Genomic DNA, 123,063 nt, shown 5'->3' with positions numbered 1-123,063 from the left:
TATAGCAATCGATGCTTTGAGACCAGCTTTCCGGTCCCACAAGCTGCTTGGCTGACGTCAGTTTGGGTTAGAGAGCAACGCTTTATCCTTTAAACATATTTCTCTCTCTGCTAAAAAGCGAGGGATGCAAATAAATCTCACTGAGTCTTAATCCACCCAGATTGACAGCATTTTTATTTTCTTTGGATTGGAGGTCCTAAAACCATCTGCTCTTTGGATCACTATGGGCATCTTTTACCATGTGCAGAGACTTGCAGGCAGAATCATGCATAACTCTACAGGCAAACAACTATCTTACCTACCGGCGAGCACATGTAACAAATAGATGGGGCTAGCGTGCTGTTAGGTTAAGCACGAATATGCTCACCACACCCGATGCAGGCACTGATGAGTGGCTCTGCTGGCTGGGCAATTATCAGTGAGGTGGGGAGATGCTGGTGTCTGTTCCCTGAAGACCTTTGATGTCCCTGAGTTGCTGTTTTGGATTGTCCACCTCTTTAGTCAGGTTTTCACGCTGAGGTTTTTCTCCCGAGTCCTGGAGGTGCTGACAAGATAGAAATAGCTTGGTTCTGGTCGGTGGACGACACCAAGAGGGACTCCCTGTTGACTCAGGCCATCCTCTTCTTGGTGTCAGCTTCATCTATTCAAATTGCAATACTCTGCCATTCTCATCCCTGGCATAAAAGGTGGAGCTCTCAAACCTTTGCTTGCACCACTCAGCAAGGTGAAAGGCATATACAGAGGACGCATCCATACCTGGTGCTGGGCTACTCTGCTGCTACAAGCTGACAGATTAATGGCTTTGGCAATTGCAGGATTTATCTCTGAATAGTCCCGTTGGTAAGGTAGAATCAAGAAAACAAGACAATCTTCTACCATTTTTGGTGGGCGCTGGGAAAATGTCTCATCACTGCTTCTGGCTAGTGACATTGTTCAAGGTCCCTTGTTTTCACCTAATTATTAAACATCATTTACCTGGTTTTTCTGTTCCTGAAGCTTCTTTCTCCATTTTTTGTTACTGAATTTGTGGCAAATTTGCACATCCTCTTGGATCTATATGTGTGCAAGTGCCCACAGGCATACTCAAAGGAGGGGAAACGCCTTCTGCAGGTACTCCTCTGCAGATGCTGTGAGACTCAGCAGCCAGGTAGCTCTGGTCCATGGTAGCCACACTGGATGTGTACAGGCTGCTTTCAGGCAACCAGCCTTGTCAGCTGTCCCCAGATTCTGAAACTAAGTCGTGACGCTACGAATTCCTGCCCTACTTAATGCTGCACAAATATAGGCAAGAAAAAGATTATATTGTTGGTTCAAAGAGCCATTAAGGAGTTAACCCCTCCAGGGTAAACAGAGTTGCTGGAATTTACTCTTCTTGTCTTGATGTTTTTTTTTTTTCATTTAAATACTAAGAAGCTAAACGGGATGAGCAAGAAAAGCTTGGCAAGAAACGATGTGGTTGGAGAGGGATAGCTAGGTGGATTTATGAGGCGAGGAAGGGCTCAACCCCTCCAAGCTCCTCTTGCACATTTTATCAGCAGAAAATCACCAGGTTTTTAACTTCACTCGGTGCAGTGAGGAGGCTCTGGTGAGTACCATCTCCTACTACTTTGACCTTTGCCAGCTGTGCCCAGCTCAGAGCCCCCTTTCTATTTCACTGCCTGCCTCCTGCCCTTGCTCATCCGCTGCATACCCTGGGGACGCCCCGCACTCACCACTCACATGCCGCTGGGTGCTCCTGCTCAGCTGGCTTCAGACGGAGCTGCAGGATGCCGTGGAGCACCCAGTGCCTGGTAGAGATTCCCATACGGGGCCGCAGCTGGCACGGTTTGGGATGGAAATGCCCATGCCACATTGCAGCATCAGGCATTGGCGGTGCTGCCAACAATGCCAGAGCTACACGGTATTTGCTTGTGCCTCCGGCACACCCACCATCCTGCTCATGCCAACCCCATTATCCCCCAGGCGTTGCAGAGAAGTGAGATGTGGCTGTTGCTGGTGGGCCTCTGCCTGGCCCAGGGGCATGGCGACGCTGTCCCATGCACAGGAGCCAGCCACGACAACCCGGAGCAGTTCATGAACATCGTAAGTGCCATGGGGTCAAACCCACCTGCCGAGGGACCCGGGCTTCCCCAGGTGGTGTGTCCCAAGTCCTCCCCGAGGGACTAGCTGGGCTCTCCCCATCCCTTATCCTGGCATCTGCATGAGGGGGGTTCAGGGCATGGACCCCAGGCTGCGCTGGACTGTTGGCCGGCTGATCACTACATTGCTCCTTTGTCACTTCTGTCACCCACTTGCTCCCACCTGCAAGGGGGACAGTTTGTCCTCTGGGGTGTCCCCGGGGCTCCAGGCACCCTCTGTGCCCTTCAGAGTGGCTCTTCCACAATGAGAACCTCTTCAGTTCTCCTGGAGATGGTCAGATGGCACGACCCACATCTTACCACCCCAGAGGTGGAAGGCATTTTGAGGGGGCAGGGAAAGCGTCTGAGCATCTTCCTTGCATGCAGCATCTCCGCTCATTGCTTGTTCCTCACTTTCCCTCCAGACCCCGGCAGCACCTTCCCCAGGAGGCTGTGTCTTTCACTATGGCTTTCCCTCACTGTGTCAAGCAAAGGGGCAGTACCCCACATCGGGGAGCTTCCTACCTAGCTGAGCTCTATTAATATAATGAATTTTTGAGCATTACCTCATTCGGCACAGCCAAGAAACACAACAGTGCCTGTTGAGCTCTGCCATCTCCAGGGCCAACTTGCCGTCTGATGTATGTCATGCTTGGGACAAGGTCTGTCACTAGTCAAGTTAAACCCACCCACTTTTTTCCCCACAGAAAAAGCTGAGACCACTGCTGCAGGACCACGAGAAAGTCATTGCCAATCACAAAGTGAACCAAGAGCGATGGAAAAAGACAATATTTTCAATCGAATTTGTCCAACATCCATATGCTTCTTCCTCCAAGATGAAGATATTTCACTATAAATGGTTGTGGAAAGAGCAAGCTGGTAAGACTCTAATTTGGAAGTACAGGTGGCTAAAAAGGGGGGAACCAGGAGGACGGTCTAGACTGACAGAAGTTACACCAGGTCCACAAGGATAAATCCTCATTGGACTGTCCCTTCCTTCAGAGAGTAAGATCATTAATTTAATTGTAATTCAAGCATAGTCTGAATGGTCATGATGGGTGTCTTGAGACTAGGAGAGTGTATGTACCCTGCATTTCTTGCTGGTTATGAAAAGTTCAACCATGGTTCATCACCTTCACGGCTGGCAGACATGGTCACGCTACCCCAGGGATGACCAGTGAGCTGCACAGTCCCGACAGCTCTCAGAAGACCTAACGGGCTAATTTTCCAAGCAGTGCCCAAGAGAAACTCCCAACCCAACCAGGTGACTTCACTCTGTCAGTCCATTGTAAGCGGTTGAGGTTGTCCACAAAGTACTGCAGGTCAGTGGAGGAGTCCTCCCTTCAGCTGTCGTAGAAACAAGATATGCTCAAAGACAGCCCAAGTGACCACACCCTGAGCACCCTCCATCTGCTTTGCCTGAAACCCCAACTGGGCCAGCTGCCCCACTGCTTTGCTGCCCCACTGTGTGTCCCGACAGAGGGGGAGCTGCAAACCCCAGCCCAGACATCAGGGTTGTGCTAGGCCAGAGAGCCTGTGGCTGCCCTTTCGCCATGGTGGGGCTGATGTAAGGGATTTCCCATACAGGGTTAACCCTTTGCCTCTGCCTTTCAGGCTGCCAAAACTGGGGACTTCAGGCAGTTTGATTATGGGGAGAAGGACCAGAAGTACCAGGTAGGCAGGGGGTGCCTCTTGCTTGCAAGGATGAAGGGATGACTTGGTTGTGCTAAGAGGAGAAGACGATGAAGTTGGCTGAGACCGGAACAAAGGCACCCTGTGCATCATGCACCCATGTGTCTTGCAATTCCCTCGGTGACTCAGGCCTCCATGAAGACGCAAACATTCAGTCCCATTTTGGCCAGATGGTGCCGACCCAACCTTTTGGGTTTGTCCACTCCTGGTAGGACAAATCCAATGGGGATCTTGCAGGACACATTTGCCCCACATCACATCTGTTCATGTCTCCTAAACGTATGTCCCAGGAGGTGAATACCAGGGCCTCTCAGCAGGTCTGATGGTTAAAATCCACTGATAGCTTTCTATTTCACCTTCCTTTGAATAACCTGATAATTCTTCTCCCCAGACTTCACCACCCTTTTACAGGATAGAAGACATGATGGTGCCAACTGCCCTGTGGAGTGGCAGGGAGGACTGGGTTACCTCTACTTCGGGGACCCAGCGCTTGCTCCCCCGCATCACCAACCTCGTTCGTCACGAGCACTTCCCCAACTGGAACCACTTCGACCACCACTGGGGTCAGGATGCCCCTCAGCGCATGTACAGGCAGATGGTCACTCTGATGGAGAAAAATCCGTGAACGATCCACATGGTGCACTGGGATGGAGAAGCCATACATTCCCACATCCTGGGGATGACTGGCTTTTGTACTAGGACTGTCACCCTGCTCTATCCTCCCTAGAAACATCTCCCGTCACCCTATTTCACACTGATTTAGTGAGCTAACCCAGTCTTGTGATTTCTCTCTGCCTTCTACAGAGTGCCCTGGTGTTTTGGCTTCCCTGTGTCTTCCGGTGCACAGTGGTATTTCTTTCCCTTGTTTTTCAGAACTATTTGAGTAATAAAAGTCCATGCTGAAGCCCAGTCTGACTCTTCCCTTGGTGGGCATCACGGAGGTTGTGCCGCAGGGCAGCAGTGTAGGACCTAGGAGGTCTCAGCTCTGGGTACTAGGAGCCCCAGCCTTCCCATGCACCCATCTCACATCCAGCTCTCCGGAACATTGCAAGGGGCAGACAGGGCTTTTCCAGCCTGCGTCGTGCCAGCATATGCTGCTTTGCTCTTCCTTCCCTGGTGACAATGCCATCCTTGTAGGTCATGGTCATGCATGATGATGCTCTGCAGAGCACCCTGGCTATGGCCAATGACTTCTTGACTGATTGTGGCCAGGTGCAATTTGGTTTCCCTCCCAGTGAATCCATCCACCACCGTTGGCAGGGAAGGAAGGAGGGAGAAAAGGGAGGGCAGAGTATGGTGCTCATAAAATGAACCTTTACTTTCACAGGAGCGGCTCATGAAAGCAGCATCCCGTAAGACATGTGGGCAGCTCAGCTCACAGATCCTGCAAGCTTGAAGTTTCATCCTGTACCTTTGCTCTTCAGCCTGGTTAATCAGATGGAGACCAGTCAGACCACATGGGAACGTACTTGGGGCACACACTTCTTCCCTGGGAAATACCTTGAATTGGGAGGATACCTCCATCTTTTCACCACCACCACCAGCTTGGGTCCTGTGGCCTTAAAGCAGGAGGCTCAAGCAGAAGCTCCGAACTGATGGACCCTTGCTCTGACCCAACAGCTGTCCCTCCCACAGCGCACCCCGCTCCTAGGGCTGAAGGGTCCCAAGGAGTTGGCACAGCAGAGCAAGAGGGCAGGGAGAGGCTGGCAATACCCCTCCCATCCATCCCCCACGAAAGCCAGTGCCCCCATGCTGCTTGCTACGTCAGCAAAGCCACTTTGTCCCCATGTGTACCTGGGACAGGGGTCACACAGGACTTTTCTGGGCTATTTACTTACAGCATGAACTCAGACAATGTCTTCACACCTCTTGTCCCATCTCTGCGTGGGCACCCGGTGCGCAGTGTTGGGGAGATGGGCAGGTTGTTCAGGAATGTCTCACCAAAGCCATCAGTGCTTTGGGGGGGGTGTCCCTTGCCCCGAGCCCCTTGAAATTCTGTTTTCAACCCCTGTCTTTTGTTCACAGTGCTCTTTCCATGCATCTTAAACTTAGTTAGACTTCAGAGGTGAGCATCACACATCTCTTGGAGGTATGGACGGATGGGTGAATGGATGTATAGATAGATCACAGAATCACAGAATCACTATGGTTGGAAAAGACCTGTAAGATCATCAAGTCCAACCATCAACCAACCCCACCATGCCCACTAAACCATGTCCCACAATGCCTCGTCCACATGTTCCTTGAACACCTCCAGGGATGGTGACTGCACCACCTCCCTGGGCAGCCTCTTCCAGTGTCTCACCACTCTCTCAGGAAAGAAATTTTTCCTAATATCCAGCCTGAACCTCCCCTGGTGCAACTTGAGGCCATTTCCTCTTCTCCTGTCACTAGTCACTTGGGAGAAGAGACCAACACCCACCTCTCTGCAACCCCCTTTCAGGTAGCTGTAGAGAACAATAAGGTCTCCCCTCAGCCTCCTCTTCTCCAGACTGAGCAACTCCATCTCCTTCAGCTGCTCCTCACCCCTCACCAGCTTTGTCACCCTTCTCCGGACACGCTCCAGCACCTCAATGTCCTTCTTGGAGTGAGGGGCCCAAAACTGAACACAGGATTCGAGGTGCGGCCTCACCAGATAGATAGACAGATAGACAGACAAATAGATGGATAGATAGAATAGATAAGTAGGTAAACAGATGGATGGATGGATGAATGGGTGGGTGGATGGATAGATGAATGGGTGGGTGGATGGATGGATAGATAGACAGACAGACAGAATAAATAGGTAGGTAGAGGGGTAGATAGATGGATAGAAAGAGTAGGTAGGTAGGTAGATAAATATTTTTCAAATATACATTTGCCAAGAACAGAGCGTTATTCTTAGGTAACACTATGGGCCATGTTAAATTCCACTTCCTAGAAAACACAGCTGGGTTTTCACCGTAAGGCGTACCGCAGGAGGTGACGTGGGACACTGTTCTGGATGGGTTATCCCCCAGGAAAGACGTAGCCTAACACCAAGGCCCAGATGTTTCCCTTTCACCACCTTTCAGGCATGTGGTGTGCATTGACGTCTCTGGTTTCATTCTACAGGGAGGAATGTTTCTCTCCTGTAGCCAGTACCCACCCCCTCGAGCCTTTCCAGGGCCACTGACAAGGTCACTTTCCACCCCTCCTTCACCTAAACCCACAACCCAAAGCACACGCTCAATTTCTGCAGTAAAATTTTGCACTTGCAATGCCCCGATCCAGCAAAAGCTAAAAAAACCACCAAAACCAGTGTCTCCTGTGCACCTCGCCCCGGCAATGGGCCGCAAACACAACCCCGGTGAGGTGCACCAAGCAAAGAGTTGGAGTTCGGCTGTGATGCAAGAGTTTATTGCAATCGCTAGTCACAGAGGGCAGGCAGAAATTACACCGTTACATTTAAGACATTAAATCAGTGTGGAATAGGGTGATAGGAGACATTTTTAAGAAGGGAAGAGCAGAGCGGCAGCCCTCATACAAAACCCGTGCCCTCCGGCACATGGGAACCGGTGGCTCCTCCATCCCAGGGCAGCATGTGGACCGTTCATGGATTTTGCTCCATCAGAGCGACGATCTGCCTGTACATGCGCTGAGGGGCGTCCCGACCCCAGTGGTGGTCAAAGTGGTTCCAGTCGGGGAAGTGCTCGTGACGAACGAGGTTGGTGATGCGGGGGAGCAAGCGCCGGGTCTCCAGAGGCGGATTCACCCAGTCCTCCCCGCCGCTCCACAGGGCGGTCGGCACCATCATGTCTTCTATCCTGTACAAGGGGGGCGTAGCCTGGCAGGGGGGAAATGCTCTGGTTATTCGCAGGCTCTGACACTAAAAACACTAATGGATGGGATGTGCTGCCCCTGGCATCCCAGAGGACTCGGGCCACGCTGGCCACTGGAGGAGGCTACCCCCATCCTGGTCCCAGCCAGCCTCATCCTCTGCTCCTCCTTCCACAAGCCCTTTTTCTACCAAAGAAGGCAACAAAAGGTTAGCATATAAAAACTGCAAACATAATACCCTATCAGGTAGCATCTCAGGTCTTGAATATTTCTCATTAATCTAAACTTTGCAGATCACTGTTGCAAAAAGTCACCAAGAATATTTTTATGCCTTCGCACACAACCTAGTGAATTGTTCCTTTATTTAGTCTTCTACTAGTACCATTTTATGAAATTGAACTGAATGTGAGATGTGAAACTAAATTAGGCAACACATTGCAATCACTAGTTGCTATCAAATGGTCACTGCCCTGAGTAGGCATTGGAGCCATAAAAGATTTGCAGCTGCTTGGCACTTTTGAAAAATCCAATTTAAAAATGTAAACGTGAATTTGAGTAAGTATCACTTAGAAACAGTTCAGAAGAGTACTGCTACCAAGTAATTCTGTAACACTCTAGTCTATAGAGAGCACAACACCTTTACAGAAAGTTTCTCAAGATCACCATATAAAAGTTCACCTTGTAAGGACATTCCTAAATAGCCTCTAATTGCAGATCAAAACTAGCCTATACGGAGCAGCAGCTGTTCTAAAACATGGGCTGTGAAGTCCTGCACATATTCCAACCTGACGTCAGTTTGAAAGGACATTCCTGCTTAGATAAGAAACACAGAAGTAGGGCAAAAGCAACAGTTGTGAATGACTATGAAACCGCATCAGGGGAAGTTCAGGTTGGACATTAGGAAAGGGTTCTTCACTAAGAGGGTGGTCAGTCACTGGAACAGGGTCCCCAGGGAAGTGGGCATAGCACCAAGCCTGTCAGAGTTCAAGGAGCGTCTGGACAACGCTCTTAGTCACATGCTTTAGTTTTAGGTAGTCCTGCGTGGAGCAGGGAGTTGGACTTGATGATCCTTATAGGTCCCTTTCAACTTGAGATATTCTATGATTCTAAGTGCCCATTTACCTGGTTGTACTTCTCCTGGTTCTTCTCCCCATAGTCAAACTGCTTGAACTCCCCGGTTTTGGCAGTCTGGAAGGCAGAGGCAAAGGGTTAACCCCGTGCACAAGCAAAGGGCAGCAGTAGGGTCCAGGTGAGTGCTCTCTGCCCAGCACAGCCCTGCTGTCGGGGCTGGTGCCCGTCCCGTGGGCCAGAGCAAAGAGGGAGTCCCAAAAACACCTACATGGGGTCCTTACGCGGGACAGAGGCTGGCGTCTGGGTGGCTCTGCCTTGGCCAGCCAGAAGCAGTAGCTAACAGCTGTGGCTTTTGCGTCACCTTGGTGCAGCAACTTAAAAATCACTTTTATTGGCTTTGTCTGATTCTACCTCCTTAGCTGTCTCCAGGGCGAATGAAGCAGCATCGTAAAATACCGTATTCACAGATTAAAAGAAAAAGCATCGGTTACAGTTGTTATAAAATCAGAGTCTCTACCTGTCCCCAGTGGAGAAGAGTTTTTACTGATGTGTAGTCTGGAAAATGAGCTAGGTATACATCCAGTCGGCTCTGCAGGAAAAAGAAAGTATTTTCTAAGTGAGTTGTGAATGATGAAAATCCATCTAGTCAAAAAAAATCATTCTGTCTTATAGCTGCAATATAAACGTTATATGCTCCAGCAGCTTTATTCTGTTCAGAGCTAGGAGTAGCTTTTAAAGGTAAACCAGTTAACCACCGCTTTAAAATGGAAATAAACTGGTCCAGTCAATTTTTTGTAATTTTTTTCTGCAAAGTTGTTGCAGGTCATCAGAAAATGAGGCAGGAGTTACCTTTCTTGTGCAGACAAGATCACAAGCGATTCTTTCCTACCGAAGCCTCTGTTAGGTTTAACACCCCCACACCACTGAAAGAAATCTCCAAATAACTGCTGCCTTGAACAGTGCTTTTCATACCTTATTTTGGGTTTTTATACTCATTTTTCTGTCTCATTAGCTATCTCCAGGTGTCTAGGAAAACTGGAGGTGGCTGTGACCTAGAGAGCCTGATGCACCCACCACGTTCAAGTTCTTCCTGTTGTACCCGCCAATAAGGAAGATCTCATTTTCACAGACTTCAGCTGTTAGCAGGTTGCTGCACGTCTTGGCAAGGGTGGCTCTCTCCTTCCTCCCCACCAGAGTCAGCTGTTTTGTTCCAAATATTGCCTGCAAGAGAGCAAGGGAACAGGTCACAGCAGGTCCTGCAACACACAACCCCTCCCCATGGGAACCGCTTGTTCCCAGCTAGCGCTGATAGGCAATGCCTCAATATCGTTGTTGACACATTTGGGCTAGCCAGGCTCTCAAGGAGGTTGACCCATGGTTGCACCCGACTCTCAGAGCAGCATGAAAACATCACTGTCCTTTCCAAGCCAATGTCATCATCCCCATCGTCCTGGTGCATCATCTCTAAGGTACCGGCTTCCAAAGCTCAGCCCAGGATGGTCAGACTCATACCATTCATCTGCCATCTCCATTGACACATGCTCCTCAGGTGGAGCACGTCCAAGGAGAGTGCCACCTCCCCTTCCAGCCCTTCTCCAGCCACTGGAGCAGAGGGTGGAAGGGAGGTGCTGTGGGGATGCCTCTGAGCAGCTCCTTGGCTATGGGACTGGGGCGTGGTGAGGTCAATAAGCAGAAACATAAGCAGCAATGATAGAGAGGTACGGATATTTTAAAGAGTGAAAACTGGTTGTGCTCAACTGGGTCGAGAGGGACATCCCTGCTCTTTGGGATCTTGGGATCGCTCGTCTCCCCACACGCGTCCCCAGTGCCTGCCGCAAGCATGAGCTCAGTGCACAGCGGTAACGCGGGGGACGTGAGCTGCCAAAAGCTCCTGAGTTTCAGTAGTGATAACACACAAACACCTCACATACCTTCAGCACTGCGTCTGGTAAAAAAGCTATCTTTAAAATGGGGCCTTTGACATGATGAAAGGTGTAGAGAGGAGCCAGCGCAAAGAAGAGTTTGATTTTCTCAGCCAGGTGCGGCATGCTTGAAAATGCTATGAAACCTGAAAAGCAGTAAGAGATCACGACGATAACCCCAACAGCGACAGCACTCATCCCAGACCTCCTGTTTGAGACACAGGGTCTGAACAAAACGAAGCTGCAGCACTCCTGGATGTGAGCACAGCCCAGGACGGCTGGGCAAGACACAGCGATCCTCTCCCATGCAGAAGGACCAAGGAGTCAGGTGGGGAAAGTGGCCAACACACACGGGCCAACGCAGCCCTGTCCCCAGCAGTCTCCAGTTTGGAACAGACATCGATGCCCCTCACCTGTGGCATCCCGGCATCCCGCTCCCGCCCACCGCCTGCTCCTCCTCCTCACTCACCCAGAGAGTTGCCCTGAGCGTGGCCAACGTAGAACAGTTTCTCCTGGCCGGTTTGCCTTAGGATGAAGCCCACCATGGTGGGGAGGTCGTACATGGCCATCTCGTGGAAGCTGGGGAGCAAGGGGAGAACCTGGAGGAGATGCTCATCTCCCAGCCTCCCACGGACATCAGGTGGTTGGCGATGGCAGCCCAGCATCCCCGCCCCATCCTTCCTTTTTTGTAATGGGCACAACAGGCCTACCCAGCCTTCTCACCTGAAATCCCAAAACTCCTCTTGGTCGACAGAAAGGTTCAGGTGCCGGCGGGACCAGCTGTTGCCCCGGCTGTTTCCGATCCAGACGTCGTACCCTGCGTCTGCGAGGATGAAGCCCAGGCTGCTGTTGGGAAGGTTGTCCACCCAGTCACCACCATCTAAGCTGAACCCATGGACTATCAACACGGGTGACTTGGATCCTGAAAGAGGAGAAATCGGATACTTCACACAACACAACCCCTTCCCATATGGAAATAAAATGGCCCTATGCCTCTCAGTATTATTTTCTGCAGGCTCTACCTTAAATATTCCCTTCTCCCATGATTTCCCTGTCTCTGCTGGTGTTGTTTTTGTTTGAAGGACTTTTGCCACCCCTGGCTCTGAGCTATCAGGAAACCTTGGACCAGGGCAAGGGGTTTGCTCCAGGGAAGGAGCCCCTGGGGCTCACTGGGTCGCGCTGCCCCATCCCGGATGCAGTGAAACACAATGCTGAGCTCCTGCATCCCCAGGGACAGCTCAAGGCAGCTGGGCAAAAGCTTCGCATCACCCTTCCAGCTGCCGAAACGGTGTCTGAAGGCACGGGCATTCACACGGGCTTCCCCTTGCACGCTGCCTCATCTCTGAGCAGGGCCATGGCTGCTTCACCCTCGGTGAAACCGAGCCCACCTGAGTGCCCAGCATCCCCCTTGCCGTGGGGAATCCGGTTGAGGCTGAGGAAGTAGCCATCCTCTGTCTGCACGTCGTACTCCTCGCTGGGATACCCGTGGAAACGGATCTTCTGGCTCTGCAGGGACAACAGTCCAAAGGGAGAGAGTGACCCACCGGTGTCCATCATCCCACACCTGACCCAATGACACCGACTCCCACCACCTGCCCTCTCCAGTGCCACCTCTGCCTGCACATACGAGACCTGAAGGTCCATCTACCTTAGAGGAAGACCAGGGAGAGGCCAACCTTAAGCTGAGGGCATGACGTGAGTGACACACATACAAATATAGGAAACTCTTGATGCCCCAAGCCCCAGGTGTAGATGCCAGAGTAAGGGATGGGGACAATATGGCAAGTCCCTCGGGGAGGACTTGAGACACACCACCTGGGGAAGCCCGGGTCCCGCGGGGGGTGAGTTTGACCCCATGGCACTTACGATGTTCATGAACTGCTCCGGGTTGTCGTGGCTCACTCTGGCATGTGGGATGGCGTCGCCCAACCCCGGGGCCAGGCACAGGCCCACCAGCAACAACCACATCTCACTTCTCCGCAGCGCCTGGGGGATAACGGGTTTGGTGTGAGCAGGATGGTGGATGCGCCGGAGGCACAAGCAAATGCTGTGAAGTTCCGGCATCGCTGGCAGTGCTGCCAATGCCTGATGCTGCAACGTGCTTTGAGTGTTTCGAGCCCAAACCATGCCAGCTGTGGCACCATACAGGACCCTCTGCCTGGCACTGGGCACTCAGCAGCATCCTGCAGCTCTGCTGAAGCCAGCTGAGCAAGAGCACCCAGTGGCACACGGGTGGTGAGGGCCGGGGGTCCCCAGGGGATGCAGGGGATGAAATGGAAAGAGGCCACATCTGGCCAGGGGCGGGGGCGGGGTCTGAGCCAGGCACAGCTGGGGCTGGCAGGGGCTCAGGGAAAGCCACGTCTGCGGCTGCTGTCCTGCCCTTTTGCCCTTCCCCAGGCCTCCTCCTCCAGACACTAGCGGAGGCTACCCAGATCTCTGGTTTGACCCCACAGAGCTGCTTTTATGGTTACCACCTTGAGTGTTGAAGCCCGCTGGTGTCGCCGCTCATCACCTGGCACAAGCGAGCCCCCTCTCCAGGTGGGGGTGGCTGATCTGCGGGGATGTGACCGGCCTTGGAGAGCCCATTGTCCACCTGAGAGCCACAACCACATTGTGCGGGTGGAGGGCCACCGGCTTAAGTCTTGTATTTGTAGAGGTGTCTTAATATGTCAGTACTACCTCCCACCAAAATCCACCTCCTAAAACTTCCCAATCCCCTGTGCAGTTAGGAACCCACCCCAAGCATGTCTTGCTGACCCTTCCCACCGGATCCTGGTCCAGTTGCAACTGCAGTGTGGGACAAGCAGCCTCCAGCCACCCCCTCTCTGGGACAAGCATCAGGATGCTTTCCCTGAGAGCAGGAGGGGTCATGTCGGAGCTCCATTCTGCAGGAGCCCCCCTGCTCCATCCCATCCTTAGATGGTTTATAGCTCGTCGTCATGTGCTCCTGGTGTGCCCTGCCATCCCCAGCACCCCAGCCCAAGGGGATCCAGACTTCAGGACAGGTCCAGCGAAGTCCATTTCCCTGGTGACCCTGTTGCAGGAGCTAGAAAAGACTCCCTGCCTCCCAGAGGAGGTGTCTGGGTGCATTTTCCCAGCATCCTTCCAGCATGGAAAGGATTTCCTGGGCTGCTCAGGAAAACAGGAACACCTACCCACTGCACAGCACCATGTGGGCAACAGAAAAAACTCACTATCACCCATTAAAATAAAGTTTCAACTTGAGTCTTGCTCTGCCTTCAAGTCCACCACCAACATCTCGGTGCCTGTGTCTCCCCATGAGGGTGAGAACGTCCTGGGTTTAAACTGCTGTGATGGTCGAAGGAAGGAGAGATCAGATTGCCCGTGATGCTGTAGGCAAACAGCATTGCTAAACCTCATCTCTCCTGCTGGCACTTGTCCTGCCCAGCTGCCGAACAGCAGTGGCCACAACTGCAGGCTGGATCCATTGGTGCAAATCACCATTTTAAGGTGCTTTTAGTCTGTAGCCCTTCAAACTGCGTGTGGAAGGAAGGCGGGAAGGACAGCAAGAAGGAAGGAATTACAGCCTGCTCACCAGCCTCAACTGCACACAGACACAGGCAAGACGTTGCGGGCCATGCCTGGGGACATCAGAGACAGACCAAATTACTGAAATAGCCACTTCAGCAAGCAGTGTGGATTACAAGGGACCAAGAAGCCAAGCCTGCACAGGAATTAGGAGATGCCAGAGGGGCCCTCCCCACGCCAGATATAACAATATGCTTCCCAGCGTTGTTTTCCTGTTGCAAAACCCACCCTGAGTTTTCATACCAATTGCATTTTCTTGATAGGCGTGTCACTTCGGAAGCAGCTTCTTTCCCTTGGGTCTACACCTTGGCTTTCAAGGCTTGGTTGGAGAAAACCAGGGCTGGCCTGAGCTAGCACTGGGGATGGTCCTGCTTTGCGTAGGAAGTTGGACCAGAGGTCTGCAGAAGTCCCCTTCAAAAAGCCGTGGCTGGGCTGGACCCAGCCAGAGCGACCTTTCCCCGTCCCCTGGGTGTCTTGGAGGTCACCTCCACAGCTGAAGGCTCTCCTGCCCGCGCCAGTGTCATCCAGATATTATGGTGGCCCACCACGGTAGCCATGACCTGTGACAAGCTGTGCCACAAAACCCACAGAAGTCAGTGAGAGCACTGACAAGCATTCAGCCACTTACAGAAGCAACTCCTTCTGGCATCCCAAGAGATTAAAGCCTTTGTGGCAAAGGAGGAAGGATTAGTCACTGCACATACCTGTGGCATTCAGCAAGCACTCATAGACTCCTGGGTTTTGATGTAAAAACACGGTAGGGACACATAAAGACCAGCCAAAATGACAGTCCCTACCTCCTACACCCAAGCCTTGGGGTCACACAAGTCACCAGAGTTGTGTCCATCCCCAGGTACCCAGCGTGCTCCAGAGCCAGCCTACGGTGGAGCATTCCCTGCTCCTGCCCCAGCAGGGGAGGACTCGGAAGAGATGTCAGCTCACGGCCTCGCAGGGGACCTGCCCGCACTGCCCGGCAAACCTTACCTCCACAGGGCTCGGCCACAGCAGGGCCATCTCCTCCAGCCCCCGAACGCCCATCTCCAGCCGGAGCAGCCGCATGCTGCCGTGCTTCAGAGCTCCAGCACCGCCTGATGGCACCCCTGGGCTCAGACCCTGGGTGTTTTGGACCGCTCAACTCAGCTGTGGGTCCTTCCACCACTTGCCTCCGGCACCCAGCCAAAATATATACCAGAGCACATCAACAAACTTGAGAAGAGCCCAACAGTGCCTTCCTCAGAAGAGAGGCTGCAATGCATCCCACCACCCAAACCCAGAACCGCTATCTCTAGAGGCAAACTGCTGCTCAGCTGTGAGTCCCTGGGCACAGGCAAGCAGGACGGAGGAGACCAGAGGTGGTCTCTGCTCCTTCTCAGAGGTGCCATTTCCCACGCATCAGCCCTGGGTAATCCAACCAAGCCGAAGCTAGGGGTCCAGGGACACCCCATCCCCTCCACACAGCCAAAATGGATGGAGACCCAGGAAAATGTCTAACCACAGCCAGGAGGATTCACAGTGCTCCCTCAGCTCACTGGGAAGCACCAGAGCTCACGCTTGCAAAAAACGAGGGGCTCAGATGCAGAACTGCAAAGCAGACCCTTCAGAGGACACTTTAACTGCGATGGTGACCCACGTTCTCCATGCATAAAATGAACAACTGGAAGGATAATAAAGCCTCTTGACTCGGTTGGGATCCTTTCTTGCAGCAACAGCCTGGGCTAGAAGGAGGGCACGCATTGCACATCAACCTGACCTGCTGCTCCAGGCCTGTCCGTGCAGTCGGGAGGTCAGCGGCACTGGGCGAACCCATCCTCTTGGCTTATAAAGACACACGGAGAGGTTGGGACTTGTCCGTCAACATCTGAAAGCCCAGTCCCTCGCCAATCACACCGCCCGCTCTTCCTCTCCAGCCCGATGATTCAGACACGGCATCCCGAACCCCAGGGAGCTCAGCAGCGAAGCGACACATCTTGAAGGTAGATAACGAGCTGTTGGGCAACGTCCCCATCACGGGGAACACCCAGGCCTTGTGGCATCCTGCAATTGGGAGTTGCATTTTTGGCATACCTCTGCAGAGGGATTCCAGCTGCCTAGTCTGTAATACGAAGGGCAACGTGCTCTGGGGTTGCCAGACAGGTCACCGGCAGCTCACGCTTGGCTTTCCTGGTGCAGGTACCCGTTGGCAACGCGTGTCAGCTCTGCATGTCAGCAGCAGGCACAGGTACGACCATGCTGCCTAGAGGAGGTGGCGCAACCATGCCTGGGTTGAAAGGGAAGAGGCAGAGCTCACCCAGGAAAAGAGGAAGAAATGCCAGGTTCACAAGACACTGACGGTCTGACTTTTGTCAGTGTGGAGATCCCAAGAGTGGAAATCCAAAGGGTGCAAAGGGTACAAAGCAAATCTCATGAAGGCAGGTTTGACAATCAGCCCTCCTCGATGGCTCTGCATCCACAGGCCCCTTCAACCACATGTCCTCCAGCCCCATCACCTCTCCCCCTGCCAGGAGAGCAATGGTGGTGGGAAGGGACCTCTGGGGTCTGCATCCCAGCCTCCCTCTCACAGTGGGACTGTCGCCAGCAGCCGTGGCTCTGTCTAGCTGAGGTGGACCTATGTGACTGCAGAGCAGCATCCAGGAAAAAGCCAGGTGGAGGAAAACAAGCATAACCAGCCTGGCATATGGGACAATCATCCCTGAGACAGTAATTAATGCATTAACGGTTTCTGGTTTACGCTGTGTTTCCCACCTCCTGGGCAGTGCTCACTGAGAACGAGAGACTGGGGTCCCACCTGAGTGTACTTCTCCGTATCTCTCGTGGTTGAGATATTGGACCTCTCTACTTTCTGCCAGCTGGGGAAAACAGGACAGTCAGCATGGGAGCTGCGCAAGGTCACAGCCCAGATCCTCCCTTCCTTGCACCATCCCATGGGCCCTCAAGAGCTTGGGAGAACCTGGGACCCCCTCTTCTCCTGGTGGGACATGGGTATTGATGCACAGACCAAAGCACAGTAGCACTTGCTGCCAAGCCAGGACCAGTGAAGCCCTGCTACAGCAGGTTCACAGTTCACATGCCCCAGTGTATTGCCTTTGACTGTGGTCCCTGCATGTAAGATAAATGGTAAGATCTGAATTTTTGGCCATAAACGTTGTTTTGAAAGTCCTCTCCCCATGCCACAGCCCTGCTCATACCCTCCCTGGGCATTTACTGCCAACCACCTCTGGAGATGTGTCTGCCCTGGCCATGCTGATGTGCCCTTGGTTTGGAACTGCTTTTGGATGTGACTTTCATGGCAGCAAAGACGTTAAGTAAGAAGGGTTCCTCCTGCCTGTGGGTTATGCAAGTCCCAGGAACCACAAGTCTGACTGGGGACTCCCAGTCCGTGCCTTGATCTGAACAAGCAACAAACGTGTTTCGCCAGCATCAGGTCTCCGCAGGACAACCAGTAAGTCAGGCTCTTTGCAGGCAACTTCAAGCCCAAAATCTGTGATGTAACCGGTCATCTGAGTTAGAAGAAAGTACAGACCAGGACCGAGTTGGAACCCGCTCATTTCACAGCACAACCATTCAATATCAAGTCAGGCTGCATCATTTCCAGGGTCAAACCAGCCTGACTGTAGAAGGCCACTTTCGCGCCAGCTCCAGCTCTCTTTCTTGGGTCCTGACTCATGAGCCTTAATGGCAGAGTTTGTATCAGGAGGTTATTCAAGAACATCACTTTGGAAAGCAAATTGGACTCATGCGGCAAGACACGAGGTCATAGGTCTATTGCCAATGGCTGCCTATACGTTGGTCTAAGGCATGTTTGCCTGAGCATCTTGCTCTTCCTGCAGCCAGCTGCATGAGAGACGAGGAGCTGCCCCGGCTGAAGAGGATGTAGGTGTCTCATGCACACAGCGGCAGCATCGACTCCATGGATGCTTACTTCTTCTTGAGTTAGGGTGCCAGCACAAATGCCACCATCCTCCCTGAGAAACAGAGCAGCCCGTTCCCATGCACTGGGAGGATCTCCATCTTACTGACATGTTTGTTCAGTGTTACCAAAACAAGTAGGTTTGGCTCGTGCACCAGATTGCTCTGAGGTGGTGACGGCAGGCCATAGAGATGTCCTGCCCTGTCTTCCATGGACCAAGCTTATCCACAGCCCTGGAAGGACACTGTCACCTCGGTTGAAGGAGCTCAAGAAATGAGTGTCCAGGTGGGGATTCAGCCCAGCAGAAGACAGAATGGGTCACAAAGCGCTCGTGACTTTTCTGGGGTGGTATCATTGGTGAGCAGAGTATTTCCTCCGTCAGCACAAAATACCTCTGGCTTGGATGGACCCACGCTTATTGCGGTTTTCACCAACAGAATTATTGTTTGTTTGTTTTCCTAAATTTAAATGTTCACATGAAAGAGCAGGATGTGGCACTTTGCAGGAGCTTCATTTAATTACAGCGTCCTTGGGTGCCGTTCCCCACACCCAGCCAAGGTCCTGGAGGAAGCGGGTTGGTTCGGTAACTCAGTGCAAGGCTGTAACTGCTCACACAGCGTTTTTCTGAGCACAAATATCGGGACCGAAATTCCAGGCTCACAGGGCTCATAGCACAGTCCAAGCAATCCAAAAGGCAGCACTTACTTACCTGCAAACTTGTCCTATAGCCTTTTTTCCAAACTCTTTTACAGTGGCTTGTGCAAACCAGAGCATGTATCTCTAGTGCTTCTGGTGGATATAGCATGTTCAGCAGAGGAGGTTTAGTGTTTTGAAAAATGCAGAGAGGGCACAGTGCAAAACTAGTTTGGGGTTTTTTTGAGTCACCTGGGGTACTGAAGAAAAAGCAATGAAACCCAAAGGAAGCGTAAGTATAGAAAACTTGCAGGAACACTTCCACTGACTCAAGCATCGACAAACATCTCTGCCAATGACCTTGCTGCTCGCTGCACTCCTACTTGGTCTGGATGGCCATGTTTGCAGCCTCTCCTGCCTTGAAAAGAGCTACATGGAGATGGCAAAATACGGAGCTAGGAGTGCTCTGCCCTAAAGTGACCTTTCAGGCAGCGTCAGGCATGGGCCTGACAAGGCAAAGGTGAGCACTCCTACAAGAAAAGAGAATGAAAACCATGCTGAGAAAAGCCATAGAACAAAGTAAGCATTTAATCATCAACTTGACCAAGAAAAAGATCCAAGGCTCCTTTTACGCAAGATGTTGTACCTTGCACTGAAAGCCTCAACCACAGGTATCCGTGAAGAATGTAAACACAAGTAAAAGGTTAAGAAGTGGCAGGGAAAGCCACCAGCATGCTATTGCTAGAGCAGAAAACATGCAAGATATTACTGGATGCCAAGAAGGGGAAGATTTTGCAACAGCTTCCCATTTGGGGCAAGATGCTTTTGTAGTCTAATGACTTCTACCCGGCCCTACAGCGTTGCAGGAATGGTATTTCCTGTATCAACACTCCTGAAGTGTTGTCCCAGGAAAGGCCAACATAATAAATTATCTCTTGTGCAGTGCCCTGCAGAACAAGATGAACAGTTGGTGAAAGGTCCAACAATACAACCAGATCTTAGGGGGGGTAGGAATTCTCAGCAGATGTAATTAAACACTGGAACAGGTGCCCAGAGTGTTGGTGAGATGTCCAACTCTGGAGATGCTCAAAACTGAACAGGACAAAGCCTTAAGCAGCCTGATCTAGTTGCAAAATCACCCTGCTTTGAGACTTGCTAGAGACTAGAGACCTCCAAGGGTCTGTCCAACCTAAACTATGTGCCTGTCTGAGGAAGACTAAAGAGCAGAAGCACAGGAAGAGAGATGCTCCAACTGTTGATTGACACATACACACACAGTTGGACCAGAGGACTGCTAGACAGATGAGGAAGTCTCCTGAGCAGACATTTCGGTGGGACTAACACCCGCAGAGGAGTCGATCAGGAGCTTTGCAAGGTGGGTACAGCCAGGACTGCTCTGCTGAGCCACCCAGCTCCACAAAGCAGGGTCCTGTGACAGCTCAAGTGCAACAGAGGCTTCTAAAACTACAAAGGAGGGCACATGGGTGTGTATGTCTGAAGACACCCATCGCAGGAGTTAAGCAAGCATCCGTGTGCCTGAGCTCCCCAAGCTCCTCCTGCTCAGCAGAAATGTCCAGCTGTCCTCTAGACCAGCCGTTCCCTATCCAGACATCATCCTCACATGTGGCAGCCTCTTCCCCAGAGACTTTCTGAGGTTACAAGGTCTCCTGTAAGGCCCTAATGTGCTTCTCTTAATGTTTTCTCTGCACCAAAAGAATTGTGCACTACAAAAGCTTTGTAAGAGCTCGTCTCAGCACAGAGTCCCAGCAGCAATTCTGAGACATCTGGGACATGCTCCCGCCCAACACATCACCCATACCACAGCCTTCCTACAGCTAGAGCCAGTGATGCTGGCCATGCTTCGGTCCGAAACTCAACCTTCAGGTAACTCCAGGAGCCTGTGCAGGGCAGAGACGCCATTAACAGTAACCCACTGGTCCAGCGAGGGACCATTGCAAGCCATCTGTCCCAGTAAGACGCTGACCACCAGGTCTAAAGGCTGCTTCTTCTTTTGTTCCAGGAACAAAAAGTGGCATGCAAGAAAGAGCAAATCATGTTGGCTTGACATCCTCAACAGACCAACAGTTAAGTCTTTGGGTGAGATGTTGGTAAGGCATAACTGGTAACTCCCACCTGCAGGGACCAGGTGCCCCTTGGCAGCTTGGCCATCAGGAAAAGCCTTGGGGAACCCTGGAGCTCTTTCCCGTAGAGCAGAAGTTGTTATCAAATAACAGGTGATGCGACTGTCCTTCCTGAAGGAGCCATTTCTTCCACTGCCCCGGTCCCTGTGTGCAGACACGGTGGAGAGCCCCTGCTTTTCTGGCAGGCAGAGCAGAAGTGAGAAAATTCACCTTGGACGGAAGAGGGCAAGGGGAAGACAGACTCCAGGAACCACAGTGGGGCCACCTTGGTCTGGGGTGGCAGTGCCAGCTTCCCCAGCACCCCAAATCCTGGGGTACCCGAGCTCACCGGGCACATCCAGGCACTGGAAAGCTGTCCCCAGGTCCTGGACAGATCCAGGCAGCTCAGCCCATGGTCATGGCACAGCTGAGAATGTGCTGAGACCAGACCTCTCGTGACACCTGTGGCTCTCCCCCCTGCCCCTAGAGTCCTTCACAGCCCTCCGCTGCTTCCCTGGGGACCTCAAGCTTCCAGCACATGACCACAGCAGCTTGGCTCCTGTCGAGCCAGCACACGATGGCTTGCTCTTCCAGGACCCCCCGAGCCCCGAAGCAAACGCTCATTCGGTGTCATTTTATTCAGTGACACTTTCGTTGACACTGGCGGCCACCTGCGTACCACCCAACAGGTTGTGAGAAGGCGGCTGCGGATGGCACCCCACGCTGTTTTCAGCTGAAAAAGGAGGAAAGATGTCACAAAGTAGGCAAGACGCAGAGCTGGGCTGACACCAGCTCGTCCCCAGTGCACACGGGCTGGACTCAGACCCCCATGCATCGCTCAGAGACGTGGGGATACGGCCGGGGTATGAGGGAAGACTGCATGTGAGGACCATCAGCAGGAGCCAACAGTTGCATGGCTCCCTCCAAGGCAGACGGCAGAAGCAACGAGAGGAGAAGAGACCAGGCTTGGGAATTACCTTGCCCGCTGCATAAAGATGGGCTGGAAAGAGCTCTCGTACCTGGTCGTTGTTCAAAGACCAAGGCACCACGTAAAACCTGGATCCCAGCCTTGTCCCAAGCCAAAGCTGCCTTTCCCCCACCACTTCCAGCATCAGGGACAGCCTCCACCAGCAGATATGACATGAGAGCCTTCTCCCTCGGCTTCCCCCCCACCACAGCTTGGTCATCCGATACTAATCCAGCGACACGTCAAAGCTTTACCCCCTCCTTCCCACCACCTCGGAGCCTGCAATGCTTGCAGGGATGCTCCCCAAAGCCTGCTCCTCCCTAGCCAAGCTCACGACCTTCAAGATGTGGTTCTCTGCGGTGCTCACATACCATCCCCAGCGCGATCTGCTGTCGCCAGAGCAGGCAGCGGAGACTCCTGAGATGTGCAGAGCTCTGCAGAGACCTGCACAGACTTTCTGCTTGCAGGAGCTCCCCAGAAAGCCCCCAGGTGCAGCAAAGCCATCTCCCACCAGGGTGCCGGCAGGGACACTCGCCACCAAGGGTAGCAAGCAGAAAGGAGGTTAAAGCCAGCTCTGCCCGTGCTCCCTGTGTCCTCACAGGCAGCTTCTGGCCTCCAGGCTCACCTTCATCTACCTCAGCGTCTTGCCACAAAGCCTGACGGCTCTTCCTCGGTCTGTCAGAGGTCCTTCCTTTCACACCCTCTCCAGAAATGCCTGCTCTCCCCTGTGCCTCTCTGCACACGCTGTGAGCCTACGGCTCTCCCTATGCCTACCCCCCTGATTTCTCCAGCCCTTGCCCCACCTCCTTAACCTCTCCTCCCGGACAGGCTCGGCTGCTCTGCAGGAAGGATGACTCCTCGCCTGGCCCTCCCGCTCCCTTCAAGCCAGAGGAGATGTGTGCACACGGATGCAAGCCCTGGGAGGGCGTTATTCCCTCTGCTTGGCACTGGGAAGGCCAAATCACGATGCTGCATCCAGTTTTGGGTTCCCAGGGACTAGTGAGACACCCTCAAATCAGAGCGAGCCCCGGGACACCCTGGCGATGACGGGTGGAAGTCAGGGCGTGCGAGGAGGGCCTGGAGGATCTGGGCTTACTCAGCTGGAGACGAGGAGGCAAAGGGGGATCCAACAGCATCTCCCCCTGCCCAAAGGGGTCCCGGAGGCACCGGGGCCGGACTCTGCTCAGAGGGGCACAGCGAGAGCCCCAGAGGCACCGGCAGAAGCTGCGGCATGGGAAACCCTGAGCAGCCCCAAAGAAACAGCCCGTCCCCATGCAAGCGGGGCGTCCCTGGGACGGGGCCCCAAGCAGTGGGGGATCCCCCAGCTCAAAGGCAGGTATCCACCAGCTGAAGAGGCTCAGATGCATTCCAGCAGGTTGCCTGGCAGATCCAGAAGACTGCTCACTGAATCAAGCTCTTGGCTTTTCCTCTCGGCCAGGGCAGCCACGTGTCAGCAGAAGTCCCTCTTGGCACGTCCTTCTACTTGTGAGCACCTCGTGACTTTTGCTTTGCTATTCAGGGGTGAAAACCTATTATATATTCCCTGAGAGCACTCAGCACACGTGTGATGGGTGATACCTCCCTGTGGCTTTGTCTGTCGCTGTAAGGGTGGGCTCCCAAACATGCGCACCTCACCAAGAGGCTTGCAGAGCATCTGAGGAGGTTGCTTTGGCACCATCTGCTCAGCCACCACCGTGTCTCTGTTGGCACAATTCAAGTGGTGCCCAGCGTCTTCAGCACAACTGGCACGTGCGTGACCAACAATCAGCAAAATCATAGCTGGAATCAGGACGTGCTTTCCCCCACCAAGCAAGAGCTGAGAGAGACTGAGGGGCCTGGGGACACTCAGGTGGGAAGGGATGGAGCCTGGGAAGATGCACCTCCAGGGCTGGACCTGCCCCTTGGCCAACACAGCACACTGCGGCCACACACCCCACTGCCCAGGCAGGAGCCTGAGAGGGGGCTGCTCTACCACTCACAGCCCAGCGACTGGGGGACAACTGCCTCTCCTTGAAGTCAACGCCGTCTTTCCACCCTGCTGCCGACCTGCGGTTGTTTGCCAAATAGCTTCAGAGGGAGGGGAGGGAGGGGGTTAGTTATGCAAGCAGTAAAATGATACGGTAGCAATGGAGCTCAGCGCAGATTGCATGAAACCTTGCTTCTCCCCCTGGTGACAAAGGGGGAAAGCAAACCGGAGACAGAGGTGCCCTGGGATTTTTGGGTTGGGTTTTTTTTAACACTCTGCTACTGACAAACCAGGAAAAACTTGGGCTCAAGTTTTTTGCTAAATTAAACTCAACAGCACAGATGCACACACAAGAAGAAACATCCCACCTGCTCTGCGTCAGAAGGAACACCAATAAGGTTTATAACCAGCTGAAAAACACGGAGGACTTACAGAGGGGCTTATTTGTCCCCCTCCTGTTCCTCCACAACTGCAGAGCAAAGAAATGTAGAGTCAACGAGGGCATCGTGGTGTTGCTGGCTGGCAGCAGCCTCTGGGGGTCTGTGGTCCAACCTCAGCACCCATCAGGGCCAGCTTCACAGCTGCAGCAGGTTGTTGAGGACCTGAAATAACAGCGTGACTTATCAATGCATTACAACAAATGCAACGAAACCACTCATCTAACCCAGCCAGCACAGCACAAATGTGGCCAGTGGCATTACAGTTCATAACACGGAGGGTGAGAGGGCTGGCCAGACTGCCCTTTCCCATCCTTCCAGCAGACAGGGCTCCATCCCCGCAGAGCTCCTACCCTGGGTGGCTGTGGCCAGGCTGTAGAACCACCTCATGAGGTGGCACCTCATGCTCAAGGAGAGGTGGATGACCATTTTGGGGTTTTTTTTTAAATATACCAAAATGCTACACTTTCCGTAAGGGTTTGGGCAAGGGATCATTCTGCCTCACCAGGGCTTTCACAGCACCCTCTGCTGCCCAGGCTTTCCCTTTTCCTTCAGAGAGCACCATCCCATGGACAACCATCAGTCCAAGACATCAGTGCTTACATGACCAGACAGCAGCTAGCTGAAGGACAGGTAGCATGGAGAAATTTAGGAAAGAGTACCCAAGATCAGAGCGGATTCGGGCAGGCGGTCTCCTCAGAGGCAGAGTCATGGCACCAAGGGGATGGGGGACTGCAGAGAGGGGAGGACAGAGACAGGGGGATGCAATGACCATGGCCCCCTGAGGCTGTGCACCCACCCCAGGGTTTTCCCAGAAGTGCTGATATCGCCACAGGAAGCCCCTCCAGGATCAGGAAGCTTTGTAAACGTTGTTGTCAGATTACTGTAAACAGAATAGGATATTTCAGTCGGAACGGACCTACAATGATCATCTAGTCCAACTGCCTGACCACTTCAGGGCTGACCAAAGGTTAAAGCATGTTGTTAAGGGCATTGTCCAAATCCCTCTCAAACTCTGCCAGGCATGGGACATCAACCACCTCCCCAGGAAGCCTGTTCCAGTGTTTGACCACCCTCTCGGTAAAGAAATACTTCCTAATGCCAAGTCTGAACCTCCCCTGATGCAGCTTTGAACAATTCCCACATGTCCTGTTCCTGGATCCCAGGGAAAAGAGCTCAGCACCTCCCTCTCCACATCCCCTCCTCAAGAAGCTGCAGAGAGCAATGCGGTCGTCCCTCAGCCTCCTTTTCTCCAAACTAGACAAACCCAGAGTGCTCAGCTGCTCCTCAGAGGCCATGCTTCCAGCCCTGCCATCAGCTTGGTTGCTTTCATCTGGACGCATTCGAGGACCTTCACATCCTTCTTAAATTGTGGGGCCCAGAACCGCACACAGCACTCCAGGTGAGGCCGCACCAACGCTGAACACAGCGGGACAATCCCCTCTCTTGACCGGCTGGCCATGCTGTGTTTGACGCACCCCAGGATGTGGTTTGCCCTCTCGGCTGCCAGGGCACGCTGCTGGCTCCTGTTGAGCCTTCGGCTGGCCAGCACCCCCAGATCCCTTTCTGCAGGGCTGATCTCCAGCCACTCCTCTCCAATTTATACTTGGGCCTGGCGTTACTCCGTCCCATGTGCAAAATCTGGCATTTCGACTTGTTAAATTTCATCCCATTACTCATTGCCCAATGCTCCGATCTCTCTAGATCCCTCTGCAAGGCCTCCTGTCCCTCAAGAGAGTAAACAGCACCTCCCAGTTTGGTATCATCAGCAAACTCGCTAATGGTGCATTCAACCCCTGCATCCAGATCATTGATAAATATATTGAACAGCGCTGGCCCTAGGATTGAACCCTGAGGAACACCACTGGTGACCGGTCGCCAGCCAGATGTAGCCCCATTCACTACAACCCTTTGAGCTCTGCCCTTCAGCCGGTTCTTCACCCAGTACACTGTGAACCTGCTCATCTCACAGTTGGACTACTTGTCCAGAAGGATGCTGTGAGGGACAGTATCAAAAGTCTTACTAAAATCCAGAAAAATTCATCCACTGCCTTCCCTTCATCTGCGAGGCGGGTGACCTTATCATAGAACAATATCAAATCAGTTAAACAGGACTTTGCCTTTGTGAACCCATGTTGACTGTGCCTGATGATTGCATTATTCTTTACATGCCTTTCAATAGCACCCAGTATAATTTTCTCCATAATTTTTCCAGGAACTGAGGTTAGACTCACGGGTCTGTGGTTCCCTGGGTCTTCCCTCATGCCCTTCTTGTAGGTTGGAATAACATCGGCTAACCTCCAGTCAGCAGGGACCTCCCCAGACTCCCAAGACCTTTGGTAGATGATCGAGAGGGGTCCTGCCATAACATCCGCTAGCTCCTTCAGTACTCTGGGGTGAATCCCATCAGGCCCCATGGACTTGTGAATGTTCAGGTGATGCAGCTGGTCCCTTACAATTTCAGTATTCACAAATGGAAAATCACTCTTCCCACACTTGTGGTCCTCCAACTCAGGGGACCAGGCAGCCCAAGGACTATCAGTATTATTAAAACTGAGGCATAAAAAGCATTAAGCACTTTTTCTTCATCCCTGTTAGTCAGGTGACCATCTTCAACAGGTATCAGTCCAATGTTTTCTTTAGAACTCCTCTTGCTATTAATGTACTTTAAAAAGCCCTTCCTGTTGTCTGACGCAGCACTGGCCAGTTTCAACTCTAATTGGGCTTGTCCTTTCATGTCTTCTCCCTGCATACATGAGCCACGGCTCTGTAAACTTCCTGTGAAGCCTGACCTCGCATCTAGAGATCGTACAATTCCTTTTTCCTCTGGAGCTCCGTGAGGAGTTCTCCGTTCAGCCAAGCTGGTCTTCTGCCCCTCTTGCTTGATTTAAGACACAGTGGAATTGCCTGCTCCTGTGCTTCTAAAAGGTGGTTCTTAAAAACTGACCAGTACTGATGGATTCCTAAGCCCTCAACAGCAGATTCCCAGGGGACTCTGCTAAGTACCTCTCTGGATAGCATAATGTTTGCTCTCTCAAAATCCAGGGTAGCAACTCTGCCATCCTTTTTTCTCATTGCACTGACAATTTTAAACTCAACCATCTCATGATCACTGTGGCCAAGGCAGCCACCTACCATCACATCCCCCATGAGTCCCTCTCCATTCACAAATAGCAAGTCTAGGAGGGCATCTTTCCTAGTTGGCTCCCTGAATACTTGTAACAAGAAGTTATCTCCTACAAACTTCAAGAATTTCCTAGACCTGCTCATCACAGCAGTATGATGTTCCCAGCTGATGACTGGAAGTTGAAATCTCCCATAAGGACAAGGGCTACCGATCCAGAAATTTCTCCTCATTGCCTATAGAATAACTCATCAGTGCTGGCATCCCAGCTGGGCGATCAGTAGTAGACCCCCACTACAACATCTGCTTTGTTTTCCATCCCCCTAATCCTCACCCAAAGGCTCTCAGCCACATCATCGCTAACTGTAAGGGCTGTACCATCAAACCTCTCCCTTACATATAGTGCGACACCTCCACCCCACCTGCCCTGCCTACCCCTCCATCCCAGCACTCCAAGGCTCATTCCACCAAGTCTCACTAATACCAATGATACTGTAGCTCTGGGAATGTACCAAGGCTTCCAGTTCCTCCTGTTTCTTTCTCATACTGTGAGCGTTGGTGTACAAGCATTTCAGATACGCTCCTGAGCCTTCCATGCTCCCAGGAGCACTGTAAATGTTCCCACTAGCATTGAATGAAGAGCAGGAATGGATAGTAGTCTGAAGGTTGTACTAGGCTCTTCAGTCTTATGGTGATGTCCCTAATTCAGGCCTCAGGGAGACAGCAAAAAAAAGAGCGTCCAGTCTACAAACTGGTGTTTCCGTTCCACACAGGAGGGAATCGCCAATGACCATAACTCGCCGTTGTTTCTTCTTGGCACTGGTCTTAATGCAGGTTTTGTTATGAGGGGTTGCTCTCTCTGACCTTGGCAAGAGTGCTTGCGCAGGTTCCTCCTCTGCCTCATTATGCACTTCATCTACCATACCCAGGGCCTCATATCTGTTCTGTAAGGGTATAGAATCACAGAATGGTTTAGGTTGGAAGGAATCTTAAAGATCATCTAGTTCCAATGACCCTGCCACGAGCAGGGACACCTTCCACTAGACCAGGTTGCTCAAAGGCCCCTCCAACCTGGCTCTGAACATTTCCAGGGTTGGGGCATCCACAACTTCTCTGGGCAACCTGATCCAGTGCCTCACCACCCTCACAGTGAAGAGTTTCTTCCTTATATCTAATCTAAATCTCCTCTCTTTCAGCTTAAAGCCATTACCCCTTGTTCTGTCACTACATGCCCTTGTAAAAAGTCCCTCTCCAGCTTTCTTGTAGGTCCCTTCAGGTACTGGAAAGCTGCTATAAGCTCTCCCCAGAGCCTTCTCTTCTCCAGGCTGAACAACCCCAACTCTCTCAGCCTGTCTTCATAGGAGAGGTGCTCCAGCCCTCTGATCATCTTCGTGTCCCTCTTCTGGACTCGTTTCAACAGGTCCATGTCCTTCTTATGTTGGGGGCCCCAGATCTGGATGGAGTACTCCAGGTGGGGTCTCACAAGAGTGGAGTAGAGGGGGGGAATCACCTCCCTCGACCTGCTTGTCACACTTCTTTTGATGCAGCCCAGGATATGGTTGGCTCTCTGGGCTGCAAGCGCACGCTGCTGGCTCATGTTGAGATTCTAATCAACCAACACCCCCAAGTCCTTCTCCACAGGGCTGCTTTCAATCCATTCTCTGCCCAGCCTGTATTTGTGCTTGGCATTGCCCCGACCCACGTGCAGGACCTTGCACTTGGCCTTGTTGAACTTCATGAGGTTTGCATGGGCATGGTCTCAAGCCTGTTAAGGTCCCTTTGGATGGCATCCCTTCCCTCCAGCGTGTCGACTTACCACACAGCTTGGTGTCATCGGCAAACTTGCTGAGGGCGCACTCAATCCCACTGTACATGTCGCCGACAAAGATGTTAGACAGCACTGGTCCCAAAACCGACCCCTGAGGAGCGCCACTCATCGCTGGTCTCTGCTTGGACATCGAGCCGTTGACCACAACTCTTTGAGTGAAACCATCCAGCGAATTCCTTATCCATCAAGCGGTCCATCCGCCAAATTCATGTCTCTTCAATTTAGAGACAAGGATGTTGTGTGGGACAGTGTCAAATGCTTTGTACAAGTCCAGGTAGATGACATCAGTTGCTCTTCCCTTACCCACCAATGCTGTAACCCCGTCGCAGAAGGGCACCAAGTTTGTCAGGCACAATTTGCCCTTAGTGAAGCCATGTTGGCTGTCACCAATCCCCTCCTTATTTTCCATGTGCCTTACCATAGTTTCCAGGCGGATCTGCTCCATGATCTTGCCAGGCACAGAGGTGAGACTGACTGGCCTGTAGTTCCCCGGGTCTTCCTTATTTCCCTTTTTAAAAATGGGGGTTATGTTTCCCCTTTTCCAGTCAATGAGAACTTCACCGGACTGCCACAACTTCTCAAATAGGACGGTTAGTGGCTTAGCAACTTCATGTGCCACTTCCCTCAGAACCTGCGGATGCATCTCATCAGGTCCGTGTGGCTGCGTTGGTTCTACCAGGTGTTAGAAGCTCAGGAGAAGCAGAGGACACTGCTTTTTGCCAGGTGGTCACCATGCTGCCATCACAGCTGGTGCTCCTCGCACTGCTTCAGCATCCTTTGCAATCGCACCTCTCTGGTGTCTGATGTGACCCAGCTTTTACCAAAACAAATTGAATCTGGCTATAGGTATGTCCCCGAAGGTCCTGTTTCTTTCAAAAAATTGCATTCCAAACCCAGTTTCAAAGGGCAAGAAAAACTTTCAAAAATTTGAAAAAATCTAAGAAAATTTAAAATGTACAAATGTTAAAATCTCTGAAAAATCCATTTCAAAACTCAAGCAAGTCCAAAGCTCCCTCATTCTCCTGCGCTGTCATGCAGGCTGGTAGTCAGCAACACCTTCAGGTGTTTCCTTGAATGCCAAGTGCTCTGGTTCACTGGTTCACAACTGGACGGAAACTGCTTCCCTCGGCACTACGGCAAATAAAACCCATACGTGGTGGACGTTGGCTCCTGTGACTCACGCCGTGTTCACACCAGTCCTGTTGGGATCCGGTACTAACAGCAGCACTCATGAGAAAGCAGTCCAATGGTTCATCTTGTGGTTGCTTTCGTATAATCCCCTCCTCTCTCTCTCCCTTTCATTGTGTGCGTGTTGTTACAAGAGAAAAATAAAAATAACTTTTAAAACCTATGGAATAAGCTTGGCTTTTAAGCTTAGAATTCTTTATTTTAATCCCCATTTTGTAGATGGATTTTTTTAATTGCTTTTAGACAGATAAGAGAAATACATTGTTTCTGCAGTAATGACCTTCACTTTCAAGCCTGGAAGCCTGGATTGTGCTGCGGTGCTGAGCCTAACAAGCCCCCTACACCATCTCCCTCGTTAGCTGACACTTGGTACGCGCTGCACGCTGCAGCCCTTCCCCTGTTCAGGGCCAGATGCTGGGCTGAGCGTGCAGCTGCCCGACATAAACCCCTTTCCGCAACCCTCCGCCTGGCCGGGGCTGCCGACGCAGTCCCCATGTCCCATCAGCTGCAGGCTGCAGCATGCGCAGGTCTCCTTTCGGCAAGCGGCAGAGAAGCCTGCCAGCAAGAAAATGCTGATGCTTCGAGAGCTGATTGTGGCTGTTTTTCCTGGCTCGCTCATGCCTTGATAGTCCGGGTAGCAATTCACCCTGAATCAAGGTGACCAGGCTTGACACAAGGACCAGGAGTGGCCGTAGCTCCACCAGGAGCCTCTCTGATGCCCTATCCCCAAGAGGAAGGCAGATTATGTTGGCATTAATATATGCTGGGAAGGAAGGGGGAGTGATTTCTTGTCTCAGCATATCTGATCCTGTTTTTCTACCTTTCCTCCTCTCCCTGCAGGGAAAAAATCAGACTCTGGTCTGAGTCACTGCTCACGCGAGGGTGAGCCGGGCTGGGAGGGCTTCTAGCACTGCCTCCAGCTAGTGTTTAGTAAAGACCAGTCATTACAGCTTCAAATCAAGGTGAAATTACTTAGGCTTTCCAAAGAATGCATGTTTGCATTTCAGCAAGTGTGGTTTGGCAGGACCTGGCAGGCATCGACACCAGGAAAGGTGACAGGAGCCCGCAGCGTGCAAAGCCAGCACTGGGTTGTTGCAGCGTGACAGTGCGTAGGCACATGAGCAAGGAGCGGAGAGGCGGCCTCGAAGGCAGCGCTGCCAAAAATGACACCCACAGCCCGTGCCACCCCTCGCCATCCCTGCAGGGAGCTCCTCAGCCACCGGGCAGCGGCTGGCCAAAGGCATTGCCGGCTGGGAAAAGGTGAAGTCTGTGGGAGAAGTGCAGGAGGGGCAAGAAAAGCCTAACGAGGGCTGTGATATGGGCACACAGAGATAATTGACTGGAAGGAGGTAACTGAAAATTGGGTGGGCACAGACACCCAGCGGAGAAAGTGTCCTCTCGCTGCGGTCCAGATAGGCATCCTTTGTGCTCAGTAAGAAAAGACACATTCTCCCACCAAAACTGCACCCCATGGCCAATGAAAGTGAAAGGTAGCTTCATCCCCTGCTTCTTCCCTCCCCGGGGTTGGATTTCTTTTTCATTTTTTAAAGAGCACCCCCAGCAGTCATTATGAGGACTGGAAGGTTTTGCATTTCCAAGCAGTGGCTCATTACACACCGGGAGGCAGCAAGAAGAGCCAACAAGAGCCGGACGGGTTTCCCACAGCAGCTTGCTGGGATGAGCTAGACTGGCCCCCATGCACCCCACTGTGCCTCGTGCACCCTGCAGCACCCTGAGCATCAACACCAGCGCCATGCACCACTGCCAGCCCCACGCACCCTGCTGCACCCCATGCACCAATGCCAGCCCCATGCACCAACACCAGCCCCAGTGCAGGTGGAGAATGGTCCAGAGGCTGCACATCCTCCAGTCCACATAGGTCACGTGCGACATCAGATGACGCTGTGCCACATCAAGTGGAAATAACCAATTTGTTGCAGCTCTCAACTCTTCTATAGTGCCACAAAAATATTCCCAAGTGAGCCCGGCTAGGAAGGGTGTCTCCTTTCAGAGCAGACTCCAGCCCTCAGGTAAATTACATGTTCGCAGGAGGAACTATTAGAGGGAGTGGCGACCTGTGACGTTCCCGAATGCGCGGAGCAGAGGGAATAATAACCCGATGCATGGTGGGCGAGAGCGGCGTGCTCGGGCAGCAGGGACCTCTTGCTTGGCGGACATCAGGAGGAAAGGCACCCACGCCTCTTCTGCTGCAGCCCCTGGACCGCAACGGGTAATTCTTCCTCCTCGGGTGCCTCTGCCTTTGCACAGGCTGCCAGCGAGGGGCCATCCCTGGGGACAGCAGGAGAGAGCTGTAGGTACTTGAAGAGCCCCCGAGAAGGGACGGCGGGGCTTCCCCGGGAGTCCTGGGTCCAAAGGAAAGTCGTTCTTCTTGCGGGAGGGGTGGTGGGAGCATTCGGGGGTCAGGACTGCGCTGCTGGTGGAAGGGGTTTCACCCTGCTGCACCTCCGGAGGTCAGCGGGAGCTCTCACGGTCTGCTGAGCTGAGGGACCCTTCACAAAGGGAATATGCTTGCAGGTTGGCTGTTGGGAGGAAAGGGCCATCCCGGGCAAGGCTCTTCCCTTGAATTTGCATGCTACTCTCCTGACGTTACACCACAAAAATGCTTTCTGCCTCTCCTTGCTTTTCTGAAAGGCTCCGTCTTAAAAGTAACGCCTCCAGAGACTCCTGGGCAGCTGCGGAAGGGCTGTGCTGAGTCAGCGTGGCTGCCGTCCTCGCTGCACCTCCCACCTCGGCCCCTGTGTCCCAGAGACCCGCGTGCTCCTCAGGAGCATCCCGGGAACAACCCCTCAACCGCCTTCCCCTGGGGAAGGAGAGACCCGCTGCACAGCGGGCATGTTGGCAGCAATCAGTTTAACCAAATAATCTGTTCTTCCAATTATCCGAGCCATCATTTTAAAAGAATAGTCTATAATCACCCCCTCGAAAACCAGATTTGCCTAGGTGCGTATAGCTGTGTATATCACATGTATATACTGCATGCATATCACAGGCATTTTTCTGAATACAAGGATCTGTTGGAGAATGTGTGATTAAAAGGTGATGGAGTTTGGACTCTGGCATTTTTCAAGATAAGCAAAATGAGCCATTTTTAGAACCAACTGGAGGATTTCAAATTTAAAATCATCTCACCTGTTGAGTGGTCAGGTTGATATACTAACAGAAGAGTAGTGCATGCCAAGGGAAGTGCGTGCAATCCCTGGCTTCTCTGTCAGTACCGGCAATGTCTCTCATGTTGACAATGTTTTGCAGAGCACCATGATGTGGCTGTTCCTAACCATCGCTTATTTAATGTGCATCAGTGAAAAGTCAGATGCGAGCCCCGAGGTGTCCATGGATGTTGTAAGTCCTGACTTATCTCCCTTCTTTTCCTGCTTGGGCATGCAATCTACCCGTGCTGCCATAGTCTGGGCAGGACCCATGGTCTCTGCATGTGTATCTTCACCAGGGTTTTGTACCAGGGGTTTGTTAGATCTTTTGTCTCCCTGTGTTTACATACACAGAGATTTATGGCAGACGTTTATGGGGGAGTTCGGTCCAAGTCAACAGGTTTGGTCAAAGCAGCTGTCTCAGGCTTGGAGCTTCACTCTCATTGCTGCCCCGCTCTTCACAAACGTTGATTGCAACACAAAAAGCAGCAACGGGTCTTTCTTTACCAGACCTGCTCGGGGAGTGAGGGAAACTCACACCTGCCAAAAATTTTAGCTGAAGTCATGACATCACCACAGTGTTGATGGAAGAGACATTGGGAACTCCTGCTCAAGGTGGCCACTGTTGGCTTCACCCAGCCAAGCCGTGACACCCTCTGGGGCGGAGACCCCCACCTCTCCGAGGACCCGTCCCACGCTGTCCTTCCCTTCCCACAGGGTGAAATTATCCGCTACCATGGGTACCCCTATGAGGAACATGAAGTGGTGACAGACGATGGCTATTACCTCACCGTGCAGAGGATTCCTCACGGCAGAGACAACCCGGGAAGCATGAGCACCTCCCATGAAGCAGAGACGCAGCGTTCCAGCATGTTCTGTCCCCGTAAGTGCCACAAGAAGGTCTGCCTGGTCCAGAGCCCTGAGAGCTTTGCTGGGCTGGAGTAGGCCATGGTTAGGGCTGCCTCGTCATGGGCTGGGTCCTCAAGGAGACTACTTTCCCAGTAGGATTAGCCTTGGGAGCAGAAGAAATGCAGGTGCCCACCACGCCGACCTTCTTGTTCTGAGAGGATCTGCTCCAAAGAGGAAGGAAAAGATAAGGAGAATGAATGGGACAGAGAAATCTTGCCCCAGGTTTTACCCCAGCTCAAAGCCAGCTAGTGCGGCCGCAAAAAGCCATTTGTCAGCAAAAAAACTCCACATGTCCAATCCAATGCCATCTCACCATTTCAGCTCCTTTCTGTTCTTCACTTGAACTGTTGTTTCAAAGTGGAGGGGGTGATGCCCCATTCTTGGCAGGGTGTCCCTCTCCTCGGTAGCAGGAGAACTGGTGCATGAACATGGCAAATAAGTGTAAAAAGCCAGATTTCCATTCAGGACACATTGTCCTCAGCTGTCCAGGGTGAAAATGTGAGTCTTATATTGAGGGTCTAAAAACCAACAGAAAAAAGAGGAAACAAAGAAAAAAAAAGAAAGAAAGGAAAGTCACTTTTATTTCAACTTTTTCATGCTACAACCTATGGTCGCCCTACCGTATGAATTCAGATATCTTTGTGATGACCCTGTTGTGGCTGTGAAGTTGGACCTGCTTTAAGCAGGGGATTGGAGACGAGACCTCCAGAGGTCCTTTCCAAACTAGACCTTGCCATACTCTCTCTTCCTACAGCACTTCAGGCTTCCTGGTCCTTTGTTAAAAAGATCTTAAGTTTATTCTGGAGAGCTGAGACTTGCCCATATGGCTTAAAGTGGGCAGAAGTGGGTGGAGGAGATGCTCTTAACCCCTCCCATAGCCGTGTCTCTTGCAATAGGGCATCATGGTGTCTTCATGCCATGGAAGGTACTTAGACCCTGCTGAGTTTTCAGTGTCTGCTGGTCAGACCCAGAGTACCTGAGCCAAACAAAAGGCACCATGAGGAGGGTGGTCTCCATGCAAAGAGCACAGTCAGTGTCCAGACAGACATAGGGCTTGGTTTCTTTCTTCCTGGGAGCGTGATTTACCAATCTTCATTCAGCGTGGAGTCCAAACTTATTTTTCAGTTTCGCTACATCAATTTTCTCTGCCCTGGGATATCAAAGAGCCTACTTCAAAAACACCTCTCCAAAGAGGCTCCCTGCACTGGAGTCAATTCCCCGGAGGGTTGTTGCCAAAGCAATACCTGGATGTGAATGGTCAATTTTGCTAGTGGTCAGAGAAAATGATCCTCCCCTTCTTTCTTCAGCCCCAAAGCCTGCGGTCCTCCTGCAGCATGGCCTGGTGTTGGAGGGAAGCAACTGGGTTACGAACTTGCCCAACAGCAGCCTGGGCTTCATCCTCGCTGACGCCGGCTACGATGTCTGGATTGGAAACAGCCGGGGGAACAGCTGGTCACGAAAGCACAAGGAGTTTGAGTTTCACCACCAGGAATACTCAGCTTACAGGTATTTTCTATGAAACTGAAGGGTGGGCAGGTACCTGGTACCCTCAGCAGTGTCCGTAAGCTGAAGGAGCAACGGCACTGACAGTCGCACCATCTGTCAGTGGGCATAAACTGACACCAAGATGCCATGGGGTGCCCATACCCGCCAGAGCCCTCACCCGCTCCCCAAATACTCGTGGCACTACTTGCCATGTCCTGCCCGTCACTCTCAAGGTCAGCAACAGCAATTTTGTCATGTGCCCATCTCCATTGCAGCTTTCATGAGATGGCCATGTATGACCTTCCAGCGACGATCAACTATATTCTGCAGAAAACTGGACAGGAGCAGTTATACTACGTGGCTTACTCTCAAGGCACCACCACAGGTACTTAGGAGGAGATCAGACCACTGTCAGAGTTATGTTAGCTGTGCATCCCCGATTTGGGAGTGTTGTCCTGAGAGCCTGGACAGGGAGGTTAACGTCCGGGCACGTCCCAGTGACGAAAGGAAAAGAGCAGGTAAAAATCCCTGTTTGCTTTAACAGAACAGTTTTGGGCAGTGACAGCTGAAAAAGGTTGCATCGATGGCTTTTGGCGCATCCCACTGCTGCCTGAGCCCCAAGAAGGGCTTGCGGGTGCTGCAGCTGGGCTGAGCAGTCAAGCTGGGAGCTGAAATGCATCAGCAGCAAAGGTTTCATGTCAAGTCACCAGCCTGCTACAGCCACCTCCGAGGGTCCTTCCGATGGGCACACATGCTTGGGAGTCAACAACCCCTTCAGAAATAACAGGGCAGGGTCTGCTTTCTTCTCCCTCCTACAGGTTTCATTGCGTTTTCTTCCATTCCCGAGCTGGATCGCAAAATCAAGATGTTTTTTGCCTTGGCTCCTATCACCACAAACTCAAATATGAAGTCACCCTTGATAAAGGTGTTTGACCTTCCCGAGGCGCTGATTAAGGTACGTCCTCACCACACGCTCATCTGGTGTGAAGGGGAAGGAGGGAATGGGAAGGTCTCATCACCTGAGACATGCAGTGCTTGTACGTCACTTCCATTTCCCTGCCCTCTGCGTGCCCTTTGCATTGAGCGGGTATGTTTGTGCCTACACTCTTGAGCCTGTGAGGGATTAAACAATGTAAAGCCTCCTCCTGTCCAGCACTAATCAGAGAAGAGCTATTTCTAGATATTGATTTTGGGTCCATCCCCCTAGGAGAAACCTCTTCTAGGAAGGTCAGGGCTCTTCCAGGGCCATGGCCATTTCTGAAAAGCCAGAATTATGAAGCACAGCAAAGCTGTGGCAAGGAAGACAGCAGCTTTCAGGGCTGAGCAGAGAGGTGGGGAGCATCTGGAGGCAAAAGAGGAACATGAGCGACACTGATCAACGCCTTTGACTTTCACAGCTCATTTTAGGACGCACGGTGGTCTTTGATAAGGGCGAGATCTTGCAGCAAGTGATTTCCAGTCTGTGCAGCTACTCCATCTTCAAAAGCTTTTGCTCCTTGGTCCTTTACTTGCCTGGTGGGTTTACGAACAGCTTAAATGTGGTATGTACTCTCCAGTTTACCTTTTAAGTGATCCAGTTTCTCATTGTTTGAGCCCGAGTTGTCAACTAGTTGCCTTCACTTGGCCTTTCGCATCTTCAATTTGTCGAAAAATCTGACCATTGCGTCGGCATTTTGCAACCTGGCTGTTGCGTTGACCACTGTGATGCTCTTGTATTGGCACCAGAGGGAAGCCCAGAGTGCGCACAAGGTCACGCGTCCACCAGGCACGTTGTCTCCCCAGTGGGGATGATACTGAAGGGGAGAGCACAGAAATTCATTCGGTGCTCCAGGGACTCCCAGGGTTTCTCTTTCACTAAGTGATTCGCAATTTCACATGTGTTTTAATAACAAAACGGGCTCTTACAGAATGAACTCCCCTTCAACCCACTGCTAGGGGAGGTGGGCCCTTAGACTCTTCAGTCTACCATCCCTTGGAACATATTTATCCCCAAATCAGAGCCTTTCCCTGTGCTCCACTGCACTGAACACAGAGTCATAGAAAAATTCAGGCGGGAGGCACCAGGGTGGGGGTCTCCAGCCCAACCTCACTCCCACCAGGGCTAACACTAGAGCTACAGCAGGTTGTTTGGGGACATGTTCAAGCAAGCTGGGTGGTCCCAGGCATGCCCTGCTCAGATGGGGAAGGGCTGTTTCCTTGGGACCAGCCAAGATTTCAAGGTCGAGATCCTGCCACAAACCGCTCATGTGAGTAAAATTGGAGACAGGTCCATGTTGATGACAGATGGAGCCAGAGCTGGGCCACTGTTTCTCAAGGAAAGTGTTGGTGTGATTTCTTAATATTCCCAGGAGGAAACACATTAGAAGCAACATGTAGAGCTACTGTGATGAGTTGCACATTGTCTTTGCAAAGAGATTCTGAGTGCAAGAGACGGAGTTTTACTTTGGTTTGAAAGCCATATAGACTCATAACATGACCCAGCATCCCATGGAATTGCTCAGCTTACTGAAGGGAGCTCTACAGCACCCTTCATGCTGCTGTCTGTGGTGTGAGTTCGCACGGCATGTGGCTGAGCTGTGCCTTCACAGAGCTAAGACGAAGCGTTTTATGCAAATGCAAACTCCAGCTAGCCTGTGTGAGTGAAAGACTTGTTGTGTGGTTGCTGAACAGGATCAGTTCGATTTCTAATGGGATTTCCCTCCATGCAGAGAATAAATGTCTCCAATGGTTTCTTGCAGAGCCGCATAGATGTCTACCTGTCCCGCTACCCTGATTCAACATCCCTAAAGAACATGTTACATTGGCGTCAGGTAATATTTCCTGCTGCAGAATAACATCACATGCAACCAGGGCCCATGTTCTCTTCTCTCAGCTGCCGAGAACCTCTTCTCAGTGCTTGGGTATAATCCTCCATTGCTCTCCCTGCAGAGCTATTTTAGAGGGAAAGGGGAAAATTCACATGAAACACTGGTGCAGAGGAAGTTCTTTTGGCCATGACTTTCAACAAAAGATGACCAAGAGTTTTTGGAGCTGGTAGGAGATGGAGATGGAAGGAAAAACTGGTAATAAACCAGCACAGAAGATGCTAGAGTAAAGGCTAAGAGCTGGGGGTCAGTAGAGACAACTAATCATACAACAACTAATTATTCAAAGGAGGCACAGACTCATATCCTTCTGTTGTAGACATTGACCATGACAGACAAAGGAAACGTGCCCAAAGGCAAGTCTTCTTCGAGGCTAGCTCTTGGTTGTACGCTAAGTGCACCGTGGGGTTCTGGGGCTTCAGCCTGCAGACATCTACAGTCTGCAGCTTGTCAGCCACCCGAGAGAGGAGGGATGAAAGACGTGAGCAATGCCAGGCGATCTTGCAGGCCGTGCTGAGATCTTCCTGGGAGTTGAGCTCTCCTCCCAAAAGATAATATCACAGGTAACAAATAGCATCTTCGAGTCTTGGTGGCAGGAAGGAGCAGTGTGGCTCCCCAGTTACCTCTTTTATCTTTCTTACGGTCCTCTGCAATGCATGGATAATAAACACAGCTCTCTCCTTTTTCAGGTCTATCTAACAGGGGAATTCAAACATTACGATTACGGCAGTGACAACATGCTTCATTACAACCAGGTAAGAGAAATCCATTCTCACTTGTCAGTTTTAAAAGAGAAAAAAATAAAGAAAAAAAAAAAAAAGACAATGAAAATTAAAATACTGCAGTGGCTGAGACTGAATTTCATGGGATTTATGCAATTTGCCTCATATGATCAAACAGGTTTGTAACCTTTCTTACAAAGAAGAGGTCTGTGATGTCATTCAGTGATAACTTTTTGATCCTCTGGTGAAAAGTATAGGAGCCCAAGGCATAGTCAGGATTTCTGGTGATAGTTTCTATACCATTTCTTGAGATAGGGGAGAAATTCCAAGCAGCAATCAGGAATACTTTGAATTTTTGACTTTCTCGTGACCTCCCAGGCTTTCCTTCCTCAAGCCACACTATTTGTCTTCCAGACCATACCTCCCTTCTATGAGCTGGAAAATATGAAAGCACCACTTGCTGCATGGTATGGTGGCAGGGACTGGATTTCAGCCCCCGAAGACGTAAGCATCACACTGCCTCGTATAACCAACGTGGCATACAAAAAGTACATTCCCGAATTCGTCCACTTTGATTTCCTCTGGGGTATGCAAGTGTATGAACAAGTGTACAAAGAAATTCTTGAACTGATGGAGAAAAGCGCCTAGAGTCGGACCAGTGGCAGTAATTGTTGGATTCTCGTTTGTCTTCTGGGGCTTCTTTTATTTAAAAACCAAAAAAAAGTGAAGAAAAAAAGAGGGGGGAAAGACATTAAATTATTATGCTTGGTTTGGATTGATATTACTCTGGCAAGTGAGGAAAACAGGCCAATCCAATGACCGTGGAAGCACACAGAGTTTAGGTTAAATAGGTTGAGGTCCTTGCAGAAGTTGGGCATGGCCTTGGACCCTGAGTCTCCCAGGTGCCTCACTCATGTGGGTTTCCAGCAACAAGCAATTTCAGTGGAGTTTGGCTCCTGGCCACCGTTGTGGGCCCTGGCCTCCCTACGCTTGGGTTCCCAGGTGCAAATACCTGGACAGCAGCTCAGGTCCCACCTGGACACTGGTGTTTCATGAGAGTAGGTGTGCTCGCATGGGTCCATGTGGTAGGTCGAGCAATGAATCCTGTCGGGGTAGCTTTATCCACCTTCTGGTCACTCTTCCATGCCAAGAATCCCAACATCCTGACATTCATTACTTTACCTTACAATCGGAAGGAGCTAGAAACTTTCTGCCTGGTGACAAGGAAAAGAGCTCATGGGGTTTTTTTCCCACGCAAACTGTCCATTTTGCTAACATAGGGAATATCTTTCTCAAATTCATGCTGGTTCAGACAACACCAGCCATTCTCATACACAAAAGGGTTTTCAATAAGTTCTACCAGGAAACACCATTTTGTCCCATTTTAAGCAATATTCCCAAGGCACAAACCCAGCTGGAAAGGTCACCTTTTGCCGACTCTCAGGAAATGCTTTTGTTTTCCTTATGTGGAAGAGAGAAGACGAGTCTGGTGTAAGACCAGTAATGAGTCTAACTCTGTTTTCTGCTTCTGGATTACGCTTCTTAATAATATCTTGCTTAGGGGAGGAATTGTGAATTTGCCTGTTCGTGTAACTATACTCTTAAAATATGCGTGGGAGCAAGCAGGGCAAAGGATGAGGCTCTCGTTCCATAAAGATGTAATAATAATAACAACCACAACAACAACGACAATGACAACGACAACAACAGCAACAACAACAACGACAACAACAGCAACAACAACAACAATAAAGTAAAATAGGGTCCACTGGGCTCTGTGTGGTTGTACTGCCTTAAACCTCCAGGGGAGTATGGGGGTTTTCAGAACAGACGTCTTGCCATGTGCAGGCAAGGGAGAGCTGCTTGTCCAACACTCCTCCTGCTCAGGGACAACTTTCAGTCGTTTGTAAGTCTGGCAGATGCCCACGATGCAACTAGAGTCCCCCACCCTGTGCCTTGCAGGGAAGGGGTGGGTCGCGGAGGGCAGGTTGGAGGGTGAGGACGGGTGTTGAGCCCAGCACGGCTGCTCTCCAGAGGCAAACTGTGGCTCTTAGCAGCACGCTTTCATCCAAGTGTCTGGAGATGGTGGGACAGGGCTGTTGGCTCACATCCTTGTAGGAGAACAGCAGTGGGGTCTGAGTTATCAAAGGGGAGCGGCTGTAAAGGTGTTTCTCCTTCCATCCTTACAGCTAGAATTGACCACAGAAGAAAACACAACAGGGTGAGGTAATCTCAGGGTGTAAGAATGAGGCTATAGGTTAGATATGATCTATCTGGAGCGACAGTGATTAGCTACCTCACTTAGTATATGTGTAACGACATCCTTTTCTGTGTGATTAGTTATTTACTCCAGGGCTCTGCCCTGGAGCAGCATTCTTACAGGACGGCACTGTGTTCATGCCATGGATATCAATGCCAATGCAAGGAGACTTTTCTGTCTTTGCAAATAAACACCCAAAGCTTGGCAAGACATTTCCCCAACAGACTTCTGAAAAGCTTTCAAGAACTTATTTATGTTTCGTTAAAAAGTACTAACTTTTTACTTCCCAGAATTTATAAGGATTGCAGGGTTTAGTCTCTTCTCTTTCTGTTCAGGTTATAATGTGTCTGCCACTTCTGTAATTATCTGATGCAATGTTCATATTCCATTATCTTCATTCATCGGCAGTCTTCCATGACGGAGCATTTTGGTGAAGTTCTCTCTAAATCAGGTTCTGGAAGCGCTCTGCTCCCTACGGCACTGGTACTTGTTTCCCATCTCCTGTTAAAGGATCAACAACGGTTGAAGCGGTGCATTTTGGAAGCAAACAGTGCGCTAAATAATCGAGGTGCTTGTAGCTTAAATATTGTAATGTTCTGCCATCTGGGATTGCCTTGATCAATAAACGGATTGAGTTACACGGAGAGCTCTGTTGATCTTGCCGGAACTGGAGTCCTTGTGTGTCTCAAGTCTGTCAGGCAAGTCAAAAGCCATCAGGTGGGTCCATGGTGATGGCACAGGTCCAAGGCCAGGCTGGGACATCAACCCATGATGTTGGGCTCCAGACCAACTCAATCTCTCACCCTCAGACTTCACAACGCAACACGAGGCCTTCACCACCCCTGTGTATGCATTCATGGCACAGCAGTGCTCCCTTTTTATTCTCCGTGTGTGAGCAAAGCAACCTCAGTCATACTTGCTTAAAGCAGACACCAAAGCAATCCTGGGGTTACTTATAAAAGCGCAACTTCACTTTAAGCATGTGCCTGTGCATAATCCTCAAGCGGGAAGGACGCTGTAGTAGACGTGTGGAGGATGTCGGTCATTCAGCCACTTAATTTTCTTCCAGATGTGCTCACGCAAAACCATTCTTTATCTGCTTGCGTATGGCACACAAGGCTGGAAGGGCTTAAAACTGTGTCACATCCCGTTCTAAATACAATAGTTGCACCATGTTTACTGACCTATAATTTTCTACCATCATCACGGTCAATGCAAAAAAGGCAGCACACGCATGAACTGTGGAGTACATGATCAGCTCCACGAATTGTGGAGCATATGGTCAGCTTCAGGCTGTGTCCACACTGGAGAGACAATGAGCACACCTACTACAGCATCCTTCCTGCTTGAGGATTATGCACAGGTACATGCTTAAAGTGAAGTTGCGCTTTTGTAAGTAACCCTAGGATTGCTTTGGTGTCTGCTTTAAGCAACATACTGGCCTATGCTGTTATTTAGAAACTGATTTGTACCGGGGTTAATCGAGGATAAGGCTTCGTCAAGTTATGTCAGATGGTGTACAGCATTTTAATGTTTTTTTGATCCTTAACAGCAAGCCTGACAACAGTTTCCAGCAGTCACCAGCATTGCTGAGTAGATTCAGTTTCATTCAGTTGAGGACGTGTCGCTTTCTCATTTCAGGCACAATGAGCAATTTTTGTGTTATTTCCTATGTTATTTCCACATATTCTTTTGAGATTGCTAGATGAATGCTTGGAAGCGAGACCTGGTAACTGGTCTTTGAGACTTGTTTTTTCATATATTGGTACTTTAGGCAGATGGGAGTGATATAAAGCCGTGGAAAGTTACGGTTAGCCAAAATCATGATCAGATATAACTACCTCCAGCACTCTTCGCAAGCCTGTGTTGGTCTCCATTCCTGACCCTGGACTATGTCATGTGGGACATGCTACTGCTCCCTGACGGTCTCTGATAGCCCTGACCAGGGCATTGGCTAAGCTGAGCCCAATCAGCTTTTCTCCAATACATTGGAAAAAAGCCCAAGAGCACCATTATACCAAATTTGAAAAATGTTAGTATTTATTTATTGAGAAAGTTTGCTGAAGTTGGCCTAGGTCTGTTCATGAACGGACGAAACTCTTATAGCTTTAAAATACTCTTTAAAGCCAATTGTACAATGAAGAGAGATCAGAGAAGAAGTACAAGAACTTCAGGGTTGTTCTGGGGTCTTCTGAACAAAGAAATGGGGGAAGAGGGAAGAGTTAGCTGAGACAAACCACTGGTGACCACATCTCAGTTATTTCACAATCAACATTTAGGAACATTTATCGTTTTGTTGATCCAGTTTCACTACTGTGAATAAAACGATTGCATGAACAATTCTAGCAAGGTGTTGTAAAAAGAATTTGTTGTTTCATCAAGCTTCACTACGCAACTCTAGCATGAGTAAAACCCCTACTAAATGTGTTATCAGAGATGCTGGAGATATCCTAGCCTAGCTGAGGGGCTTTAAAATAGGAGAGGTAGAACGAGATAAGCACTGCTTTCCTTATCAGGGTCTTTACTTGAGCAAGGTTCTCCAAGGTTACTACAAGGGAATCATGCTTATCTGGCAGGGATTACACAAGAGTTGATGTTCTCTTATTGCTAAAATCAGAATGATACTCTCTTTCCCAGTTCAGGATGACAAGACCAGATGACAGCTAGTTAAGCATCTCCCTGCTTGTGACTGGCTTACCCTTGTGCTTGGCAGGAGGCAACAGATAGAAGGTAACCACCAGCATACAAGTCTGGCGGCTTGTACATGCCTGAAAGCACCAGGAGAAACACCAGACCAGGATTTAAAGGAACGGTATGCATTGATAGTCAAGGATGGGATTAACACCAATCAAACTGGTAAGCGCTGAGGAATGTGTTGCTTGCACCGTGATGCGCCACAGAGACAGTGACTCATCAGCAGAAGACCTGCACCTGCTAACAGAAGGACTGCAGTGGGGATACAGCACTTTTCTTGGGTTGTTTCTCTTCCTGTTATCCCAACAGGAGGGTGGGTTACAGTCCTATGATTCCTCAAATGAGAAAATGAAAGACACCCAGCAGCAACGTTGCCTGATATTTATGAAACATGAAGTTAACAAGATGCAGAAGCAAAACATTGCTCCATAGTAAACTTTGACTCTTAAGGGACCTTAGAGGCCACGAAAGAGTTGGTCTTTGGGCCTCAAGCAGAACCCAGAAGGCATATGGAGGACTCAATAGCTGGCAACCCTTGCCTTCCGTGTCACACTCGGTGACCTTGGCCAGACCACTTGGATAGACATATTTTGGCCCCTCTGAGAATGTGTGTATGAGAGTGTTGATCGGTACAGTCTACTTGGTGAGAAACTTAAATAAAATACCTTTCTGTTTCTAAAGTCTTGAATTTTCTTACATTAGTTCCCACAACAATGGGGAAAAACACCCCATGAGTGTGGTTACACAGTTTCGTTTTAAGATGCCCGTGATAGTCTATCTAACATTTGGTTGTGCACCCTACCATGTGTTATGGGGTCCTGACACCATAGGTTAATACGGCTGTTTACAATTCTGTTAAGTGTACAATCACAGTGGTATCGCGACGGTATTGCTCTTTCCACCTAAACTTGCACTTATGTGCCAAAACGCCCAACTCTGGTCTCCTAACTTCATATAACTCCAAGGTCCTCATTTCTTCCTTTGACTAAGCTACGCGAGAGTTTCTTGGTAAAAAGCTAGCTGCTCTTTGTCGGCAACTTCTCTTCTTCCTACCACAGTTATGACAGGAACTGGTGCTAAATTGCATGCTAGCCTCAGCACTGATACGCTGCTCCGATAGCCTCATCCCATGGCCTGAGGGTGCTGGAGAAGTCTCTACTGCCTTTCCAACCTCTATTAGTACCTAGTACTGGTACTTAGTACCTCCGCTAGATAAATAGTACTTAGTGGAGGTAGAAGGCAGCAGATTTGACAGTGGATGAAGTAGTCGACCATACAAATATAAGGTGAGGTCTGTCTTGATGCTGTTGAAGAAAACCTGGTGGTAGAGTAGAAAAACACAAGCTGGGTAGGGGTTTCTCCATCCACAGGGTGTTTTTAAACTCCTCTTGGGACGCACACTGGAATTGCCCTCTACACAATCTGTAAAGTCCATCTTATCTAGTGGGATTTTTGTGCTCACAGGAGTGGGAAGACATTTTCAAAAGCCCAAAGTAGACACAGGGACAGAAGTAAGGTAATGAAACAGTGAAGGCTTGGCCACACCTGCTCTCAGGAGAATAGCGCCCACACACACAGTCCCTTTGTGTCAGCGGTTGCAGCACTGATAGAGAATTACAGTCTGGTGGATGAAGTAACACATGCGTGTTTTGGGCTGTGTTTCACAACTTGCATACCGCTCATAAACTGTGGCTGGTATGAATATTAGAAGTCAACCTAATCCATGACCAGGAAACGTATACTCAAGCTGAGCACCTGGTAGCCAACCGAAAGCTCGGGCTTTTAGGTGGCTACCAAGCAGCTACAGAAAGGCATAGGTTGTAAAGTCACGCACGGGCTGGAGGCGGAGAACGAACACCCTTACTCTGTGCAATACCTGTCGCTTTAGCCAAACAGAGGCGTTGCACAAGCTCTCCTCCGCTCTGCCGTCCATCGGCAAGACGCTAAGCTTGGTGCTTTTCCAGAAAGCGTTGCAGAGGTTTTGCAAGTTGCCAGTTGCAAATACAATACCGCTCGGGTGTAAGGGCTATGTGGAGGTTGCCGGGGCCAACGTCACTTTTGAAGAGTGGTGTAATCACCCACTGCCTCCCACCCAGGCAGCTGGTGAAGCCTGACCTCTCCTTGGTGCATCTATAGAGAGGTCCTGAGGCCTTGTGAAGCTGGGGAGCCCAAGTCCTTTCATTGGCCCTGGAGCTCTTCTAAGATGCATTCCCAAGGGACCCTGGGAGTTAGGAAAAAGAAAACCTTTCGACATTTTTTTACTGCGGCTATCATGAGCTTAAGGTGCAACTCCATAGCTAAAATTCCTCACCGCACCACTCCGGCTGCTTTTGGAAACGTAATCCTTCACAAGCACGAAAGCCATGACCACATGGCCAAGCAGAGGAAGTTATCAAAGATATGAGCAGCACGCACATCGTTTAATTGGAGGACACGTGATGTGGTCCACCACAGTGCCAACGTAGCAGGGCTCTGACACAACGTGCTCTTTTTAACACTGGTGACGATAGAGCCACCACCATTCACACCACCAGCCTGATCAGATACGACAGTGGGCTCTGCCTGGTAATGTATTTTTCCTCCACATAATTCAGATTTGCATTGGAGCTATCCTGAGGGTGAAAAAGCATCGATTGCTTTTTTCCTCAGCAACTTGCCTCTTGGTAATACCATAGAGAGGATTACTGGGAATATTTCAGAAGGCAGATATGTCTCACGGCGTGGGAGACCTATTGGGGGGAGGAAGAAGGGAGGTAGAGAGTAACCAGATGGCTGGCGAGAAGATTTGCAACTCCTGCTACTGGGTTGAAGTTAAGCTCTAACTTTTAAGAGCCTGGAAAAGCATTAGAAATCATATATAATATTAACTGTGTATATGAAGCTTAGATCTCTGCTCGGGACAGGAGTCTCTAAGGTGATCAGAAAGGTTTCTGTTTTTTTCAGGCTACACTTATTTAATAAATAGTCTTCCTACGAGGCTCTACCAGTCTCAGTTCATAGGATTCTTGTGTTAATAGTGGCTTCTGGGTGCAAAAGCTAAGCAACAGAGAAACAGCAAAAGTAGAGACATAGTCACAGCCCAGTCAACCTAAATGTGTTCCTTACATAGTGTAAATTCTTACTTCGGATTAATTCCCCCTGTGTGACAATTGGCCCGACGGCATTTTCTGTCGCTTTAGTTCTTGAATTATAAAGTTGTTTCTCTTCTTTTTACCATTAAAAATACAAAAATGGGTCTTGGCTAGTACCAGATCCAGTCTGTATGTAGGAGTATGAAAAGTCTTGCGTGGACTCTAATGGAAGCTGGAACTGGGAATCCCCTCCGTTTCACCGGGCCAGACTGTGATATATGGTCTTCAGATACATAAGGAACTTAACCCATTGTAACCAAGTAGAAACAGACATTCATAACAAAATTATTTAATAATAGCAATAGCAACAGCAATAGCAATAGTAATAATAATATTTTATGCAGACACAAGATGTGGCTGTTTTTTGCAATCCTGGTTTTGATACAAGCACCCACGAACTCAGCAGATGCCATCGACCAGGAAAAGGCTATAAATCCTGAGACTTTCATGAATGTTGTAAGTCAGAAGTTTGAATTTCCACTCTGTCTGAAAGTTTGTGGACATTTAGCTGGGGGAGGGAGGGATGGAGGGTATGTATGTGGAGAGGGCTCAGGTCACCACGTGTGCTGGTTTTGTTGAGAGGTGTGGTATGACGTTGCCTCCATACCATCATTAACAAGCACTGCTTCCTGAAGGAGTCCTCTTCTTCCCAGCCCTATTAAGTGCAATTATCAGCAGGTCAGTTAGAGAAGGGAGTAATCCCAGCCTGGATGTGATCAGATATCTTCCTGGAGGGTAGAAAGTTGTGCGTGGTTCCTCTCCTTCAGCTGCAGCAGGTTGCTTGGGGCCATGTCCAGGCGAGTCCTGGAAGTCTCTGAAGGTGTGTTTAGATGGACCCAAGACATGGGCAATAAAATTGCTGAAATTAATCTCGTCCGTCAAATGTGTGACAAAGTGAGCATACAGCAATGTGTAGGCAGCATCACAGCTGGATTTCCCCAGACTGAAGCTTCCCAGTCTGTGGAGTTTTCGGCATAAATAAAGCTCAGGCAGAGCCTCAGGAGCCCTGCAACAAATCCTTCAGGGCTTGTCCTATTGCCCTTCCAGTCAGCCCAGCTCGGCAGGTTCGATATGCCGCACCGTCTTATCTGCCCCGTGCATCGGCTCAGAGCATGACGTGACGTGTCCTGCCGCCGGTGTCAGCTGTCAGTAAATCCTTTTGGTTTCAATCTTCATTTTTGGAAGCATTTCAAACACATGTGCTGCTGCATGCTGCAGGGGAGCCCTGCCACCGGCTGCCCTCCTGCTCGCAGGCGCGAGCCGACGGCTGAGCGTCTCCTCTTCCCTTGGGCATCTCACTGGGGCGGGCACGGGATTCGGGCAGAGCATCCTCTCTCAAAAAAGTCCTCAGCTGATCCAGAGACACCCTGGGCAAAGCAATGTCCCAGCTGCTGCAGTGTTTCGTTTTGCAAAGGCGTCCCAGCAGATGAGGGGATGCTCAAGTCAAATGAGCACCTCAGCTACGGAAAGCTTTCCACCTGGGTTTTTCTTTCCCCAGAGCCAAATAATCTGCCACAGAGGGTACCCCAGTGAGGAGTATGAAGTCCTGACTCATGACGGCTACTACGTCAGGCTGAACAGAATTCCTCACGGGAGAGAAAATCCTAGGAACAGAGGTACGGCTCTATTTCAAAATGAAGGCAGCAAAAAAAAAAAAAAAACTTAAAGTAACAAGCAGGCAAAGGGATGAACCAGGCTGGGGGAGTATTCATTGTTAAAGCAAAAATTCTAAATCCACTGTACCACTCCAATTTACAGCCAAGGCTTTGGCAGCCAGCATAGGAAAGCATGCGTACAGCAGAGCAACCGCGTTTCACATCAAGCAGAGACTTGGTTTTGAGGCTCAGAGGGTGCAGGCATATCTTAAGAGAGCTCGTAGTTTAATTTTTTTCCCCATAAATTTGGGACTTTGGCATTTAAACTATCTCAGGGACAAGCCTGTACCTCTGAGCTTTCACATGGTTGTTGTCAGTGGAGACGGTACCGAGTTCGTGGGGATGAGCGCTTGGGGTCTGAAAGGCTTACGAGGGACGTCCACAGCTCTCCAGCCTGAGACAACAAGGGCAACCACCACAAGACCGCTACGGCAAGGATTTCTTCACCAGGAGATGTCACTAAAATGCACATTGTATGAACTCTGGCAGTGCCAGAAAGAGGCTTTATTGGCCTGAATTTGGGGTGAGTAAGTAGAGAGATTCTGGTTCAATGAAATGCGCTCTTTCTTTCACATCCAGGGGCCAAGCCAGTTGTGTTTCTCCAGCATGGGTTACTCGGAGAAGGCAGCCACTGGGTGGAAAATCAGGCTAACAACAGCCTTGGCTTCATACTAGCAGACTCCGGCTATGACGTCTGGCTGGGAAACAGCCGGGGGACAAGCTGGTCCCGGAGACACCAGTACCTTTCAGCTGACCAGGTTGAATTCTGGGATTTCAGGTGGGCTGGAGCGGATTACAAAAGCACGGCAAACTTCGCTGCCTGTCACTAACCTCTAGGCAGAGGTGGGTGCCTCCAAGCAGGCAAGTCAGAGCACCTAATCCCCGGGTATGGCCTCCCCCAGACCTCCCGGTGATGTGCCCGGGGAGGACGGAGGTACCTGTGCAGACCTGCCCGCTGACGTGGTGCCAACACCTCCCTGCAGCTGCCCGGCCCTGCCGAGAGCGCAGGGCACTGCCGCCTGCCTGGGGACACCCATCCTGCGGAGACATCAGCCCCATCTTGGGGACCTCTGCGGGGACCTCCCCGGCCAACCCCCCCCAGCAAGGTGTCCACAAGCGTCATTGCCACCTCCCCTTCTCCTAGATGTTGTCCTCAGAAACCTTGTCCCCCAAGAACAGCTTTTTAAGCTGCTACTGCCTCTCCAGAGCTGATCTTCAGAGCAGTCCTGAATTTCCCAAGCTCATAAACATGCTTCCAGTAAGAAAAACCTAATAAAGTAGGTCTGCGTCTCACCATATCGCACTAAAAGGTACACGGGCAGGAACTGGTCCTCCATTCCCTTCCGGGAAAAAGCATCTCTAGGAGCAGAGCTGGTGCTGTAATCCTGGTGAGAGCCAGCTCCGGGTCTGCAGAGCTGCTGGGTATTGCACCTGAATGTGCAGCTGGCCAGGCTCTGCACGGTTCCGATACCGCTAACCGTGGTTATGGGAGGACTAAGCCCTTTCAGGGAAGGATGAGGGAGACCATGGCAGGAGGGTTGCCTTCAGACCCTGTGCAGTTTCACCCAGCGCTCCTAGCTCATAGGAATTTTCTCCTGGAAAATCAGCTACAGATGCTAAGCCCTTCAGTATACAAGCAATGCAAGGCAGCCAAAATTCCCAGGTAAGTTTGCTCTCCTGGTGTTACCTTATAACCAACGCACTCCTCCTGTGTTGCAGCTTTCATGAAATGGCAATGTACGACCTGCCAGCCATGATCGACTTTGTTCTGCAGAAGACTGGGCAGAACCAGATCTATTACGTTGGCCACTCCCAGGGCTGCTCGATCGGTGCGTTAGAAGGGGTTGCACATCACATTGCCTGGACCACCTTGAAAATGTTCATTTTGGTGTTTGTAAGCAGAAAGTGGAGAGGTCCCACCTTTGTGGGCTGCCAAGCAGGCAGGCTGGGTAGAGGGTCTCTTGCAGTGAGAAGTCCCACAGCAGCCGTGCTTTTCATAGAAGTCATCTGGGAGGACCAGCATGCTCCTCGGGTAGTAAGAAAGCTCCTGGTGACCTCACTAAGCTCCTTGCTGCAACTATAATTCAACCTAGAAAACCGAATTGCAGCGTTCCACATCAAAACCAAAGGCATTTTGCATGGAGGTCAGAGCTTCTGCTTTCCGATGAAACACACGGTGCTTCTTTTCACCAGCTGGGCCATCAGGGGTGTGAGATATCTGTGCCAATGATACCCTTTAGCAGTGGTCGATGGAAGATGACGGTTCTGTTCCCTTCACCTGGTGAATGGGGCAGGACTTCCCATCAGTGGTAGTCATTGAAATGCCTCATCAGCCACTTCTAACCCGAGGAATAAAGGCGTTGTCTCCTTTTGGACATCTCTAGCACTAACATTAAGCGGAAAGGTGGCAAGAAATCCCAGGTTTCTAATTGGAGCTAATGCCAGCTAAACAGATCTGGGCAGCGGGTCCAAGCAAACCCTCAGATTAAGCACCTGAAGAAAGATCGACCAAGTCTCAAGTTGTTTTTCTGTTTTCTCAGCGTTCATCGCGTTTTCATCCATGCCAGAACTGGCTCAGAAAATCAAAATGTTTTTTGCCCTGGCTCCAGCAGTGACAGTCACGCACGCCAAAAGTCCCGTCCTGAAAATGTCCTTCCTTCTGGACAGGCAATTCAAGACAGCTCAGGTAGGCGATTACTCCACGCTCTCCTCCCCTGAACACGCCTGGGCTAGAAAAGGCATCGTGCCCAGACGCAGTCCCCGGGGCTATCCGATGCAGCAGAAAACAGTTAATTCCCGCTGATTTATAAGCACAGACACAGTTCAGGTGCAGGTGCACTCCTGCACGGTCACTTTCTTGAGCACCCGCCTTCCTTCCATCTGTAGAGTCTTCAGGTGTTGAAACTGGTCTTTCTATGGGGGGACTTGTTGAATTCCTGGACAGACCACCTGGAAAAGAGCAGCTCTACTGCGTTGATTTTAATGACAGTGAAAAACGAACCCAGTGCTTGGGGGAGGTGGAGGAAAAGAGGAGAGTCCCGAATATTGATTTCCCTGGTGTGCATTCAATCAGCATCGCCTCCTGCCATGAGCTGTACACACCTCAGCGAGGCAGGAGGGCAGAGGAGAAGGGGGTTTGACTCCTTTGGGGACCCTGTGCCGCACATCCCCTCACCGCCCAGCTGGTGGGACAGCTCGGGGGGGACACCGGCCGGCAGCGGGTCGGGGTGGCAGTCCGAGGGCTAGGCTGCAGGAAGGGAAATGCAAGAAATCAACCTTGCCCTTTGCTTCTGCAGCTTCTGTTCGGCAGAACGGACGCCTCGCTGCGGATGAGGAAGCTGTGGAGGTTTCTCCCCCAGCTATGCAGGCACCCGCTGCTGCACAAGCCCTGTGCCAACGTCTTCTTTCTGCTGGGCGGCTACAACGAGAAGAACCTCAATATGGTGGGTGCGCTGCCCTGTGTGGGGGCGAGGGAGCCGAAGCCTTGGGGTGCACCTCTTGGGAGCACCCAGCAGCGCCCACCAGCTCTGCCTGCCCCCTCCCTGCCAAACACCCTGCCCAGACAGCTCACGGGCGAGCAGATGCTGTGAGGGCAACGCGTGTCCCTCTGCCAGATCCCTCTCTGGTTCCTTCTCCTCCCCGGATAGGAAAAGTCCCCAGGCTCTGCTGGGGGAATGTCAGTGGCCAGGTGGCACTTGATAGCGTCTCTGAGTTAGGGCTGCCTGTCACCGAGCCCAGCTGCACCTCCCACCAGCACCCCTGGGGTGCAGCCCCTGCTCCCACCCACCCAACATCAAGTCTGCTGAAGCAGCATCTGGGTGACCACGGGTAGTCACTAAGGTCTTGAGCACAGTCCCTGAGCCCAGATGAGGTATCTCCAGGAGCTAGGGGTACTGCATCCTTCATCACCATTCTCCTCCTGGAGCTGTCTCAGAGCAATTGATTTTTAAGGAAAATTATACTCCTGAACCTGCCCCAACTCTCCAGGCAGCATGACTCAGTGCTGGCTGTTTTGGGAACGGCATCGTCTGGCAACTGCCATCCTCACTCCTATCTGTTGGAAAGCAATGATAGCTTGAATATGTTTCCTTGCAGACGCGGCTGGATGTGTACACATCCCACTATCCGGATGGGACGTCTGTCAAAAACGTGATACACTGGGCTCAGGTAGGTTCCCTGAAACACAGATGCTTCACCCCTGCGATGGTGCCTTTACTCAGAGTCTGGTGTGTCCAGAGCAGATGTGAGAGATCGGGGAGCTTGGACATTAGCAGCTCATGAGAAAGTAAAGGCAAGAAAATAGGTGTACAGAAGAAGCGCTGGATGGGGGATGAGCTGCCCGGATCCCTCTGAGGACCAGGAGACACTGGGCTGTGCACCGTGGGCTGTGCCAGGCAGGACAAGGGAAGGGATGGGGAGGTCACAGCTGGATGCTGGGACCACTTTGGGGCCCCCAGTGATCCCCAAAGCAGAGCGAGCCCGGGGACGTCATGGTGACGGTGGGTGGAAGCCAGGGCGTACAAAAAGGGACTGGGGGATCTCAGCTGGCGATGAGGAGGCGAAGGGGGACCCAACGGCATCTCCTTCTGCCCGAAGGGGTCCCAGAGACACCAGGGCCAGATTCTGCCAGTCTGAGCAATCTGCTGCAGCTGCCGCACTGGCCCTGCTGGAAATGGGGTCAGGCTGGAGACCCCCACCCTGGTGCCTCCTTGCAGAGCCAAATTATAGGTAAGGGGGAAGGCAAAAAAGGTCTTTTTAATCAATGCAACTATTGTGCAGGTATCTGAGCTTTCACCCCTAGCATAGAAGCAACTCTTACAATAACTGGTCTCAGTGATGTCTCTGTACTCTGAGCCTGAAGTGTCATGAGAAGGTAAGGATGATCAGGTTGTTGAAGGAAAACTTAGCAACGTGAAGTCCTCCAGCAGTATCCTGCACACACAGCTGGTGATGAACAGGTTTTCAGAGGCACAAGCGTTGCACCAGGGCAGCCAAGAAGTCGCACGCAACACCTTGGTTTGTCAACCCATAGCTAGGGACAGGCGTGGAGCTGGAGGTCAAAGCATCGCCCTATTAAAAAAGGTGGAAAGTCTGGCTTTGCAGGGATGTCAGCTCCTCCTCCAACGTCCCATGCAAGCACCCTCTCATGATGGCCAAGTGCCAAGTCCTACACTTGGCTCACAACAGCCCCACGCAACGCTCCAGGCTTGGGGACGAGTGGCTGGAAAGCTGCCCCGCAGAAAAGGACCTGGGGGTGTTGGTCGACAGCCGACTGAAGATGAGCCAGCAGTGTGCCCAGGTGGCCAAGAAGGCCAACGCCATCCTGGCCTGTATCAGAAATAGTGTGGCCAGCAGGAGTAGGGAGGTGATTGTGCCCCTGTACTCAGCGCTGGTGAGGCCGCACCTCGAATGCTGTGTTCAGTTTTGGGCCCCTCACTACAAGAAGGACATTGAGGTGCTGGAGCGTGTCCAGAGAAGGGTGACGAAGCTGGTGAGGGGTCTGGAGCACAAGTCTTGTGAGGAGCGGCTGAGGGAGCTGGGGTTGTTCAGCCTGGAGAAGAGGAGGCTGAGGGGAGACCTCATGGCTCTCTACAACTACCTGAAAGGGGGTTGTGGGGAGGTGGGTGCCGGTCTCTTCTCCCATGTAACTAGCAATAGAACGAGAGGAAATGGCCTCAAGTTGCGCCATGGGAGGTTCAGGCTGGATATTAGGAAAAATGTCTTCACCAAAAGGGTTGTCAGACACTGGAAGAGGCTGCCCAGGGAAGTGGTGGAGTCCCCATCCCTGGAGGTGTTCAAAAGACGTGTGGATGAGGCGCTTAGGGACATGGTTTAGTGGTGGGCTTGGCAGGGTTAGGTTTACGGTTGGCCTTGATCTTAAACGTCTTTTCCAACCTAAATGATTCTATGATTCTATGTGCTGCCTCGAGGAGGCTGGGAGATGCAGGACCTACACAGCAGTGCTCGCTGGCCTCCGACCGCATATCTATCCTCTCCTCCCAGGTGATGAAATCGGGAGAATTCAAAGCCTTCGACTACGGCAGCAAAAACCCAGCCGTGTACCACCAGGTAGGAGGCTGCAGCGGCAGTGCTGGTGGCTGGAGATGCCAGGGGACTGTCCTGGGTGGTGCGGGGATGGGCTGGCTCGCAGGGGTTGACCACAACGGCGGTTCCTCAGAGCCCTCTGTGTCCCTCCAGGAGACACCTCCCTCCTACCGGGTGGAGGAGATGCCCGTGCCCACCGCGGTGTGGTCGGGGGGGCAGGACTGGGTGGCTGACTGGAGGGATGTCCAACTGCTGCTGCCCCGCATCGCCCATCTCGTCACCTACGGCCACATCCCTGACTGGAACCACTGGGACTTCATCTGGGGCTTGGATGCCCCCGGGCGCCTCTACAGCAGCATCCTCAAGTTGATGGAGGGATCCCGGTAGAGCGGCGGCTCTCCAGGGAGATGTCGGTGGCCTGGCCCCTCTCCCTCGGCTGGGACAGCCCGAGGAGGTGGTGGGACATCCCCTGCTGTCCCTTCCTTCCTGACACGCTTGTGGTGACGGTGCTTCCCGCGCATCCCTTAGTCATCGGGGTTTGTTCTCCTCCTTGCCTGAGAGCTCCTGAAGGACCGGTGGCACTGTGCAGGCAGGGCAGCGCCGGGGTCAGCCGAGGCCCCGGGGCAGGCAGGAGCCACCGGCCGGGCAGCCCTGCCGGAGGGGCCCCGGGATGATGGTGGAGCCACGTCCTGGGCTGCGCGAGGGGGACCCTGCCATGACCCCACGGTGGCTGCCCCGTGGGTCGGGGATTAGAGCACCCAACTCACGAGGAGATGGGAGGGAGCTGGGCTTGTTGGGTCTGCCCGTGGGGAGGTGGGGGTGTCTGAGAACAGCCCCCGATTGCCACACAGGCAGGGATGGAGGGGATGGACGAGGCCAAACCCTTCTCAGCAGCGACAGGCGACGCAACGAGGGGCCCCGGCCGCGGATCGCAGCCCAGGGAGGTTCAGGTTGAACATGAGGAACCCTTCTTCGCCCAGAAAGTTCCCCAGGGAGGTGGAGGACCTCCATCTGGGGGGGGTTCAGGGCTCAGCTGGGCCAAGCCAGGCGTTTGCCTGCATCGCTCGGTCCTGGGGCTGGGTGGCCGGAGGTCCCCAGGGACGGCTGCGTGGCTCAGCGTCGATACAGCGGGCACTCCCGTCCTCCATCCCTGGGAGCCGGTGACCCCAAATGCCCTGGGGCCGGGTCACGGGGCCGCCGTCCCCCCACGAAGCTGCTGCTAGGCTGGTGTCCTGAGGCGGTGCGCAGCCCCTGCCGTGCGATCCCACCCTGCTGCTTGCTGGAAAACTGGAGGCAGGGAAAATCCCTCCGAAATAAACGCTCAAAGGGGATTTCAGGAGCCTGCGCCGCAGCTCTGACACCCCAGGCTCTTTCCCACATGTCAATATTTTCCGGGGGGCCACCCGACGGCCGGAGAAGAACCACCAGGCAGCCTCGGGGACAGGGAGCTTTATTTTTGCCCACGACGGCCGCTGCCACCACCGGCACCTCTCCCCGGGGCCGCCGGGACACGTGCGGCCAGGCAGGCGGGGGCGGGGCCTGCGGAGATGGGGCGTGGCCAGAGCGGAGGGGCGGGGCCTGGCGAGGCAGGGGCTGGCGAGGCGGTGACTGGCGGGGGCGTGGCCGGAGCGGAGGGGCGGGGGCTTATGAGGCGTGGTTTGATGGGGGCGTGGTCGGAGCGGAAGGGCGGGGCCTGGCGGGGCAGGGGCTGGCGAGGCGGTGACTGGCGGGGGCGTGGCCGGAGCGGAGGGGCGGGGGCTTATGAGGCGTGGTTTGATGGGGGCGTGGTCGGAGCGGAAGGGCGGGGCCTGGCGGGGCAGGAGCTGGCGAGGTGGTGACTGGCGGGGGCGTGGCCGGAGCGGAGGGGCGGGGGCTTATGAGGCGTGGTTTGATGGGGGCGTGGTCGGAGCGGAAGGGCGGGGCCTGGCAGGGCAGGGGCTGGCGAGGCGGTGACTGGCGGGGGCGTGGCCGGAGCGGAGGGGCGGGGCGGGGCTTGGAGAGGGCGGGGCCGGGGCGGGCCGCGACGGGCGCCATGGAGGGCGGCGGCGGGCGGCGGGTGGTGGCGGTGGGCGCGGGGCTGGCGGGGCTGGGGGCGGCGCAGCGGCTCCGCGGCTGCGGCTCCCTCCGCCTGCTGGAGGCGGGGGCCCGCGTCGGGGGCCGCGTCTGCACCCGCCCCTTCGGTACGGGGGAGGCCCCGGGGTGGGGGGGGGGTGGCACCGGGGTGGCGGGGCTGGTTGGGGCGCGGGGTGGGGGGGCTGCACCGGGGAACGGGTCCGGTCGTGGCGGGGGGGGGGGGCTGTACCGGAGCAGGGATGGGGGAGCTGCCCCTGACACCGCCGCCCCCGCCGTGGGGCCAGTCCTGAGTGGGATGGACACGGGGCTGGGGGTGTCCGGTCCCGTGGGTGCAGTGGGACCAAACCGGAGCCGGTGACGGGTGGCAGTGGGGCAGGGGAGGGCCCGCTGGCTCCAGCTGTTTCGGGGGGGCACATGGGGATGGGGGTCCTGCTGCTCCCCGTGGCACTCCTGCCACACGTGTGCCTTGGGGTGACACCCCCCCACCCTCCCTCCCCACAGCGGCGGGGCTAGCAGAGATGGGGGCGCACTGGATCCATGGCCCCTCACCGGGGAACCCCGTCTTCCGCCTGGCCACCCGCTACGGCCTGCTGGGCCCGGAGGCTGCCCGGGAGGAGAACCAGCGGGCAGAGGCGGGGGGCCACCCTCCGCTGCCCTCCGTCACCTACGGCAGCTCAGGGAGGACGCTGAGCCCCGAGGCGGTGAGCGAAGCCCGTGACCTCTTCGACACCCTCCTGGCCTCCACCCGCGCTTTTCGGGGGGCCGAGGAGCTGCCGGCACCCAGCGTGGGACAGTACCTGCGGGCGGAGATTGCCCGGAGGGTCCCCGCTTTGCGGGGGGGTGAGGAGGATGCCCGGCGGCTCCAGCTGGCCGTCCTCGCCGCCTGCCTCAAGCTGGAGTGTTGCATCAGTGGGACCCACAGCATGGACCTGGTGGCCCTGGAGCCCTTCGGGGAGTACGTCTCCCTGCCCGGCCTGGATTGCACCTTCCCAGGGTAAGCGTGGGACTCTGGAGGGGGACACGGAAGAGCGTTTCGGGGGGGCAGCCCGTCCCCAGCGGCACCTCCTCCCGCAGCGGCTACAGCAGCTTGCCCGATCGCATGGTCTCTGCTCTGCCGGAGGGCACCGTCCTGCTCAACAAGGCGGTGAGGACCATCCGGTGGCGAGGGTCCTTCCGCGAGGAAAGGGACGAGGCAAGGGATTTCCCCGTCCGGGTGGAGTGCGAGGACGGAGACACCTTCCTTGCCGACCACGTCATCGTCACCGTCCCGCTGGGTGAGGACACCAACATTTTTCCTTGCCCTGCCTGTCCCCTCCAACCAGTTGACGTGGTTGGAGATGGGCAGATGGAGGGCAGGGACTTGCCCAAACCCCTTCCCAGCCTCCCCTCTCCCACCTCGGTGGGAGAGGGGAGGCTGGGAAGGGGTTTGGGGAGGGAGGAGTATCTCAGACCCCGTTTAGGAGCCCGGCAAACAGAGCTGCCCGATCTTCTGCCCAATTTTCCACCTGCAGGTTTCCTCAAGGAATGCCACCAGGACTTCTTCCAGCCTCCCCTGCCCGAGCGGAAAGCAGAGGCCATTCGCCGCCTGGGTTTTGGCACCAACAACAAGATCTTCCTGGAGTTCGAGCGGCCTTTCTGGGAACCCCAGCAGCAGCTCCTCGAAGCGGTGTGGGAGGACGAGTCGCCCCTTGAGGAGCCCAGCGCCGACCTGGAGGCCAACTGGTTCAAGAAGCTCATTGGATTCGTGGTCCTCCAACCGCCGGAGCAGTACGTGGCCGGGAACGTCAGCAAAGGGGCATCGTGGCCTGGGGGGTTTGGGCATCTTCTGGGCAACTTGGAGTATCCTGGTCCTGTCTGGAGCTTCAAGACGTTCTCTGGGTCGCTGGTGGCCCGTGACACAGTGGCGCTCCCAGGGCAGGGAGGGCACGGTGCCCGGTGAGCAGCAGGAGGGCGGCAGGCGGCTCTCGGCCCCGTCTTTCCTCCCCAGGCACGGGCACGTCCTCTGCGGCTTCATCGCGGGGAAGGAGTCAGAATACATGGAGACACTGAGCGACGGAGAGATTCTCAGCACCATGACGCGTGTCCTCCGCACCCTGACAGGTACCGCCGCCTCCTCCGCCCTTGTCACCCCAAACCCCCGGGGAAACGCGCACCCGGATTTCTGGATCCCACCCAAAATCCACGCCCGCAGGGAACCCACACCTGCCCGCTCCCAGGAGTGTGCTCAGGTCCCGGTGGCACAGCGCTCCCTACACCCGGGGCTCCTACAGCTACGTGGCGGTTGGCAGCTCGGGGGACGACATCGATGTGCTGGCTCAGCCCCTGCCCGAGGACCCCGAGGACCCCAGGGTAATTGCTTTAGGCCCGGGGGGATGCAGCGGCTGTGAGGGAAGCGGGAAAGACAGGCAGGGATGGGAACAGGGCGCCTCAGGCCTTGAGGAGCACAGGAGGTGGCATTCCTCACTCCTGCTCCGTTCAGGGGTCACCGATGCTCAGGTCACCAACCAGCCCCCCTTGGCTCTTCCTGCCCCTCCACGGGGTGGGGGGGGAACCCCATTTCCTTAAAATCTGGGGACACGTAGGTCTTTCCAACCACCTTCTGGCATCCTCACGGCATGGGGTGGGTCTCTAAGGAAGGGAAGGGGCCCGCTCCTCGCTCTCTACGGGGCTGCAGAGTGGGTCATGCATCCGCGGGGTGCCAAAGCGCAGGGAGATGAGGCTGGTTTAGTACAACCCGGTGTCCCCGCTGGGCTGGGGACGGCGCCAGGCCCCCGGCGCTCACCTCCCGCCTCGCCGCAGCCTCTGCAGCTCCTCTTCGCCGGCGAGGCCACCCACCGCACCTTCTACTCCACCACCCACGGGGCCCTGCTGTCGGGCTGGCGAGAGGCCGAGCGGCTCAACCAGCTCTTCGAGGCACCCAGCCCCGCTCCTCGGCTCTGAGGCAGGAAAATAAAACCCGTGCTTCGTGAGTGACTGCCGGTCAGCCTCCTTTATTGAGAAACCTCCCTGGCAGAGGGATGCGGAGGCTTCTCTCTCGCCGGGGGGATGGATGCGGCTCCTCGGCTTGGGTCCGGTGGGAAAAAAGGGCTGCAGCGTTAGTACCAGTTGGTGCTGGCGATCAGGAAACGGGTGTCGTCCAGCGGGGCCTGCGCCGGGCCTGGCTCCGGGGTGGGCTGAGGGGCAGGGGGCGGCTGGGGGGCGGGTTGGGGAGCAGGCCCCGCGGCCCGGGGGGTGCCGGGCCCCGCGGGGGGCACGGAGTGCCCCCCGCGGGGCCCGGCACCCCCCGGGCCGCCAGGACCCACCGTCGAGCCTCCCGTAGGCCCCACAGGCCCCACAGGCCCCGTAGGCCGCGGCTCCGCCATTACGCTGAGGAGGAGACGGGAGTGACGCCCGCTGAGGGGGACGCCCCGCCCACTCGACGTCGCTCCGCCCACTCGACGTGGCCACACCCACGGCCACCACCTCTCACGCTCTCGAAAGCTGCGTCGCGCCGGATGTGACGTAGAAAAAGAGGCGCCGCCGCCATGAGAGGGTGGGTGGGAGCGCTGCGGGCGGCCGTGGCCGGGCCCGGGCCGGTGCCTCGGGGCTTCCGGGAGCGCTTCGATTTCGGTGGCCGCGATGTGGCTTCCTGGTTCCCGGGGCACATGGTGAAAGGTGAGGGGTGGGAGTGGGGCGGACTGACCTTCCCTCAGCCACCCCTCCGCTGCCGCCGCCGCCACCGCTAACTCGGCGCTGTGTTGCAGGCCTGCGGCAGATGCGGGCCTCCCTGCGGCGCGCCGACTGCCTCATCGAGGTGCACGACGCTCGCATATCCTCCGGCACGGCTCGTCATTCCCCCCCCCGCGTGTCCCCCGGGGCAACAGGAGCCGGGACCCCACCCCCTGCACCGGTTCCCGGCCGCCCCTTCTCCTTCCCGGCCGCCCCTTCTCCCTCCAGGCCGCCCCTTCTCCCTCCAGGCCGCCCCTTCTCCCTCCAGGCCGCCCCTTCTCCCAGTCCCATACCCTTCTCCACCTCCACACCAGCCCCATCAACTCCCCGTGCTCCTCCTTCCCCCAAACTGGTCCCCCCAGTACCTGCTCCCACCCCAGCGCACAGTCACTCTCCTTAGCAGCGCTCACATCCCGCTGTCGGGCCGTAACCCCATGCTGCAGGAGGCCCTGGGCATCCGCCCGCACATCCTGGTGCTGAACAAGATGGACCTGGCTGATCCCCGCCGGCAGCCGGTGAGCGCCGGGGGCAAAGCCGGCTGGAGGCCCCACAGATTGCCGCAGGCAGGTGCCAGCAATGCCTCTGCCCTGTCGCCTTCAGGCAGTCTTGGAGCACCTGAAGCAGCAAGGATGCTCGCACGTTGTCTTCGCTGACTGCCAGCACGACGGCAACGTCAAGAAGGTAACGGGCCGGCAGCCCCGTGCCCAGCCCTGCTCCGTACTGCTGGCAGCTGAGAGCCCTGTGCCGATCTCCCAGCCTTGCGGAGAGGCCTCGGTGCCCCACTGTGAGGAGGTGACGCTGGCTGGTCCAGAGCAATCTTCACTTCCAGCTTACCCAAGGCGCCCCGTCCTCCGCTCGGCCCCCGTTTTGCGCACCCTCCATGGCACAGCGTTCTCCGAGCGAGTGGCTGCTGCCAGCCCGGGCGCAGAGCGGCGGTTACAGCCCTGCTCCGCGTTTCTCTGCAGATCGTTCCCCTGGTTGCCAAGCTGGTGGACGAAAACCCACGCTACCACAGGGCCGAGGTGAGACGCGGCCGCGAGACTGCCAGCGCACGCGCAAGGAGTCAGGGTGGCCGTCTGCAGGTCACCTCCCTTTCCAGGGAGGGATGAGGCTGCTCGCGCCTGTGCCAGAAGCGCCGGCAAAGGCCGGGTTGTTTCGCTGGTGCGGCTGCCCGTCGCTGCTGGGGTGGGTGGCTGATAACCGGCCGCTCCCTGCCCGCCGCCTCCTCGCTTCCAGAGCACCGAGTACAGCATCCTGGTGATCGGCGTGCCCAACGTGGGCAAGTCGTCGCTCATCAACTCCCTGCGGAGGCTGCACCTCAAGAAGGGTATTTCTCTGTGGTGCCGGGGCTCGGGGAGGAGCCGCTGGCACAGCCGTGGAGCGGGCGGCGGGGCAGAGCGACGCTTGCTTTTCTGACTGTCTCTCTCCTTCCCCCGAAGGGAAAGCCACCACGGTCGGCGGCGAGCCAGGCATCACCAAGGCGGTCTTGACCAGAATCCAGGTACCGTCCTCCCGGCGCAGCCGGCTGGGTGGGCGCTGGCCTCTGCCTCCCCGCGTCCTCTCGCAGGAGCTCTGGAAAAACCTCAGGGCGTGTGGAGCTGATCTCAGAGGGCTGCTCGGGTCCCCTTTCCGTTGAGCCCTTAACGAAAGAGCTCAACGCCTCGCTCGTTAGCTGTGTCGGAGTCCGTGGTGCTAATTACCCAGCCGGGCATCCTAACTGCCCTGTCTCCCCCCATCCCAGGTCTGCGAGAAGCCCCTGATGTACCTGGTGGACACGCCCGGGGTGCTGCCGCCGAAGCTGGGGGACGTGGAGACGGGCATGAAGCTGGCGCTGTGCGGTGAGGTGGAGGCTGTGGCCGGGGGGGGGGCTCCCCAAACGTGGCTTTGAGCCCCAGCTGGGGCTGGTACCCGAGGCTGGGGCGGCAGTTTGCTGTTCACGGCCCCCCCCCCAGGCTGGCGCGCCCTGTCTGGGTGCCCACGGGTGGCCCGTGGATGGCGGGAGGGGTAGCCGGGGCTCGGAGCAGGGCCGGGGGGAGCTGGGGCTTGACCCCCTTTTCCAGGAGCCATCCGTGACCACCTGGTGGGGGAGGACATCATGGCCGACTACCTCCTGTACACCCTCAACAAGCAGCAGCAGTTCAGGTGAGCCGGCGGGGGAACCGGAGAGGGCCCCGGGCTGCGTCCGCTGCCTCTGGTCCCGAGTGGGTGACGGAGAAGCCGTCCCCGGGGAATTGGCGGGGTGGGGAGAGGCGATGCCGGCAGGGTGCGAGCCGTCTCCTTCGGCAGGTACGTGCAGCGCTACGGGCTGGCCGAGGCCTGCGACGACATCGAGCCCGTGCTGAGGCGCGTGGCCCTCGCCCAGGGCAGGACGCAGAAGGTGAAGGTGCTGACGGGCACGGGTGAGTGCTCGGGGAGGGGGATCTCCGCCACCTCGGGCGCAGGGGATGGGCTTTTGGGGATCCTGGGGTAGCTCCAGGCTCCACCGACGCCTCCTTCCATGCCCACCGTCCCCGTCTCCAGGGAATGTCAACCTGACGATGCTCAACTACCCGGCCGCTGCCTACGAGTTCCTGCGGGATTTCCGGGCCGGACGCCTGGGCAGGGTGACGCTGGACTGAGACCTGTCCCGTGGGGGAGAGGCACCGCCTGCAGCCGAGCGGGCGGGGGACAAAGGCCTGGCTGCTCCCCGCGGACACCCCGGTGCCCCGTGGGGCTGGGGCCACCTCGGCGTGGAGCTCTAGGGTGCAATTAAAGCAGCTTTGCTGGGTCAGCCCCCCGTTTCGGACCCTGGGGGGGTGACGCTGCGCCGCGGTGGGTCACCGTGCGGGGCGACGCTCTCCGAAGGGAGCGCGGTGCCCACCCGGGAAGGCCTGGGGCACGGCTGCTGCCTCCGGCCGGGACAAAACCTTTGTGGGAGCCGTTTCCTCGCTGTGGTCTGGGACGTCCATCCCGAAATAAAACCTCTGTGGGCAGGGTGCCGGGGCGGTGGCCGTGCCAGGGTCCCCGTCCCCAGCCCCTGTCCCCGCATCCAGCCAGACCTGTTTTCCGCCTGGCTTTATTGCCGCCTCCTCGTCCTCGGAAGGCTGCGAGAGCCCCGTACAGAGGAGGGGTGCGAAGAGGGGGTTCGTGCCGGCGGCGTGCGGGACGGGGAGGCGGTGGAGGGGCTTCCCGCGGGGTCCTGCCCCGGTGGCGGCGGGTTAACCGGGTGAGGCTGGGGGGGGCTCAGCCCCGGGGTGGGGGGCACGGCTCCCGGCGGCAGCACCGGGCACGGTCAGGTTCCCGTGAAACAGTCAGCGGCGGAGGATGGCGGCCAGCGGGCAGAGCCAGGGCACTGCCCAGCCCGGTGGCTCCCGGGCCGGTGCGGCGGAGGTCCAGGCACCGGCGGCTGCCGCCGTCCGGTTGCCATCGAGGTACTGGCCACCGTCCCCCGCCTCCAGCTCACCGGCCAACCGGGCCCGGCGCAAGCCGGCCCCCGCCGCCACGCCAGCCGCCGCTCCCGCCGCCGCTGCCCCCGCCACGCGTAGGGCGGCCCCGGCCGAGCCGTAACGCGGAGCCGCCGCTTTCACCCGCCCACGGGCGGTCCCCCGGGCCCCACCGCGGGCCGCCCCCCGGGCCCCACCTCGCCCGCCTTTACCGGCCACCGTCTCGCAGAGGGCGGCGGCCAGCAGCAGCAGGGCCCAGCAGACCGCCGCGCTCCGCCGCATCCCACCGCACCCGCGCAGGCGGAGAGCTCAGCCGCCGCCCTGCCACGCGTGTCCGCGGACACGCCCCCCCCCACGCGCGCACGGGCGCCCCCAGGCGGTTGGCCCACGCGGGCGTGGCGCTCAGGCAACAGCCCACGGGCCGCGTAAACACGCTCCACGCTCCCCCCCCCCCCGCGTGGCCGTGGATGCGGCGCGCTCCTGCCCGCGCGCCCGTGCGCGCCCGTGCGCGCGGCGCTGGCACACGCGCGGACAAGCTGCGGGCGGCGAGCGCCTCAAAAGCGCGTCCCTGCGCGGCTCCTACACGCGTGTCCGCGCCCACGGAGGGGGGGGGGGGGGGGGGTCTGCACGCGCAGCCCCCGTGCCTGCCTCACCGGCAACGTTTGGGCGGCTCGCGCACGGGCACCCGCCCCGCCGCACCGGTCACGGGCTGCCCGTGGGGGCGTGGGCGCCCGTCCGCCGCTCACCCGCGCGCGTACCCCACGCGCGCATACCGCTCGCCTCCCCGCCCCGGTACTGCGCACACCGCCTCCGCCCGCGGGGCTCACCGGGCCCGGGGCCGCCGCTGCCTCGCTCCGCTCCGCTCCTCCCCGGCCGCGCTCCCGCCGCCGCGCGCCCTCCCCCCTCCCCCCACTCCACGCGCGGGGGCGCGCGCTCGGCGCCGCGCAGCGGCGGTGGTTGGGGGGGGGGGGGGGGGGAGGGGCCACGCGGGGCCGCCGGCGGCGGTGCGTGCAGCGGCGGGAGGCGGCGGGGGAAGCGCACCCCTCCCGCGCCGTCCCGCCCCACAGCGCCTCCAAACCCCGCTAATGGCGGCCCCACCGGGGCCCACTCGTGTCCCGCCGCGCGGGGCGCAGAGCCCGCTCCCCCTTCCCCGAGGTCCCCGTCCACGGGACCGCGGCGGCCCCACGGGAGCGGCGCGGCCCCGCCCGGCCCCGCCCCACCCGGCAGCGCGCCGGGGGCGGGGCGCGGCGGCGGCGCTTCGGCCAATGGGGATGGCGCGCTGTGGGGCGGGGCCGCCTCTGCCAATGGGCGCGGGGCGGGGCGGGGCGTCGGCGGGGAGAGGGGCGGGGCGGGGCCGCTCCGCCGCGCTCCGCCGCGCTCCGCCATGGCCGCCTCGCTGCGCGCGCTCCTCCGCCCCGCCGCTGCCGCCGCCGCGCGCCGCCGCGCGCTCTTCCCGCCGCCGCCACTCCCCCTCGTCGGGGCGCGGGCCTGCAGCGCCGGTGAGCGGGGCACCGGGGCGGGCACGGGGCGGGGGGGGTGCCCGGCGGCGGGGAACGGGCGCCGTGCGCGGGCCCGCCTCCGGGCAACGGGGCCTGGCCCCGCGCACCGGGGAGCCAGCACTGGGCACCGGGTCCCTGAACCGTGCACCGGCCCTGGCACCGGGTCCCTGCACCACGTACGGGCTGTGGCACTGCCTGCCAGGGGCCCGGCACCGGGCACGGGGGGTCCCAGCACCGCGCACCGGCGCTCAGCACCGGGCACGGGGTCCCAGCACCGCGCACCGGGGCTCAGCACCACGTACGGTCCCCACACCGGACACGTACCCAGCACCTTCCACGGGGTCCCTGCACCACGCCCCGGCCCCCAGCACCGCTTACCGGCCCGGCACCGGGCGGTCACTTGGCTGCACCGGCCCTGGCCAAGATCGCACCGGGACCCCCGGTCCCGAGCCCCCGGGGGTGACGTCCCTCTGGCTGCCGGTGACCGCTGGCACGCACCCACCGCCCTGAAGGTCGCCTTAAAAATAGCGCATGGCCCTGGCAGCAGCCGGGCCTCACCGGCGGGCGGGTACGGGGCGGCGGGGGGTCTCAGCCGGTGGCGGGTAACCGGTGGATTAACGGGGGGCGGCGGGCAGGGTCCCCCTTCCGGTACCTGACAGTGCAGAAGACGGGAGCGCGGCAGAACGTGGGCCTGATCCAGCTGAACCGACCGCAGGCGCTCAACGCCCTCTGCGAGGGGCTGATGGAAGAGTTGCGGCGGGCGTTGGAGGCCATGGAGAGCGACCCGCAAGTGGGGGCCATCGTCATCACCGGCAGCCAAAAAGCCTTCGCAGGTAGGGCGGGGCGCCGCTCCGCACCCCGAATTCTTTTTTTTTTTTGGGGGGGGGTTCGGTGTCCCACTCCGTTTCCCTTTGCAGCTGGTGCCGACATCAAGGAGATGCAGAATAAAACCTTCCAGGAGTGCTACAGCGGCGGTTTCCTCGCCGGTTGGGACAAGGTCTCCACCGTCCGCAAACCCATCATCGCCGCCGTCAACGGCTACGCCGTGAGTCCCCCGTGTCATCGTCCCTCCGCCTCTCCCCGCGCCCCCGCCCCGGTTCAGCCCCGAACCCCCCTCGACCCTCCTCTTCCTCCTCGTTGTCCCAGCTGGGCGGCGGGTGCGAGCTGGCCATGATGTGCGACATCATCTACGCCGGGGAGAAGGCGCAGTTTGGACAACCCGAAATCCTGCTGGGGACCATCCCAGGTGACGAGGAGGGGGGAGATCTGCCAAGGGGGGGTCCATCCCGGCCGGAGAGGGGACAGCGGGGACACCCCGGGTGACCTTTCTCTTCCCCCAACACCTCCAGGCGCCGGAGGGACGCAGAGGTTGACCAGGGCGGTGGGGAAGTCGCTGGCGATGGAAATGGTCCTCACCGGGGACCGGATTTCGGCGGCGGAGGCGAAGGAGGCAGGTAGGGGTGTGGGCCAGCCGTGACACCGCGGGGGTCCGGCGGGGAGCCGTCCCCCCACCCCGTCACCTCCCAATGTCCCTCCTAGGTCTGGTCAGCAAGGTCTTCCCCGTGGAGAAGCTGCTGGACGCGGCCATCGGCTGCGCCGAGAAGATCGCCAGCAACTCCAAGCTGGTGGCCGCCATGGCAAAGGAGTCGGTCAACGCCGGTAGGGACTGGGGGGCCAACCGGATCCCGCCCCGGGGGGGCTGCGGGGCCAGGCAGCGGGGTCTCCCCAACTTCTCCCTTGCTCTCAGCCTTCGAGACGACGCTGGCGGAGGGGACCAGGACGGAGAAGCGGCTTTTTTACGCCACCTTCGCCACTGTGAGTTGGGGGGCCGGCCCCGTTGCGGGATGGGGGGGGGATAGCGAGGCTGCCACAGCCCCCCCGCCCCCCCCCCCCGCAACCTCACCCCTCCGCTCCTTGCAGGGCGACCGCAAGGAGGGGATGACGGCGTTCGTGGAGAAGCGGAAGGCGAATTTCACCGACAGCTGAGCCCGGGGTGGTGCGGGTCCCCGCGGTCCCCTGCTACCCGTCGGCCCCCCGCGTCACCCCGCGGAGGGGGTCCGGGCCCCGCCGGCGAGCGATACTTGCCTGGGGTGAGACGACCGGCAGCGGGGACCGCGTTTGCCATCGTTATTAAAAGGTTTTCCTGGCGCTGCCGGGAGATGGGGCATCCTCGCTGCGGTGTGTGTCGTCCCCCCCGCGAGCTGGGAAGTGTTGGGGTTCCCTGAGACCCCCCCCACCGACTCCATCACTCTGCTCTCCGACGCTGGGCTGGGGCTTCGTGGAGCAATAGGTCCGTGTGTCCCCCAGGGAGGGGACGGCTTGCGGGCACCTTCTTGGGTGCAACACCGATGCGCTGAGTTTGCCCGGCCTCAGCCCCACCTGGGTTGAACTGGGCTGAGTCCCTCGCCCCAAAGCATCATCCTCACCCCGCTCGGGGGTCTCGGGGTGAGCCCGAGGAGGGGGATCCCCAAGATCTAGGGGCCCTGCACTTAGCGATAGGTTTCTGGCAGCAATGAGGAGCCCATCAGGACGGGGAATGGGTTTATTGGCGGGGCTCAGGGGTGGGTAGGGAGGGACAGGTCCCCTCGGGAAGCCCCAGGGGCGGCTCCCACCCCTCATGTCGAAGCCCCGGGCAAGTCTCCACTCAGCCGTGGTGGAGATGGTCGCGGTCCTCCTCCGGGCCGCTCTGCACCTCCAGGGACAGGATCCGGGGTGGCCCGCGGGCATCGGCCTCCGTGGCATCATCCTGGGGGTGGTGGAGGTGGTCGCGATCCTCCTCCGGTCCCGCCTGGGCTTGGCGGGGGCCCCATCGAGCCCAGGCGCTGCTGGAGAAGACCTTTATACCCGGTTCCATCTCTTTGGAGATCTCACCTTCCTCCGGCGGCTCCACCGCTCCTATGCCCAGGATGCTGGAAGAGGGGAGCAAAATCAGCGAGGAGAGGTCGCAGAGCGTCGGGGTTATGGAATATCCCCCTGCCCCGGGGGAATCCCACCCCATCAGGGTGCAGAGACCCTGGCGAGACCCCCCCATGCCCCCCCAGGAGGCTGTAATTAGGAGCTCGGGGAGCAAACGGGCTAATTTAGCCGCTTAGCCCGCGAACAGGCTGGATGGGTCCGAGACGTCGACGCCGCAGCACCCGCAGCTCCCCACCGCCGGCAGCAAAGGGAAAGCAGCCAGGGCTCGACACGGGGAGAGTTTGGGTGATGTGGGGGCAAGACAGAGCTGGGAGCCCCTTAATTTTTAGGGGGTGCAAGGCAATGAGGGAAATTTATTCTCCCCCTAGAATGCTTTTCTGTTTTGGGGTGTTGCTTTGTTGGTTTTTACAAGCCAGATGCCCGAAGGTGCGGGGAGCACGGACGCCTCTTACATTTCCTTGGCCAAATCCTGCTCCATGGCCAAGTCCTTCTGCCCGGTGTTGCTCGGAGCCTGCGAGGAGAGAAGGGGGTGGCACAGGTGACGCGTGGGTCTCCCTGTGCCCGCTCATCACACGGGGCGGTGGGAGGGTGGGGGGCTCACCTGGGTGCCCCCGGGTGCGGGCAGGAGGAGGGCAGCGCCCAGCAGGACGGCGATGCTGCAGAGCCGTGCGGCTGTCGGACTGGCAGAGGGATGGCAGAGGAGCCACGTTGGCAATAGCTGTGTTGGCGGGTGCCTGCCTGCACCCAGGGCACCCGCCTGCACCCTGCACTCACTGTGCCCACAGTGCCTGCCCACACCCTGCACCCACAGCTCCTCCCTGTGCCTGCACCCACAGCCCCTGCCTGCACCCTGTGCCTCCACCCACAGCCCCTGCCCGCACCCACAGCCCCTGTCCCGCACCCTGTGCCCGCACCCACAGCCCCTGTCCCGCACCCTGTGCCTGCACCCACAGCTCCTGCCTGCACCCACAGCCACTGCCCGCACCCTGTGCCCGCACCCCCAGCCCCTGCCTGCGCCCTGTGCCTGTGCCCACAGCCCCTGCCCGCACCCACAGCCCCTGCCTGCACCCTGTGCCCGCACCCACAGCCCCTGCCCGCACCCACAGCCCCTGCCCGCACCCTGTGCCCGCACCCACAGCCCCTGCCTGCACCCTGTGCCTGTGCCCACAGCCCCTGCCCGCACCCACAGCCCCTGCCTGCACCCTGTGCCTGCACCCATAGCCCCTGCCCGCACCCACAGCCCCTGCCTGCGCCCTGTGCCTGCACCCATAGCCCCTGCCTGCACCCATAGCCCCTGCCTGCGCCCTGTGCCTGCACCCATAGCCCCTGCCTGCACCCATAGCCCCTGCCTGCGCCCTGTGCCCGCACCCACAGCCCCTGCCTGCACCCATAGCCCCTGCCTGCGCCCTGTGCCTGCACCCATAGCCCCTGCCTGCACCCATAGCCCCTGCCTGTGCCCTGTGTCTGCACCCACAGCCCCTGCCTGCACCCACAGCCCCTGCCTGCGCCCTGTGCCTGCACCCACAGCCCCTGCCCGCACCCACAGCCCCTGCCTGCACCCACAGCCCCTGCCTGCACCCTGTGCCTGCACCCACAGCCCCTGCCTGCGCCCTGTGCCTGCACCCATAGCCCCTGCCCGCACCCACAGCCCCTGCCCGCACCCTGTGCCCGCACCCACAGCCCCTGCCCTCACCCACAGCCCCTGCCTGTGCCCTGTGTCTGCACCCACAGCCCCTGCCCGCACCCACAGCCCCTGCCCGCACCCTGTGCCCGCACCCACAGCCCCTGCCTGCACCCTGTGCCTGTGCCCACAGCCCCTGCCCGCACCCACAGCCCCTGCCTGCACCCTGTGCCTGCACCCACAGCTCCTGCCCGCACCCACAGCCCCTGCCCGCACCCTGTGCCCGCACCCACAGCCCCTGCCTGCACCCTGTGCCTGCACCCACAGCCCCTGCCCGCACCCACAGCCGCTGCCCGCACCCTGTGTCTGCACCCACAGCCCCTGCCCGCACCCTGTGTCTGCACCCACAGCCCCTGCCCGCACCCACAGCCCCTGCCTGCACCCTGTGCCTGCACCCACAGCTCCTGCCCGCACCCACAGCCCCTGCCCGCACCCTGTGCCTGCACCCACAGCCCCTGCCTGCACCCTGTGCCTGCACCCACAGCCCCTGCCCGCACCCACAGCCGCTGCCCGCACCCTGTGTCTGCACCCACAGCCCCTGCCCGCACCCTCTGCCCGCACCCACAGCCCCTGCCCTCACCCCCAGCCCCTGCCTGCACCCTGTGCCTGTGCCCACAGCCCCTGCCCGCACCCTGTGCCCTCACCCACAGCCCCTGCCTGCGCCCTGTGTCTGCACCCACAGCCCCTGCCCGCACCCACAGCCCCTGCCCGCACCCTGTGCCCGCACCCACAGCCCCTGCCTGCACCCCCAGCCCCTGCCCGCACCCTGTGCCCGCACCCACAGCCCCTGCCTGCACCCTGTGCCTGCACCCACAGCCCCTGCCCTCACCCACAGCCCCTGCCTGCGCCCTGTGCCCGCACCCACAGCCCCTGCCTGCACCCATAGCCCCTGCCCGCACCCTGTGCCCGCACCCACAGCCCCTGCCTGCACCCCCAGCCCCTGCCCGCACCCTGTGCCCGCACCCACAGCCCCTGCCCGCACCCTGTGCCTGCACCCACAGCCCCTGCCTGCGCCCTGTGCCCGCACCCACAGCCCCTGCCCGCCCCCTGTGCCCGCACCCCCAGCCCCTGCCTGCCCCCCAGCCCCACTCCCCCCCCCCCCGGCCCCCCGTGCCCCCCGGCGCTGCCCGCGGCAGCCGGGCAGGACGCACCGCTCCATGGCTGCTCCCGCCGGGCCCTGCCCCGCACTTTGCCCGCGGGCGGGTGCGGCCGCTCCCGGGGCCGTCCGTCCCACGCGTCCCGCGTGGCCTTGGGTGGTGCTGGGTGGTGCTGCTCGGGGGAAACGGGGCGTGGGATTAACACACACCCACAGCACCCATGTACGGGGCTTGCGCACCCCCCCCCGGCACCCAGGTGCTTGCACCCCCCCCAGCACCCAGGTCTTTGCACCCCCCCAGCACCCAGGTGTTTGCACCCCCCCCCGGCACCCAGGTCTTTGCATCCCCCCAGCACCCAGGTGTTTTCACCCCTCAGCACCCGGGTCTTTGCACCCCCCAGCACCCAGGTGTTTGCACACCCCCAGCACCCAGGTCTTTGCACCCCCCAGCACCCAGGTGTTTGCACCCCCCCCAGCACCCAGGTCTTTGCACCCCCCAGCACCCAGGTGTTTGCACCCCCCCCCGGCACCCAGGTCTTTGCATCCCCCCAGCACCCAGGTGTTTTCACCCCTCAGCACCCGGGTCTTTGCACCCCCCAGCACCCAGGTGTTTGCACACCCCCAGCACCCAGGTCTTTGCACCCCCCAGCACCCAGGTGTTTGCCTGGCCCCAGCACCCAGGCGTTTGCACCCCACAACACCCAGGTGTTTGCACCCCCCACAGCACCCAGCTGTTTGCACCCCCCAGCACCCGGGTCTTTGCACCGCCCAGCACCCAGGTGTTTGCACCCCCCAGCACCCAGGTGTTTGCACCCCCCAGCACCCAGGTGTTTGCACCCCCCAGCACCCAGGTGTTTGCACCCCACAACACCCAGGTGTTTGCACCCCCCCAGCACCCAGCTGTTTGCCTCCCCCAAGCACCCAGGTGTTTGTACCCCACAACACCCAGGTGTTTGCAGCCCCCCCCAGCACCCAGATGTTTGCCTCCCCTGAGCACCCAGGTGTTTGCACCCCACAACACCCAGGTGTTTGCAGCCCCCCGCAGCACCCAGGTGTTTGCCTCCCCCCAGCACCCGGGTCTTTGCACCCCCCAGCACCCAGGTGTTTGCCTCCCCTGAGCACCCAGGTGTTTGCACCCCACAACACCCAGGTGTTTGCACCCCCCCCAGCACCCAGGTGTTTGCCTCCCCCCAGCACCCGGGTCTTTGCCTCCCCTGAGCACCCAGGTGTTTGCACCCCACAACACCCAGGTGTTTGCACCCCCCCAGCACCCAGCTGTTTGCCTCCCCTGAGCACCCAGGTGTTTGCACACCCCCAGCACCCAGGTGTTTGCACCCCCCCCAGCACCCAGGTGTTTGCCTCCCCCCAGCACCCGGGTCTTTGCCTCCCCTGAGCACCCAGGTGTTTGCACCCCACAACACCCAGGTGTTTGCCTCCCCCCAGCACCCAGGTCTTTGCACCCCCCAGCACCCAGGTGCTTCTCCCCGGCATCCAGCGTGACGGGACCCAGCTCCATCACACGGGTGCCTTCAGCTCCCCTACAACAGAAGGAAAAACGGGTGAATTTGGGGCTCTCGGTCCCCAAACCTTTTGCCAATGCATTTCTTCCCCTAGGAGATAAGCTTTGGCGGTGCGTGCCAGTCCGAAGCCGCAATCTGCTGCGACGGGTGACACGCCGCTTCACGCAGGGACCCCTGTTTTCGCACAGGGACCCCTGTTTTCGCGCAGGGCCGGGCGAAGGCCAAGCTCCCGGCACCAGCTCCGCCATCCAAGTGCTGGGTGACCTGGCTAGCGCTTTGCTTAGGGACGTGCCGGGGGAGAAGCCGGAGACGCGCTCGGCGACGCGCTGAATGCGTTATCAAATATCCCTTTCCTAGCTGTATCAATTTTATACTACGAAATGATATTAATTTTGTTAATATCTATATTAATTCACATTATACACTGTCACGCGATGAGGGAGTGGAGTTGGCGACGTTGGTATTAGCGTTCGTGCTTAAGTAAAATAAGCTGATGGCCAGCCCGGCTTGCACGCGGCATCCCGGTTAGCTTGGCTTGGCCGCAGCGTGGTGGGGTGCTCCGCGCTCAAAGAGGGGCGAACGTCTCTTCCCCGGGGAAGGGGCGCAGGGGTGCGCACGCTCGGGCGCTCCGCGCGCAGCTACGGGCACACAATCTCTCTGCCTGCTCGTCCGGGCCTGCCGGCGCGCGCTTTGCTGCGGCCCCACATGCGCGCACGGGCGTGGCGGCTGCGTGGCGCGCTTGCCGTACGTACACGTGCCTGCGGGCTCGCACGCGTGCGCGCCGGCGTGTCCCGGGTTTTTCTACGCGTTTGCTGCGCCCGTGTTACGCGCCCCACGCGTGCGCGGGTGTATGCCGTACCCGCCGATCGTCCTCGTGCGCGTCTTGGGCCACGTCCGTGCTTGCCTGCAAACGCAGGCGCTGCACGTGGATCGTGCTGGCGCGTGTGCGCGCAGGCGGGCTACCCGAGTCCCGCTCCGTGCTTGCGGTTGCTTGCGCGCGGTTGTTTGCCGGCGCGCGCGAACGGCTGACCGGTGCGTGTCCTTCTGACGGCCACTGCTGGGTAACTCCGCCTGCTCCCGCCTGCAGGAAATTTTGCTTACGACAAATCCTACGAGGGGGGGAAAAAAAAAAAATAAAAGAGAGAAATTCAAGTTTTGGCTTGACACAAGGATTTTTGAAAGCCGCCGGCCAGCGAGGAAAGACTTGCCCGTGGACTCCAGAAAAAGTTGGTAGCCCAAAAGAGAGCTAGTCATGAGCCCTGAGGCTGTAATTGCGATTTTTAGTTATTTTTTGATAGCCAGGGCAGGCACTCAGAGACTTGGAGTCTGGGAAAAAGGAAAGAGGGAATTTTCAGGTGGAAACTTATGACCTAAAGGTGGAAGGGAGAGCGGATTGGGCTGCTTCCGCACCCTTTGCACCGTCACGTGCCAAAGCCTGCGGTCACCTCCAGCGACATGGTACGTGCTTCAAATTTCCAGTTAGTCCAGTGGGGAGGGGGGGAAAAAAGCCTCATTAGGGGCTTCCAGGGCTGGAAAGTGATTTTTGGTTATTGCTGGTCCCTGCTGAGAGAAGTCCCCGGGCAGACGTGGGGCAGGAGCACCAGGGTGGTGGCCACAAGGGTGGTGCCAGAGCCTGGTCTTCCCCAGTGCGGGCTGTGGCCCGTCTCTGGGGGACCCCACTGGGGTGAAGGGTGTGCGTGGGGGGGGTGTGGGTGCCTGTGGGGGACAAGGGGGTGTGGGTGGTAGTGGTGGGGCAGTAGCGGGTACGGGGGGGTGTGCACGAGGGTTGACTGTGGGGTGGGCACGTGCTGTGTGGGTAAAGGGGTGCGCGTGCACGGGACTGCAGTTACTGGGTGTGTGTACGGGTGTGCGCAGGGGTACGGGTACGGGGTGGCTCCGGGGGTGGCTCCATGCCGCTCCCTTCTCTCCCCTTCCCCACCTGGACTTCCCTTTGTCCTCCCTCCCTTCCTCCTTCGCTCCCTCTGTCCATCACCCCTCCATCCTTCACTCCCTCCCTCCACCATCCCTCCATCCTTTGCTCCCTCCCGCCATCCTCCCTTCCTTCCTCCTTCACTCCCTCCCCATCATCGCCCTATCCTTCACTCCCTCCACCATCCCTCCATGCCTCGCTCCCTCTGTCATCCCTCCATCCTTCGCTCCTTCCCTCTGCCATGCCTCCTTTCCTCCTTTGCTCCCTCCCTCCACCATCCCTCCATCCTTCGCTCCTTCCCTCTGCCATGCCTCCTTTCCTCCTTCGCTCCCTCCCTCCACCATCCCTCCATCCTTCGCTCCCTCCATCCCTCCCTCCCTCATCCCTCTATCCTTCACTCCCTCCCTCCACCATCCCTCCCTTCCTCCTTCACTCCCTCCCTCACCCCTCCATCCTTCACTCCCTCCGTCATCCTTCCAATGCCTCACTTCCTCCCTCCGCCGTCCCTCTATCCTTCGCTCCCTCCCTCCGCCATGCCTCTCTTCCTCCTTCACTCCCTCCTTCATCCCTCCGTACTTCACTCTCCCTCTGTCCTCCCTCCCTTCTTCACTCCCTCCACCATCCCTCCATCCTTCGCTCCATCATCCTTCCAATGCCTCACCTTCTCCCTCTGCCATCCCTCCATCCTTCGCTCCCTCCATCACCCTTCCATCCCTCCCTCCACCCTTTGCTCCGTCATCCCTCCATCCCTCCCTCCACTGTCCCTCCATCCTTCGCTCCCTCCCTCTGCCATGCCTCCCTTCCTCCTTCACTCCCTCCCTCCCTCATCCCTCCATCCTTCGCTCCCTCCCTTCCTTCTTCACTCCCTCCTTCCACCATCCCTCCATCCTTCACTCCGTCATCCTTCCAATGCCTCGCCTCCTTCCACCATCCCTCCATCCTTCACTCCCTCCCTCTGCCATGCCTCTCTTCCTCCTTCATTCCCTCCCTCATCCCTCCATCCTTCGCTCCCTCCCTCTGTCCTCCCTCCCTTCCTCCTTCACTCCCTCCTTCCACCATCCCTCCATCCTTCACTCCCTCCCTCCGCGCCTCTTCCGGCCTGGCAGCAGGCACTCCCCAGTGCCCGCTGTGCCCAGCACTGCCTGCCCTGCCCGCCACGCTGCCCGCAGTGCTCCCGGTCGGAGGGTTCGCCAGCTGGAGACAGCTCTCTCTGGAGGCCGAGGAGCATAGATTAACACCGGACAAGCCGGCTGAGTTTTAAATGGAGCAAGGCATTTTAAAACTCGCAAGGAAATCTCCCACACCTCTGAAAGCATCATTCCCTGCTCCTATTTGCAAGGATTTTTCAAAGCCCTTTTTATCCTTCCTTCCTCCCAGAAAGGGGGGAGGGAAAAAAAGCAATTATAGATCCTAAGCTTCTTGGATAAATGCCGTTCCAGCAACTTTTTTTCCCTTTATGGACAATTTTACAAGTGTCACGGTTCAACAGGACTCCGAGACCTGGCGGCAGCACGCTGAGCCTGGCTCTGTGTTTCCGATCGATCTTTTCTCCTGGCAGGACGAGAGTAAAAAGGAAAGGAAAGACATAGGGGAAAAACAACCTCCATCTCCACCTGATTTTGGGGGTATTTGGAGCAAAGGGAGGTTCATTCTGCACCTCTGACTCTGCCTGGGCTTCAAAACAGCATTTGAATTCTCTACAAAGCAATTTTGTTAAAATCCCTTTTATTTATTCACCTAGTTGATAGTCACTTTATTTTAACTCCCCGTGGAAATAAGCTGCAAGGCACCAGAACGCTTTCCCCGGCCCTGGCAAACCTTTCGCGTGGGTTTCAGAGCAAGCGCCGGGGAGCAGAGCAGACTTCAGCAAGACGGAGAAGGTCAGAGTTAGGGACCAATGCTTTTTTTTTGTTGTTTTCTTTTTTTGTCGGTAGCTCCAGCTTCCGTACAGTCAGCAGATTTTGTCTTGGAATTTCTTGAATCTATTTTTTCCCCCAAAAAGGCAAAAAATAAAAAAAAAAGATCCTGCGTCACCTCAGCTCCAGCAGCTGATTCCCTCTCACCTCCACGTCGCAGTGCTCCACCACAGTCCGAGACTCTTTAATGGGAGCAACTGATGCGGAGTTCAACCCGCCCCACGTCTGCGTGCCGTCCCAAGGGCTGTCCTCGCTGGGAGCTTTTAAGAACACTGCAAGAAAATGAAAGAATTAAATTAATTGTTGTAATCTACACCGCTTTTCCTCTGGGTTTTATTTTGGTTCTCCCTTGTGCAAGCAGGGCTGGCAGGGAAGCATGACACCCTGCCCTTAGGCCAGCTGAGGAGGCTGGGGGGGACGAGGGGCTTCCTGCAGGAAGAGGGAACACGGAGTAATTTGGCGCGCGTTATCCCTGCTGCGTTTTTGGCGGCGATTCCTTGCAAGTTTTTCACAAAGCCTGCGCCATCCCTGCAGCTGCCTGAAGTTTCGGAACAGCATTTATCATTTCCAAGCTCAGGCAAGATGCAACCGTCTAGATAGACTGCTGCCCAGTGCGGTCCTGGCACCGATGAGATACAAAAACTCACAGCATAGAGGCAGACGATTTTATTTGTATTTTGATTTGAGAGGGGATCAAGAAAGAGTCTGAAATGCTGTCAAAGGGAGGTGGTAGAGAGACACGAAGGGACTGTAGCAAAGCACCTCCCAAGGTATCGGTTTATCCCAAACTGCTGCCACACAATCCCTGTTTTCACCCTTCTGCCTTCCCTGTACGGAGCGGGACCCTCACACACAACTGCCAAGATCCCTGCTCGGTCACGGTGCCATTGCTAACGTTTGCGGGCAGCAGCGGCCAACGCCTTCTCATCTTGCACAATCCTGGTGCACTGACCTTCAGACTTTCTTCCTGGGTCCTTTAAATCCTCGGGTGGCACCTTGTCCAAAGCAAATCGAGGATGGGATCCTGGAAAAGGAGACACACGTCAATACACGTTAACAGCCCACCTCTCGCAGGGTCACCAGGATGCTTTAAACCTTCTGCAGCACTTCAAGCTCCCAGAGTGGGAAGAGCGAGGTGTCGGAGGAGCAGGACATCTAAATCACCAAAGCGTAAGTCAAAAAGCGGGTGAAATACTGGTATGCTTTCCCATTTATGTTCTGGAGGCCTCTCCTCTCTTTACAACCTGGTGTTAAGGTGTTAGAAGAAAATGTAATATGCCATCGGGCAGTTGCAGTCTTTTTTTTGTGGAAGCACGTGATTGTGAAGAGCAGGAGAGCAGAGCAGTAGTAAAAGTGTGACCTTTCAGCAGGAAATTTTCCTCGTAGCCTGCAGTATCATATCGAATTCACGGGACGGCTTCCGTCTGGTTTCCAAGCTGTTACGCTGGACAAAGCAGCGAAGTTTAAAGTGTCGCCGTGGCAGGTGACAGGGATTTTGTCAGGCACACCGTGACATACAAAAGCAGACCCAAGTGGCCGTAGTGCATTGCGAGTGCTTTCAGACTCCACAACTCGTTAGAAAGCCCTGAATCAGTAACGCTCACCTCATTTTACAGAGGCCGAGCAAAACGCTGCCGCCAGCGAATGCGAGAGGGAGCTGAGGGTTCCCCGCGCGAGCTCATCGTGCTACTTCCAGACTGCCAACGTGTCACAGATGCGGCAAACTCAAGCCACAAGAATCCCTTTGCTAGTCTGGAATAGTTCAGGCAAAACCATATTAACCTTTACGCTGAGAGACGATTAAAATGATGAATAAAATGACACCGATCCAGGTGCTGGGAAGAGGGTGGTGACCTTTTGGTGGCTACCTTGTATCTCCTATGGGTTTTACAGCACACAATAAGGGTGATTTCAAAAGTCAAGCCAGCATTAGGCAATTCAGTTTCAACTTTTCTAAAGATTTGATTTCGAAAAAACAAACAGAAGAAACAGCAATGCTGCTCCAGCCTTGCAAAACCCAAGATTCAGAGTAAGATGTTCCCCTGCTTTATTTGTGCCTTGCCCTGCGACTGCGTGGGAACACAGACAGCTACAGTGAAACGCACCAGCTCAGCCCCAAGAAGTCAGCTGGGATGGGAAAGCGTTAGAAAGCAGGAATGCAATTTGTTTGAGTATTTTAGGACAGAGTTCTTATCTTCAGACCCATGCCGTTCTGCAATATCCCGGGAAGAGATCACGAGTGGGCAGACTGACAGAAACTTGTTGACACGGCTTTCACGGTGTACGCACACTCTGTCCTTCCTTATGCTTTCCTCTTTTAAAAATGGCTTTTAAAACATACACGGAAATCCCCCCTCTATTATCTTCAACACAGAAACACGCTGAGCCGTGCTGCGCTAGGCACCGCAAAATGCAATTAAGATGATATGGTCCCAGCCCCAGAAATTTTACCTGTTGAGGCCAGCAGTACAGACCTGGATTTATAGAGTCGTTTCTCCGGCACCGAGGGGCCGGGACTGGCTGCAGGCTGAGGGATCTCCATGTTCTCACCGGGCCCTATCTCCATGGGGTCCACTTGGAATCGCTCCGACGTCTCCACGCTCACATCCATCGGCACGCTGGCACGCTGCTTCGTGGGACAGCTCACGTGCTTGGGGCCACTGCAGAGAGAAAATTTTAATTCCTTTCTCAGCAGCTGCCATGTAAACGCAGAGCCAAGGAAATGAAAGGGATATCATGAGGAAACAGGTCAAGTCCAACTTGGGTGAGTTACTGCACGGAAGCACCGAGATTTGGCTGCGCAAACCACCAGGAGCGGCCAAAAGGCTGCCGGAGAGCTGCACGATAGGCTTGTACGAGTTTCTACTTAAGTATTTGGGGTTGCTGCATTACAGCACACAGCTTTGTCCTCAAGTTATCTTCTTCAGCCCATAAAGCGTAACTCAACGTGCTCAGAGGGTTGGACTAGAGGGTTCACACCAGGCTACCCAAGCAGAGCTTTGAAAGACTCCACAGACTCAATCCCCTGTCTCTTTGGGCACCCATCCCAGGGCCACACCACCCTGCCAGACAAGAAATTTTCCCTCCATCCCCTCACCCAGGTCTCTGAGGAAGATGTTAAACACCACCAGTCTTTGTATTAATCCCTGTGGTGAAAGCAGTGCTTGAAATGAGCAGCCAGCTGAGAAAACCGCTTGCCAAACTTACAAAGCCTCCCTCTGCTCCGCTTGCGCTTTTGGGGAACGGGGATATTGCAAAGGGTTGGAAAGCAAAGCAGGAAACGTGCACAAAGCGATGCAGAAAGATGCTGGGCTTTGCGTTTACGCTTGAGATGGCACGAAGGGAGCAGAGCCCGGAGCCACACGGGGAGAGAAATAAGACGCGCTTCAACATTAAGGTAAAGTAAAACGTTGCCACAGAAAGACTCGCAAATTTACCTGTTCTTACAAGCAGCAGAAAACGTTATTTCTGAGCATCTTAGGACATAAAGTTGCTTACTCTGGAAAGGGAGTGACAGCAGAGAAGCACAACATCACCCCCACAGGGGAAAGCCAGTTGTGTTATTGCAGTGCTGCAGTTACCTTTTCACTTTCTTCGGTCTATCAAACCGAAAGTCAGCAGGATAAAGGTGAACGGTGACCAAGTGGTCCTTTCTCTCCTTGCTGCTCTTGAACTTCTCCGCACAGCCTTCTACCAAACACTTGTACTGAAAGGCAAGGGGAAGAAAAAAACCCAAAAGACGTAATTGGAAAAGGCAAGCAGTGTCAGCAGGGGACATGGGTGCCCTCCCCGAAGGCACAGTCAGTCTCTAAGGATGCCAGCCCATGCCGTGCACATCAACCACGAGCGAAGGGCTGGGCACGGCAACTCACCATGTTTTGCTTCTCGGCCATTATCTGGAAGAGCGAGTCGTGCCACTCCAAGATATGAACATCCAAGAGGTGCCCCGACGGAAAGGAGCACTTGCAGAAGGAGCAGACGTTCCTGTGCAGCGTGTTGTAGTGGTGCTCGTAGCCCTCCAGTGTATCAAAGACCTGGCAGCACCCAGAGATGTGGCAACTGAATTCAGACACCCTGCAGGGAAATTAGGACATCCACGCCTTAAATTAACTTAGAGCCTTAACTCAAGCTGCATATATCCCTCTAGATGACTTTATTTACTTGTGACGTTTTTTGTGACTAATACTTAAATTAAATGCAAGGTGCAATGGAATGAAGATTACGATGGTGTCAGTTGGAAACTTATTTGCCGCTACGGCTTGAGCGTCGTATATATTATCGTCCTCTGAAGGGGTGCTTTGAATAAACATCAAGCAGCGACATGAGAAATAAGCTGTTTGACTTTCAAGTTGCAGCTGTGGATTAAAACTTCGTGCCAACGCTATTTAACAGGCATCTGTAGGATAACCTCATGCAATCATCAAAGTATTTCCTCAGTTTTATACACGAGAGCAGGTTTAAAAGCTAGATGAAGATTTTCCCCCAGGCTTAGCCTTCCTAATTGGGGCTGTCTGTACCATGCAGCTCTCCCGCTGTTTTGACTGGGTAAATAATAACCCGCCACTTAAATCCTCTTGTTGAGCTACAGTCCCAACTTTCAGACACATATGCCTTATCTGCTTATGGAGAACTCTCAGTGAAATGACATCACGTCCAGCAAGCACAAGGAGTCAGTATTTAGACAGACAACTGACTACAGCACGAAATACCAACTTTTGACTTTTTCAGCAGGACATTAAGGCTTGCAAACTGTATCGCCTCACTTTCCTTTATCAAACTGCTTTGCAACGTGTCCGTGCCTTCTCCCTTTTAACTTATTTCTCCTCCTCGGCCTCTAAAGTCCACGGACGAGAGGAACGGCACCCGTCCCAGCCTCGCACCCGTACAACGCGAGCGGGCAGGGTTCATACCAACGGTGCCGCACGCCGACGTGACGCGGAGCGGGACGTGTGAACTAAGAGGCACACCCGCAGCCACCGCGATGCCGGGGCGGCCTGCGGGCCCTGCCTCACTTACTTGGGTCTCTCCGCCACCTCCGCGAAGCTGGTGAGGACACCCTGGAGGTAGAGGTGCCTGTGAACGTCCCCATCCTAGGAGGAGGAGAGAGAGGCCGTGGGTGGCAGGCCTGCCTCCACAGAGCAAACTCTTCTTCTCCACGGAGACAGGCCGCGGCGGGGCCCGCGCTGGGAGGGGCCCGGGGGCGCTCTGAGGGAGCACGGCCGTTGTTTCCCACACAGACCGGGCCCGGAGGCCCCAGGGGCTCGCCTGGCGCGGGGAGGCCCCGGGCCCGCCGCAGGAGGGACGACAGCCCCTCACCTCGAGGAGCGGGTGGTGGGGACCGAGGCGGAGGCGGCGGGGAGCGAAGGTGAAGGGTGGGGGCGGCGGGACGCGGGGCGGCGGCGGCGGCGGCGCGAGGGGCGGACGCGGCCCCTCCCGCAGGCGGCGGCGCAGCCCGGGCGGCAGCGGCAGCATCGCGCGGGAGTGCGCATGCGCGGGGCGCTCTTCCGGGCGGCGGCTGCGCGGGGAGGGGGGTCGCGCATGCGCAGCGCTCGTTTCCGGGCCCCGCCGACTGCGCTTCCGGGCGCCGGCGACTGCACTTCCGGGCGGGCAGGTAGGGACGGGCCGGGGCTGAGGCGCTGCCCGGAGCCGCCGCGGGGGCCGGGGGAGGCGCGGGCCCCCCGGGCGAGCGGGGGCGGGAAGTTGCCGGGATGCAGAGGGACCCGTCGGGATGCAGAGGGACCCGCGGCGGTCCCCGGGAGGGCGTCTCCCGCTCGACCGTCTCCCGCTCGACCCCGGTCCCAGCAGGGCCAATGCTGCAGCGGGTCGCGGGGGGCCGTGTCCGGGCATCCCCGGGGATGGGGATCCCCCAGCGCTTGGGCCCCGTCCCAGGGACGCCCCGCTCGCACGGGGACGGGCTGTTTCCTTGGGGCCGACCGGGGTTTCCCGTGCTGCAGCTGTGCCGGTGCCTCTGGGGCTCCCACGGTGCTCCTCCGAGCAGAGTTCGGCCCCGGTGCCTCCGGGACCCCTTTGGGCAGAGGGAGATGCCGTTGGGTCCCGCTGAGCAAGCCCAGCTCCCCCAGCCTCTCCTCCTGCCTTACGCTTTTGACCCCTGATCGCTTCAGCAGTACAAGGGGGAACTGGAGGTTGTTACTGGTGCCCATCCTCGCTGCTGGGGCTGGTGATATTTGATGTGCCCTTTGGGACAGGGGTGACAGGAGTGACGGCTTTTGGCAAGTTCACGCATCCCGCAATAGGGGTGAAAGATTCGTGGGCTGGGGGTTGTGGTGACCACTCATGGGGACCTTGACGGGCTGGAGAGGTGGGCTCAGAAACCTTAAGGAATCGGGAAAAATGCAAATGCTGACTCCTTGGGGACACAATAACCAAAATGACAGCAGAGGCTGGGTGACGCCTGGCTGGAGCACACCTGTGTAGAAGGGGACCTAGAGGTCTAGGGCAGCAGGGTGGATACGACCAGCGCTGTGCCCTTGTGCTAGCAAAGGCCGGTTCTCACCCACGTTAGCAAGGACGTAGCCAGCAGGTAAAGGAAAGTGAACACTGCATCCCTCTCACCACATCCAAAACGCTCTCGCCGGTCTGAGGGCTCCCTTAGGAGAGAATTAGAAACAAACTGAAGCAAGCCCCGGGGAGGCCCTGATGATGGTGGGTAGAGACCAGGGCGTGCGAGGAGAGGCTGGAGGAGCTGGGCTTGCTCAGCCGAAGACGAGGAGGCAAAGAAGGATTCAACAGCACCTCCCTCTGCCCGAAAGAGTCCCGGAGATGCCAGGGCCAGATTCTGCTCAGGGGGGGCACAGTGAGAGCCCCAGAGGCACTGGCAGCAGCTGCAGTATGGGAAATCCTGGTTGGATATTAGGAACAGGTATTTTCACATGAGGATCAGAGCCCTGAGTGGTGGGGGAATCTGGGTCTTTGGAGATATTTAAGCTTGGACTGGGTGGAGAGTTGGACCAAAGCTTGCAGAGATCCGTTCTTGCCTAAACGATTCCGTGATTTTGGCAAACCAAAAATGCGTCCTTATGCTTGAAATTCTGCATCTGTACAGGGTGTCCCATTAAATTCTGTACTTGCACGATGCCTCAATCAGACTCTTACTTCTGCGGCCACCATTTAAATAACTTTGCAGAATTTGGTGCTTGTCTGTTAATAAAATGGGCAGTAGAATATAAAGACCCCTAAACTTGGAAGAACTGCTTTTGAATCACTTCAGAAGCAGCAGCATGTGTGGGCTGCTGAAGCCAGCAATTTCAGCTCTGTGTGCAGTCTGTCAGTATACCAACCGGCACTTCTTATGTCTCAGTAACTTTTCCACCACCTGTGTGATTGAAAAATCCTCTACCGGCTCACCTGCGTTTAAGGTGGGGTTTGTACCAGTATAGTTAAATCGGGCACAATAATGAGTATCTGTGTTTTGCTTGCTTCCTCCCCTTACATGTATTTCTTTGTTCCAGTCAAATATTTTCACATATGTTGCAAGCTCACAATGTAATCAGGAAATGCTGTTTGTGCGGGTATATTTTCATTTGCAGCGGTTAAATAATAACTTGCCGCCTTTGTTTCTGCATCTCATAGACCTTGTAGCCTCAGGTGGGAGTATGAGCGAGTTCCGCATTCACCACGATGTCAATGAGTTGCTCAGCCTGCTGCGCGTTCATGGCGGGGAAGGAGCCGAAGTCTACATCGATCTTCTGCAGAAGAATCGAACGCCTTACGTTACCACGACTGTCTCTGCGCACAGCGCGAAGGTAAGCGTCGACGTACTGTAATCACAGCTGAGATGCGTTTCAGACCTCAGGGGCCGGCAGGACTCTTGAGGCGGCGTGCTTCCTTTGCAGTCGTTGATAGAGGTTCCGTCAGCTCTGGGAGCACGGTCCTCCGTAAGGAGAAATTCAGGATAAACATTCCTCAGCGTGGTTTCTCTTGGCCAGGGGTGTGAACTACCTTTTCCTTACTCTACTCTTCCGTGAGATAACTTGACTTCGGTGGGTGCGGAGCTGGACACATGTTGGGAGGGGTAATGGCTGTCCTAAGTTTTTCTGAGAGTAACGGTGAAGTCGTGTTGGCATTGGTAAAAAAATGGAGCAATCTGATCTGGAATCTCAATTTAGGGTATAAAGTAGAAAGATTATATCAGGAAAAAGGTAAAATCCTTGCATCTTGGAGAGATTGGTGAAGGAGCATGAGAAGGGTTGTTAGAACTGGGAATTTCAGAGAAGGAACTTATTTTGTGCCTGTGATGGTTGTTTCAAATTTTAATGAGAGGGATTGTTCTCTGGAGGAATAAGACAAATGAAAAATAGTAACTATGAAATGCAATTATGTGAACAATACCTGACTTTTTTTCTGAATATCACCCAGGTATTAGGGATTAAAGCCTGACGCTCTCATGACCAGGCATACTTCTGTGGCCGTAATACTGCTTTTCGTTGTCGTTTTTAAAAGCAATCCATCAGTCAAGCTATAAGTGCTAGAAAACTGCTAACTCTGAAAGTTCAAATCTTTGTAGCCTGAACTGCATGGTTTCTTTAATTCCGGTCTTACGCCTCATTTACACCGACAGCTAGTTCATAGACTTGGAGAAAGATTTAAGCAGGAGGCGCAGCTGGAGACCTGCAGTCCACCCCCTTGCTCGCAGCAGGGCCAGCATCACAGCTACAGCAGACTGCTTAGCTGCATTTTGAAGCTCTCCAGGAGATTCCTCCACCTCTCTGGCCGTGTCCCAGGGTCACCGCTCTCTCCAGAAAGGACTGTTTCCCTAGGGCCAGCTGGGAATTTCCGTGTCGCAGTTTGTGGCAGTGCCTGTGGTGCTTTTGCTGTGCCCCTTGGAGCAGGGTCTGTAACCCCTTTGGGCAATGGCCGGTACGCCCCACCGTCTCCGTGGCTCTGTACTGGGTTCAGTCCAGTTTGTTGATGTCTCTCTTGCTAGTGGGGCCCTCAGAGTGGACCCAGATGCGGCTTCCTCAACGCCAAATCCCTTAATAAACCTGCTGATATAAAATTACATTGCTTCAGACTGAGCATGTGCAAAGCGAGCCCTGCTACGGATCTTGTGCTTACCTTCATCTTTTCTCTCCTGCAGTCCCTTCTCCATCACCTCAAGTGCCAGGACCCCCATTCTCCTCCGGCATAATTATTAGTTGGAGACCAATGCTGCAGCATTCAGTCCAAAACCCACTCCCTGGGTTTGGCGTACTTTGGCAGCAGCAGCGGCCTGCACCTTGTCTCCATCCTTGCACAATGCTCCTCTCTTGAATGCTATGATAATAATATACATTAAAAGTTTAATATTAATGTGGTATTTGTTTTACAGGTAAAAATTGCCGAGTTTTCTCGAACTCCTGAAGATTTTTTAAAGAAGTACGATGAGCTGAAGTCTAAAAATACAAGACATTTAGATTCTTTAGTTTATCTACTGTCAAAACTCACGGAAGACAAAGAGGTTTGTTTCTCCTTTAGAACTGGATGTGTTATAAGTATTCAGCAGTAGCAGCGATGCAATGATTTTAAGTACAGCACACTTTCTGATGTCAGTGTTCAGTGAAGTGCATTGAAATCAACAGATAACCCGTTCTAGCATTTACTTAATTATTAAGGCACCACTGAGAATTACACTCCTCTTGATATAAACCGCTAAGACACGGGAAACTGGGACAGAAGGACCTGTGGTCTGATTCAGCACAACCGTCTTATGGTCACATGTTTTTTGATTTAGGGTGTGCTGACCAGCGTTCACAGAATCTTTTCTTTTTTGCGTTTGTACAGACACTCCAGTATTTGCAACAAAATGCTAAAGAAAGGGCAGAACTTGCAGCAAACGCAGCAACCAGTGGCAGCACAAATTTTTCCATTCCCTCATCTACTTCCAAGATATCTCTACAGGAGCTCGAGGAGCTGCGCAAGCAGCTGGGCAGTGTCACAGCCAACTCCAGTGTACAGCAGGTACTGTCTCTTCCCAAGCTTTGGGTACAAAATCTTTCCCCTTCTGCTCCTGTGTGTAGCTGTGCTTTTAACTTTTATCATCTAGTGGAATTATAAATGTTCCTATCTGTGCAGATAATCTAAATTATCTCTCAAAATTTATTTATCAGATTATATTAAATCTTTGTGCTGTTCTTAATAGAAGTGGTCTTTTTCTAATTTAAATCAGTTAAGGTAAGTCAAGTTTAGGCCACGGCAGTTCTAACTGGAGGGGGTTAATATAACTTCATTTTCCCATTTCAAATGACTGCTTTAAGCTGTGCTGACGTTTTCTTTTCTGCCTGTGGCAGTGCTTGCTCAGGAGCTCAGCAGCCATCGTGGCGTGTCCCCATCCTCGCTAGTTCTGCTCTGTCAGATCGTGTGGGTACAATGCCTCACATAATCATTACCCAAGTGGATACAGCCATTCCTTCTACTTCACTATTTGAGCTCCTGAAATAAATGCTGCAAAGCGATCCCAAAGCCAAAAAGGAAGAAAAAAACCTGCTGTAGAAGTAAACCGTATCATTGCAAGACACAGGCTTAGAAAACAGTTAAGCAAGCATTTCGTTATCAGTAGGCTGGGAGGTAGGAAGTGCAAAAGGGTGATTATTACTTAAATCCCATCTTCAATTTCCTATAATCATTTGTATAAATAACTACGCTGTGATGGGTTGACCTTGGCTAGCCGCTCTGTCACTCCCCCTGCTCAACAGGACAGGGGGGAGAAAAATACGACGAAAAGCTTGTGGGCCAAGACGAGGGCATTTTGGCTGCGGAAGGCACAGGAGCCACTGTGTATGGACAGTTATTTCGACAGAGGTGAAAGAATAATAAGGTCCTTAGTGAGTGAGCAACTGGACAATATGTGCAAATGCTTCCATTTAAAATTTTGCAGCTGATCTTTGTCCCAGAGGTTTGTTTCTGTTCTGCCTTCTGATGACTGGTCAATAAAATCTAACAGGGGACAAGCCTCCAGGCTCTGCATGTGACTGTTTCGGGGGATGCCGGCCTGCTTGTGAACGCTCAGAAATCACACTCCGGGCGGGTCTTCTCCGCCTGCAGTCTCTGTTGCGGCAGTCCTGCGCCCTCGCTCAGTGGAGGCATATCTATGTCTTGTTGGCGCATGGGGTCTGTCTGCATTGGTGCGGTGTGTGCTTCACTCAGCTGCTCGCTCTGCGGCACTGCTGACCCTGTCTTGGCCACGTGGCAGCATTCGCGTTCATGATGCATCCTACCAGCCTTTGCTGTTGAGCTCTCTAGCTGTGGCTGTGCGTGGTTTATTGCCCGTGCTGGCTTCTCAGCAGATGTGCAGTTACTCTTCAGTCTGTGAAGATCTTTCTGTGGCAGTGGCTGAGCAGAGCTAATACCTTCCAGGGAGCGCCCTCTTGTCCCTGGTGAAGATGATGACAGGAGATGATGCATCTGCCAACAAGCCGGGGAGTTTGCTGGGGTGGTCAGATCACTTCAGGCCGTCGATGGCTAGATGAATGGACCCTCCATGTTCAGTGTTTTGGGACACCCGATGGGTCTCTCAGCTTGAAGGGCTGTACGTGCATGTGATGATGGAGAGTTCAAATCCTAAACAGAGAGTGTGTAACCCCCTCCCGCTGTCAAGCAGTGACAAAACCAGCCTTGTTCCACATACACTGAAATAACGTGTCTGCACGGACTGAAATACATGCCTGACTCATCCACATCCTTCACAGATGATCTGAGTCAAGTGGCTGATTTAGATCATGAAGAGAAGATGAATTTTCAGTACGATGACTGATCTTTTTAATAGGATTTATGTGCAGACTTGCTAACAGAGGAAAGAGTAAGTGGTGTTCTCTGGGATGTGCAGCGCACAACCAAAGGAATTGAAATGGCAATGCAAGCCAATTAAAAAGATTTGTGCCTCCCTGCTGTTCCATTTATATTTTGTTCAGACTTAAAGAGCTGAAACTCTGATAAAAGGCCCTAATGGGCAGGTGCTCGGGGCCATTGAGTTAGTAGGGCTGTATCAACACACATAGCTGAAATCTCTTGACCCAGAGTTTCCTCTAGAGCCACTTCCCAAGAGGACTGTCAAGTAGTTATAGTAATTGCAGTTGATTTATTTCTCCATCTCTTTTCTAGAAGCCAGGTTGTGCACTGGCACAAGCCCTGGAGTGATCCTTCACACTGTATTAATGCATGCGAAGGTCTCACTTGAGTAACTATTTGCGATACTCGTGGCACCATCTTCGTTCACCCGGCATGGAGGGTAGCTGCTGGTCTTCCCACAGATTCATTGAGGCACTGGTGGGAGGAACTGCTGGGGTTGCCCAGTCCAGCCTCCCTCTCACGGCAGGACTGTCACCCACACCAGATCAGGGCAGCTGTCGTTTTGTCCATCTGAGTTCTGCAGCCCCCAGGAGGGAGGTATCCCACCTCCCTGCTGACCCATCCCACGGCTGCTCCCCCTCCATGGGAAGAAGTGTCTCTTCCTGCCCGATCTCAATATCCCAAGAGGCAGCTTGTGTCCGTGGCCACCTGAACCTCCTGCCACTGCTGAGAGGGGTTTGGCTTCGCCCATCATCTTGGTACTTGTCCTTCTTGTAGTTGCAGGCTGCTCTTAGACCTTCTGTTGGCCAGACCCAGCAAAACCCAGTTGCCCCCACCACTCCTCCTTGGTCCTGTGCTCTGGGTCCAGCATATGCCCACCGCCACCCATCTTACCTGGCACCAGGGCTGTAGTGCAGGGAGCCCTATGGCGCAGTTGGCATTCATTGAGCGCGAAGATGAACTCTTTCTCCACCTTGATGGATGTGGGCGCTGTCCTTGCGTAAGATGACAGATGTAGGTTCATCAGCATGACGGTGGCAAACTGCCACCCTATCACATGGGCTTTTAAGAGCCAGGCTGACACCTGAGGGCCAAGTTTTCAGTCCTGGGAGTTTTATCCAGGCTGTCATTGAAGCCTGAAATGACAATGATCTAAATCTTAAGTTGCAGAGAGAAGGTGATTCATGCCCCTGAGACACGTGCTTAGTCACCGGTGCCAGAAGTGGTGTGCCATCTGCCCTGCGATTACTTGGCACTGTCAGAGAGATCATCCAGGGATCTTTCAGTGATTGGACTTGCTTCTTGGACCAGTTTTGGCCCAAGAATCATCGAGGTGGTAAAAGTTACATGTTCCCTTTCAGGTAGATGTGTCCTTTATACCCAAAACCGTGTCAACTTTTTTGAACTCTGCCAGTTAAGAAATTCACACTAGAGCTGGTTGAACTCCAACAGAAGCTCGTTGCCTCTTGTCATCCCAGAGAATCACTAGTGAAGAAGAACCAGTCCCTCAACGAAGAAGGTTCTGTGTTTTGTTTCAGGGGTTCTGGCTGCTCCTGTTCACGATCGCTATAAGGAATAGATCTCAGTCCCTACCTTTTTATTAGGGACAGATGCCACAGCCCACACCCTTACTCCAGGCACCCACCAGCCCACAGGCTGTGAGCTCACAGGGACAGAGGTGCCAGCATGCTCCCTCACAGTGCCGTGAGCTCATCTCATTTCAGAGACTTCCCTCAGGCTCTGGCAGCTATTTGGCTTTTTCTTGTATAGTATGGAAGTGGAGAATTTTACAATAGGTATTTTCCAGGGCCAAGAAGGAAAGGAGACTACTAGATGGATAAGGAATTGGCTGGATGGCCGCATCCAAAGAGTTACGGTCAGTGGCTCAATGTCCAAATGGAAACCAGTAACAAGTGGTGTCCCTTGAGGGTCTGTATTGGGACCAGTACTATTTAATATCTTCATCAATGACATACCTAGTGGGATTGAGTGCACCCTCAGCAAGTTTGCAGATGACACCAAGCTGTGTGGTGCAGTCGATACGCTGGAGGGAAGGGATGCCATCCAGAGGGACCTTGAAAGGCTGGAGGAGTGGGCCCATGTGAACCTCATGACGTTCAGCAAGGCCAAGTGCAAGGTCCTGCACCTGGGTCGGGGCAGTCCGCACTATCAGTACAGACTGGGGGATGAAGGGATGGAGAAGAGCCCTGTGGAGAAGGACTTGGGGATACTGGTGAAAAAACAATTGGATGTGAGCCGGCAATGTGCGCTTGCAGCCCAGAAAGCTAAGCGTATCCTGGGCTGCATCACAAGAAGCGTGGGCAGCAGGTCGAGGGAGGTGATTCTCCCCCTCTACTCCATCCTCGTGACACCCTATCTGGAGTACTGCATCCAGCTGTGGGGTCCCCAGTGTAAGAAAGACGTGGACCTGTTAGAGTGGGTTCAGAAGAGGCCATGAAAATGATCCGAGGGCTGGAACACCTCTCCTATGGAGAGAGGCTGAGAGAGTTAGGTTTGTTCAGCCTGGAGACGCGAAGGCTCCGAGGAGACCTTTCTGCGGCCTTTCAGTATATAAAGGGGGCTTGTAAGAAAGGCAGAGTAAGACTTTTTTCCAGGGCCTGTAGTGACAGGACAAGGGGCAATGGTTTTAAACAGAAAGAGGGTAGGTTTGGATGGGATGCTCCATCCCTGGCAGTGTTCAAAGTCAGGTTGGACAGGGCTTTGAGCAACCTGATCCAGTAAGAGGTGTCCCTGTCCACGGCAGGCGAGTTGGACTGGATGATCTTTAAAGGTCCCTTCCAACCCAAACCATTCTGTGAGCCTATGATCTGATTTCATTTTGGCAATGGGAGACAGGAATTACTTCATGTCTCTGAATTTCCAAGCTGCAACTTTCATATAGTCCATCTCACTGAACTAGCTCTATTTTATAGTACTGTCTTCCATCCACGTGTGCTGTTGAGATCTTACCTGGCTCTGTTAGGCTGTATCATCTCCCGTACTTAGCACAATGCCTCAGAAGCTTTTGGACTTAGATACTTTCTTAGTCTGCTCTCTCATAAGTAAGCATGGTTCATGGAGACATTGTGATGGTGAGGTCCATGGTTTGTGGAGCTTTTTTCCCAACTCATTCCTCCCTGCCATTTGGGAAGACGTAATGACGGCTGCCATTCTCCTAAGCAGAAGCTTGTTGATACAGGCATGTTGCATAGGGCCAGTGCTACAGGGAGATCTTCCATTCCAGGTCTTCCTTTAATGACCTGGAGCACAAGATGATACAGAAAGTGCACATGATGTTTTGATCTTTTAGCCAATGTCTGTGTGTCCAGATTGTGACGAGCAAGTAAACTACTATATGCTACTTCAACAGAGGAGTATTTTCTCACTGGATGGGTTTAAGATTTATAAAGGAGTTCAAGTTGTTCACCCATGTGAAGGACTCAGTCCTACACTGAGATCTGCAATTTTATGTGAAGTTTAGTCATCCTTTGACTTCCTGGCAGCTTACTTGACACTTCATCCTTCTCCATACCCTCCTACGAGAGTCCTGTTTCTATTAGGGGAGTGGAGGAAATTTAGGTCCTTCCAGCAGATCACACATATACAGTACAAGTAGGAATGTGGTGTTACTTTGGGGTGCCTTTCTGACCTGAAAACATTGTACCGGCGTTACGCCAGCGGCGAGGCTGCAGCAAATGTGCCCAGAAATGGTGCTGCTTGGAGGAGTGGTCCACAGCTGATGCTTGTTTGAAGGATTTTAAGATCCAGCACTGGGCAGCTCTGAGAATATAAAAAATGGCCGGGGCCAGGCGCAGTGTGCATCAACTACCTCTCACATGTAAGAGTGCCATTCTTTAAGATGCAAAGCTCACACGTACATTTGCTTCCTTCCCAAATTCCTCTCTCCTCTGAGACGTCCTATGAGAGGAAAATAAAATAAAATAACCCAGTGCACATCCCATTTCACATACACGTCTGTGGAGCTTGAGAAATGGCATTCATAAGCATGTCCCCCATGTTTGTGTGCTTGGGGCTCTAAATATTCATGTAGGTTGTATATCTTAGAGGCCTCTCCAGCTGATGATTAATCTTGCACTCCATTTATTTTAGCGTCAGAGACCCGGAGCCAGGGGTGGAAAGTTTTTTAGTCTTTAAGAGCTCACTTCCTTTGCTGACTTTTATTCAGAGTAAAACACTCCGTTGTTTTCCAGCTATCTGTGGGTGGATTATCTGGATTGCATTTGGCATGCAGCTACTCAGTGGGTACTGTGCAGAAACCGAGTTCAGAGGTGTTCGTTAGCCTATCTGCAAGTGCTCCTTGAATAAGACGTTACTGCTTACTGCTTCTGGAAGGAGTTTGCTGTCTTTCATGTGGTGCACTTTGCAAACTAGTAAGCTGCTTGGTGGTTGTGCGTGTCCCCATTCTGCTCCCCTGTGTGTGTCTTAGCCCCCAGGCTGGTGGGGAGGCGTGCAGAGAGGTGTTTTTTGATGTACCCTCCAATAAAAAGAAGGCCAACTGTATAAAAAATCACCTCTGCAGCATTGAGACGAATAGACTAGATGGTATTGGAGACCAAATCCTACACCATGCTACTGAAGCATCAGCTATTCTACTTTCTGTTCTCAAGTTGTCTGTTTACAGTCAATTTCTGCTTGAAATTCAAAATTTATTGGACTTCTGAAGATCTTTTTTTTTCCTTCTTTCTCTCTCTCTCTTTTTCCAACAGCCTCTTGAGCTTACACGAAAAATCCTCCGAGATAAACAGAACAAGAAGAATTCTGGTCAGCCCATTCCAGTATTTCCATCCTGGGTGTATGAGAGACCTGCACTTATTGGCGATTTCTTAATTGGCACCAGTTTAAGCACTGACACAACGGTACCGATAGGTATGTGATACGCAGGGAAAATGGTATTAATTTCTTATGTTTTGTACTTGTTCAGAAGTGCTGTTCAGATTTCATCACACTCAGGATGAAAGCAGAACCTGGCTCCTTGCACTCTGCAGATGAAGAGCAGGGTTCAAAAAAAAAGAGCCCCAAACTTATTTTCTTCACAGTCCTGTGCTGAATTCCAGCCCCACTGTTGATCCATGGGATCTAATCTGTTTTGAGTTTCTCAGTCCTTTTCCTCTCTTGAGTCACAGCCTCCATAAAATCCTACTCTACAAGTATCACATCTGCATTCTCAGCTGAAAAATCTGTAGTCGTACCTGATGGGGGAGTATTCATCAATCCACCCAGCTCAATATCCTCTCCAGTAAGACTATAAAAACCTCCCTGATTTGCTGTCAGAGAGACCTCGCCAGAGCTGCAGGGGACTAATCTCTCCCCGTTGTATTCTAGCTTTAGGCTGAGCTGGGTATAGTTTTTTACTCATAAATTAGATTTAAGAACTTTTTTTGGAAGAGAACAGCTGAGTTAGAGACTCACGTTTCCGTTCCCCAGAACTGTGGAGGTTCCTACAAGAAACCTGTAGCTTCTTCCTGATGTGGATTTGGGCTGTGTCTAAGGGGGACGTGAAAACAGTAGGCTTATTCACAGAATCACAGAATCACTAAGGTTGGAAAAGACCTGTAAGATCATCAAGTCCAACCATCAACCAAAAAATACAACCATGCCCATTAAACCATGTCCCACAATGCCATGTTCACACGTTCCTTGAACACCTCCAGGGATGGGGACTCCACCACTTCCCTGGGCAGCTTATTCCAGTGTCTCACCACTCTCTCAGTAAAGAAATTTTTCCTAATATCCAGTATAAACAAACCTCCCATGGCGCAACTTGAGGCCATTTCCTCTTGTCCTGTCACTCGTCACTTGGGAGAAGAGGCCAACACCCACCTCACCACAACCCCCTTTCAGGCAGTTGTAGAGAGCGAGAAGGTCTCCCCTCAGCCTCCTCTTCTCCAGACTGAACACCCCCAGCTCCCTCAGCCGCTCCTCATCAGACTTGTGCTCCGGACCCCTCACCAGCTTCATCGTCCTTCTCTGGACACACCCCAGCACCTCAACGTCCTTCTTGGAGCAAGGGGCCCAAAACTGAACACAGCATTCGAGGTGCGGCCTCACCAGCACCGAGTACAGGGGCACGATCACCTCTCTACTCCCGCTGGCCACACCATTTCTGATACAGGCCAGGATGTCATTGGCCTTCTTGGCCACCTGGGCACACTGCTGACTCTCATTCAGCCGGCTGTCGACAAACACCCCCACGTCCTTTTCTGTGGGGCAGCTTTCCAGCCACTCATCCCCAAGGCTGTAGTGTTTCATGGGGTTGTTGTGGCCAAAGTGCAGGACCCGGCACTTGGCCTTATTGAACCTCATACAATGGCCTCAGCCCATCGATCCAGCCTGTCCGGATCCCTCTGCAGAGCCTTCCCATCCTCCAGCAGATCAACACTCCCTCCCAACTTGGTGTCATCTGCAAACTTGCTGAGGGTGCACTCGATCCCCTCATCCAGATCGTCAATAAAGATATTAAACAAGACCGGTCCCAAAACTGAGCCCTGGGGGACTCCGCTTGTGACCGGCCGCCAACTGGATTTGACTCCATTCACCACAACTCTCTGGGCTCGGCCATCCAGCCAGTTTTTTACCCAGTGATGAGTGCACCTGTCTAAGCCACGAATTCTTGGAGGTGCCCTTAAATAGGGCATTTCTGCTGGCGCCTTTTGAGATGTGCTATGAGGGTATGTTCCTAGCAAGCTCAGAACCATTTGTTCTCTTACATACAGTCCTGCAAATGGAGAGGGATTGTTGCCTTGTTTCATGAGATGAGCTTTGCAGTAGTTAGTGTTGTAGCCCCTCTCTTCCCTGATCTTCTGATGTACTTGATTATATTTCAGGTTGAGTCCTTTATGGTTCTTTGCAGCTGGTTTGTAGTTGACCGCACCATTCAGAGACCTTACGGTTTGCAGTTCACCCGCAGCATTTGCTGGGCTAGCATTTCTTTGTGTCTGTATTTGACCTGTTTTCTTGATATTTGAATATTTCAGCGGAGGGGAGGTTGGGGGAGTTGTTGACAAGATTGCAGCTCCTCGGGTCCAGTGTAACCGAGCCCTTGTGTGTGGAAGGATCAGCAGCACAAGCTGTGGGTGATGTTCTCTTGGCCACAGTTGTCGGATGTGTAGCCCTGTCTACTTGATTTGCTTTAGCTATAAATGAGCAAAGGATTCTGTTTTCCTGGAAAGCAAGGTAGATGATTTTGGAGTTGACCCTAAGTCAGTTTTATTTCTCTGTATCTTGGAGAAGAGAAGACTGAGGAGAGATCTTATTAATGCCTATAAATACTTCAGGGGTGGGTGCCAGGAGGATGGGGCCAGTCTTTTTTCAGTGGTGCCCAATGACAGGACAAGAGGTAACGGGCACAAGCTTGGTCATAGGAAGTTCCATCTAAACATGAGGAGGAACTTCTTTACTTTGAGGGTGGCAGAGCACTGGAATGAGCTGCCCAGAGAGGTTGTGGAGTCTCCTTCTCTGGAGATATTCAAAACTTGCCTGGATGCATTCCTGTGCAACCTGCTGTAGGTGACCCTGCTCTGGCGGGGGGGTTGGACTAGATGATCTCCAGAGGTCACTTCCAACCCCCGTCATCCTGTGATTCTGTGATTCAGCTTTGTGTGATCTTCCTTTGTTCTCTTTGAATGGTGGTATGTCTTCCTTTCAAGTTTCAGGCACTAGATTGAAATGATCCGATCAGGTAGTACTACGGCATGTTCTGATTGTGTTCTTTTTTTGTCTTCTCTTTGAAAACAGGTACTTTGCCGTTAGCCTCCCAAGAATCCATGATTGTAGAGGACTTGCTCTACGTTCTGATTGGTGTGGATGGAAGATACATCACAGCACAGCCTCTTGTAGGCAGGCAGAACCGAGCGTTTTCAGTCGATCCAAACTTGGACTTGTCCATCAAAGAGCTGGTGACCAGGATTCTTCCTGTAGCGGCAAGTTACTCTGCTGTCACCAGGTACCAAGCTGACTTTTGTCAGAGGAGGATGTTCTCCTTTGAGCATCAGGTTGTAGAATAGAGAATCTGTCATTGTGTAGATGTTAACTTCCAAGCTTAATTTAAACCTATGGGGTTATAAAATAAGAATGACAATTTCTTTGAATTGGTTTTAGCTACATTTCTTTTTGCTGGGTTTCTCCTCTGTGCTGCCAGTTCACTTTTTCACTCACCTCACCTTCGCTATGTCCAAACTTGGTCTGGGTACATTCAGGCAAAGTGCAAATAGGATATGTCTGCTTGTTCTGGCTTGTCTCTTCCCACTCTGCTATGAATTTCTCCATGTTGCCTGCTTTTTGCTCTCCTCTGGGCATCCAGGACTGAGACAACCTTTGTGCGCTTCCGAGCAGGAGAACCTACTGGTAGCCACCTTAAGTAATTGTTAAACGGTCTTAGTATAAGCAGATGTTTGTTGTGTAGATGTCTGCGTTTGATTCAAAGTCCCTAAAAGATCAGCAAAGAGAAAGCAGCATTTTTAGGATGTGATTCGTCCAATGTCTTTTACGTCTCCTTCCAGATGATATGACTTATGTTCAGAAGCATCTGTCTTTTTCCACTAACATATATGGAGCCATCTAAATCTGGTCAGATGAATCCCTGCTGTGCCATGTGGTGTCAGCAGCTAGCAACAGTGCTTTCCCCACATGTCTGGGTCCTTTTGAGATCTTTTCCTGTCCTCTAATCTGTTGCTTATGCAAAGACAATCACCTTGAAAATCCTGGCTCTCGCTTTTTACATAGTGGTTTTGCAAATAATTCTAGTTCCCCTGCAATTCGAGAGGAAATGTCTTCCCACAGCTTTCCGTACTAGGAAATGTGGTGATGAGAAATAGGCAGGGGGACACAGAGCAAATGCGGAACCTGAAACTCCAGCTGAAGACTGGTGCGCTTTCCAACACACGATCTACTCGTGCGCTTGTACAGTGTCCTGAAGATAAAATTCCTGAAAATGATAGAAGGTGCCTTGTCTGAAAGAGTTTCTATTTTGCTTTTTACAGGTTTATAGAGGAGAAGTCTTCCTTCGAGTATGGACAGGTAAATCATGCTCTGGCTGCTGCTATGCGGACTCTAATCAAGGAATACATGATACTAATTACCCAGTTGGAACATCTTCAGAGACAGGGACTTCTGTCACTGCAGAAACTCTGGTTTTATATCCAGCCCACAATGAGGACACTGGAGATTCTTGCTTCGCTTGGTAAGTTTCAAAAACACAGTCATTACATTTTGACAGGTGCCTGACAGTGGCTTCTGAACACTGTACAGAGTAGCAATACAGGCAGGGCATATGTCATTTTAATTGTATGTAATATTAAAGAAGAAAGCCATGGGGAATTGCACGTGTCAGAGCACAGCTCTTTTTTGAGAGCGGTGGGCTCTAGGGCTGAATCTGCCCTTCAGAGCTGTCATGAGGTGAGTCCATGCCTTTTACCTTCACAATCCATGCCCTTCGGATCAGCTGTTTCCACCGCTGCTGTCTCTACTCAGCTTCTTTCCAAATGCCTCTCCAGCTATATGTGGGTGTATAACCACAAACTGATTCAATCAGAAAGAACCCCTGGAAGTTTCTGCTGTTTTTCTTGCTGACAGCTACAGCAGGTTGCTCAGGGCCATGTCCAGGTGAGTCGGGACAATCCTCAGTGACGGAGATCCCCCACCATTCTGGGCCTTTCCCTGTGACTTCACCACCCTTTTTGTGAACATTTCTTTCTGTATCTCCAACTGGAATTGCCCTTCTTGCAACTTTTGCCCTTTTGATATTGTCACGGTGCTCCTCCAAGAGGAATCTCACACCATCTCCTCTAGAACCATCCGTTGGCTAGTGAAGGAATGATGTTCAACAACTCCCAGCTTCATCTTTTCTTCTCTCAGCTCCCTGAGGCTCCTCTGGGGACCCCAAACTGAACGCAGTGCTGCAGGTGTGGCCTCACCAGTGCTGGGCAGAGGGGAATAATCACTGGCAGTGCAGCCCTGGGTGCAGTTGGCATTCTTCGCTGCAAAGACACGCTGCCGACCCACGATCATCTGGTTGTCCACCAGGACCCCCTGGTTGTTCTCTGTAACGCTGCTTCTCAGCCAGCTGGTCCCAGCCTGTGCCATTGCATGAGTTTGTTGGTCACAGATGCAGTTACCTCAATAATTTTGGTTAAAGTCTTTGGCGTGAGAATATTTGTACATTTCTCTCTACTCGGCCCAGATAATTTATCTGGACATAAATATCTGTTCTATTTACAATCTGGAATTGGATGATCCCTCTTGGTATTCACGTTTCCTGACATTTTCAGTTTTTTGGAACACAGCATTTAGCCAACTACATTAAGGTTTACTTCGATCTGAAACTCACAGCAGTACTGTATTCCTCTGTCCTTATGTCCCTTTTGCGATCGCAAAGTATGAATTTCACTATCAACCTACCCAAATCCTGGTGTTTGAGCTGTATGTGTGGCTACCTCAGTGTTACGGTTGAGAACAGAAGTACTTTTGAGATCAGAGGTTTCTCAAGCAAGCCACTGAAGTGTGTGTTTCTTCCATCACCACCTGGAAAGTGGATCTTTATAAATGGTCCCTTCGGTGTAGGATGCTTTTGGACTCTAAGCCACCATGTACCTTGTGTCTACCTGAGTTCAGTTCGCCCTCCCTGGAGGGCTGGGTTTGGGTTTTGCTTTTTTAGATTGTGGATCATTTGGGTTTTCTTTTCAGGACATTTCAGGGTGTAAGCTTTTGGTTGTGTGGTGGAATGGCCTTGCATCTTCACAGGAGGGGTCTACAGCTGACATGGAGATCTGTGACTTAGGGTGGTCAGCTAATCAACTGCTAACTTCATTAAGTTTAACAGCATAGCTTGTGCAATTAATCTGTGTCAGCTTTGTCTCTTATATCTATATTTTTAAATTTTAGCTACTTCTGTGGATAAAGGTGAGTGTATGGGAGGATCAACCCTGAGTTTACTCCATGACAAGACTTTCAATTACACGGGGGACAGCCAGGCCCAGGAGCTGTGCCTGTATTTAACCAAGGCAGCCAGCGTGCCTTATTTTGAAATTCTGGAAAAGTGGATATATCGAGGCATCATTAACGATCCATACAGGTAAAGAACAGTTAAGGAATGAAAAATAAATGCAGAAGTTAAGAAATACTGTTTGGGTCTTTGGCTTCTACTTTTTTAGTGCACCCATCCCTCTGCTCTGTAGAGTCTGCATAGCCTAGGGGCCTGGACCTGGCAGCATTGCAAGGAAGGGGAGCTGCTGTAGCACTATAACTTCATTTCTTGTTGGATTCAGTGGTTATACAGTCAGAGACACTCTCACTTGCTTTATTTTTCCAAATTCAAGGAAATTATATGCAAAAGTCAACAAAACAGCAGTTCAAATATGCAGTCCACTCAAATTCCACCTTACCATGCCTGTCCCCCTTTAAGTATTCTCCTCTCACATCCTCATCCTCTTCACGACAGGGGTGAGCCCTCTTCTCATGGGGCACGAGTGTGATAAGTCAGTGAATTGATGTCATATGTAACCCATTAATATGCTAATCTGATATGAGCTAACACCACTCTCTGAAGTTTCTTCTCATTTGAAGCATTTTGCTGTGTTTAATAGTTCATGCATCATTTCTGTTTCCCACATTTTCAGAATCCTAAGGGAGGCAAAACTCAAATTAAAATAGCTAAAATTAATGCCTTCCTGATGGTGAGAAGGCAGACGAAGGCCAGCTTCCTCACCTCTACACTGACAACCAAATAATGCTTAGACTTGGTTTGTAAAGCCTGTAAAATTCTGTTTCTGTCATAACTGGTTGCAGATCAGCAGAAACACTCTGCATAATGCTTCTCCTCTTACTACAGATACAGACTAATTTCAGTTCTTGATTGGAATGTATTTTCATGAGACCTTATTTCTGATAGATTGTATTACCAGTTTACAGGTCAAAAAAAGTAATCCTCATTGTACCACTACCTGCTTCTAAACATCTGCTTTAACTGTTCAGTGAGTTCATGGTGGAGGAACATGAGCTGCAGAAGGAGAAGATTCAGGAGGACTATAATGACAAGTATTGGGATCAAAGATATACTGTTGTTCAGCAACAGATACCGTCATTCTTGCAGAAAATGGCTGACAAAATACTAAGCACAGGTAGGTAAAGATATGCTTCTGATGTAACAGGAATCTTGAGACAAGCATTATCGTTCTTTGTATAAAGATAAAGTAAATGTCATCGTGCTTTGCCAGTTTATGGAGTTGTCCAGCTGAACTTCTCAGAGGAACAGAAGAATCAGATTTAAAAAGAACCCCAAATCCTATAAATAAAACAACCCATGGGAAGGAGTCCAGCAGCAAGGGGAGCTGTCTGTCTTACTGCTCCGTTTCATGGGTACAGTTTTCTAGCAGCTAGCTAGATGGAGCTAGACAACTGAGGTTTGAACACGCTGAGTTTTAATTTGGGTGTTTAAATGAAGCATGCAACCTGATGGCTACCATTGTTCTCTTCCATAAGTACAGAACCCTCCAAAAGCTACTTCTGAAGTGCAGCGCTAGGTCTTCAAAGTTTCTGGCTATCTGCAGAGACGTTTTGCTACCACTGGGAAACAAAAGCGTTTCTAAATCTCTCCTTAAACGTGATACCAGGTGCCTCATTTAAAATTCTCTATCATCTTTTGAAAGGTCTCTAAATTCTTTCCAGCTTTCAGTAGAACTTCATGTAAACATTTCACAGCATATCTTCCGCTTGAAGGTAGTGGTCTGAAAGTTTCCCTTTTGGATGTACAGTAGGTATGAATAGGCGTCATTCTTTCTTTTTACTTCTAGGGAAATATTTAAATGTTGTGCGAGAATGTGGACGTGATGTTACCTGCCCTGTGGCTAAAGAGGTCATCTATACTTTAAAAGAGCGAGCATATGTGGAACAAATAGAAAAAGCATATAACTATGCTAGCAAAGTTCTTCTGGATTTCCTAATGGAGGAGAAAGAGCTGGTGGCTCACCTAAGGTTTGATTTATCTTACTAAACACATGTTAAATAGATTGGTTCTGATAGTGAACATAAGTTTTTGAAGTTAGTTCTCTTTTCTTGGGATATTATTAATGTGTTCTCTCTATTTCTGTTAGACAGGGTTGAAAAAATAAGATTTTGGGTTTTTTCCTGAAGAAAAAAGTGTAGAATCATAGAAATGTTGGGTGGGAAGGATGTCTGGGGGTCTCTAGTCCAACTTCCTTGGAAGGCTGTTGCCAAAACTAGGTCAGGGCAGCCATGGCTTTGCCTAGCTCAGTCCCAAAACCCACCCTTAGGTATGGACATCCTCCACCTCTCTCATGACTTGTACCACGGCTGAATGTCACTCCCACTCAGGAAAGGAGTTTCCTAATATCATCTGGTACGGTCAAGAAGAGTTTCATTTGAATAAGAAGTAGTTTGATATTAAGCATCTCACCAAATATGTGCCATGGTTGTTGTTCATACAAACACAGGTAGTTGGAATAGAGTAAGTGTATTAGCCCCAAATTCCAGTGCAGGGTTTTTCTTAACTTTGTCCTTTTTTAAAGCTCATTTTAATAACCTATATTTTGATTCTGGTAACACGTTCAGTCGATAGCAAATGCAAGTGCATTCTAGCATGCATACTCCAGCTTCCTTGTGTGAACCAAGCTTTTAGTTTATTACTATCTCCAGAAAAAGGTAAAACCAGGAATCTTAACTATCCAGAAGGCCAAGACAGCAACAAATAGGTAGGAAATCGCAGTTGATAGCTGGTTGTAAGATAGTTTGTAATTGGGCTGAGACCTGGTATCAGAGGTTCTGCTTCAAACCAGTGACACAGTGCAAAAGAAAGTGGTCTGAGCTTCATGGGACAAATCTGCCGAGTGACTCGCACAAGAAGATGCCCATTGGGAGACATAAGCTGGAGCAGTAATGGTAACTGAAGTGAATGTGCCTAGCAGGCCAGGGGGGATTGCTTTGTGCCTGCTTTTTGCTAGGTGTGAAAAAGTTGTAGCTGCAATAAAGGTGTCTGCTCCAGACCTGGGAACATTGCGGCTCCAGCTGAGAGAGGGTGTGGGAAGACCTGAAGATCCACGGTTCACTCTGAAACTGATACATGCCTTCCTCCCCTGTGAAAACCACCGGAGAACATGCTTTATTTCATGAAAGGTTATGAGAGCTGTCTGAAACCTGCCAGTTGTTAAGGAGATTCTTCCTAGCCTTTCTAAGGACTGTCATCCCTCCAAGCCACCTTTGCTTTATGGGACTGTTCAAACAGCACTGGCTTCCAAAGCTCTGGTGGCACATGTCCTGTGTTGGGCCCGTCTGTCGCCATGTAGTTTCAGATTAAGGTGTTGCTCAGCCTTTCCAGCTGGGGTTGATGTCTGTGACCTCCTCATCTTGGAAACAGGCTCTCTGCTAGATCATTCTGCAGCTGTCCTGTGTATAGGTAATCTGCTGGGGGGCAAGTGCAGGGGCAGCTGATTGAGGAGGAAGCTACTGAGCTTCCAGTGCGTGTATGCGCTTTGAGGGCTGAAATGGTATGGTTGTGATCAAACCCTAGGGACCTGTGACAGATAACCACCTCCCAGTTAAGTGGGAGTACTGACTCTCTCTCTCCACCACCCCAGAAATGTCGGTTGGAAGGGACCAACAACCTCGGCAGATCTTGAAGTGGGATTGTCACCAGCATGAGGTCAGGTTTTGATTTGGGTTTGTGCTCTAGGGTGTAGTCAGCACTAAGTACCTTGCTCCCCTCTCTGTTGTGTCCTCAGATAACCACTGACGCTGTCACGACTTCCTCATGACTGGGGGAGTTTTCTTGGTTCGAGAGAGTAATGACAGTCAGGAAACAGAGGGGCTGAGCATCGTCCCAAATTGAAAGTGATCAGGAATCTGCAACCACATTGTGTTAAGGCTGTGCTGGTCCTATTTCTGCTCTGAAAACTGCAGTTATCATATGTGATCTTTTGCCATGCTCTAAGTTAATCCTCAAACTCTCCTCTGAGCTATTTCCAAGCTCCTGGCCCGCTGCAGTTAACTCTCCCTGGTGCCAAGTGAAAATTAAAGTTTATGCATCCTACTATAGCAGAAATCAATGCAAGTACCTGGAGTACTTAAAAAATCAGCACAGATACTTGTTCATTCAAAGGAGTCCAAGATTCTGCTCTGAATTGGCAGCTGCCTCTTGGATGGATCTGCATGCCATGGAGGTTGGGGTGTTGTTCAGGATAGCAGTTGTGAGCCTTCGCCCAGCGATGTAGTGCTTACGGGTTGTTTTTTTTAATAAGGTGCATTTTTTCAAGGAAAAAAAGAACAGCGGCAGCCCTGATCTGACTGCACGAAAGCATCCTGACTGAGGTGGAAGGGAGGAGGGGACATGCATAAAAGACTAGTCTCCAAATGGGTTATTTATGGCTGTGTGTTCTCTATGAAGAGGAACATTTTGTGATCAAACCCAGCAGGCTGGTTGAATTGATTGCTTTTGTTCCTTTAGGTTTAATATGGATTAACTTGGGCTTTAAAAAACATAGTCAATTGTCCCTTCATTTTCTTGAGCAGATCTATAAAACACTATTTCCTGATGGATCAAGGGGACTTTTTTGTTCACTTCATGGATCTCACAGAAGAGGAACTTAAGAAGCCTGTAGACGACATCATAACTACGAGGCTAGAGGCTCTGCTTGAATTAGCCCTGCGAATGAGCACAGCCAACACAGATCCTTTCAAGGACGATTTAAAGGTAAGAATGTATGTACGCAGAAGATAATCGAATTTGAGCAGAAGGCCTGCCATGATTTGGGAAGATCTGTGTGCCCGTTAGAACCTGCTGAACGTACAGTGAAGGAAAAGAGAATTGATGACTGTCCTTCTGTAGACCTTCTCTGGATTAAATCCTCTTTCATCCATATTAGCAACAGGAAGCACCCACCCTGGACAAGGGACTGCATTTTCTTGCTGGTGTCTGAACACGGAGGAGGTGCTTTTGGGCGGCCTCAGGACGAGGTGGAAACAGTAGTGTGTCTCTCATGCTCTCAGCTTGGGTGCTCACTTTGGAGTACAGCTCTTTAGAAGTCCTGCTTATTAACGATTGCGTATTTTACAGATGTGAAGCAGCACAGAGGCTGTGCCTGGGGAGTGTGAGATCTGAATAGACCTTACAGAACCTGAGGGCAAGGCAGAGCGATGAGCGGAGTAGTATGTTGTATGCCGGTTGTTTACAGCGACACTGCTCCAGTGTCTGTTGCTGCACTGTCCAGATCATACCATTCACTATTGCTTCCTAGGTTGGTCTGATGACTTGAGAGCGACTCCGATAATTTGCACTTCTGCCACACGTCTGTTGCTACACAGTAGTTGTGAGTATCCTGTGGCTTCATTTTTTTCCTGCTCTTCCTTTATAGATTGACCTGATGCCCCATGACCTCATTACACAGCTCTTGAGAGTATTGGCCATAGAAACGAAACAGGAGAAGGCCATTATCAGTGCAGATCCCACAGAGCTCACTCTCAGCGGTCTGGAAGCATTTTCCTTTGACTACATTGTTAAGTGGCCTCTGTCCCTTATTATAAACAGGTAAAGTATCAATCCACTGAAGGCAAAAAAGGCAGGGGCTTTTACATGGGGTTGAAGCACATTTCCACACAGCAAAATACTGTGTACCTTTAAAGGGACGTTATAAGTTGCTGACTAGTAGGGAATGCTTTGGGGTTGTTGAGCCCTGCTTGCTCCTCTTGTAGGCTACGGAATATGGATTTTCTCTTCAGTAGAGCCCTACTAGACCATGTCTAAGGCATGCTTGGAAAGTCAAGCTTTCATTTTAAATGGTGGGAAGACATAAATCAAAGGATGCTTTCTCAGCCCGGTCCCTGGTTTTACTTGTGACTGGTCACCCAGTTTTCATTTGTCCATGGCTTTCTGAAGTATCTCCCCTGAGGATATGAACTCTCACAAGAGGGTTTCCATGCAAGAATCAAGCATTTCTCCAATGTGGAGAGCAGAAAAAAATGCACTTGCTGGTATCCCTGGTTGCAAACTAGAAGGATACAGGCTGTTGCTAGAATTGCTATAGCAAGCTATTTTGCACGTAATTGAGTTAGGAGGGATGGAATGGTTCATTTTTCCGCAAGGATTTGCCCTCTGTTTCCCTGGAGAAACACTGGCAGACCTGCTACTGTGAGCCAGGGCAAGTGGGACAAGCAGTGTTACATGAACAGGGTGACAGATGTTGAATTGTTAAATGCCAACAATTAGTTTTCCCTTAATTTCTCCTTTAAAAAGTCACTTGACACAGTGAGACTTTTCTAATGACATGATGCTTTTGAAATTATGTCTCTTTCTTTCCAATCGAGTGTTTTAGCTCTGATGGTAGGCATAGAAGTGAAAATACTATTTGGTAAGGTTTCACGAACTGTATCGACTGGAGCTCTGTAGACACCTACACTGAAGTGTCTGAATGCAGACCTGAATCCAGTCCCTGAAGCTATAAATAAGCATCCCCATCTGCTTCTGACAGTGCATCGCTGGTGGGGTAATGCTGCTTGTAGCTTGGTTACAGCTTTTTCTTCATCTTTTTGGAGAATCCTGGTCAATTGTTTTGGTGATTGTAGCAGTCTTAGTGCAGCGGGTACATGACCGCAGGCTTTCAGCCCCCCGTCGCAGCATCTATGTGAGTGACCTTTCTGCAGGTGGCTCGAGGGAATTGAAGGAGGAGGCTGGTGATGTACGCGCTGGCAGGAAATACGGAGGAGGGACTCCTTGGAGAGAAATTCTTTGGGATGGTTACAAATGTGATCTTTTTTCTTTGGTTCAAATTGTTTCAGTGCGGATCTGTGTGCGTCTGAAGGCGTAAGGAACATATTGTGTAAAGTCGCTTTGCCTTTGAGCAGCCTCAGCCTTCACAGCTTAGTCTGTCAATCAGAACAGGGCTTAATCTGGATGGGTCTCTCCTTTCTTTCCAGGAAAGCACTGACAAGATACCAGATGCTTTTCAGACACATGTTCTATTGCAAACATGTGGAAAGACAGTTGTGCAACGTTTGGATCAGCAATAAGACGGCCAAGCAATTCTCCCTGCATTCAGCTAAGTGGTACGGCCTTTTTTTTTCTGCTGGATCAGAGGTGAAGTTTTGGTTTTCATTCTTGCTAGTTAGATGTGTCGTGACATGAATCAGATCGTTTTGACGTGGAAGAGATCCTTACAAATTTCTTACAGGCTGAGAGAGGTCAAGATATAGCAATTTAGGTTTCAGTAGGAAGTGTCTGCTCAGTAATCTTTGTGCTGCTTGGCTCGTTCCTCTTTCTTGGCATGAAGTTTTGAAAAGGAAGAGATGGTCTTTAGGATTAGCTCGTTATACACTGAACAGTTACAGCAGAGGACATCTGTGCACACACTGTCTTGGTCGCTACTTTAGCATCAGCAAGATTAGTAAGGACCCCAGTAGTTTAAAACCAACATCTTTCTCTTCTGGCCAGACCACTAGCAAGGACTCGTGACCTTCACACAGCTTGGCTAATGTTTGGGGTTTTGGTGTGATAGAAATTGCATAAGGTGAAGTTGGTGGGATGTTTTCCCAGGAAATCATTCTATCTTGTTCTGTCTGTGAGGGTGGATTTTCATCTTTGGATCTGCACTCCAGGTGCTGGAGGTGCCTGTTCGGAGACTGAGGCAGACTCCAGCACTGCGAGGTAGTACCTTCTGCCTTGCCAAGGGCGCTTTCTTGTGACAAGGTAACCTCGGCTGCCTTGGCACTGACCTCAGCCAACACGACTGTAGCTCTGGTTCTCCTGTAGTTGTAGAGGTGTTAGCGGAAGAGACCTGTGAGGGTCTCTAGTCCAACCTCTGGCTCACAGGACGACTGTGATCAGCAGTGGACAGGGCAGCCGTGGTTGAAAACCCCTAGGGTGGGTATCCCCCACCTCTCCGGTGACCTGTCGCAGTTTGCTAAAGTAAGTTCTTAGTTTGCCATCACAGAGCCTGCATAAATTAACATAGAAAGAACCTCTACATAATCCCACCATTCTATTTTTAAGGTGAAATTGCATTAAGTACCCTAGGAAGCAGGTGATTTGATTAAATATTTGAATCCCCTGAACGTATTGATGCAAGACATAGAATATTTTTAAGTGTTCATTTAACAAGTAAGGCTGGAAAGAAACATGAACCATTTATCATGTTAAATTTTGCCCTGCTAACGAATGCACGTCTCACTAGATAGTTACACTAGTAAAATTGCTTTAATATTTAATATTAAAATTTTAGTTGAATATAAGCAAACATACGAAGTAATTGTCCAGTCCACGATAGGTTCGAAACTCTGACTCTACTAATTGAGGGAAAGCCATTTGAATATGTGGAAAATAATCAGAGATGGTTTGCATTAACTTTGTAATCCCTCTCACACTGCAGCAGTGAATTTGCTAGGACAGAAATATTTAGCTCTGCTTGACTGTGCAAGCCTGGTGATAGTTCTCCATGGCATTTGCTAGCTCTAAGTTGTGTGGGTGTGATTTCTCCCCTAGGTTTGCTGGTGCTTTCACACTGCGGCAACGGATGCTGAATTTTGTACAGAATATCCAGTATTACATGATGTTTGAAGTGATGGAACCAACATGGCACATTCTTGAGAAGAACCTGAAGTTGGTGAGTGTGTGTGTGTTTGAGAGAAGTTGGAAGGGAAGTCTTAAGTTAACAAATTTAATATAGGGAAAAAGTGCCTAATTTCAGTTGCTGCAGGTGTCTCTTAAATATTTTGTTGGAGGCACTTAAGTGTCTGGGAACTGTTGTTCTTATCACACTACAAAGAGCGCTGCTGTTCTACATCACCTTTCTGTTTTATTAGCCATATATCCTTTTCCTCTGCCGCATCCTCCTGTCTATGCCCAGCTCGTACTCTGCACCCTGTTACGTAAAGCTGGTGTTCGGCTGAACATCGCCTTACACAGAAGAAAGAAAACTATGGAAAAGGAAGAAGGATGCAGGGTACAAAGATCATAAACTGGTCCAGACATCTTCAGTTGATTCCCTGGCTTACTTACAGTGCTTTTAAAAGCCAACTCTGTGCTTTCTCTTCCATGAAGCTGCCAAGAACTGGCATGTTAGGGCTATCTGTTATAACACAGGGCCTTCCTTATTCAGGTGGCTATTCCACACGTGTATTCCCACTGCAGGTGTGGAAGGCTGGAGAACTTTTCCACGCCGGTGGTATCTGGGAGAGTCTAAGCTCGCTTCCCACTGGTTTTTATGCCTGACGAGAGGGTGCCTGGGCAAAGCACGCCTGGCATCATTTTGGTTCCTTTCATGGAGATGTAATGTTCTGAGCTGTGGGATTTTGCAGGTGTGTTACAGAATATTTCTGGTTCACTAATCCAAGTCAGCGACTTCTCCAGAATTTTACTCTTTGCCCTAGCAAAAATTGCAAGAATCAGTTTTTATCTCCTGATGGGCATGTGAGACACCTTCATTATCTCACAGAGGAACACATTCTCAGCTAATGTCCTACCTGCCTGTTTTAAACCAAGAATGAGAAGTCATTGGGAGCTTACCTTTTAGAACAGGCTGTTCCAGAAGCCTGTAAAGGTCTTCTCATAATTTGGTTTCATTCACATCAGATTTGTTGGTTCCATCCTTAACAACGGAGAAAAAAATCTGTCACCAACAGATCAAGGGCTATTGTCAATCTGTCTAGAGCAAACCCTTTTCTCCCTTCCTTTTTTTACCTGACTGTGGTAAAGATCTAGACTTTCGGGGCATACAGAGTTACTGTGGAAGTTCATTAGACAAGCGAAGGGTGATGCCTGAGCACTGGCAGATCTAGTGAAAGCCACAGCAATGCTGCAAAACACGTTGTCTTCCTTGCCATCGGCCTGGGCCCAGCCCATAGCTTCTTTGTTCCCTAGGAACATGTGCTGCAGCCAAGGCACTGGTTGTCTCACCTCTCAGCACCAGTGGACCTGCCTGGCTTCTGCAGGTTTCTGGCATACAAACAAGTCTTTGTGGAAGGAAAAAGAGAGCAGAGGTGGCATCTTAAGCTACTTCTATACTGCTGCCTAAAACAAGGGCAAAGACATAGGCTGTCTGCTCCACATGACATAGCAAATGTCGCCACTGGGTCCCATGTGGTCCTAACATATGATCATTTTGTCTTCTTCCAGTTTCAAGTGTTTGCAGCAGTCTGGGGAGGGCTGTGTTGGAGCCGTTTTCATCGCATGAAGCTACAGGGATGCGTTGCATGGGCTGGGGTGTGTCGTGAAGGCCTGTGAAAGTGCTTGAGGGTGCAAAGCTTGGTGGAGTAGTGCTGGAGGGCTTTGCCAAGGGAGGGAATCTGAGCTGCTGCCATCTCCTCCATGCCAGGAGGCAACTTGAGAAAGCCCTGAGGAAGTGCTATTCCTGAACATTGTATGACGGTGGTCTTGGCATATGGCACTCAGCACAGGCAAGGGCTGTGCCAGGCAGTGAACTTGTACTTAATTAGAGCAGATGATCAGTGATCCATTCCTCAAGCTTCCTTATTTTGCAGCATAACCTTTGTGATGGCTGTAGTAATTTTCCCTATCCCAAGGGACACTGTGTTCCTCATGGTACTTCTCAGTTTCCTGAGCTGCTGCTGTGTTGGGGCTGGTGTTAGGGTGCCCCAGCTACTGTGAGGGAACAGGAGGCTGATCTACATCACCTGATTATTATTCCTTCTGATAGTCATCCTGTGATCAGACGCTTCTGGGTTGCACATCTTTTTCCTCTTACGCTGTGAAAAACATTTATCTGATGTACCAAACAGCCCAACGCTCCTTCTCCAATCTGAATTAAGCCACAGCAGCTCTCTTGGAAGCTCTCTGAAGAGCCTTGTGTGTCTTCAACATCAACTGACCCTGTCTTAGTTTCTACTCTGTATTGGGGAGTTGTTCTGGGGTCAGCTAACCAACATTTTTTGATGCCCTGTCATCCTTTTCTCTGGAGAATTCACAGGAGGTATCAGGTCTAGGATTGTGAGCATCTCTGCGTATTCTCGGCGAGGACTTCTGAACAAGAAGAGGTTATATGTCAAGCTCCTGGAAGATCTGAGAGAAGTGTACTTGCTTCTTAATTTTGTTGTAAGTTTAGGTTTGCAAAATATAACACTCAGTTTACTTTACTTGAATTGAGGCACTTGAACAAGTTACCCTGTCCTGGGTTCTTCCATACTGCTTTCAGGTAGTGCTTCCTTTCAGTCTCTGCTGATTCCAGATGTCCTAGAAGGGACTGTTAAACGCAGTAGGCACACTGTCTGTATTGACAGCATCCCCTGTTCATAAGACATGATCTCCCCATTCCAGAGTTTTTGCAAAGACTTTCTGTCTGAAGATCCTTCTCTGCTTTGGCTCTCAGCCATTGGGTTTCTCTGCTCCTTCAGAGATATAGCGGTGATGAAAGATTTTTATTTCAGTTCCAGTGTATGCCTTCACCATACGCTTCTTCATTTCTGAAACCTTGAGGGTTGCTGCAGTGTTTTGTAGAGCGTTTCTACCATTGCTCTGCAGATGAAGGGCTTCTCCAAGTAATAGTGCAGTAGTAATGACTCAAAGATGCCCATGATGTGAATATGTACACAAGCCGTCACTTTGTTATGCAGTCCTTTAAAAGAGCTGCTCACGAGGGATGACATATTCCCAGCTACTGGGTAAAATCTTCCTTGATTTAAATAAAAGCATCATTTATTTCCAAACAGAGGGTGCAGAACTGGCTCTTTAACCTCCGTAGCCTACAGACTGTGGTAGTTTTTTCCATTCATTTGCATTTTAGGAGGGAAAAGGATGATCCTCACTGGTCTCATGTAGTGCCTTATGCTGTTTTTTAATTTCTCAGACTTTACTCTCGTGCGCTTCCCCTTGAAGTTAAGGTGCTTTCTTCCTAAAAATATAACTACTATCTTCATCTTCAGAACATCATCGTCTTTATCAACACAACTAGCATCTTCATTGCTTTAGAGAGCGGCGTTTATCCCTGTTCTGTACTAGTTGTTTGAAAGGTTATGGGGTTTTTTTTGGCATTGATCCTGATGGAGCTGTGTGGATGGATACCTTGGCAATTTTAGTCCTCTGGTTCTTTCCTAAGCTTGACTTGTGTTCGCAGCTTCAGCACATCCCATAATTGTACAGAGTGAGAGGGGGTTTTTAATCTATCATTTAAAACTTGAGACTGAAACAGCCCATTGAAGTAGCAGAGCTGGACAAAAATCTCACAGAATCCTTGCAACACTGCATCTCCCAGTTCCTTAGTGTGCTCCTAAAACACGTTTCTGAATAACCTGTATGATTTAAGCCTCGTAAACTTGGTGACATTTAAGGTTCTTTGATTTATTTTTCTCTTTTCCACTTACTGTAGCTGACTTTACTGAGATTTGAAGGTGGGAGTGGGCATGACAAGCAGATTTAAAAGCAAAGGAAATGCATGTTCATAAAGCAGATAACTCCATCCTGAGCCTCCTTTCCAGTGGAGGGTTTGGATCATTAAAGAAACCATAATGTGGTTGAGAAGGTGATGTGACAAATCAAAGGTAAAAAGCCTGCGAAGGGCTGTTGAATGCGGTAATGCAAATACAGTCTTCATCTCAGGATGTTTCTCAAAGCTGGAAGGTACATGAGAAGTATCTTAACATGCCCTAGAGCATGTTTGAGAGGTCACTGACAGAGGCAGGATACTGGATTAGAGCTTTGGTCTGGTACAGCACAGCAGTCCTGGTTTGGTTTTTCATTATTGTTCTATCCTGTCACAGGCATCTAATATTGATGATGTCCTGAGCCACCACACAAGCTTCCTGGATAACTGCTTGAAGGACTGCATGCTAACCAACCCGGAGCTGCTGAAGATCTTCTCCAAGCTCATGTCTGTCTGTGTCATGTTCACAAACTGCATGCAGGTATGTACAGCCTCCCCGTTATTGACCATGCCGCTGCCAGCTGCTTTAGGTGCCAGCCAGCTATGACAGTCCCTTTTTTTCAACTCAACCCCTCTTGTCCTCGATGCATGTGGAAGAGGAAGAGCCTCTGTTCCTCCCGCCAGCAGGGTTTTGAGCTCAACTGCTCAGACCCTCATCCTTTCTCCCAAATGGTTTCTGTGGCTTCTCCCTCCACAAAATTCTCTATGCTCTTCTTTTTCAGTGTTGGGATCAGGTTCATATGAGCCAAATTACCCCTCTTGATCCAGTCCTGCAGCAGAATTTGAGGTGTAAGTTGTAGGGCTCTGTACTTTTTATCATGCTCTTTTGAGGGTCAGGTGAGGACTGGCGATTGGACCCGTGGAGATTTCCCAGGACATGCTCTAGCCAGCATCTCAGGGAGCCCATAGCTTCAAAAAAACCCCACCTTCCTTTGGGTTTAGGGAGCTTTGTGTATTAACATGGTAAATTTAATCTCAGAGTTAGCTTTCATTTGAGTTAGCTAGCTGCAGGGCTAGCAGAACTGAGTCAGCCTCATGCTTTGCCATAATTGAAAAAACAGGATCTAACCATTTCTCCAACCCTCTGCCCTTCCAAGAGGTTCACCCAGAGCATGAAGCTGGATAACGAGATGGACCGGCTCACCTTAGAGCACGGCACAATGCTGGGCCCGCCAACAGAGGAGGAGCGTGCTGAAGAGACGGCAAAGAAGAAGCTAACTAACAAGGTGGGACACGGGATGGACGGCTGGGCCCTTTCCTCTGTGAATGCTGCCTGAGTTGCAGTCTGGTCAGAGTGGCTGTCCTACCTCTTGCAGATAGACCTTCCTAGTTCTAGAGCACCTCTGGCCCCAAAAGCAGAATCTTTGCAGAATTGTGGGCATTTTTGAGGGCAGCGTGGAGCACTGATGGTGTTCTCAAAGTCTGCTCTGAAGACCCTGTCTCCCACAGCAGTCCCTGCACTTGTTTTTAAGTTCTTAGTTGTATTTCCAGCTGTGCAGTGGGTACCCACATACAGGCTTTCTGCAAGACTTTCTGCACATACAGACTTTCTTATTGCCAGAACTAGCATTTTGTGATGGATGAGCCAATAAACTGTCAGGTGTGACTCTTTGCAGCCCATCCCTTTCATATCTGGGGTATTTGTCTTGTCCATATTTCTCTATCTAGATGAACACGTACTAAGCGATTTGTTTGGCATGCTCTGCGGTGAGCAGGCTGCTTCCTGTCCCACTGAAAGCCCGTCTCTGGCGCACAGAGGGTCCGTCACACTTGAAAGGCAATTGGAGTGCTCCAGAGGTTACAACCTGTCTTAGGGAACACTCACTTTCTGCTTACTGGCTTTTCCTCCTGCTTGAAAATAAATAACGACAGCATATGTTTGAGGATAACTCTACTGGGATCTGCTCTGGGGTTCTCCCAGACAGGCATAGCAAGGTTTTTAACTACCAAGGACCTTGCAACTGCTTCGAAAGATTTATTTTAGTGGCTGAGCGACTGTTAAGTGAGCGACTGTTAAGTTTTATGGCAGTATTTTTGAGCAGGTTAGGAAATAGGGAAGGAATAATTGCATCTCTTTGGCAAGTGCGAATCAGCAAACACATGGGGCCACTGTGGCTTTGCCTTGATAGCTTTTAGCAGAGCATGCCGACAACCTCCACCTGACATCTGGCTTCGAAGCAACAATCAACAAGTTTGATAGCAATTTCTCAACACATCTGCTGGACCTGTTGGACAAACTGAGCGTTTACAGCACCAATGACTGTGAGCACAGCATGCTCAACATCATCTACAGGTGAGCCAGTAGTTTTCTCTCTGTAACATCCCCTCCTGTGGTTCCCAAATTCATCTCAAGAAGAATAACTGCTGTTTATAAATGTGCATGTGTGCCCCATCAATGAAAACACTGAAATCGTAAGAAATACTGCTTTGCATTTCAACCCAAGGCTTTAAAAAAACCCCACGTTCCTTTGAAATGTGAAATTTATCTATTAAGGTTGTAAATGTAATGCAAGTGTTAGTTTTCTTGGGGATTGTCTCACTGTGTAGACAGTGAATAAGCTGATTCCTAAATACAGTGTAAGTATTCCAAGATGAGGAAACGGTGCAAGGGATTGATTGTAAGCGGCTATTTTGTTTTAAGTTCACATCTTGTATTTATTTAAATAGTATGTTTTTATTGTGGCCTCACCCACAATTTCTAGCTTCCTAGAAATCAAAATTCCTCCAGTAATGCCTAAAAGTCAGGTACACAAGACGCACTGCAGGAAGAGAGAGAGAGAGAGAGAGAGAGAAGGAGATCTGGGTTTTACTGCCAGGTTTATAACCTCTGTGTTTCTTTTTCAATAAAATGAGATGCACAGGGCCTTCTTTGGAATGATTAATGTTTGTTTTTGCTACAAGAGTCATAGATATTCGTGTTGCTGGGCTTTTTAAGACCCGTGTTACAGATTGGTGTAGCCTAGAGGGACCTGCCATGGTACTTCTAGCTTTGAAGAACCACAGATAATGCTCTAGGATCATTACCCAGAGTTGAGCACATGTGCTGTGCAAGCAGAATGCTTCTCACTCTGATCCTGATACCAGCTCTTCAGGAGCAAAACAGAAATAACCGCAACTATGGAGTTTGCTGCTGGGAGCAGCTTTTAGTGTTTGTGGCTGGAATATGTTTTTCAAGAGTTAAGCAGCCACGAAACCTAGCAGCCTGCAGATTGGAAATGTTCAGCTGAGGCATGCGTATAACCGCGGAATAGGAAGGCAAGCGAGGGTCAGCAGTTGGCATCTCCTAACTCAAAGAGTCACCTTGGTGGAAGTCGCATGTAAGAGCTGCTGGTTGCCAGCCACCTCACACCTGGCGAAGACCGTACCGCTTCAGAAATGCTGCTTGCAGGCTGTTAGGCGTATACGAAAACCAATTCATTTTTTACAGTGAAGAGGCAGGATATATATTGTGTATAGGCATAATTTTAAGAGGCCAGGATTTTAATGAATACAAAATATTTCAACACCAACACTTTTTTAAGCGCTTGTTCTATGTCTGTAAGCCTAATAGACACATTTGCACTGTTACGGTGCGCGTGAGCCTAGAACACTTGAGACTTACCTTCTTTGTCATTGCTGTTAGCTAGGGCACAGAAAACAAAGCCATCCTAAACATCCATTAGCCTCTTCATGCTGTCTGTAAGCCGGTGTGTAGCCTTATTTTCATGTGTAAGCGACTGTAAACAGCTCTTACAGGACTAGCCAGAAATTAAGGTCATTTTTAGGTGTTGATTGTTTCCTTTCATCTTTTTCTGAGGAAAGCCCTTGGTTTACCAAGGAGCACTCCTTACTTTTAAGAATGTTTTTCGTCTAAAGTTGTAATGCTTTTCAGCGGTAGATATGCTAGAATCAGTTGTCGGCGATACGTAATTTTGTTCATAAATGTGCCTGATAACTGGTTAATCACATACATTTTCTTTCTTCCCTTGGTGCTGTAGGGATTCGTGCCCCAACCCCTTTGATATTTAGTACAGAACAGAGTAGATCCTTATTTAGTTCTTTTTAACCATATAGGACTAAAGGGCTTTCTCCTAACTGTGCTTTGTCCTCTGTTTTGTTTTGTTTTGTTTTATTTAAGTGTAGTCTTATTGCTCTTCTGCTTTGGTCTTTGTGAACTGTACTTTTTCTAGGTCCTTCCCATCCTTTAACTTAATTTTCAGGAAAACCATAAGAATATTAACCTGCAACCATCAAGTTCTGTTCGCTGCCCTTCTGTACCAGATGTCTTTTATGGCTGGGTGATAACCCTTTCACCTCTGTTGAGATGGGCTACACCTGAAAACAGAGAGAGAAAAGGTGCTTTCATTGTCCTTTTCTAACAGCATCTGACATGGCTGTCCAGGATTCCTGGTACCAACCTTTGCAAACACCGTTTTGTGAAGTATTCCGGCAGGAGACTGGGCTTCCAGTTGTCCTTTACTTCTGAGATCTTGCTGACCAGCAGCTACCATGCATTTACGCAGCCCCTGGCCTCCTGTGTTAGCATCTGCTGCTCTCTCTGGGATGTGGTCACACAGCTCAGGCCAAGGTTGAACACTAAAACGTGTCATCCCTGTTACTATAGGTGCTTCCAGGAGTGGAGCCGAGCCCACCAGCTCCCACAGCACTCTACAGAATTACATGTCATGTCTTCTTCCTTGTAGGATTGTATTCCTTATTTAAGGAGGACAGGGATACTCACAAGCGTCTGAAAGGAAATGCAGTGCCACAGAACTGCTTGCTGCTCTTAACTCTCCTGCTTCCATTCCCTGTGAGGGTAGGAGCTTATCTTCCTGTGACCAGAACTGCCCTTCTTGGTTGATACTTAGTCCCTGAGGTGGGAAGGTAGGTGAGGACCCCTTCTCCACAGTCCTAATAACTCTGATTCACTCCATCTCTGAAGTGACCAGAGTCAGAGATCTCCTTATCTTGGAAATTCTTCAAAGACTTTTTTTGTGGCTGTGAGTAGAGGCTCCAACTGTACAAGTGATTGCTGTTCCTTTCAGGACTAACCAGGACAGCTAAGTCTCTGCAAATCCTTTTAGGAAATGATGGTGCAGCTTATCGAGGCCTTCCGGACACTTTATGTCAACCTTCATCTGCCTGGGCATCACTGTTCATCATCATTGGACTGTTGTAGATTGCAGGCAGGATCCATCTGGAGAAAAACTGACAGGCCAAAGGGATTAAGCTCTTAAGCTCCCCTCGCTGCCATCACTCCTAGGTGTCATGGTAGCATACGGAGTCAGGCTAGATTCAGGGATCGAGACCACAAGCGGTTGAGTCATCCAGGCAAGAACATTTACTCCTCCTCAGTGCTCCAGTCCTGCTTCCTTCTTTATCAGGCGCTTACATTTTTATCATTACCAGTACAAGTTCGAACAGACGGGCTTTTTTATGATGCTCCATCCGGGAGATCTTAATGACAACTAACTCCGTGATCCAGCCGCTTGGACATCGTTGCAGGTGGCACAGGGCAGGGCCAATACAATGGTGAAGACCGAGTTGCCTGCTCTTTTAACAGAAGAGCATCATGACCCCACGGTCTTTGAGTCTTGTAAAGAACACGTGGAGATCGTCCCATTGGTGGCATCACCCACTCAGTCCAAGGCTGGAGTTGTTCTCAGCCTACTCAAGAAGTCAACAGCGTCAAGTCCTTGACCAGTCTTTACACCATGCAACAGCAGAAGTCCTGCGGCCTTCCATCACACTTTTATCACGTGTGATGCCAGACACTGATGTAGGTAAGGCCTTTTCTGGCAGTAGCTCAGGTGGTGTTCTCCTTCCAGCACTGCTCCTACGCTGAGCATCGGAGGTTCGCCCCTTTTATCATTGCCTCCCCGCCCTTGTGAGAGCTTTATGCTTCTACCAGGACGGTGGGACAAACTGATGCTGCACCACGGAGACTGGCTGTGTAGCTTCTTCAGTTGTGGGTCCATGGTGCCCTGGCCAGGAGCTATCCTCCACCAGATGCCTTTGTGTTTCACAGGCCGCACACGAGTGTTAGGTGTGGCAGGAGGTGACTCCTGAGCTGTGGAAGCTCTGGAACCAGTTCTTCCAAATATGGAGAAGTTGTTTTTTACAATGAGTACTTCCTGCTTCAGGAGAAAGGAGAAGGATGGTGATTCAGGTGGGTTGTGAGAAAACAAAATGCTTCCGTTAGCGGTTTGCATTGAGAATGGTGACCTAAGCTGCCACCAGTTCAGAAGAGGGTCTGAGTCCTTTGCCCCCTGTTATTTCCATGCCCCAGTTCTGTTCAAGGGCTGCAGAGGAAATACTGGGTCATCAGGACTGTCATCACTATCAAGTCCCCCAGTTTGGACAATTTTGGACCACGTGAGTCTTCACCAAGATGTTGGACGCAGCTGGACCTTCACTGACAAACCAAATGTCGCCGTTTCCTTAACTGAAATAGGGCATGTTAACAGGCCATGCGACAGAACATGTCTTCCTGTTTCTACAGGCTGCTCGGTGATGTTTTAAAGAGTGGAAGTCCCACGATGAATGCCCAGACGTGACATTTAGCTCTCATTCAGTCTGTAGGGATGATTGGATCGAGTCCTGGACTCTATGGCAACAGGAACCCAAGAACCAGAGCGGAGACGGTTGCCATCTGAAATAACATATTTGAGAGAGAGAAGGAAGAGTTTATGAGACATACCAGTCTTTTCTTCTAAATGATAACCTTTTTATATGACTGCTTTTCAAGGGTGACAGTCAACTTGTAAGATAGATAACAAAATATCCCTTTTATTCATAATTCTGGTACTGTGCTTTTGTTTATTTGATCCTGCTTAACATTTATTCAGTTTACAGTACTGAGTAACTGAGGCACAACCATCGTTTTTGTAGCACGAAACAACAGACGATGGAGATCCAGAGGGTTTCCTTCAAAGCGGGGAAGCTCACACGTATCTCTCAGATCTTCGGTGTGCTGAAGTCCTGCGCAGGTGCCTTGGCTCTGTCGGTAGCATTGCTGACAGAGGGTTGGCAACTGCAGAAAATCTCTTAGAGTCCCTCCTTCACATCCCAGTAGTGAAAAGGAGAAGAATTACAGCTTAGAGGACTTTGCCAGAAGGATTACTTAATTCCAAAGACTTAGAAATGCTGTTAGCATTCATCAGATATCCTTCCTTTACCAGTTTGGAGGAAACAGCAATGACTGAGCTTAGCGTAAGACCAGTAGGACGTACAAAGTGATGCAAACCCCAGTGAATAAAAGTTCTAGCCGCAAAACAAGAAACTGCAGTGTAAGCAGAGTTTGAGGAAGCACCATGCAAATTCTTAAGAGATAGCTATCAAAGATCATTTAACCCTAAAAACGTAGCTGAAAGGGGAGCAAATCAAAACCTGCAATTCAAGAAGTTTGGAAAAAAGCAACTTTAGAAGTGGAACAGATCCTCAAAGCAAGGTTGTAAATGAGTCCTGGCCTTATATTTGAATCCAAGTTCGGTAAATATGCCCGCCTCAGTGTCGGGTTTCCTTTGTACAACACTAAAAGGATGAAAGAGATGTAAGCTTTTCAACCAGGAGAGAGCAACAGATAAATTCCATCTGTCGAGGCTCTGTTTTCTGCAGTCACCAAAAAATGTCAAGGAACAATTTGTTGCCATTTGTGTAAGGTTGTTAAGCAACATGAAACTCAAATATTGTGCCCATTCATTTAGTATTGGAGCAACTTAATTTGAGAAATGAAGAGAGTAACTTTTGTGTGATTCACAGGCTTGTATCGACTGTTGCTTAGTGTTCCCAGGGCACATGTTTTTAAGGGCTGCGCATGTCTTAGTCGGCTTCGTAGTGCAGAGATCTGCCTAAGGAAGTCGTGGAGCTGGGTGGTTTTGTGGCATCATTTTGGATTATCAAGGAGACAGGATTGGGATATTGCTGATGTTGCCCGCTTTGGAGAGGCGTTTACAAGTATCAGCAGTACTTGTGATTTTGGCTGAGCGTCTTCCAACGTTACTCGTCTTCTTCGATGGTGAATCTGCTTGAAGCATACTTGTGTTAGCCAGGAGGTGGTGGCAATGGGAACTGCGACGTTTCGTGGTAGTTACGGGGGATAATGTGGTGGATTTCATACGGGAATTAATAGCGGAGTTCAACGGTGGTGAACTCTGGTATTAAGCAGTGGTGGGAAGTGGCCGGGAAGGTGCGGAGAGTGAGGAGCCCTCACCCCTGGCGCCTTGTCCCCGAGTGATGCGTCTCCAGGGTTGTGTGTTCGAGCTGTGGCTCCGGAGAAGCAGCTATTAGCAATTGGTTCTTCCCGATGTATTTTGTACGCCTGTAAAGAACAGGTGAAGTTTAGCCTGTTGTCAGGGGACAAGCGCAGAAGAGGTGTCACCGTCAACACCTGTGGGACATTGCGGACGTCCCCGTCTTGCTCTGAACCAGCCGCTGTGTCTGCCCAGCCCGGGGCCGTCCCGTGCGGGGATGGCAGGTCCGGAGCTCGCTGCAGTGTGGCCACATTCAGCTGATGCCCTGGGAGAGGTTTCTCCTCCAGGGGCCATGGTTGGGTAAGAGCAAGGCTGTGCTCTGCGGGGTGGGCACGGGGAGCGCGGCTGCTTGAGAGGTCCGTGCTGCGGCGCAGACCCCCTTGCTGCACAGGCAAGCATCCTCCGCTGCTTCCCGCAGCGAGACTTGCTTTGCTTCGCGCCCCTCATTTCAACTTTGTCCTAAAATTCGTCTGACCCTGTAAAAGAGTTTATGTATTTTTGGATCCCCTTGCTGCCTCGACAAGCCCGTGCGCTGCGGCACTTACGGCGGCGAGTTCTCGGGGGCCCTTGGCAGCGCATTCGGCTGGCTGCATGCAGCTCTTGGGCAGCGTTGAGCCAGCGGGCTGCCGAAACTTCTGGGTTTTTTGTCTCTCAGGTTGGACTTCAACGGGTTCTACACCGAGCGCTTGGAGCACATGTCTGCCGAGCGCAGCCAGAAGGCAGCTCCCCTGCTTCCCCGCCTGGCCGTACCTGCCCAGTGAAGCCCTGCCGCTGCCCCGTTCAGCCGCCGCTTCTTCTGCACCAGCAGAGAACCGGACACTCACTCGCTTCGAGCTAGGAGTACTCAACCCTCTACATTCACCGTGTGAGCTGGAAACGAACCGTAAGGGTTGTCCCAGAGACAGGGGAATGTTCAGTCTCCCGACACGTATGTAATGGATTTTCTCTTCCGAGAGGCTTTTGTTAAGTCTTTTTTTTTTTACTGCATTGTAAAATGATGTATTTGTGTGTTGTAAAATAAATAAAAAAAAATAATCAGGGTTATTTTGTCTGTTAGCGGAACTCAGGGTGCAAATTAGTCTTCTAGGTGACTAAATTTCGGTCAGCTCACAGGGATCTGGCATTATTTTGAGGGGAGACCCTAGTTGGGAGTGGAATGAAGCTCACCAGCTGCTCTAACCGACGAGGTGGGGTTTGGAGCTGATGAGCGGGTATGTGATGTTTGTATTATATTGTCCGAGTCCTCAGCAGAGGACTTTCAGGGTATCTTGCAGAGTTGTGCAGCCATAAAAATTGCTTGAGCCAGTTTGGGAGCAGGTGTGGTAGAGGGTGGAAGAGAAGTGTCTCCCAGGAGCAAGTGGTATCCAAGACGCATGCCGGAGACCCAGAGGCCTCGGTGGCAGGTGTGTGAACCTGGGGAGGCGTGCGAGGGCTGCGGATACAGGGCTGAGTGCTCCTCTTAATGACCTGCCCTTCCTCTCCCTCACCTCCTCCTTTGCAAGGACCTTCTAGAGCGCGTTAGAGGGAAGAGCCAGGTTCTCTTTGCTCTGGTGGCCTAAAGCTGGTCCTCCAGCTTGGCCGAGGGAGAGAGACCCAAGGAGAGGATGGAGACCACCAGTCCTGGGTCTGGAGGACTGAATTCCTTCGTCTGAAGGTTGAGGACCGAGACCTCAGCCAGCATCATCTGGCTCTTGAGGGAAAGGACTTGTGCAGTTCATGGAGAAGGGAAAGCTTCCGATTCCCCCCACCGAGGTGGCCTCTCAGTCCGGGGAGGCTTGGACAAGTTGACCTGCTCTTCCCATTAAGTGTCTGTGGATCTACAGACTTCACAGCCTGTCCCTCGAGCTCCGGGTGGAGAGGCAGAGGGGCCCAGGTCCCCGGAGGAACCTGCTCGCCTCTCAGTGCCCAACGTCTCAGGCTTGAGAGACTCCCCTGGCACCTCACTGTGTCCCCGTCACATTTTTTACACCAATGAGCAGCGTGGTGGCTGTCGCAGGAAAAAACTCAGTTCACGCAATTTAAATTAAATCAGGATTGAAGCCGTTTATAGATTAATAACACATAATTAACCAGCAAGCATTGAGTCTCAGCAGAAGTAATAGATATTTCTGAAATGTTAATTTTTAAAATCAACAGCAAATTTCTAAGCGCCCATCTGTGAGTAATCCCAAGATGTCCCACTCGCACCCGTGTGTGCACACATGTAGACGGTTCTGTGCACCCCTCTCACAATTTTAGGGGGGAGACAGGCACCCCTCTCCCGGGAGAGGGTCTTCCCCTCCTTGCACACCCCTTCTGTAGGAGACGTGGGTGCTCCACCTCCACGGGATCCCGTGCTGCTCCCTGCGACCTGCAAGAAAGCCCCCAGGAGGTCACCTACAGCCCGGGGTGGGGTGCTTGTCGCACCCCGTACCACAGCCCGCCAGCTGGATGTGGCCCCCTCGCTATGCCTGCCCCAGGCAGAGGGGGTGATGCTGGTGGGGCAGTGTCACACCAGCCTTTGGCTCCTGCTGTTTGCGTGAGAACGCATCGACGGGTAACTTCAGTTACCCCCAAATTGTGGCCCTTCCGACCTGGGATGTTCTGTGGAACAAGGGGGAGACAGCAGTCAGCTCCGTGGCAGAGCGGAGAGCTCAGGGTGCACTG

At 52.9% G+C, this 123,063-nt stretch overlaps 8 protein-coding genes across 9 annotated transcripts; 5 read left to right on the top strand and 3 right to left on the bottom strand.

Moving 5' to 3' along the window:
* Positions 1-7,380: 7,380 nt before the first annotated feature.
* On the bottom strand, positions 7,381-12,568 carry LOC104263035 (lipase member M). Its single transcript, XM_059820974.1, has 9 exons — positions 12,467-12,568; positions 11,989-12,106; positions 11,324-11,522; positions 11,070-11,179; positions 10,610-10,746; positions 9,753-9,899; positions 9,196-9,267; positions 8,730-8,795; positions 7,381-7,614 (listed from the first exon to the last, which is right to left on the bottom strand). Exons 1-9 carry the CDS (start codon positions 12,566-12,568, stop codon positions 7,381-7,383), a joined length of 1,185 nt encoding a protein of 394 aa, XP_059676957.1.
* Positions 12,569-32,217: 19,649 nt separating this feature from the next.
* LOC104251259 (lipase member M) lies at positions 32,218-40,114 on the top strand. Its single transcript, XM_009811725.2, has 10 exons — positions 32,218-32,316; positions 33,590-33,679; positions 34,204-34,369; positions 35,703-35,901; positions 36,156-36,265; positions 36,699-36,835; positions 37,278-37,421; positions 38,619-38,690; positions 39,434-39,499; positions 39,881-40,114. Exons 2-10 carry the CDS (start codon positions 33,596-33,598, stop codon positions 40,112-40,114), a joined length of 1,212 nt encoding a protein of 403 aa, XP_009810027.1. The 5' UTR covers positions 32,218-32,316; positions 33,590-33,595.
* Positions 40,115-47,902: 7,788 nt separating this feature from the next.
* Positions 47,903-55,638, top strand: LOC104251609 (lysosomal acid lipase/cholesteryl ester hydrolase). Of its 2 annotated transcripts, none has more exons than XM_059821543.1 (9): positions 47,903-48,007; positions 49,050-49,167; positions 49,786-49,984; positions 50,926-51,035; positions 51,747-51,892; positions 52,503-52,649; positions 53,302-53,373; positions 55,210-55,275; positions 55,405-55,638. In XM_059821543.1, the coding sequence occupies exons 1-9, from the start codon at positions 47,903-47,905 to the stop codon at positions 55,636-55,638; spliced, it is 1,197 nt and encodes a 398-aa protein (XP_059677526.1). The 2 variants fall into 2 exon arrangements, with proteins under 2 accessions (XP_059677526.1, XP_059677527.1); XM_059821544.1 differs by having other exon boundaries at positions 47,966-48,007; positions 51,747-51,855; positions 52,475-52,649.
* Positions 55,639-60,848: 5,210 nt separating this feature from the next.
* On the top strand, positions 60,849-63,751 carry MTG1 (mitochondrial ribosome associated GTPase 1). Its single transcript, XM_059821542.1, has 11 exons — positions 60,849-60,978; positions 61,068-61,132; positions 61,443-61,547; positions 61,633-61,713; positions 61,998-62,054; positions 62,269-62,359; positions 62,472-62,533; positions 62,774-62,870; positions 63,093-63,174; positions 63,319-63,431; positions 63,553-63,751. The coding sequence occupies exons 1-11, from the start codon at positions 60,849-60,851 to the stop codon at positions 63,648-63,650; spliced, it is 981 nt and encodes a 326-aa protein (XP_059677525.1). The 3' UTR covers positions 63,651-63,751.
* Positions 63,752-64,322: 571 nt separating this feature from the next.
* On the bottom strand, positions 64,323-64,736 carry SPRN (shadow of prion protein). The gene has a single exon (XM_059820869.1). It carries the CDS (start codon positions 64,734-64,736, stop codon positions 64,323-64,325), a length of 414 nt encoding a protein of 137 aa, XP_059676852.1.
* Positions 64,737-65,838: 1,102 nt separating this feature from the next.
* Positions 65,839-68,118, top strand: ECHS1 (enoyl-CoA hydratase, short chain 1). Its single transcript, XM_059821379.1, has 8 exons — positions 65,839-65,953; positions 66,589-66,786; positions 66,871-66,998; positions 67,100-67,199; positions 67,303-67,407; positions 67,493-67,612; positions 67,701-67,768; positions 67,874-68,118. Exons 1-8 carry the CDS (start codon positions 65,839-65,841, stop codon positions 67,937-67,939), a joined length of 900 nt encoding a protein of 299 aa, XP_059677362.1. The 3' UTR covers positions 67,940-68,118.
* An 8,721-nt stretch (positions 68,119-76,839) lies between these two features.
* ZNF511 (zinc finger protein 511) lies at positions 76,840-82,484 on the bottom strand. Its single transcript, XM_059821334.1, has 7 exons — positions 82,329-82,484; positions 82,029-82,102; positions 80,885-81,086; positions 80,594-80,718; positions 79,487-79,672; positions 77,965-78,036; positions 76,840-77,284 (listed from the first exon to the last, which is right to left on the bottom strand). The coding sequence occupies exons 1-6, from the start codon at positions 82,482-82,484 to the stop codon at positions 77,967-77,969; spliced, it is 813 nt and encodes a 270-aa protein (XP_059677317.1). The 3' UTR covers positions 76,840-77,284; positions 77,965-77,966.
* A 2,122-nt stretch (positions 82,485-84,606) lies between these two features.
* TUBGCP2 (tubulin gamma complex component 2) lies at positions 84,607-121,404 on the top strand. The gene is made up of 17 exons (XM_059821162.1): positions 84,607-84,775; positions 86,341-86,469; positions 86,793-86,969; positions 93,524-93,683; positions 96,552-96,759; positions 97,796-97,995; positions 99,696-99,885; positions 100,785-100,930; positions 101,603-101,783; positions 104,334-104,514; positions 105,176-105,348; positions 106,734-106,862; positions 108,295-108,415; positions 112,524-112,667; positions 113,284-113,412; positions 114,316-114,479; positions 121,073-121,404. Exons 1-17 carry the CDS (start codon positions 84,626-84,628, stop codon positions 121,176-121,178), a joined length of 2,688 nt encoding a protein of 895 aa, XP_059677145.1. The 5' UTR covers positions 84,607-84,625; the 3' UTR covers positions 121,179-121,404.
* The last annotated feature ends 1,659 nt before the right edge of the window (positions 121,405-123,063 follow it).

This window comes from Gavia stellata, chromosome 9 (assembly GCF_030936135.1).
Source record: "Gavia stellata isolate bGavSte3 chromosome 9, bGavSte3.hap2, whole genome shotgun sequence".
Taxonomy (NCBI): domain Eukaryota; kingdom Metazoa; phylum Chordata; class Aves; order Gaviiformes; family Gaviidae; genus Gavia; species Gavia stellata.
Note: the sequence above shows the minus strand (reverse complement) of the source record. Positions and strands in the feature narration are given on the sequence as shown.

What these genes read in the sequence shown, in the direction of transcription:
- LOC104251609 (XM_059821543.1), top strand. Translation starts at nt 47,903, where the DNA reads ATGTGGCTGTTTTTTGCAATCCTGGTTTTGATACAAGCACCCACGAAC. An exon ending in AGAAAATCCTAGGAACAGAG is followed by an intron (nt 49,168 to 49,785) that starts GTACGGCTCTAT and finishes TTTCACATCCAG; the next exon opens with GGGCCAAGCCAGTTGTGTTT. An exon ending in GGCAATTCAAGACAGCTCAG is followed by an intron (nt 51,893 to 52,502) that starts GTAGGCGATTAC and finishes TTGCTTCTGCAG; the next exon opens with CTTCTGTTCGGCAGAACGGA.
- LOC104251259 (XM_009811725.2), top strand. Translation starts at nt 33,596, where the DNA reads ATGATGTGGCTGTTCCTAACCATCGCTTATTTAATGTGCATCAGTGAA. An exon ending in TTCCAGCATGTTCTGTCCCC is followed by an intron (nt 34,370 to 35,702) that starts GTAAGTGCCACA and finishes TTCTTTCTTCAG; the next exon opens with CCCCAAAGCCTGCGGTCCTC. An exon ending in ACATGTTACATTGGCGTCAG is followed by an intron (nt 38,691 to 39,433) that starts GTAATATTTCCT and finishes CTCCTTTTTCAG; the next exon opens with GTCTATCTAACAGGGGAATT.
- ECHS1 (XM_059821379.1), top strand. Translation starts at nt 65,839, where the DNA reads ATGGCCGCCTCGCTGCGCGCGCTCCTCCGCCCCGCCGCTGCCGCCGCC. An exon ending in CCTGCTGGGGACCATCCCAG is followed by an intron (nt 67,200 to 67,302) that starts GTGACGAGGAGG and finishes CAACACCTCCAG; the next exon opens with GCGCCGGAGGGACGCAGAGG. An exon ending in TTTACGCCACCTTCGCCACT is followed by an intron (nt 67,769 to 67,873) that starts GTGAGTTGGGGG and finishes CGCTCCTTGCAG; the next exon opens with GGCGACCGCAAGGAGGGGAT.
- SPRN (XM_059820869.1), bottom strand. Translation starts at nt 64,736, where the DNA reads ATGCGGCGGAGCGCGGCGGTCTGCTGGGCCCTGCTGCTGCTGGCCGCC.
- LOC104263035 (XM_059820974.1), bottom strand. Translation starts at nt 12,568, where the DNA reads ATGTGGTTGTTGCTGGTGGGCCTGTGCCTGGCCCCGGGGTTGGGCGAC. An exon ending in GGGGGATGCTGGGCACTCAG is followed by an intron (nt 11,523 to 11,988) that starts GTGGGCTCGGTT and finishes CTCCTCTTTCAG; the next exon opens with GATCCAAGTCACCCGTGTTG. An exon ending in CGCTCAGGGCAACTCTCTGG is followed by an intron (nt 10,747 to 11,069) that starts GTGAGTGAGGAG and finishes ACTGCTTTTCAG; the next exon opens with GTTTCATAGCATTTTCAAGC.
- MTG1 (XM_059821542.1), top strand. Translation starts at nt 60,849, where the DNA reads ATGAGAGGGTGGGTGGGAGCGCTGCGGGCGGCCGTGGCCGGGCCCGGG. An exon ending in CCCGGGGCACATGGTGAAAG is followed by an intron (nt 60,979 to 61,067) that starts GTGAGGGGTGGG and finishes GCTGTGTTGCAG; the next exon opens with GCCTGCGGCAGATGCGGGCC. An exon ending in CACGCTACCACAGGGCCGAG is followed by an intron (nt 62,055 to 62,268) that starts GTGAGACGCGGC and finishes CCTCGCTTCCAG; the next exon opens with AGCACCGAGTACAGCATCCT.
- TUBGCP2 (XM_059821162.1), top strand. Translation starts at nt 84,626, where the DNA reads ATGAGCGAGTTCCGCATTCACCACGATGTCAATGAGTTGCTCAGCCTG. An exon ending in AACTCACGGAAGACAAAGAG is followed by an intron (nt 86,470 to 86,792) that starts GTTTGTTTCTCC and finishes GCGTTTGTACAG; the next exon opens with ACACTCCAGTATTTGCAACA. An exon ending in CTGTCCCTTATTATAAACAG is followed by an intron (nt 105,349 to 106,733) that starts GTAAAGTATCAA and finishes CTTTCTTTCCAG; the next exon opens with GAAAGCACTGACAAGATACC.
- ZNF511 (XM_059821334.1), bottom strand. Translation starts at nt 82,484, where the DNA reads ATGCTGCCGCTGCCGCCCGGGCTGCGCCGCCGCCTGCGGGAGGGGCCG. An exon ending in TGGCCGAGAAGCAAAACATG is followed by an intron (nt 80,719 to 80,884) that starts GTGAGTTGCCGT and finishes CTTGCCTTTCAG; the next exon opens with TACAAGTGTTTGGTAGAAGG. An exon ending in AGACCGAAGAAAGTGAAAAG is followed by an intron (nt 79,673 to 80,593) that starts GTAACTGCAGCA and finishes TTCTCTCTGCAG; the next exon opens with TGGCCCCAAGCACGTGAGCT.